At 35.8% G+C, this 144,179-nt stretch overlaps 4 protein-coding genes across 4 annotated transcripts; 3 read left to right on the top strand and 1 right to left on the bottom strand.

The window, feature by feature from the left end:
- Positions 1 to 229: 229 nt before the first annotated feature.
- LOC140160179 (uncharacterized) lies at positions 230 to 1,084 on the bottom strand. Its single transcript, XM_072183456.1, has one exon. The coding sequence runs from the start codon at positions 1,082 to 1,084 to the stop codon at positions 230 to 232; it is 855 nt and encodes a 284-aa protein (XP_072039557.1).
- Positions 1,085 to 9,258: 8,174 nt separating this feature from the next.
- On the top strand, positions 9,259 to 11,076 carry LOC140160370 (thyrotropin-releasing hormone receptor-like). The gene has a single exon (XM_072183612.1). The coding sequence runs from the start codon at positions 9,591 to 9,593 to the stop codon at positions 10,806 to 10,808; it is 1,218 nt and encodes a 405-aa protein (XP_072039713.1). The 5' UTR covers positions 9,259 to 9,590; the 3' UTR covers positions 10,809 to 11,076.
- A 67,025-nt stretch (positions 11,077 to 78,101) lies between these two features.
- Positions 78,102 to 78,488, top strand: LOC140160177 (uncharacterized). Its single transcript, XM_072183455.1, has one exon. The coding sequence runs from the start codon at positions 78,102 to 78,104 to the stop codon at positions 78,486 to 78,488; it is 387 nt and encodes a 128-aa protein (XP_072039556.1).
- On the top strand, positions 78,485 to 135,466 carry LOC140160176 (uncharacterized). The gene is made up of 2 exons (XM_072183454.1): positions 78,485 to 79,015; positions 133,994 to 135,466. Exons 1-2 carry the CDS (start codon positions 78,485 to 78,487, stop codon positions 135,464 to 135,466), a joined length of 2,004 nt encoding a protein of 667 aa, XP_072039555.1.
- Positions 135,467 to 144,179: the final 8,713 nt, after the last annotated feature.

Genomic DNA, 144,179 nt, shown 5'->3' with positions numbered 1-144,179 from the left:
TACGCATACACCTCAAGGCGCTGAACAAAAGTAAGACAAAACCAATACATTACTAAAAACCCTTAATACCTTAATCGTACAGATTACACAAAATATATATGAAAATACATACTGGCATTAATTAAAAGTACACAAGATAATATGTTAAAACCTGCAGCAGAATATATACAAAGCAGGCTCCAATGCACAAAGTCAATGTTCAAATGATGCAGATTGCACAAAAGATAAATTAAAATAAATCATTGTCGAACAGAAATGTCTTCAGAGCCGATTTGAACTGAGATATCAAGTCTATTGCACGGATGTGAGTGGGCAGCTGATTCCATAATTTTGGTGCTGAAACCGAAAAGGCACGATTGCCATATGTATATGTGCGTACGGAAGCAAGTGGAGGTGGTTTTAGCAGACGTTGACTTGAAGAACGTAGTGAGCGCGTCGGTGTGTAGATGGTAACCAGATCAGTAAGATAAAGAGGTGCAAGTCCGTGGATGATCTTGAATGTCAGAAGAAGAGTTTTAAACATGATCCGTTTGCGTACCGGCAACCAATGGAGTTGGCGAAGAATGGGACTCATGTGGACGCGACCCCTAACACAGGTGACTAGCCGAGCTGCGGCGTTTTGGATTCTCTGTAACCTATCAAGTTCGAATTGAGGAAGTCCGTATAACAAGCTGTTGCAGCTATCTAAACGCGAAGTTACAAATGAGTGAACAAGCGTTTCAACAGACGCCTGATCGAGGTATTTTCTTAACTTGCCGATGTTGTAGAGAGCAAAGGAGGCACTACGGCAGATGCTGCTTACATGCTGGGACAGAGTCATGTGATCATCAATGATGACGCCCAGATTCCGTGCAGTAGAAGAAGCAGGTACATTTGCATCACCCACACACACTGTGACGCTGTCGATATCATGAATAAACCGAGAAGTGAGGTGTAAGATCTCGGTTTTGTTGTCATTAAGCATGAGCTTGTTGGTGATCATCCAACTTTTGATGTCACTAATACAACGTTCGATGCGGGCGATGCTGGTGCTTGACTCATCAGATCTGAAGGTAAGGTACACTTGCGTATCATCAGCGTACATCATGCTCTGAAGATCATGTGCTTCAATAATATCATCAATGGGGACGAATAGAACGAGAAACTCATCGGTCCTATTACTGAGCCTTGTGGTGCTCCATGAATAACTGTCCGTGGGATCGAACGCACTCCATTTACAACAATGCACTGTTTGCGTCCGGTGAAGTACGATGTTAACCAACGGAAAGCAGTTCCGTTTATACCAAATCGTTCTTTGAAGCGAGATAGAAGAACTGCATGGTCCAGCGTGTCAAATGCCGCCGATAGATCTAACAGTGCAACGACGACATGTTTATGTGAGTCCACGGCCCGCAGAATGTCGTTGGTAACACGCACAAGAGCAGTTTCAACACTATGATGTTTGCGGTAGGCCGACTGATGCTTAGCATGAAGTCCATTTTCAGCAACATAGTGTTGAAGGTGTTGGACAGCAACCCGATCAAGAGTCTTGAATAAGAACGGTAAGCTGGAAATGGGACGATAGTTATTGAGTTCGTCTCTATCGAGGTTGGGCTTCTTCAGCAGAGGTCTAACGAGAGCTTCTTTCAGCACAGATGGAATATCACCATTACAGAGAGATGCGTTGATGATCTTCGTGATGATAGGCACAATGACATCTAAAAGTTCCGGTGAAGCAAGCACGCGAGTTGGCATAGGATCAAGAGCACAAGACGATTTCGAAGAATCCATAATGATCTTACGCACTGTCTCATTGGAGATTGGTTCAAAATATATCATACTTAAATTCTATAGAGTCTATAATATGTGACCGTACAGCACGAATGAGCCGTAAATGTCCTCAATTGTATTCCGAGTTACAGTGTAAAATGGGCATGAAGGTCATATTCATAGGTATTTCAATTTGGTGCTACGTGTATCTCATTAAATGAGGTACACGTAGCACCAAATTGAGGTACCTATGAATACGACCTTCATGCCCATTTTACACTGTAACTCGGAATACAATTGAGGACATTTACGGCTCATTCGTGCTGTACGGTCACATATATCCAACCCAGAAGTGCCCATTTATTTAAATTGTTGTAATAGCGCCCAAATATCCCCACAAATATCTTATACACGATTTTATTGATTCATTTTGGGCTAAATCAAAAGTCAGAAGTAGTTAAAAGGGCAACATCCTCACCATTACTTGCTGCTTTACAAATTATCCTCGCTTGACCAAACACGCATAGTACGTTGATCGAAAAACCTAGCGTGGTTGTCTTAACAATGCAAAAGAGATGTACAGCTTACCCACTAACACTAGCTCATTTACAAAAACCTATTGAACAGTTACGTAGTCCATCGATAGTGCGGACACTCTTCACTCGCAAACCACCAAAATTCGTGCTATTTTGGCGTTGGAAAAGAAATCTCGTGAATAGAGTGCCCTCTCTACTATCTGCCTACATGTTTACGTTCTAGAAATGCCAACTAAAATCATCCAACAACTTCATTTTAAGAATTATTTCAGTATAGAAATCAATAGGAACAGAAAGAGTATGGTCTACACATTCCAGGAAAATGTTTTGTTTGTTTCTTCCGCCATTCTATATTTCCCTAAAATTATCACATTTTTTCTCCAAAATCCTATGTAAATGATTCTCCACGCTACGCAGAAATTATGTGCGATAAATCATACAAATTTGCCACAATTTTACATCACTTTAGACAGTATTGCAATATCTTGATGATTTTAGGCATTTTCAACGGCAACTTGAGTATATTCAGAAATCAAATATCGCGCCAAGGGATGACACTCTTATTCACGCATTCATTTACAACGCAAACTTGTATCGAATCCCGGTGGTTTGCGACCAATGAAATGTCCGCACCCCTGGATTTATTCATCCCTGGTATGAATTATTTATTAGGTTTGTCAAGGTAATAACCACGATCCGTTTTGTAATAATATAAAAGCACTTGCAATAGAATCCCGCTGAGTTCAATGAACTGCGCCCTGAAACCGATGGAGAGGTGCCCCATAAAGAAGCTATTCCATTGACCTCTATTAACAGGTCAGTGAGCTCTCCATACACAAATGAACAAGTACAATAGGACAAGGCCAGCACCTAGTAATCGTATGTGCATATGAACTGCGCATTTATGATGCAAAATATTAGTTCTATATAATATAAAATTATAAAACGACTAATAAAATCATGTCATCATGGCGTCATGTCAAAGGTTCATTATATCCCGTATGTTTGTCTAAATTCATATATATATTTGAAAAAAAATTCTACACCCATTTAATATGTACTCAGGTGGAACCTTGCCTTTTTAATTTTCATTTCTTTTTATTTTTCAGGTTTTTCCATTACGCGGGGCCGCCGGGCAATACAAATTTAATGCTAACATTGAATGAACGCAGAATCAAGAATGGGCGTTTCTAGTACATACAGCGTCTGACTCTACCTGAGGACCTAGCCGAAGTCCCATGGGCTCCAAGAGTGGCTCTCCATACACACATGAACAAATACAATGACCCCGGGGACAATGACGGGTCGCCATTGCACTCCATACACAAATGATCAAATACAATGGAGAGTCCGACTGCCATGCAAATGAGCCAAGTGCCCTCTCAAGGGTCTGCTCTGTGATATCACACTGATCAGACTGATCTTTATGTCTTTGGGTTTATTGAATACACTCTATATAAAGTCATCAATATGTCGTTTCCAGTCCTTGCCTGAACTATCGGGTTCAGCTATTAATTTTTTTAATAATTCTGTTAACCCCATAGCATTAAAAAACTAGTATTTTGATAAATAAAATAGCTGGATGCGGTATGCAGCTGATTGGGGTGGTTACGGGTCGTTAAAACCACTAACCGCGAAATATGGATATCCAACTAGTTTGCCCCGCAGGGCTACAAAGAACCGCTAACCGCGAAATATGGATATCCAACTAGTTTGCCCCTCGGAGCTTCAAAAAACCACTCACCCCGAAATATGGATATCCAACTAGTTTGCCCCGCAGAGCTACAAAGCACCATTAACCGCGAAATATGGATATCCAACTAGTTCACCTCGCATGGCTACAAAGAACCACTTAGCGCGCAATATTTTTTACCTCAAAAAAAGAATTAATATCTACCAAAAAACGTTTCAAAACGTAAAAAGCGGCCAAAGTTTAAAAAATCTTTCCTGTGTGGCTTTTCACCCTTTTTTAAACTTGCTCCCATTTATGAAAGTTTCTAAAGACCCATACGAAGTCATCTATAGGCTACTTGTTAGTTTTCTTAGTTGTCAGTGTTTATTTTGTAGAGCAAATGAATTAATGTTCGTGCGTAATTGAAGTTTTTTCCGTATAGACGTTATAATGTATTTTGTAGCAAATACTCACTTTGTTTAATTCTTCATCGTCATGTGCGATTCTGCGCCTTATGTACAGATGTAGGGCCTATATGTAGCAGGTTGACACACAGTCAATTTGCTAAGTATATATAATACTCTACTACTCTTTATGATCACGCAATATAATAAAACATAAACCTTGAAATGTTTTTGATAATGGTTGCATGTAAAAATTAGGACTCATTCTTCATGTTATTACTACTTTACTAAATGGGACCAAGTTTAAAAAAGGGTGAAAAGCCACACAGGAAAGATTTTTTAAACTTTGGCCGCTTTTTACGTTTTGAAACGTTTTTTGGTAGATAAGAGAATCGTTTTTGTAGTCAACCCTTTACATATGGTGAGAATTGTGCCGGTCAAGAAGAAATCAACAAAGAAATATCTTTTAAAGTATCAAACCTTAAGTTGAACATGCATATGGTCTTTTTTCAACATTATTTCGTTGTAACAATTTATATTGAAATTATAGTTAACTATTATTAACCTACTTTCATGATATAATTATGATCATGTTGTTTAAAACATGAAGATTTAAATAAAAACCCGACAATTTATAATTATAATATATTGTATAATAATTGTATATATTACGAACGTTAATCAATATTTTAAATCAATTCTACAAGCTATTCAAAATTATTTCACCAGCTCATTCAAATATTATGATCTCTTTCTCTTCCTTTATTCTACTACGAATTGCTTGTTCTCTCAAGCACTGCAACTGTTTTCCACTGATTATCACATCCTATCTCCATTCCTTCGATATTAATTCTCTACGTATGCTTTTTAATAATGCCGCCGTATACTATCAATTATCAATCGGTAATATTGATGTACACTTTTATCATGAGATCAACACCGATGTCTATTTATTTTAGTAGAGTCATGGTAAATGAATTAAAATCTCAGGTTCCACAAGTGCTGCCAGCACGAGTACAATGAACCAATAAATGCAGTTAACTTATCAAATGATTAACAACTTTTTGCAGTCAGCATATGAAGCAAATTTTAGCAAAAGAAATTTTGAAGAATTAAATTCATTATTAGTCCAAATCTGGAGTCATGGTTTCAGGCGATGTAGATCATAATATAACTCTTTTCAAATATTAATCAAGATAAATGTCTGCCTTATGGAATATTGTAAGCATGAACATATCCCTTTGGGCAAAGCTTGAACGCATTCGTAACCAAATCAAAAGGTGAATGTAAATGCTGTATGCTCCTTTGTATGTCTGTATAAACGCATCCCAAAAAGAAAGTATCCAGTTTGATTTTGGTCCATAAATCAAAGATGGGATCTTAAATCAAGACCTACCAAAAGTATGGTACAGATGAATTTATTCTGCACAGTTTGATACCTCATTTGCCCAAATCGATACAGACTTGATGACACAGTGACCTTTTAAATGCAATCACCTCAATTTTAAAAGTTGCAGTAATTCCTATTGATGTGGTTTTCCTGCTTCTCAAGATTCTTCATACACAATAACAGCGACGGTGTAAGACAGTTTGACTTCACTTCATGTGTTTTATTCAATACAGATGCTCTTTTACTCCTTCCTCAATGTTTTACTCTTCACAGTAAATATCTGGTATGTCCTCCTGCTGCATCAATGACTGCCAAACAGACATCTGCGGCGCATACTGTTAGCGAGACGTCTGATGCGCCCTGGCCTTGATCTATCGCTGCCCATATTGAGCATGCTGAGTAGCAGGACCAAATCAATAGAAATTTACTGCAACTTTTAAAATTGAGGCGATTGCATTCAAAAGATCATTGTGTCATCAATTCTGCATCGATTTAGACAAATGAGGTATCACAATGTGGGGAATAAATTTATCGGTAACATATAATTTTGGTAGGTCTTGATTTAAGACCCCATCTTTGACTTATGGACCAAAATCAAACTGGATACTTTCTTTTTGGGATGCGTTTAGTTTGTATGTATAGTTATGTTGTTTTGTAAGTATTTTATTGTTAGATTGAAAAAAGTTGATTTTTCTTAAACTTGAATGGCATTACAAGCAACCATACGAGCAATACGACACTAATTTAAAGCGATTAGACTAATTTAAACTTTGACCGGAGTTAACTCTTACGTGACCCTTATTTGTGAGGGGTCATATCTGTCAAAATTTTGAGAAAAATACTAAACCACAAAGACTTCAAAAGAGTCATTAACTCGTTTTTGTTATAAAAATCAAGGAACGAAAAAAAGAAAGAAAGAAAGAAAGAAAGAAAGAAGGAAGGAAGGAAGGAAGGAAGGAAGGAAGGAAGGAAGGAAGGAAGGAAGGAAGGAAGGAAGGAAGGAAGGAAGGAAGGAAGGAAGGAAGGAAGGAAGGAAGGAAGGAAAGAAAGAAAGAAGAAAGAAAGAAAGAAAGAAAGAAAGAAAGAAAGAAAGAAAGAAAGAAAGAAAGAAAGAAAGAAAGAAAGAAAGAAAGAAAGAAAGAAAGAAAGAAAGAAAGAAAGAAAGAAAGAAAGAAAGAAAGAAAGAAAGAAAGAAAGAAAGAAAAAGGAGAAAAAAGAAAATTATGGAATTTGACAACATGGACTAGAATCCGTACCAAATACGTAGGAGCTAACAAAAAATATTGATCTCAAAATGACTATAGGCAAAAGTATCATTACATGCTTTTATGATAAACAGGCGCATCGCTTATACAATGAATGTGGGACTTATCGATGGTGGGCGAAAAACCTAATTGTTCGCAATATCAGCTTCCAGTTGGAGTGATAATGAAATGAAATGAGAAAATTAGATTATGTTGACTATCATTCAAACATAAACGTTTGAAAGTCATTACATGGGTTTTCAATGCTTGATTCCAGAGGGGCGTAAGTAGCCTATAATTGAAACAGTAATAGGCGTACTTAGTATATCAATACACATGTACAGGACCACGATCCTTTGAAACCGGCATTGCTCATAGGTCATCCTAAGGGGCAGAGCTAGGGGGGCATGATGGGGTTGATGAGGGGCAGCCGTTTTTCGGCAATTTTAGTATTACCCTGATTATGCAATATATACAACAATAACTACAACAACAATAACAAAACCAACTACCAATATTGAACCTGTATTCAAGTTTTACAGCTCAAAACAATTACATAGTCCAGTCACAATCCAACGCGCTAACCGATTACGCCACGTAGGAGTTAACGAAAAATATTGTTCTCAAAGTATATGCAATAGTTTCATTGCAGGCTGTTATGATAAACAAGCTCATCTCCTCTGCAATGTCGGACGTATCGATAGGGAAAAACTTCACGATTAGCAGCACAGTACAAAAAAGAGAAAGCAATCACTTGGCGTTGTTTTATACGGGCCACTCATTTAAACTAAACAAAACCCGCACCAACATTTCTCTCAGTGGGATGTAACTGCTAAGCAAACTTGATTTCAGAGAACAAATTTATACGTTTTTAATACGTTTCATGTAGTATCCTTAATTTGCCTGAACACTTTTACAGAGTTGAGTGTTATACTAATAAAATAATAAGAGCAAAAAAAAAAAAGCATTGACTTAAACTGGGCTACACTGTTAAAACACTGTTTAAAGTTTAAATAGCGCTAATAAACGGATAAACTGATCAGCCATTTGATTTAAAATAAATTACTCAATAATATTGTAAACAACTGGACGTTCAGTTTACACGTTAATCAGCGCTGTTTACATTTTTAAACAGCGCCATAACCGTGTTGTCACAGACATAAACTCAGTACAAACTAGAGAAAGCAATCACTTGGCGTGGTCTTAGTCGGGGCACTCATTAAAAACATGGACACGTTTTTGATCTCCTCAACATGGTGCGTAAAAAGCATGTAAACTAAGGATATTAAATATACAAAAATAATAACACAAACTATATTCAACGCACCAACATTGCTCTCACTGGGATATAACTGCTGAGAAAACTTCATTTCAGAAAACAAGTTTGTAAGTTTTTATATGTTTTTTTGTAGTATCTTTATTTATATTATTCAGCAATTGTCAATTCGTTGATTGACGGATACATGAGTAATGACAATACAAAACCATTGCCTTTTGCCACCTTGCTTACACACAAGCATAGTATTGTTTTACCATATTAAATGTGTTTTGCATGAGCACTTCTACAGAGTTGAGACACACCATATTGCCAATGTCACATCATTCGGGACGCATCTCTAGGTACAATATATTTAGAACAATGATCACATCCCGGATCAGCTACTCAAATTACAGGTAACCGAGACAATAAGCCTTATAGGTCCATGTTCAGGGTATTAATCTGGCAACAAAAAAGTGCACATTTGATTTTCTAAAATGACTTCGGTTTTTTTAATCTTTGGTACTTGTACATGATTCACACCAACTCCTACAGTGTGACAAACAGCATTATGTTTAAACTTCAAAATACATGTATACAATAATTACTACGACTGATGGACACGGCATGAACACAACCATTACCACACCACTCACTTAAGATTAATTTCATAATATAATGCGCACGCAGTATCTGAATAACGTTTGAAGAAACCTGAACATTGAGCTGGTTACCAAAGCTGAAATAATTTCATATCGTAGCTAAACCTGAGAAGAAAAATTAATCAAACGTCTCTACTATGGAACATATCAATATGACATGTTTTCCGACGATGTCAGTTCTAAGTTAGCTTGCAATATTTGCCAGGCAGTCAACCAATTAAAATGCGAATACTGCTTGCCTGGCGCGATTCCATAAGAGAAATACAGTTTGCAGTGCGCAGTCGAGTTGGCCATATATTTTACGGGCAGTATCAAACTCACGTCAGAGCGTTAAGCGGCCTCGGTGGACGTACAAGTCAATCACAAGCGCTGATTATAAATCTCGCTGGAGTGCATTTTGAGATTTATCCGGGATTACAGTCGTGCTTAGGCATACTTAGGATTCATTTTTGATTTGACATCAAGATCCTTTTTCGTTATTTCACCACAAAGTGGAATCAAACCATGTCGTATCAAGCAGATTTTCAATTTTATTTATATATATGAACATTTACACCACGTCTGAAGATTACTGAGGCCATTATATCCGGCAATTTCCAAGTTTACGACTGGAGTTAAAGTAAAAATTACATTGGATCAATTTATTGTGGGTAACTTGTTCTAACACCGGCAATCATGTCATCTGTAGAATTGATGCTGTTTATGCAGGAGTCTAATTTTACATTTCTACCCAATTCCGATTTCTGTGGACCCGTGCTAGTCAATATATCCGAAATAGCGGAAGAACTCCTCTACAACCATATCCAGATATTTTTTGTTACGGTCATTTTACCGATTATTTTGGCGTTTGGACTACTTGGAAATGTTTGGTTTCTATTTGTAATATGCCGGCTTCGTTGGATGAGAACTCCTCTTAACTGCTATCTAATCAACCTCGCTATCGCTGATATTTTCTTTCTTCTCTTTGCCGGTGGTGAGAAGTTATTTCAAAAGATGACTTCACCTGTAACAAACAATGCGGCAACAATGGGGACAGTAGGATGCGTCCTTATACCAGTGGTAACAGATTGTTGCTACTTTGCCTCAATATTTATCGTAACACTAGTTTCGCTTAAACGGTTTTATGCTATTTGTAGACCGCTACAACAAAAGCGTCACGGAGCACGACATAAGTCTCTCCGAATGGTTCTGATAGCATGGTTTGGAGCGTTAGCATTTTCATGTCTTCTGATTCCTGGAGAATGCGTTCTGACGACATATTGTGTTGAATGGCCCGCCACTGACTATTACAAACATTTTCCTACTGTAATCGGCTATTGCATAGCCATGGAACCGTGGTTAGCAGATTTACGAAATTCGGTTCAGACAGTGCCATTTTTTGTTGCAATGATTTTAAATGCCATATTTTATGGTAACATTATAATGGCCGTACATAGCAGCGCAACATGGTCAGGTGGATCATCACAATCAGGGGGAGAAAATCGCGCGCGTAACTTACGTAACCGTCATCGTGTTTCAAGAATGTTGGTAATCAATGGCGTTTTGTTCTTTCTCTGTTTGGCACCTTTTGAAATAACCACATTTGCTTCCATGATAACAGGTGATAACTTTGAGGGGTCTACAATGGCTAAAACTTGGAAGGAGATTTGCTACACTCTCATGTATCTCAATTCTGCGATTAATCCCGTTATATATAATGTTGCGCATCCACGCTATCGTCACGCTTTCCGTCTTGCTTTTGCTGGTAATTGGCCATGGGGTAAAAGTCAAGCTACCACCACGAGTAGTTTGAAGCGATCACGACAGTTGACACCACAACGTTTGAACCAGGAACTTATTAATCCTCCAGAGCAGCTCGAATGTTACTCCGCGGTTAAAGAAGAAATTGAATAAATCCCTACGATTGACATTAATACCTTTCAATAGTCCCAAGTATCGGAAAAAGCTCTAGGCGAAAGTAGCCGTCTTATTCAGTACCCGCTCTTGGCAATCACTGCTTCACGGTGTAGCATAGAAATTTGAAACGAACTTGGATTCACCAAACACTGGCTAGATAAAATCGTGATTGCTTGATTTGGAGACCGTCTTTCCGTCTTATGGCATGATGCGCAGCAAGATTATCATCTTTGACGCGTTTCATCGTAAGTGTACTTTTGAAACATACGACAATATACATTTCTAATGATAACTTGTTCTTACTTTTTAAAAGCTAAAAATATGTAGGAAAAAACCCCTCATACACGGTATAGTTTATTTTAATGCGATAAAATGTGTACAAAGTAGATAGCTAAAGCAATTGTGTGCCTTAATGTTATATTTTGTACTCCGTCAAGTATGTCTTAAGTATCATTGCGTTGCTTACTAAACTCGTCATACAAAATGTAATCAAATATGGTGCAGTATCTTGACCATATATCTTGTCAAAACATGTACAATTATGTCTGCGTAGAGAACTGCTCCAGGTCAAGAAGACAGATAATTATTATAAACACCCTGTTTTACATGTATGTATAAAAACGTATAACGAATAATCTCTACATAATTATACTAGTTCACTGCTAAAGACGTTAGTGCGAGTCATCTTGATATTTTGTTTCGTGTTAAATACGTGTTGATGTTATTTTTGTAATTCATTGTATAAAGAATATGCATAACGATATTACATTCGTCAGATATTGATTCAAACGCTACTAAGTATCAACATCAGAAACAATAACTTGTGCATGATGTTTTATAGTGACATGTAATTGGTGAACTCATCCGAACAATTTCACATTGATCAATCATACCTTACCTTGAGTGAGAACGACAATTACGTCTTTAGGATGGGCGTGTATTTATAGTTTATATGTGTTCCTGTAAATAATGCAAAAACGTATTTTGTGACTAAACATCTAAATTACATCAAACGCATTCATTCAATGCGACCAAAACTCACAATATGTCGACATGTGATGAACCTGATGAATTGATCTTCTCACAATGATCGGTTAGCTTATGACCACACCTAAGTTTTAATCCAGTGAACGAACATGTCGAAGCTTTGTATCGTGACATGTAGGGCCATTTGTAGATTCCAAATTCGTACTTCCCTAAGCACAGTCCGAAGAGCATAGCTTAGGTATGCACCATTAGATATTATCGGGGGGAGTGCTATGTTTAAAAAAACACTTCACCCATTCAGGAGAAAAAAAAACACACGTCGCTCACTAGTGAGGCGAAAAAAAAGCGTCACTAATGAGTAGCCCCCTCCCCCGATAATATCTAATGGTGCGTTCCTAAGTCACTTATGTAGTTACCTAAGATGCTAGCTTAGCATACATCGGGCATTGTTAAGTGCTGCTGGGCAGTTCTTCAAGATCATTTACAACAGGCAAACAAATAAACACACAAATCGCATATTTTATACTCAACGCCTACCCACTTTTATCATACATACTCACGTACTGATATAACCTGAACAAACAACCCTGGAACAGTTCATGGGGGTGTAATGGATGATTGTTACTCACTCTAACCACAATAACACCCCACACACCCCCACACACCCACCAGCATAGCCATTCATATATTTTGATAATGATATTATTTTGCTTTTGATAAATAAACATAATTCATAATGAAGGAAATACGCTAATTAGAACATCATCAGAAACGCATGGAGTCGTTACAACACAATAAATAAGAAGCCCGATAATGCATGATAATTATTAAGTTGACTTGGGCAAAAGGTAATCACAGTGCACAGTTCATCCAATTTAGCCAATTCATAATGCAAATTTAATAATGTCTGTAAACCTGTTTTCGGTTTGCTAATTGCTTTTTTAATTTCCTCTTTAAGAGCTTCTTGTAAAAATATAATTTGATCATCATCAGTACTCATGTTACTATTGAACTTTTCATAAAAGCATTGAAATTGTGCTTATGTTTTCGATAATCTATTTCTGTGTGCATCCACCTAAAAACGGCTTCATTCATTTTATAAGTATGCAATTCATTAATTCAATTATCTGAAATGTAATTTTGTCAGTGTAACAAGTGGTTCCTAACAGAAAGAAAAGTGCCTAGTTCTCAAGCTATCAATAATTCTACTTATCACAAACTCTTACCACCTACATAATTGGCATGAAAATGAGCTCGTGAAACCTCTTTTCTTTATTGTATTTTGTGATGTAGTAAGTAGCTTGTTATTCAAAATCATTTATACAGATGCATACACACTTAACTACTAACATAAATTTTTCAAATGTGCCAAAATAAACACACAATCCATAGAGCTTTCACATAACTAACAAAGCGTGCGTGCGCCGTCCAAGTGTTATTAAACTTAAACTTTTTAAATTGAATAATTGAACGGTTACGCAAACAATTTAAATACAACAAGCAACACGTAAAATGTTTTTAGGAATATCATGAAAACGCATGTTAAGGGCGTGGAACTAAATGTGACGATACCCCTCCCAGTCTTCCGATGAAATATTGTATTTTCTTAAAAGCTAAAAATCGCAGTTTAATGGTTGAATGGATGACACTTTCGGGGGATAATACCGTTTCATTAAAATAGGTCTGACACCAATTTAAACAATTGTTGGGATCCCAAGTTCATGCCCGTTTAAGTCAAATGCTTCTTTTACAGGCCTCACCGATTGTCGTATTTATTTGTGCGCGATTGCTTAAAAAGGGTACTACTCGAAAAGTGTTATCGACAATTCTCAATGCCTTTTATACACTATAAAGGTCGCTTGCGTATATCCCGATATTTTCAACAGTATCGGGTTTTAAATCACAAAACTAGTCACATTAGTTTCATAGACTTTACTGAAACCAAACATAGCATTACAAACTCTCGGACATTAGTGGTACACAAAAATAGTACATAGGACCCTCTAAATAATGAACATTGCATAATATCGCGTTGTTATAAGAGATTGAATTAAAGACCTGAGCGCAAGAAGACCGTAAGTCAACTTGGCTCCTCAACAGGTATACACTAAAGTTACGTACAGCTTCTTAGGGTTATATAATGTTTAATACATGTTCCAGGGTGAAAACATCATGAAAGGTTGTGAAATATTTGTTTTGGCCCCTGAACATGTATAAAACATTACCAAACTATACGAAACTATAGTGTATACGTGTTGAGGGGCCAAGTGGACGTGCGGTCTTCTTGCGCTCAGGTCTTCAATTTTGTCAACGTTATGTTGTTTTTGACAAGAAGGAAATTGTTTATTGCCCCAAACTTGTCGCGTAGTCTTGGGGTCATATTCCGATTAATGTTGGCATTTAAATATGATTTCAGGTGTATACTGGCATTTGGCCATCAATTGAATAAACACACTCAGACAAGGTTTCCGCAAACCGAAACGGGATCTATCATGGTATCTATGCTTCTCCCCAAAAAAAAAACAACAACAACAACAACAACAACAACAACAACAACATCAACAAAATAAACAGCAACAACAACAACAACAACAAACAAACAAACCCTTACCATTTGAGACGGGAATGTCATTTTTATATAACAATATCGAAATTGATACTTGTCGTCCATAAGGAGAACGACTGAATTGGATTAAAATCGCTTGCAGACCTGACCTTCCATGTGTAGTGCTACATTTAATATGTATATATAGCTTTTTGTCCTCGTGTGAAAATAGATGTAATAATAATCTACTACAACACATCTTAGAATAACAATTACAAGAAATATACAATATGGTATGGTACAATTATGAATTTTAACAAATAATACAAAGTACAATATTAAGTACTGTACAGTATGATAAAAGCAAACAAACCAACATGATAATATGACCGAACTAACTATTTTTACAATACGTCGTATTAAATCCCTTAAGGTGTTGAAAATTACAAATTGCCGACCTCTAGACACAATTTTACAGATACTAACACAACTTTACAAACATCCAGACAGATCCCCATATAACCTCCATAGATACACACTCAAGCCACGCCCACATATTTCCCACAGAATACACGTTAACCCGTAAACAAGTTGCGAAAAAACAAAACAGAAATAAAGTTAACACGAAAAGTACGGTTGTCAATACAACGATTACAGCTAGTAGAACTACATTTCACAAAGCTGAAATGCGAGCTTTCGAATTACATGTTGCACATTATAGCCAGATAAAAAAAAACCACTCACCAACATCCCCAGCAAGGACATCCATCCACGCACACACTCCCACAAAACAACAACAAAAAAAAACAAAAAAAAAACCCAAAAAACAAAACAGTCAACAGTACCGGGATTATCCCCTGCTCTTTTCGAATGGCATGTGACGTTCTTTAACGTGCACACTGCATTAATGTGAGAAAATACATGTACATGGGGCCGACGGCTTAAAGTGGCCCGCGAAGCACTAAGCAAGTAGAGTAAGGTGCCTTGCTCAAGGACACAGAGAGACAGTCAAGCTCAAGTGGACCCACTCAGATTCGAACCCAGGACCCTTGGATTCACAGTCCAACGCTTTAACCACTCGGCCACGCTCTCCTCTACTATAGCAATGGATGAATACAATTCTGGCCATAACGCCCTGCACTACAAGCAGGTTGCACTCATCAACCACGGCGGCATTCGTCATCGGGCCATGCGTTTTTAAAATACGTAAAAACAACTTGATTTTAATGCCAATTATTGCACATTCTGAGGAAGTCTGATTATCATTTTTGAAATAGCGGGAGGTTTTCGATGACATATTTTTTGTGTAAATACTGAAGCATCCTAAGGAAAATATGTATATATACTGCACAACATATATAGCGAGTCATGAGACCTAATTGTGGTAAAACTGATGTCGTTTAGAAGGCAGATAATTTTATTTCAATTTTATATACGCCAAAATATTATCTGAATTTAGCAAAAATAAATGCCGAAAAGATAATGAAAAATCTATGTAAAAATTGCATAGGTCCCCACTAAAGATTACTGTTTCGTCTTTATGGGAATCTATTTTTTTTAATACCTGAAAGAAACTTTGGGGACCTATGTGGGCTTTTATTATAAATTGCAAAAATCAAGCCCGTCTTACAAGAACAATGGTAGGCCGACTACCTTTACCTTGCAAACCAACGCGATGAGAACACAGATCACATACACGTATTCAAAATCGAATATGTATTGTGTATGTATAGCGGTATTTCTATTCTATACCCAAGCAATATTGGAGTTGCCTATAGCTTGTTAAAAATTCAATTCGGTTACCACTAAGTCATGTCGTCCAGTGGATTAACCCGCTGGGCTTGGATATTCTGTATGTAGCAGCGGCGTGGGTTCGAGGCCCACCTCTGCCGAACTGAAATTCCATTTTTTTTTTAATTCCATATAAGTGAAATGGGACTGGGCGATTTCATGTATGACGTAGAGAGGAGTGCTTATCAACTGTGTGTATCTGCAATCACATACTGAATACAATACCGCTCTTTTCAAAGATACTTATCTTACAGGTGCGAGTGATCAGAATGATATGATTCAAGGTATAGTGATAGTCAAAAATTGTATTCATCCAGTGCTATGGTAGTTAATCCGATAATTATGTCACTTCGACAGCGAAACAAAAAAACAAAGAATATCAAATACCATAACCCACCGCATCCCCCGCCCATCACCCCACCCGACTAACGTACTGCATATATGTTGCCAATATTGATTGACTTGATTGACTATGATCTGTTTAGTGTTTACTTTTCTTCTTACGCTCAGATCGCCTCTTACCAGCCTCTATTATTTGCATAGTCGTGCTGGAAATCGACCGATACAACGAAATCAAAACAATTCCGACCATGACATACACTTTTTACTTTTGAAATTAATTTTCTTGATCAATATAAAAACAATACTTATATTTTTTCAATGTCTACGATGTTGTGATGGCCTTACATTCCAGTATATTTTCAGTAATATCAGATAAAACCATAGTACTTTGACATACCTTTAACAAATTCCTGGTGTTCAAATTAGGCATGATATTGTGCCTATTAGGGGAAGATATGTGTTTTTTACAGGCCTGAACATCGCCCGTGAGCTTGTTTTGGTGTTAACTTTTTAGCGTTTCAAAATAATTTAGTGACAATTCTATAATAAAAAAAAAATTCTCCACTCCTATAAGCTACATCATACGCGTCTTTTTTGAATCCACATTTGTCACTTTAGCTGTAGCTACCTTTTGCCATTCAAACGCATATAGCTTATAGCTAGAATACCTATAACAACACTGTCCATCTATCTATCACTTTATGTTGTAATTTAGATTTTTTGTTTTAAGTGTTCAGATACATTTCATGCGCAGTAATTCCAGTAGTTTAACGCTTTTTGTATCTCTACTTTGTATTACTCCTACAGTAATTCTTATGTTATTGTGTTCCTTCAGCATCTTTAATCCCTGACCTGAGCCATACATGTATAGGCGTGCTCTTCAGCAATTTACTTGGTTTAAATTCGCTGGAAATTGGAGAGGGCCTTTGACTCCTGTCATTTTTTGGTTTTGTTTTTGTTTTGTTTTTTCTCGTACATATCTCTGTGCGAAATGGTATGTGTACAGTTTGTAAACGACGGACGATTTGACTTTGAACGAAATAAAATCCCCATGATGGAGCACTCATTATGTGGCAACTCGCACAAAGTTTACGAAACAATCAAATATTAATTCATTTTAACAATACACGTACAAGGAAGACAGGAACAAATGTAGTCAATGTATTTTACAAGACAATAAATAACACTAATAATTCTTGTATTCGGAACTCAAACGAGGGACAAAGTAAATAATCACACAATCCAACAGGGAACATCTATAAAAAACAAAACAAAACAAAAATAACATAATTCTTATTTGAGCAAATCAACATTGCTGAAACACAATACAACGTAATATGAGCTACGCGTTTACAGACGCTCATCCCTACACAATACTTACACAACTACAGGCTGTATCAAAATGATTGGTACCCGTCAATTTTGATGTTTATCGAAAAGCCTGCCTATTCTAAATGCAATATTGGATACTCTTGAAATGACCAAAATGTATATAGTTTATGACTTGTTTACAGTTAATCTACAAATTATTTGGATCTTTTATTAAATTTTGATGGTTTAAATTCGCTGGAAATTGGAGAGGGCCTTTGACTCCTGTCGTTTTTTGTTTTTGTTTTTGTTTTGTTTTTTCTCGTACATATCTCTGTGCGAAATGGTATGTGTACAGTTTGTAAACGACGGACGATTTGACTTTGAACGAAATAAAATCCCCATGATGGAGCACTCATTATGTGGCAACTCGCACAAAGTTTACGAAAAAATCATATATTAATTCATTTTAACAATACACGTACAAGGAAGACAGAAACAAATGTAGTCAATGTATTTTACAAGACAATAAATAACACTAATAATTCTTGTATTCGGAACTCAAACGAGGGACAAAGTAAATAATCACACAATCCAACAGGGAACATCTATAAAAAACAAAACAAAACAACAACAACAACAGAACAAAACAAAACAAAAATAACATAATTCTTATTTGAGCAAATCAACATTGCTGAAACACAATACAACGTAATATGAGCTACGCGTTTACAGACGCTCATCCCTACACAATACTTACACGACTACAGGCTGTATCAAAATGATTGGTTACCCGTCAATTTTGATGTTTATCGAAAAGCCTGCCTATTCTAAATGCAATATTGGATACTCTTGAAATGACCAAAATGTATATAGTTTATGACTTGTTTACAGTTAATCTACAAATTATTTGGATCTTTTATTAAATTTTGATGTTTCAAGCTCATCAATTATCATTGAAAACTGATGGGTACCAATCATTTTGATACAGCTTGTACTTACACAAACACGCCAGCAGGAGTGACACACTTGTTCAATTCATTACATTTAATAGAGCTTATAATACACGATCATACAAATTATATTATTTAACCTACACTATATAAAGGCATTGGATGATTCTCTCACAGACACTCACCGACACTCACCGACACTCACCGACTTCACATTACATTTGCTTTTCGTGGAAATCTTAATATTTTTTTCTTATAATCATTTATACTGACGTCATATTAGACATCGTGCTTTATTGAACGTAGATACTACATTTTAATTTGGAGGTGACAATGCACAATGTATATATATAATTGGCACCATTAATTAAACAATGAAAATTAATGTATCTAACATAAGTAATTTAAAGTACTACAAGTGTATATTGATATATGTGTATGAACGTTTATGCTCAAAAACTTGTTAACCTAGATATTTATTTACTTTATATTTTATGATAAATGGGTTATATAGAGATAATAAAGCTGGGTCAAAATATATTACTGACCTGTTGTAACAAAAACTCGGAGATAAAAAAAAAGGCCTGTCAAAGACCAGTAACGTAAGTGTTTTTTTTTTTTTTTTCAAATTATGGAGTATTTAGTGTTTTGGGATGTACGATCTGTGTTACTTAACAAAGACGGATAATCAGAAAGGACACGCATTTGAAAGGAAAACTCTATTTTTAATAATTATCTTAAATAGCTATTTAATTGGACTGCATTTTGTAAAACAAAGTCATATTTTTTAACAATTGCATTGACGCTAGCTATAAAAACAGATCCACGTTTTCTAGGATGGGTCAGACGTGGATTGGATTGACATTTATGAGATTAATCCCAGATAATCTTGAACTGTATTATATAGCCCTAAGTTATGAAACGAATTAAGAATGCTCGAGTTTGCCCTTTTCTTGATGTCATTGAACCACTTTCATAAGGATTATCTATAGGACAAGTCATTATTTTTTTATTAATTGGATTAAAACAAGCACAGCCATTTATTAACCCTTACCTTTTATTACTCTGCGGTGAACAGCCTTCCCAACAGACGTGTCTATAAGAAAATTAATACTTTGACCTATGTACAGGGTGAGTCAAAAAAGTGCAATAGAGAAAAGAATCAATCCATTTTTATTAAAGAACCGAGTTGAACCTTTTAGGTTTGAAAACATTTTATATATGATATATTCATCAGCAACCTTTTGTGAAGAAATAAAGGAATTAACATTTACCGTTCTGATTTTATGACACATTTTATAGCGATACCCAATCTTAATGTTTGTCCAAGAGACATTTAAAATTTGAATGTCAGCCCACTCTGTGTAAGGTAGATTTGGAACAACTGCCATTTTCTTAACCTAATTGGCATTAAAATTAAAATGCCCTTGGTCTTTTTTTTTTTGAAACGAAACATTATTTGTTGTTATTTTAATTTTACCTTTACTTTAAAGATGTTTATTCTCAATCAAAAACATACCAATTTGTAGGCAGGTTTTTTCAAATGTCAAAATAAAATGCGCGCAAATTTAAGTGGAGTGAATTACAAAATATCCAGTAAGTTGGACATATTGGGATTAAAAAAACTGGATTTGGAGTCGAGTGAGGTATGAAGGACTTAAAGTTATGTTAAAAAGTTTGTTTGAACAGAAAAAAATAATTAAAGTAACGCAAAAATCAACCTTATTTAAGTTAAAGTCAGTTTCAGAGCTGGTGCCTTTATCGTGCATTGTGTGCTCTCATTCAAAATACATGGTATCTCGTGGACAAATAACGAAATTGGGTATCACAGCAAAGAGACTTATAAAAATTAAACGGTAGTCGCGATTCACTTCATATTTTCACAGAAGATGACTTTTGAGTGTGGCATTTATAAAACTTTTCAATAATGGGAAAGTTTGGCTTGGTTCTTGCATGAATATCGATTCTTTGCTCTATTGCACTTTTTTTGACTCACCCTGTACCTTACCAGGTGTCTAAGCTAGGATATGGTTGCATAATCCTTTTTGTAATCCTGTTAATACATTTGCAGTTGATTCTATTAGTGAAAAATGATTTACCTAAGATGGGTTGACCTTTTTAATTCGTTGCACATTATTTTCTCTACAACGGTATTCCAATGTGATTACATTTTTTACCTCTTATATATTAAAAAAAAAGAAGAAATTTATTTAAAAAAAACGCTTTAAATTAATGTGAAACGTGGGCTAAGACGTAATATAAATTATCTTGTCGTATATTTCTTTGTAATATTTCCGTTTACTATTATTTGCACTTAACGTATTTGGTAAAACAAAATAATCTATTTTTAGTATTAACGCGTAATCATGTCTGACACTTTATTTAACAGAGATGTATTATATTCTTCAATTTGATCATATTAATATGTAGAAGTTATCATATTGTAATAAAATTAATAATTCCGTGTGGATTCAATATATTGTATGTTAATGCTTGTAAATATTTGTTCATAACTGTTAGTGTCTAATAAATACAAATAAAATTTGTTTTTAGAAAATGCATTTAATAGTGTTCTTTTAACTTGTACTTTGATTTGTGTTGTAACCGTTTGAATTATTCACGGTAAGTGCACAGACCACGTACAATGTGAAGTCGTCTATAAACAGTAGCTTTACAACGGAGCTCTTACATTATAATACTTTTTAGCCAGAAGATGATGAAAACAACCAAACAAACAAAAACGATCTTGGATTCACTAAACACTGGGAAGATAAAATGATTTCTTGCTTAAAAGGGCATTTCGTGATCCACAGCCTCATCCCCCACTTTTCTCAAAAAAAGTTGAGATTTTTATATCACTGAAAACCTCTGGCTACATAATGTTTATGTACAACATATTTCTTGCAGATTATTCGTTTAGCAAAGATATCGTGAAATTTTAATTTCGTTCTGGTGCACCAGAACGAAATTACAACGCATTGACTATGGAGCAGTGTAATACACATAATCATGCATAACTCGCGAACGCAAAATCGGAATCAACTGAAATTTTGGGAATAGGGTTTTTTCGTGGATATCTAATGAGAAATGACATAAATAGAGGATGCTAGGATCACGAGATACTCCTTTAAGGACTGACTTTATGTCTTAAGACGTGATGCACTGCAAGCGTATGATGTGTTTCATTATACTGTAACTGCGTGCTTTTTGAAGCATACCTTTATAGTATACATCTTAGCAACAGTTAGACATTGCTATCTTGTTGGTTATCCCTAAACATTCAAATGTGTCTTGTCCATATTATTGTCCTAACACGCACTTGCATAGATAATTGTTGGTGAAAAGGAAGTCAGATGTAAATATCTTGTTTATATTATGCAACGTATATATAATCAATAATCTCAATATATTATGCTATAACTAGTTCATAGCTGAAGTGTGAATTGCCTTAATATTTTTTTTTCTTGTGAAATACTTGTTGGTGTTATCTTTTATTGCATTATCATAATTCTGAATATATGCGTAATTATATTGAACATAGAAAGACGAGAAGAGAACTTGTCAGATATGTAATCAAACAGTAATGCTTTAACCCTCGAAATACGAGGGGGTGTTGTACCACCCCTGAAGGGTTTTTTATCCGTCATAAAAACGCTCAAACGACCCAAGCAAATCGTAGATCCATCCCTTTCGCTCATTTTAGTGATTATATTTCTTACCCCAGCACCTTACCCGGGGGTAGGAGAAGCCACCAAATATTGACAATAGAGTGGAGGGGGTGGGGCCCACCATTGGTTTCTACAGTAAAATCAATTTGATTATTTTCATTTCGCTCTTGTAAAATTATTCCATGAGGTACTGCCTTTTTACTTGCTAGTTCGACGAAAACTCGGCGAAAACCGCATTTTTGTAGAAGTTTTAGCCACTAATTAATTTTGCCTACACTGTTGTACATAGCCAGGATTTACAAACTTTGCATGGGCGCCCTCACATTATGGCGTCATTTATTTATTTATTTATTTATTTCTTATTTAACCTGGGGTGACCAATCAATGCACTGGCACTGTTCTCCCTTGGTTCCCAGGTAATAGGTCATAGCGACAAGTGGGGAATGCGTGTATTATATGCTGGAATATGCCGCCCCGAACAATTGTGTTCCTTTTTTTTATCAGCCGCCCCTTCTTTTTCATACCGATGCGATCGCATATATATCGATATGCTTTCGACCCGATTATTTTCCGACCCAGTGCTAATGACTGACGTCCCACAGCGATGAATGTAGGCGGGTAACAGGCATTTGCACCACTCCACGCCATACATAAATTCTCCCAGTCACATTTCCCCAATATGAAATTTAAAAAAAGTAACATTTTAATTTTAATTTTACTTCTGTTAAAGTTTGGCAGAGGCGAGGTTCGAACTCACGGCGCACCGCTTTGGATACTCTGTGAGCCTAGCGCCTTAGACCACTCGGCCACTTGTCTTGTTGGTATCCATTTGAGACTTATTTGAACATATACTCGCAACTTCAACATGGGCCTACCACGTGACAAGCAAAAGCAGAAAACGTACCATATTTTAGAATTTTATTTGCCTACAAACATTAATGTGTATTAATAGCGCTCAATTGTTGTTAACTGCGTGTTCTACATGCATACATCAGACAATAAACATGATAAATGGGCGTCTATATGGACAATACATAATATCGATTTTGACACGTGCTCCTGTGTCAGTACATTTCCATGGTCAGTAAAATACTATTATACCTACCATTTTTCTTGTACACACGTTCGACGTTTTTATCAATTATATAACACATCCACATTAGACCCAAAATGTTTTTTCAGGAAATAAAAGATTAGATTACCATAAAAACGAAACAGTAATCTTTGGCGGGGTCTAATGTATTTTTTACATATAATTTTCAGCGTTTTTTCTATTCTTATTCTTGCTCAATAAAAACATATTTTGGCGTATATAAAATTGAAATAAAATTCTCTGCTTCATAAACGACATCAAATGTGCCACAATTGGGTATCACGAATCGTTATATGTGATGTGCAGTTAATATTCATATTTTCTTTTATACAGAGGATGCTTCAGTTTTGACAGGAAAAATATTTTCTTGAAAACCCTCTCACTCGGTTATTTCAAAAAGGTAACCACGCTTCCCTAGAATGTGCAATAAATTAGCATTAACAATTTTCTTATTTTAACAGCATTCTAGAAACTCTTGCAGTATGACGAAATGTGGTGTAACAGGCATCAGTCATTTTTTTTCAGCTGTCAACTGCTATTATTCTATTTTATTTTAAAAACACAAGTGTTGCATTGAATTGATTATTATTATCACCTATATACAAGGTGTCCCAGAATATATACCGTGTTTGAACAAAAAATCAAAAATATATAGTCAACAGTGTATCTAATCTTAATAAGTGCAATACATATACCACACGCGTCTCCTACTTATTCTGTGACTTTCATGGATTCGTTTTTGCGTGACAATGCTATTACTGAAAATTGACGAAAACGGATCCTTTATCACCATCGTCCAGCCGCACTGTGTAATGTATTGGAGAAATCCTACATTTGTTATAGGAAATACACCAAATGTGGCACAGATGAAGAGCTTACAATGCAAAATACTTCTTGATATGGAATTAAGTGAAACATTTCAATATGACATCCGATATTTAGGTTGAAAAACGTACTTTTTAGGCGATTTTTACCCAAAAAATGTAATTATTACATCTTCGTCACAGAGCTGTGGGACTGGCTTTAAGCTATCGGTATGCTGTACAGGAAGTAGTTTCTAGGGTTATATTAGTGTTCGTAATGATCTGATTGATGTAGTATTATTATTAATTGATGTAATCGTAAGTAACCATATTCAATATGGTTACCAACAATTTCTTACGGGGTTGAAAAAATGAGACATGCTGACGTATCGGCAATAGTGCCAATCGCAGCGGGAGAATATAAAATGCGTACAAACGAAACTTTTTAGGGCAAAATCTGCTATGGTTAAGATTTCCGACGTTGTCGACGGTCCAAATATCGGCATGTCGGCAAGTTATAAATCGACGCGCAATGGTCTGAAACGTGTGCAAAACTGATATTTAGGCCCATATCACACATACTACACATAGATTTCCGACGAGGTCGAAACATTACCGACATGTGGACGTGTCGACAACCCCCCCTTCGTTGTCCGTGTTACAAAATATGGCTCTGTAGTCATGGTAGTTCTAGGGCTAAGTGAGCAATATCAAGAATATAGGTTTCGATCAGGGAATAACCGTCCTCCGAGAAACGGAATTGGGTACAGACGCTTGATTTCATCATTTAAAGAAATTTAGTTTTTCGGAAGGGGGGGTTGTATCTGTCAAGCTGGGATTTCGGGCAAGTTTCTGCAAACGTTCATAATATTTAAGATAAGTTTCTTGAAAAATCCTTCTATAGTTTTTACTTTAGCCTGTGGTATTCATTCGAAATTATAATTCTATGCCCCGATACAAAGGATTGAACACGGCCTGCTGCACGTTTCATATCGGCCGTGTGTCACAAGGTAACCGATCATTTCGAGTATAATTGAGAACATTTTGTAATTTAAGCAACACGATTACCGCTTCAAGCGACAATGTTTTCTGAACTTGAATATATTATAAGGCACATCGTTCATATGTTAGAGCTGCTGCTGTAAGCGACACTGTTCCACCGATAGGGTGATTTTCTTTGAGCTCATAAAGTGTTCAAATTTCTAAACATCTGACATCCATATTCTAAACATAACTTTTCTAAACACATTCTTACCTTCACTTTCTGAACACTGTTCTCATGTCCTAACTTGAACCTAAATGGCATTAGCCAAATTGGTTGTGTTGTAGTAGAACAATTTCAGTATCATTATGTCTTTAAGTCCCCATGTACCTGTATATAGAACTCCCGTAAAGACGGCCAAAATACACGTAGGGGTTCTTTTACTTCTCCTTGTTATTTCAACTTAAAATGGGCAGAAACCCTTCACAGTAGTTACTACTAATATTATTTCAGGATTTCGAGAAAAAAAAAAGAAAATCAAAATTTGACGGAAAGTAAGTATTGTAAAATTATTGTATTTTAAACTTGCACAAGTGGCTTCTAACAAAAAACAAGTGGCGTTAAGTTTTAAATTACACTTATAAAATAATTGCTCTCAGAAGACTTTGATAACGTGTGCATCAAAATCTGCCCACCTTCATATTTGCATGAACAAAAGTTCTTGAACCCTCTATTCATCACTGTATTTTGTAATGTAATAAACCTCTTGTTATTTAAAACCACCCATCCTATACAGATTCTCATTTATCAATATGCGCATATTCCAGAATAAACATAACATGAGATGATACATGTTACAGTATACACAAGCATGCACACTCATCTAAGTGTCAAATAATTTTATAAAAACAACTGAGTGAGTAGGCAAAATGGTTAAGCACGTATTACAGTAACGTTTCAAGCAAACACCCACAAAGAGACGCATACATACAACGTATACATAAATATAGAAACTTAATCAAATACTTGCCTTTACGTTTTGTTAACACAACGTTTCTTCCGAAACCATCGGACATCATCCGGTCACGTGCGTGACGTCGATCAATTCCTTTCATCGCCTGGCCCCCGCGAATGAGCGCTGAAAGCGTAGCCCTCATGTCCTGTTCAGCAAAGTGCTTTCGACTCTCTCTAGCGTTTCTTTTTGTCAAGAACTTAGTCGACGTCTTCAGAATTCAAGGTATGTCCCGTGACTTTGTTGTGGGTTAAAACGGTTGAGTTCTGGGCTTTGTTAGAGCTAGACCTGCAATGTTTCCCAATCCTAGCTCTAAAGAATTCTTTGGGTTCTACTGTATTAGAGTCTTAACAGTATTTTTCCAAGATATACCATTCACGACGTTCCTACCTTTGTGCCTTGTAGATTTGTCTTTGACCTTAAAGATGCCACGGGGGTTTCTTCTTCAGGGTCTTATTAACCTTCCCTGAAAGACCAGATGTATAAGGTATGGTAACGTACGTTGAGTTGGTGATTTGAATCGTGTCCTGTGCGCTTTTAGACAAGGTTTGTGAATAAGGGTATGGTATTAGCCAAATTGAAGGTAATGGTCCGTGTGAGTTGGTTTTTATACTATGAAGGTTAGGTTACTTTCAGTGTTGCGATTAAATAAGCAGTCCAGAAAAGCAACTACTTATTCTCACACTCTTCCTATGTCAACTTAAGATTAGAATCAACGCTGTTGATGTACTTAAAGAACTCTAGGTATCGTCTGCACGTATCTCCACAGCATAAGTGGGTTGTCGGGTACTTGTTCAGAACCGCCTGTTTAAATGCCTCCATACAGATGTGAAACAATTTTATTTTATTTTATTTTTTTAAATTTTATTAGTTCTTATTTTGCCTGGGGAAACCCCATCAGTGCAAGCACTGTTTTTCAGGGGTGCCCAGGGGTCAAACAAAACACATCAAAATCTTTTAAAAACACATACATTAAAATTAAATTGGACTGACACTTAATCCTGTTGTACAACCAAACTGTTGAGTGTTAAATTGGTAATTGTGAGAAAAGTTCAAAGAGTAACTAATTCCACAATCTGTTTCACAGTAAGGTCAGCGCTATCGCTAAGATTAAAATTCTTACCTAAATTTGTATTTGTATAGCGGCATCCGGTAGTGTAGATGTAAATAAAGTATAAGGATGTTATTATTTCGATATCTTCCTAAGTAATATCATTGATTGTATTAACAAAATTATGGGTGTTTATGAGGTAGTGAGGTGATTGTTCAAAACGTTGCCAGATAATCGTTGCCCCGTGTTTTGTAAGGTCATACGCAACCGAACCAGCTCTGCACACAATGTTCATACACACCTAAAGGAAATAAAAGGGGTCAAAAGGAGTGATACAATACGTGTTTACCAAAACGTTAAAAATATGTCAAGGCTACAGATACCCAATGCCAATTATATGACCACAAAGTACGCACATGATATAGAGGAAATTACCTGATCCTCATCCATTGTTTTCTTTTGAATGCGAAACTTCAAAACTTGCTTCTGGTATAATGAATGACAGAGATAAAAATATTTTATCGCGTCTGACAGTCAATATTAATGGGTATATTTTCACGGACAAATTTTCTAGACACGTGACCAATGCGTATCAATGTGAGTGTAACCTCGAGCCTGATCTCTGACCCCCGGCGGTGACCTCGCTATTCAAATCTTAGTAATTTTGAATTGGAATAGTATTCTTGGCCACAAGTTCGATAGAAATTCGTGTATTGCAAATTTATTGAATATAATGCAATCTTAATTTCTTCACAATATCATCAAAATTTAATTTCAAAAATATCTACACACGGAAAAAAAATATTCATCTACGGCAAATTCTTACCATAATATTATTATCTTGCGACAAGTTACTTATTTTGCATCAAAGGAGGAATTCTTCCTATTCAAAAACATTGGAAGACCACCCGCTGTGTTCGGGGTCACATTCCATAATGCTAATATGTCTGCGCCCATGGATGTCACTGTCACGTGTCCAGACATTTTTTTCGTGAATATTGACCTATTAATTTTGACTGTCTGATGTTACTGTCAATAACGATCCTTGATTGGTTTACACAGGTTAATAAAAAGAAGGCCGATTTATCTGGTATCGCTCGGAGAAAAGGAATAGCAGAAAATTGCGAAAAAATACGTACTTTTACGAGGTAAAAAGCAACTTTTCTAGGCATTGTTGACATTTTGTCTTCGCGAAAGAAAGTTTCCTACTATAAAGACCTAACGTTTGAGATGGTTTGTATGTTTGAAGATGCAAAATTAACAACAGTACGCCCGGTTATACCGCCGCGTTCAGCAAGTCATCATCACGACACTTGTAAACAAACCGTGCTCGAGTTTGATTGACAGATGACGTCAGACACGATAAAGTCTATTTACCTCTGTCTTTCATTATATAAAGGAATGGATTTTTGACACTGAGTATTCAGAAGCTAATTTTGGAGAAAACTGGGGTTGGGTGAGGTTTGCAGGGTGTTGGCATAATTTTATAGGTCATATATGTAATTATGTATCCTTCATTAGACAAAAAAAAAGATTATTTGTTTGTCCTTCACAACTTTGGGTCGGTCGGTCGGGATTTGTTTGTATAGTTTTAAGGTCATAGCCAAAACATGACTGTGTGCCTTTAATTAGCTTCATAAATAGCCCAAGTAGTTGTACATTGGGATATTTCCCTAATGTATACCACTTCATTTATGTTTCTAAAACAGTTTAGAAGTGTGTAGAAACTGTTAGACTTCTCCGTAGTCCACTTAGTCATTTTGCATATTCTGGCTATTACATTTAACCATAAAACGCTGTTTTGTATTAATGTGTGTGCAATTGATAGATTTTCACATCTGATATTTTCAGTCACCATCCTTCCTCTGTTTGTTAGCTTTTTGCTCGGGCTTTCGCGATCAATAAACTGGTAGATTCTAAAATCAGATTTGTTTAGTATTGAAGTGAGCCATTATAATTATGCAAGATAGGTTGCATTCGATAACTTTTATTGTCACCAATCATCTAATTATATTTACTTATTTTGACCATTTTGCTATTGAATACTTTATTTTAAAATGTTTAATAAACATCAGTATTGTAGAGATTCATCAGTTTTGTTATTGTTCAAATAATTACAGATTGTTTTTACAAAACCAATATATTGTGGTGAATAGATGGTAATAACTCACCAGCTGACGTTTCATCCGTCTTGTTCAGTCGGATTTCTTCAGAGGTGTGATGAAGCTCTGCAACTGTACGACCTAGTGTTGCCATTCCTTGAGTCGCTTTGTAGCAGAGGGTTGTAGAGATTGCTCAGGTTGTAGGTGCCCTCGTCTCGGTTCATGGTGTTATTCATTCCTCTCTTCCTGATCCATATGGATTCCTTTATCCATCTCGTGATACGTACCTCCTCCTTGTCAATAAATCTCGACTCCTCCCAGTTAATTAAATGATTGCTTCTTGCTGCATGGTCAGTTATTTTGTTCGCTCTTAGAAACTTTGCGTTCTGATCTGGTGTATTTTCTAGAACAAACTATGTCCAAGTCCTTTTTATGTTCAGACAGTCTAATGCCAAATTGTCTACCTGTTTCACCTATATAAGTTGACTTACAGCCACTACAAGAGATTTCGTACACACAGTTGGGTGTATCCACAACTTCCCTTTTATCTTTTGGGTGTACCAATAGACGTCGCGGAGTTGTATGTGGTTTCATGGCCGTGGTAATGTTCATATTTCTTGTAGATTCTTTGAATTCTTTCTGACAAACATCAGTATATTAAATCCGTTCATCATGTTTAGATAATAATAACACATTTGTATCAAAAATCGACTATGGCATAGTCTAAGAAACTGTGAAAAAACCCTTTCAGAATGTCAAAAATGTTGAAAGAAAATTAAAAAATCTGGAATTTCCAAAATTAGGGTCGGTATTCATTTGTACAGTAAAACAACAAAATCTACAATCCAGAGACCGAACCGAACCGAGACTGAAATGAGTTCACGTGGACTTTGGGCAACAAATCACGTACAAGCTCGTTAGATGTCGCGGTCACCTCAAAATATTTAAACAAACCACTTGAATTTAAAAGCAAGCCATACTGTTGCTTGAGAAATGTGTAAACAATTTTGTCTGACGATTATTCACGTACTGTTGAAATATTTTTAAAGCGGAAACCAGAAATTGATATTTTATTATTTTTGTTTTAATTCAACATGTGTCATCTACCATTGTATGAAAGTACCTCTCTCATCGATAAAAGACCGTGCGAAAATGAATACGCGAAATTAATGGAATATGCGTATTGCATAACAAAGAATATTGATTAACCTCCTAACTGTTTCTATTGTTATGCAAAACGTTTCTTGCATTGTGGGAAAGAATTTCGGCACAAATTGACTTCCGGTAGAGAAACCCTAAATCCGCGTATTGAGGTTATAATGCCTGTTACACATTGGGACTTTGCACTGTTCATGGTGCTGAATAGGTATCTTTTCTGCGCGCGCGTCTGGGGAAATTAGTCCATGCTTCGATTGTAATCGGAATGAAACGTTAAAAGTCGGGTTGATTGACTGTGATATCTGTTAAGTATTTTACTCCTCTTCTCTTATTGATGACCCGAAGTGACAATAACGTTTAGGAAATGTCAACACTTCGTTTACTTAATATGTGTGAGATCTGTCTTCACATTATAGTAAAGCGAAATCATCGTCCATGCAGATAATCGGATAAGCCGTGTTTTTAGGTGTATTTCCTGGCTATCTCTGTGGGTGCAAGCTATTCACTGTCTGATTCACTTTGTTAATTATTTCATCTAAAACCTGCTAATAGTCAACCCTAGCCATGTTCGCGTATACTTGAATTCATTTTATGTACATCTACGCCGTGTTTCATCAGGATACATTCTCACCTGTATAAAATAGTACATAAATAAGTGTTACAAATGTTCCGTTGCAATATTGTTTGAAACAATCGTCGCTGAGCACAAAAAATAACAAAAAACAAACAAACAAACAAACAAACAAAAAAAAACCCCTGACATGTAATCAAAATGTCAATGTAAAAAGTGGATCGAAGTACACAAACATTATTTTGAACAATTTCCTTGTAGTTACGGTTTTTGTTTTTGGAGTAATAGTTCCATGATGGCGTTGAACGCACGTTTGCTAAGTCAATATTTGAGATTATCTTATGCATGCTTTAATCATTTCAGTTACCAGGAGTGTAAGTGGTAGAAAAACCAAAGTAGGAAAACCGTAAAGCACACTAACTCCCGTATTCTCTTTACCTCGTATACAATGTTGTATACGACGGCCGATTTGTCTTGCTACCCAACAAAATCCTATGATGGAGCACTTGCAATTTTACAGTGGCAACTTGCACAAAGTCAAACAATAGATGGATAACTTTATGCTTCGTATTTTGTCACCTCATTTGGCACGATTATTTTGTCAAGTTATAGTGATTTGAATAATGAAACAGTGAGCATTTCACAAATGACACATTTGGGATATGTCTTCCTTCGGTTCGAATCAAGCCGGATTTTGCAACGAAACCACTTTCCTTGGTATTTATATGCAAATACGACTGGCTGCATCTATTGTTCCCAGATGTACAATGGTTTTGGGGGATGTGGTGAGAAGGGGTGGTTTCGGGTTAGCCCCGGATATCGACGACAAAGAAGAAAGACACAAGACAACCAAACTTTTGGGCGGAATGACCACGGAATAATTTTATGGCTCAATAATACTGAATAAAAACACATAAAACACAAAGCCGTATATACACAGGCAATCTGTGCAATGTTAAACACAAGAGCACCTTTAAATTCTGAATTACCAACTGTCACCGTCATACACAGGCGAACGAATAAAAACATATACTTTCAACATGTACTTACACAATGTTTATGCTGTCGCCATAATACACGGACGACTAAATATAACAATTTGTAGCAAATCACAATAGTCCCTAAAAGCTTAAAAGTTTTTTCCCAACCCCTATTTGTTCCCGAAGGGGGCGCGTCCCCTCCAACGTGAATAATCTGAAAAAAAAAAAAAACCGCTCAGGCTCCAAAAAGTAGGCCCTCAACGCCTCACCCCTTTTTTTTTCCGAAACGAAACAAGGGCGGGTAGGGTGGGTTTTCATTTGAAAGAATGGCCATCAAAACTATTCCGGAGTCAAATTGTGATGACAACGGCCAATGCACACGCCCTCAACGTCGATCGATACCGGGGCTAACACCAATTAACTCAAACAGGTTTCGCTAATTGTACTTAGCCCCGGATATCGACGACAAAGAAGAAAGACACAAGACAACCAAACTTTTGGGCGGAATGACCACGGAATAATTTTATGGCTCAATAATACTGAATAAAAAACACATAAAACACAAAGCCGTATATACACAGGCAATCTGTGCAATGTTAAACACAAGAGCACCTTTAAATTCTGAATTACCAACTGTCACCGTCATACACAGGCGAACGAATAAAAACATATACTTTCAACATGTACTTACATTAATGTTTATGCTGTCGCCATAATACACGGACGACTAAATATAACAATTTGTAGCAAATCACAATAGTCCCTAAAAGCTTAAAAGTTTTTTCCCAACCCCTATTTGTTCCCGAAGGGGCCAACCGGGGATTCGAGGTGCGCGAATCCGGATTCGTGCAACTAGAATTCCCGGCCACCAACCCCGCAAGGGCCGAAACCATGAGTCCTAACAAAAGAAGACATTTGAACTAGCAAAAATAACTCGATCGCTCTCCCTATGGTGAGTTTAAACTGCGTATAGACCAATATTGTTCAAATGGTGGCATTCCCATACGTAAAGACAAATGACAAGCCCCTGTTGCATTGACTCACTCTTGGCTCATGCAATGGTTCCTGATATCATGAGTGGGGTACATCCTGATTTCGTGCATGTTTGATAGATGTGTCAAAAACGGCATAGGATGCGCCTCAGCCTTCTTTGGGAGAAGCTGCTTGACCAACCCTAACCCCGGGCAGTTGCGGGCCGCTTTCAGTCCAAGTACTTCTCCCAGTACTACCACCCCTAGCTCACCAGGCAAGGACGACGCCTGTCCTGTGATTTCTGGTGGATTTGAGTTATAGCATTTAGTGGTTTGTTATTAACTGCGCTGAACTTCCTTGTTTGCGTTTTTCTTTGCTGAACTTCTTTGTTTGCGTCTTTCTTTGCTGAACTTCCTTGTTTGCGTTTCGGCATGACATTATCTGTAGAAAAGAAAAAGAAAATTAGCTATTGTCCTAATAAGCATGAATGTGGATTATGAAAAGTGGAAGGTCCGACTGACAGTCTCATCCCCCAATTTATCAGACCAAATTTGAAATTAGTGAATCGAGTGCAAGATCGCACATCTCCCACCTACGCACCGGAGTTAGGTGTTCCTAACCGGTACCCCAAGAAGCGACATCCGGAAACCCAAACGAGAAAAATAGGGTTCCCATCCGATAACATTGTCAAACATGAACATGGATATCATAATAAAATAATATAAATAAGGATGTCCCCTGTCAAACATGAACATGGATATCATTATAAAATAGTATAAATAGGGATGTCCACTGTCAAACACGAACATGGATATCATTATAAATATAAATAGGGATGTCCACTGTCAAACATGAACATGGATATCATTATGAAATAATATAAATAGGGATGTGCACTGTCAAACACGAACATGGATATCATTGTAAATATAAATAGGGATGTCCACTGTCAAACATGAACATGGATATCGTTATAGAATAATATGAATAGGGATGTCCACTGTCAAACACGAACATGGATATCGTTATAGAATAATATAAATAGGGATGTCCACTGTCAAACATGAACATGGATATCGTTATAGAATAATATAAATAGGGATGTCCACTGTCAAACATGAACATGGATATCATTGTAAATATAACTAGGGATGTCCACTGTCGCTTGGTATCCCCTGTGTTAAACATACAGGGTGGTTAAGAATTGTCAAATAATTTTTTACGATTTTTATGACATTATCAATCGAAACTTTTTAATAATAAGCCGGGTGACTCAGGAGCATTACGTGCACACTTTTTACAGTAACGTTATGGGAAAACTGTCTTAATTTCCATTTAATTAAGCAATAAATTAGTTCATCGTTTGCTATAATTGATCTAGTATTAGGTAGATCTACAATCCATGATGATTATGTGCAATTTGTGGTCCATACGGGTTGTACTTTTTAAGATACGAAGGTTTGAAGTTTGCCATATTTTCCCAATTTTGTGAACAACCCTATGGGGGCATCACAAAGTAGTTGTCCGATTGACTTGAGGTTTTTTGTATTGACAAAGGAAAAAATGATCTACTCAGTGACACCAAACTTTCTACAATAGGTTTTATACTTTTAGAATAAAAGTGAGATGTGAGGAAAGCATTTTGATTTAACGGCTCCCCCATTAGTGACCTATTAGTGACATGCGACCATAAATGGAATATATTTCCGATTTATAAATTCACCGTTATTGTGAGTGTTTTGAGTGTTTGGGTTAATAGTTTGATTATTTGTCTATTATTTATTTATTTATTTATTTATTTATTTATTTTTTGTTTTGTTTTGTTGTTGTTGTTTGAATAATTGTTTTTTTTGTTTTTTGTTTTTTTTTTTTTTTTTTACTTGGAGCTCTACTTGGAGCTGTTCAAAGTGTGGCCGTTGTTAAATAGTATGTTAGATCTCTGATGTTTTTTTCCCTTTTTCTTTTATTCCCCGCTTTATTTATTTATTTATTTATTTATTTATTTTTAATTTTTTTTTTTTTTTTTTAAATTTATGTTGTAAATTGTAATCTTGTTAAATAGTGTCTTGTAGATTTGGCTGTTGTTTTTATTTATTTGATACTTTTTCTTTGTTTATTTATTATTATTAATAATTTTATTATTGGTAATAATGATAATAATTATGTGATAATAATAATATAGGAATGGATTGATTCGTAGATTAGATTGATTTTCTTTTCATAACATTAATTACTTTATTTTCATTATTTGCTATTTATTTTCTTGATTTTATTTATTTATTTATTTATTTATTTATTTATTTATTTATTTATTTTAATATCATTTTTTCTTTATATCTTTATTAACTGAGACGAGAAGACGTTAAACACAAAGTAGCAATCAGAAACTATTTATTTAATATAAATGTGTAATAATATTGCTCTCCTAACTACGGGGATGAGCTTTTTTTTTTCCATGTGTACTAAAATTATTTACATATTTATATATTAATCAATTGATCAACTAATCAACCAATTAATCAACAAATCAATTATGGTATGGTAATTAATCAATTAATCATTCAATCAACCTATCATTCAATCAATCAACCAACGAATTAACCAATTAATGACAAATACTTATCTTTTTTGCCTTTGAATTTTCCGATGATTCTGGTCTTTTTCTCCGTCTTTTAGTATGGTGAAACTGGCCCGCTTCAGCCGTACATCTAACGTACGCTGCGTGTTGTACAGCCGCCATGGCCGTCGTGAGACCGCAATGTGTATCAGTACGGTACATGTAGCTGCACTCGGTTATCACTATAGCGTGCGTGCTTTCGTATGTCCACTATATGCAGTATGATCAAATGAGTACAGCACGATTGACAATTTACACCGTTATATAGTTCATTTCGACCACTGTCCAGTCTGTTATTGTACCTGTTTATTCCATGGATACTAAACTTTCTTCTGTTGAACAAAGTTCTTGCTGATACTCCCTAAGAAGTGGTTATTTATGCAAACTATATTTTTCATTTGAAAGAATGGCCATCAAAACTATTCCGGAGTCAAATTGTGATGACAACGGCCAATGCACACGCCCTCAACGTCGATCGATACCGGGGCTAACACCAATTAACTCAAACAGGTTTCGCTAATTGTACTTAGGGCCTGGCTACAGAGCGCATAGCAAGGCGCCTAAGTTCAAGAGTATTAGGTTTGGTAGGCATCATTTTTGCCAGGCGACGGTGGCAATATGACGGCAACACTACCTTTTTTTGTCATTTTCGAACGTCATTGTTTTGCTACCAACCGCAACGTGACCACCTTACCATGCTTACGGGAATTCTACGGTTGACCAATTAACAATGGATTTCACCCTCCAGAGGGTATACTAACTTACTTTCGACTGGTGTGACTTGCGGTTGCCGTTCCCGTAGCACGTTCCACGTAAATTTCGCAATCTCTCTATGATCTTAGACATTGCCGGATCTTGGATCAAGAACTGAAACCGTCAAAGGAATCTCAACAAAACGTCACCTAATCAAGATATCCAGGATTAGATAAGTTACCATAGCAAAAGGAAATATGTATAGTACTTCTAGAATTAATTCTTTTCTGATGTTATATTGTGATTTGTAATCATAAGTTGTTCTATATAATAAACAGTGTGTTTGCGTGTTTTGTGTTGAGTGAACTCGAGCAGGTGATTTTGGTCTAGGTCATTTTAGTAACACTATGAGTGGTGCGGATGGAAAGTTACATGATTAGCAGAAAACTGTTTACATATTTAACATAACTTCGCTCATATGGGATACGGTAGGGTGGATTTCTAACTGTGTACATGTATATTCAGTTACTAAAGGGTTTTGTCACACGAATTATGTCATTTAATTTATCAACACCAAGATTCTAGTTTAGGTTTAATTCTGCGTTCGGTCTTTATTGAATATCTGTGGCAACCAAACAAGTGTAAGGAAATATCCTCTCGAAACTAGATATATAACATTTTATTTTATAAAATACTATCTGGTTGATGTTTTTCAATAATGCAGTAAGAGCAGCTGCAAATGTGCGCGATGCGTATTATAACAGTTAATAAAGCTAAATGTACCAATAGTAGGTTAATGTAGTTTTGATACACCGCTTAAAACTTAATTACAGTGTCTATCGGACGCCTCATTCTTTTTCCCCCATTTCAAATTAATTATCAACTGTAACATTGTTCACAAAGACGTAAATAAAGGCGAATAATGGCAAGTCTATTCAGCTACAGTAAGGATGATATATCGTGTGCGTCTTGGCTAATCTGGATATCAATGGTCATTCTTAACTTTTGGGAGAGTCACGATAGAAGTCATATAGAACATGCATTGGTAACACGTCATAAAGCCGGTCATTCAACCATTTCTTAGTGCTGAAGACAGGCAGTTTGCGAAATAGTGAATTTTGTACGGAGTTTGTCGAGAGATTACTTTGAAACGAAACGCTGGAAAAAGGCAATACAATAAAAAAATAAAGAAGGCAAAGATCGTACCATATGTTCATTATGCGTATTAATATTGATTTTGATGATTTTTGTTTTAATATACTAACGTACCAAACACGGTAGAAAAACACAAAATCAGTAATGGACCTACATGAATCATTTCACCTTTTAACCATTTTTGCGTAACTGCGGGATGGGCATCATTGATTTTGTGGCAGGCAGAATGGGGGGACGGCAAGTAATATTGTAGGCATACCATTTGGACATTTCATCAGAGTGCAGCTCATCACTACTGCATAGTCTTTGGAGAGGGTTAATATTTTACAATAACTTGGCTGCAATAAAGCATACCAAATCTGCATACCGCAACCTACCACACTGCCTCACAGGGATAAATGTTGACAATGTTGTTATAAATAAATGACGAATGACGATACTAGTAATGTTAACATTGTATTTGAGACTTTTTATATAACAAATCGTATCGAGCATACACGTCAGATTTGAAGCTCAATAGATATGTTTTCTTCTAAACAAAATATCTTCGAAATTCACAAAATCATGTAAATGTACAAATGTAATGTAATGAAAGCTGACTTGTGACCCCATAAGCATATGGTTTATTTAAATGGGAATGTTTTTTTATTATAACTACTACAGGCTCTAAGGGGAGCTAATGTACATGACTCTTTAGAAATTTACTTTGCATGTTCATGGTATATATAACAAGGTATTCAGAAAGAGTTTGGGTAGGAAATTCAGATCAAGTACAGGGTGTCCCATAAGTCTCGATACCATTTTTTTAAAACGTTCATAACTCTAGTATTCAGCACGCAATAAGAAAAGTGAAGGTATCGTTGAAAAGAGAAAACTTTGGCAAATTTGGCAACTTTGACACCAAATTTGACATATAACATCACTAACATAATAAATAATCTACGGTGACACAGTTGGGTATATTACACAAAAAAATACAATAAGTTTACAGCACATCTCCGGGTCCCTACTATCCACTATCTCCTCTCAACTTCAAGACTAATGTCTCCCCATTCAATTCAATTGCAAATATCAAAAAGTTCTCGAATTATAAAAATAGACTATCAAGATGATATACAACACCATGAATTGTGTACTAATGCTTTGATTTTATTCAGAAATCAAGCCAGTAAAAGCTATCTTCTAAAGTTGTGTAATATTCCATTCTTCAATTGTCTGCTCTCTCACAACCTGCACAAAATTCCTGCACCAGGAATGTAAGGACATAACTCTTAATAATTCGCAGTGGATGATGAAAGACGGGGAGGTGAACATTAAAGTATCATTCTTCTTATTGTAATTGCAAACCCAAGGAAACAACCAGTTGTTTTCCATTACAAGGGTTCCAAACTCAAGGCATATTCTAAACAATAATTGTCACATTTGATCTTCAGTCGGTGCTACATAATCAGTTTGGTCAGGGCCATGGTTGAAACTTCTATTTGAATATATAACCATTGTTAGATTGAAAATTCTATGAAGAAATATAATATATTTCAATATAATCATCATTAACTATATCATAACTGAATAAGATAAGCTTTTTCTTCAAAAGTGTACTAGAATAGAAGGCGAAGAGCGAAGTCTAAAAATCGATTTTATAATTCTCAACGAGAAACGCATAATTTGGCTACCAGTATTGGCATGTTGCATTTGAGTTGCATTGTTCATTGGTCATGTATGCCTTATTAACAAAATAATTGCCTGAATTCACTGTTTCCAAATATGTATTTTGATTTCCCCTCGGTCAATCCTAGCGAAAGATATGACGGTTCAAAAAGGTATCAAGACCTTTGGGACACCCTGTGTATAATTAAATATGGCGTCCATAAAGGCCACCAAATAGGAATTTCCATTAAAACACAATATCAACATAAAAATGATCGAGTGACGGAAAACTATCAATACAATCAATGTTTCTAATCAATCCGCAGAATGTTGTTTGATTTGCATCGGTTATCATTGTGCTGAGTGCCAACTGTCACTTGTTTTAATTGCAGCCAAATTATTGTAAAATGTGGGCATTTTGGCCAAAATTTGACCTCACAGGTAAATTTATCAACTCTTTGCCATTCTAAATATGAATACTTTTATATACCAACAATTTAGCATTTGTGAGGTCAGAAAGTTTCCATCATTTCAGGGTTAAGACCAGCCTTAAGCCAATTAATTCTGCGATAAAAAACAAAGTATCAACTGATAAAATAAAAGGATTTTTAGCAAGTCTACTAATGTGTTGGCAACGTAAGTTTGAAATGAAATCCGTTGAATGGAGCTGTCTAAAATAAATTGAATTTAAAAACAAATCCCGAATACGTGAATGTGATTACAATTCAAACACTCCGAATGAATCTATTACTAAACTATTGTATTCACCATTATGTTAGATGCACTTTGAATTTTATTCCTATGATATTCATTTTCATAAAAACAAGAAGCTACCTGCATCAAATTTGTAGTCAGATTTTAACAATAGATCCCGTTGAGTTAAGTGATTATACGTCCTAAGTACATTTTGCAAGTAAGCATAATCAAACTTACGGCTATAGACAAATTTAACACTTCATTTAAACGTATTTGTGCGATATCTGCCTTCATACTAGTGATGCGATCCTGAAGTATCGTCGTTCATTCAGATGACCAGATAATGGAGCCATTTCCAGCTTTCCTTAATAGCTTTTTCTGCATGATTGTGTTTGCAAGGTTTTTAAAACCACCTTGAGTGGGCATTTCGTGATCCACAGCCGTTCCCTCACACTGTTCTAAAAATAGGCTTCATACGTTTTGTGTGCAAAATTATAGATTCATTCATTTGGCAAACATATTGTCAACATTTGTATTTATGTTCAGCTAACAGAACAAATTTACAACAAAGTGACATATGGATACTAAGACTTAAACTAAATCGTCGGCCGATGATGAGGGGTCCAGTGGAAATGTCCTAGATGGGGGGGGGGTTAAGGGTGAAGCCCCGGAAGCTCCGGGGTTTTGAGGTGCAAAACCATATGAACCGCTCCCTTCAATAACTAAAAATACATCTGCCCACCCCCTTTTTTTTTTTTGCCTGACCAAAATCATCTGGTCTCTTGTCCCCCTCCCTACGGTAAACACAATGAACGGTACTTTTCGTAGATATCTACTGAGACACACCGTAAAAAGAGAATGCTAGAATCACGAAATACGCCTTTAATTATTACTCCAGTGATTCATCTCTGAATCTGTTTTTTCATCTACTACTCACGGACTATTCTCCTCGTACCAGACATGTCAATATTCTTGTTACTATAAGTCGTAGAAGACCAGTATCGGGAAAAATCTTTGACTCATGTAATGTCATTTTACTTCGTACACAACAAAAACCATGTGATTGCGTACTTGTTTTTCTACAAATGTCGAATCTTGCACAACGTTTTCTCAACAATCAAAAATAATTTATTTAAACAATACAAGTTTATTACAAAATCATGGCTATACAAAACAAAAATATTATATTGCATGTATTTTTCAAGACAAAGGAATAACAAACTTTTTGTATTCTGAAGGCAAACGAACGATAAAGCAAACATTCAGACATTTACGAAAATCAATATGTCATCTCTATGACTGTAAATATGAACAAAAATGCAAGGCAATGCGCATTACCGGGCAATATAGATTACGCATTATCTATACACTCACACATTAAGTACACCAGGTCACACACATTCGAACTCACCCCCACGTATACACCCCAAAGCCCAACTAGTTCCACACATTTCATGATAACACCCTCATTCAATTAAATTATTTTTAGAGCTCTTACAATAATATGATAATATTATACACATTTGGTGCAAAACCAAGCATGTTCAGCAATCTCTGTTTATTTGGTATTTCTTACTATGCTGTATTTTACATTATAGAGACTCAACAATTTGGGGGAAATTGGTATTCAGCTGATATACAGTATATATCAAACAGCTTGTTTGGCCCCTCCGAAACTTCAACAGGTATAATGTAGCCTCAACATGATTACCAATACTGTTTGATACCGATAGGTATGTTGCTAAATATTAATGGTATTAGATTTGCTAAATTAAGGGATAGGGTAGTATTTTCTTGCACGGATATACTGAAAACCACATCAAAATAAACGCTTAACGCAAATTTAACGTTTATCACAATTGACAGTATGCTTTGACTCTATTCATAAATATGTGTTTATAAATGAAGAGTTTAGTTGTAAAGCGCTTACATCCACTTTTTGACCTTTTGAGAAACACAGTTTTTTTAATTGGGCAATTATTACTTGGTTTTGAAATAAAGTGTTGATGAATATAAACTTAAAGAATAGGTTTGGTACAATTTTCAAGCCTTCCTATCTTCGCGCTCACCGTCGCCACTTCGCGGCGTGAGCATTCCGTGCATCATAATCAGTTTCCAGTGATAAGCATAATTCTGACGAGTGTAGGTCGGCTTCGGCTGGCTTGCATGAAACAATATTGTAAATAATGCTTTAATAAATCACCAAGTCTATTTTAAATGTATTCCAGCTCCCTTCTTGGTTGAGCACTTTACTGTGGATGATTTACCTTACTTGGATTTATTTATTTATCTATTTTATTATTTATTTCATATCGGTACTTTTGTGGATGTAAGGCCTTTTGCAACAAATAAATTTACCCCTTTTCCTAGAAACCACCTTTGCAATTAAATCGAGCCCATAATTGTGCACTACTTTATGTAACCTGACTAATGCTTTCAAAATCAAGAAGAACAATTGAAATATCTCATTTACTTCTTTAATGATGCCATTTTCTGAGTATTTCCGAAGCTACAACTGTTGTTAATTAAAGTGATTTTTTTTTTCAAACATAGTGACCCAAAAACAGTTCATTTTGGTTTTAATAGGTCAAGAACGTACAAGGCTACTATTATACATCAAACAATTTAAATAAAACTCTTTCATGTTCATGTTAATGTATGAAGATCAAACAACCATCAAAATATTATGTTACCCACACTATAATGTCACGTCAATAACTCAATGACACCCCAAGATGGATGTAAGGGCTTTTGCAACTAAGCTCTTCGAATACGCACTTGTATGGGCGGCCGCGTGAGGGCCAAAAGGGTCTCAAAACTACACAAGGGTCTCAAAAGTACAATAAGGTCTCAAAAACACACAAAGGTCTCAGAAATAAACACACAGTAATGTCTCAATAGCACAATACGGTCTCAAAAACAGAGAAAGGTCTCAGAAACAAACACACAACAATGTCTCAATAGTATAATAAGGTCTCGGAAACAGGGAAAGGTCTCAAATACAGAGAAAGATCTCAAAAACAGAGAAAGGTCTCAAATACAGAGAAAGATCTCAAAAACAGAGAAAGGTCTCAAAAACAGAGAGGTCTCAAATACAGAGAAAGGTCTCAAAAACAGAGAAAGGTCTCAAAAACAGAGAAAGGTCTCAAATACAGAGAAAGGTCTCAAAACAGAGAAAGGTCTCAAAAACAGAGACAGGTCTCAAAAACAGAGAAAGGTCTCAAACACAAAAAAAGAGAAAGGTCTCAAAAACAGAGAAAGGTCTCAAATACAGAGAAAGGTCTCAAAAACAGAGAAAGGTCTCAAAACAGAGAAAGGTCTCAAAAACAGAGAAAGGTCTCAAAAACAGAGAAAGGTCTCAAAAACAGAGAAAGGTCTCAAACACAGAGAAAGGTCTCAAAAAAAGAGAAAGGTCTCAAAAACAGAGAAAGGTCTCAAAAACAGAGAAAGGTCTCAAAAACAGAGAAAGGTCTCAAATACAGAGAAAGGTCTCAAAAACAGAGAAAGGTCTCAAAAACAGAGAAATGTCTCAAAAACAGAGAAAGGTCTCAAAAACAGAGAAAGGTCTCAAAAACAGAGAAAGGTCTCAAAAACACGTTAAGGTCTCAAAAACACGTTAAGGTCTCAAAAACACGTTATGGTCTCAAAAACACGTTATGGTCTCAAAAACACGTTATGGTCTCAAAAACACGTTATGGTCTCAAAACACGTTATGGTCTCAAAAACACGTTATGGTCTCAACCTGGGGATCTCAAAACACATTATGGTCTCAAAAACACGTTATGGTCTCAAAAACACGTTATGGTCTCAAAAACACGTTATGGTCTCAAAAATACGTTAAGGTCTCAAACCAGGTATTACAACCGACCGTTATGTGCAGTACCGCATGCAGTACTATACTGCACACACCAGCAGGCGAAACTACACATTCCGTCACGCACTTCCGCATGAGGAACTACATATCCCAACTTGCATTTCCGCATGCGGTGATGCAGGTCGGGATGTGCAGTTCCGCATGGGGAACTGCAATATTTGTGGTGTATTTCCGCATGGGGAATTTCGGTATATAGGCCTAGGCCTATGGATGGGTCATTTTGTTTTCAAAATTTTTTTAATTTCTTTTGGAAAATAGACCAACTTTGCATCACTGCAGCCAAAATGTTTCTCAAATTGCTTGCGGTTGTAAGTTGTAAAAACTAAGACAATTTGTGTTAGATTTGGCAAAAACTTTTGTTCAAATTTCTTACAAAATTACAAGTTGGACTTAAAAAGTCTTATCATATAATGCGATTGAAAAGAAATTTTGCATATTTGAACGCGTTCCTAACGTTTTCCTACACCTTTTAGGGTGTAATATAGAAACGTTGCCCAAAATATATGTGCCCAAAATTGCTTGCTCCCCCTCCCCCACCCTTTCGACCTGCCTAAAATTACTTGACCCGCCCTTTCGACCTGCCAAAAAATGCTCCCCCCTTTGACATGCCAAAATATCTTTGCGTCCCCCCTATAATTCACCACCCCGGCCCGGGGGTACAATTTATTGCACCACCCCTGACAATTTCAGGCGCCTAGAGGTGTAAATGAATTAAATAGAAATTTAGTATGAAATGGGTCTATTGAGAAGATTTATTAATTTTGTCCAGGTATTTGGAACATGGGATCACTCAGGGTCCACCCCATATCCATGTTGGTATATCACTGTGGAGGATGAATCTTATTCAAAAATTGAGTTTTATTGGAATTCAGCAGCAGGCATTGCATTCACTAATTTGGACATTTTCAAAACAACTTGCACCTCCCCTCATCAAAACAAAACTTCACTGAAACCCTCAGTTTTTGGCAAAATCAATGCCTGTTTTACACCACAGAAAAAAGTCTTCTTTGTGCAAGGGGTAAATGTGAAAGATAAAAAGCATCACAAAGAGAATATTTTGAGGCAATTTATGAATTGTTTTCAGCTCAAAAACATTGACATATTTTGCTTAAAATTGTTTTCCTTATAAATTTTTTTTTTCTTGTTTCACCCCTTGCCATTAAAAAAGCTCAACAATTAACTTGTCTAATATTGATCAGCCCTTACACCAGTCACCATGAAAACAAACACATTCTTATTTATAGTCACTTTATTTTTCTAAACACACACAAGTATTCCAACATGTGGTCAGTATACATGTATGATTCAAACAAAAATACACAAGTTGTAAAACCTAAAGCATGTGTTACATTTTAGAATTATTAATAAATTTGTTGTTTAAAATTATCAAATTTTACTAGCAGTGCCTGTATTATTTTGAATATGCATAATTAACATTAAAAGTTGGATTGTTTGTCTGTCACTTTTTAATTGATTTAAGGAATATCAACAAGGAATTACAAGAATCATAACAAAGCAGCCATGAAAGTGAACATTTTAGCTCTTTTGACCTTGGGAACTCAGGCCTGTACATGGGGGAGTGGGGGAGGGGTGCAACCACACCTTCATCACCAAATTTGCACAAGTATACACAAAGTACCAAAATATCACATTTTTTACGCTTTTTTGGTCAAAAAAAAGCACCTCCAAAAAATCCTGCGTATACGGGCCTGAGGGAACGGTGACAAGCCCTCTAAACTTACAGCTAAAGAGCATTACTTCTTGTCATTTATAGAAAGCAATTATGATTTAGAGCTAATAATTCTGTTTGTACTGAATTTATTCCTAAAAAATCATAGATTCTGAATCAGCACCCCAAAATTGACTAAAAGACTTCTCAAACCTTGTATAGCTCTCTGTGTAGACCCCAGTCCGAAACCCCGTCAATCCGACACCAGCGCCTTAGACCGCTCGGCTATCAAGGCTTGATGGTGTCATGATGAAAATTTAAAAATATAATCGCAACTTCATTACTTCAACATACCACGTGTGACAAGCAAATACAGAAAACGTACCATATTTTGGAATTTTATTTGTTTAAAAACATTAATGTGTATTAATAGCGCTCAATTGTTGATAACTGCGTGTTTTATATACAGAAATAGGAATGAGGCTATAGACGCACAATAGTATAATCGATTTTGATTCACACGTGCGCTACGAACTCGCCGTATACTAAAAGCATAGATTATCAATGTGGCGTGGCCTAACATTTTTCTTGTAGCTTCTTTTATACACGTCGATGTTTTCATCAATTACACAATTAATCCACATTAGACCCCTAATTTTATTTCAGGTAATAAAAGATTAGATTACCATAAAAACGAAACAGTTATCATTGGTTGGGTCTAATGTAATTTATACATGGAAGTTTTTTCTATCGCCATTCTCGCTGAATTAAAAAATATTTTGGCGTATATAAAATTGAAATAAAATTCTCTGCCTCATAAAACGACATCAAATGTGCCACAATTGGGTATCACGAATCGTTATATATGATGTGCAGTTAAAGCCATATTATAACATTTTCAAACAAAATAGATTAGCATTTATTTGCCATAAAATGTTAGCTTTTACTGTCAGATATATCCCTTTTATTTTTGAGCCGAACAACTACGGCAAAGCAAAGAAAATTGAATTACTACCGGCGCACACCGACATCGCCTGGCTAATAATTATTTGGTGCAGCAGAGACACTAACATGAATACACGGGATCAATACACGTGAATTGCTATGCACGATTTTGATATCAGACGAAAATCTTCGGATACTGGGTTAGAAAATGATGAATATCTCCCGCAAATGAATTTTTCTCAAGAAACCAGATGTGGTCTCTTACACTTGAAAATACGTGTTGAACAGATATGATAGTCGTTAGCGTGCGCTTTGAAAATTGGCCGTGCGCTTTGAACTCAAAATCTGACCAAAACTCTAATGTTATATTGCGTTGGTCCTGTATGGACTACAGCGCGCAGCAGGCTAGCTGCACTCACTACTCAGTGGAGGCAGTACAACCATTGACCGCAATGTCGTATACAAGCTTACTCCAACAGCGAGAAATCAATTACCCCGGTTATTGTCAGTAGCCTTAGTCAGGTCACTTCGCTAATTATGCATCTCATAAGGTCCGAATAAAATGGCCATGGGTGGCTGTGGATTCAACTTACCATGGCGATTTCTACCATGAAGATATCGGGGCGATGTCACTGTGCGGCGCACATGTCGCCAATACGTACCACACCTTCGGTCATGTTGTGGTACGACCCTTTGTTGTGTATATCACCGTCCTGCACGGTACGTACTGTGTGTTATGAACATCGTGTATGCGTTCGACTAATAATTCCATCGTAATAATAAAGCGCCGAATCCGGCGTTTTATTCAAAATCTCGGATTTTGACAAAACTACAGCACCTAGAGTCTTGATTTTTGCAGGGTATATTGGTTTAATAAAATACAATTTAATGGTGTAAAAAAAGGAATTTTACAAAATTCAGTGAGGGCGTCTTCCTCAGCAAATGTTATAATATGGCTTTAATATTCATATTCAGTTTTGACAGGAAAAATATTTTCTTGAAAACCCTCTCACTCGGTTTTTTTAAAAAGGTAACCACGCTTCCCTAGAATGTGCAATAATTACAATTAAAATTTTTCTTATTCTAACAGCAAGCGTTTCTAAAATGCAGTATGGCGAAATGTGGTGTAGATATTAACAAACCATCTAACTCAATAAGTATGATAGGGCCTATATTGTGACGAGCTTAGTAACTTAGGGACCGCTCATTATTAATGTGGGAGGGGGGCGGGAAAAATGTAGGGCGGTTATGTGATTTTCACTTTGACAAACAGGGGGGATTATGTGATTTTATTTTTCCTGATAGGGGTGGTCATGTGAAATTGAATAGTCATTCACTATTTTTGAATACCAAGAATCCTGGAAGGTCTTGCATACAGTAACAATATCAATCATACCATACATAATTGTCTAACTTGACTTGAACAAAATTGTTCCCATTTTGCACCATATGTCACCATTTTAGCTTCAATTGGGGCAAAAATTTGCGCGCTTCACGCACATTTGTAGTTATAAACATTGTCAACAGCCAAAATGTGCTGGATTCACTATACCAAGTTCAATAAATATTTTCTTTTTCCTACCCCATCCCCCCAATGTCAAAAAAGAAATCTACGCCACTGCCATATGCTACACACACCTCTCACTCCTCACCACATTTTCACCACCCCACCTCCAAGCACACACCTATAAATTTCAAGATCAAAAGTAGATCTATTGGCATAGGGGTAGATCCGTGGGGATGGGTGGGGGTTAAATTCCCTCCTATTTGGCCAGGGAGATGGTCCATACAATCACCTGTAGGCCTATGTGGGTTTCTGACCATATTAATCTTATATTTGGCAATTTTAGTCACAACATTGCAAATTTTTGTGCGCTTCGCGCGAATTTATTCCACTTCTGCATCAGATTTCATCAATTCAGCTTCAATATTGCAAAAATTTCCTCGCGCTTCGCGCGCATTTGTACAATACGCTTATTTTGTCGCCAAAAAGAGCTGGATTCCCTATGATTTCAAGAAATTGTTTCCCACCCCATCACCCCAATGTCAAAATCCCAATCTCTGTGACTGAATTAATTAATATTTAAGTTTGCTTGAAGCGGGGGTTACATGAAATTGATTCATCGCAATAGGGGGGTTAGGTATTTTTCACCCATAAAGCTCAACATTTTCCCGGCCCCCCTCCCGCATTAATAATGAGCGGTCCCTTAATTTAGCATGTGATCCTAGCATCCTTTTTTATGACATTTTTCAGTAGAAAAAAAAAAAAAAGCTTATTCACAAAATGTCAATCCGATTTTGCGTTTGCGAGTTATGCATGATTATGTGTATTACACTGCTCCATAGGCCACTGTTGTAATTTCGATCTGGTATACCGGTACCAGAACAAAATTCAAATTTATCATGTCACGATATTTTTGCTAAATGAATTAATCTGCAAGAAATATTTAGTACATAAACATTATGTAGCCAAAAGTTCCCAGTGGTATAAAAATCTCAACTTTTTTTGAAAAAGTGGGGGATGAGGCTGTGGATCACGAAATGCCCTTTTAACTGCATGTCAAAGCACGTAGCCATTTGACTTAAACTTTTGATTAATACATCCAATTCGGAAATGTACCAAAAATTGCATTTACCCATGCGGAAATACACCAAAAATATTGCAGTTCCCCATGCGGGACTGCAAGCGGATGTTGCAGTACTGTATGCGGTACTGCATATATACGGTCGGTTGTAATACCTTATTTGAGACCTAGACGTGTTTTTGAGACCAAGATGTGGTTTTGAGACCAAGACGTACTTTTGAGACCCTTTTGGCACTCACGGCGCGGCCGCCGGGGTCAAAAGGGTCAACGCCGAGGAATACTATGGGCGGCCGTGTGTGCAAAAGGGTGTCAAAACACGTTCATGTCTCAAAAACACGTCTAGGTCTCAAATCAGGTATTACAAAGTCAACCGACCGTTATGTGCAGTCTATGTCTCTGAGGTATATGTCTCTGAGACCTTTCTCTATTTTTGAGACCTGTCTCTGTTTTTGAGACCATTCTGTGTTTGAGACCTTTCTCTGTATTTGAGACCTTTCCCTGTTTTTGAAACATTTCTCTGATTTGAGACCTTTCTCTGTATTTGAAACCTTTTTCTGTTTTTGAGACCTTTCTCTCTTTTTTGAGACCATAACGTGTTTTTGAGACCATAACGTGTTTTGAGACCATAACGTGTTTTGAGACCATAACGTGTTTTTTGAGACCATAACGTGTTTTTGAGACCATAACGTGTTTTTGAGACCATAACGTGTTTTTGAGACCATAACGTGTTTTTGAGACCTTAACGTGTTTTTGAGACCTTAACGTGTTTTGAGACCTTTTTCTGCTTTTGAGACCTTTCTCTGTTTTTGAGACCTTTCTCTGTTTTTGAGACCTTTCTCTGTTTTTGAGACCTTTCTCTGTATTTGAGACCTTTCTCTGTTTTTGAGACCTTCCTCTGTTTTTGAGACCTTTTTCTGTATTTGAGACCTTTCTCTATTTTTGAGACCTTGTTGTGTGTTTGTTTCCGAGACCTTTCTCTGTTTTTGAGACCTTATTATACTTTTGAGACCTTATTGTGTGTTTATTTCTGAGACCTTTATGTGTTTTTGAGACCTTATTATACGTTTGAGACCTTATTATGTGTTTATTTCTGAGACCTTTGTGTGTTTTTGAGACCTTATTGTACTTTTGAGACCCGTGTGTAATTTTGAGACCCTTTTGGCCCTCATGGCCGCCCATACACTTGACCACCTCCGCGCTGCCATAACAGTTTGTAGACAAAAAGACTCATACCGACCAGTACTTGCACTTCACATCTTACCATCCATTAGGACATAAATTATGCGAATACGCTCAAGGACAGGGTAGAAAAAGTAGCCGCAGAACCAGCGAACAAGGTTATCGAAGAGGGCAAAATAAAACATGCGGTGCAGCAATAAGGATACCCTGATTGTGCCTTCAACCAGAAACGCGAGGACAAGACCGGTCAGCAGAAAAAGAATAGCGATACGAACAGGATAAGTCAGTTGGTCGAGGTTCCTTTAGTTGAAGGATTGTCACACACAGTCAGGAGGACTTTTTGCAAGCATGGTGTTGCGACAGCCTTCAATCCGCACAAAACAATATTATTCGCAATATTTTGTTCGGCACACGCCTCAAAGAACATCAAGGAGAAGCAGAGAAAGTAGCACTTGTGGTATGGTACATACTCGGTCACAGAGGAAACAATAGCTCATAGGTGTATATAAATCTGCTATTACAGACTACGTTGCGCAAAACAACCATGTTTTAGGTTTGGAGGACGTTATCTCAAGGACAATATTGTTCAAGGTTGCGCCGCAGGCTTACAAAGAAACAATATAGTTCAAGGTTGCGCCGCAGGCTTACAAAGAAACAATAGCAATCAAGGTTAAACTTTAAATTAACACCCGATAGAGGGCAGGGCCTGAAGAATGAGGGAAATTATGGGTAAATATTTAACGGAATAAACTGCATAATCATATTATTTAGATTTATTCCGTTAAAAATCTTATTTTAACTTATCAAATTACTAGTTTTTATATTCTATGGTGTCAAATATTTATTCACAACGTTGTAAATACGCATTAAATACGATTAATAACAACAGAGGGCGCTATCACTTTTTCTCATAAACTGCCGCATATGATCAGTTTAAGATCATTTGTAAACTGACTATATACGGCAGTTTAGTTGGGAGACCAGGTTTCAACAATGGATGTATCCGGACGTGCAAATAAGATGAAGTTTTAATTTCATCAGCAAGCTTTATTATAGGCCTACACGAGACAAGAATACACATACAATGGCACAATTGTGGAAATACAGACTAGCGAAGGCTGTAGTGGATGAAATCCTCAAGTGTCAAAATACTAGTTTGAAATCGGGATATTGTGGATATGACAAATATACATTTTTGTAATCTCAGACCCTTATTTGTATTGTTTCAAATCGACTTATTTTTTTAGAAAAAGTATCAATAACTTATTTTCACCTAAACGGGTCTTGATCACATTATCCACTGCGGTAATTTTAGAGTAAGACAAATAATTAAGGTACCGGTTGTGTTCACCCCTGTATATCCTAAATATAAACGCATCCCAAGAAGAAAGTATCCAGTTTGATTTTGGTCCATAAGTCAAAGATGGGGTCTTAAATCAAAACCTACTAAAAGTATGTTACAGATAAATTTATTCCGCACAGTTTGATACCTCATTGGTCCAAATCAATGAAGAATTGATGACACAGTGACCTTTTGAATGCACTCCCCTCAATTTTATAAGTTTCAGTAAATTCCTATTGATTTGATGGACACCCAGCAAACACAAAAACGTTTTTAAAACGTTTTAAATAAGTTTTATTTTGGGTTTTGGTTTAGGTACAAACGATGAGCTTCATAAATGCATTACAGGAGCTCTTGAAATGTGGAGAACTTTTTGTCAGTTTCCGTACGTGTTGTTGCCCACAGACAGGTTGTGACGTTTACTAGTTCTGTAATGCGTGAGCAGAATCGCAGACCAATATGGGCCAATTTACCACTTAATAATAGTCTTTTAAAAATGACACCTGTCATGCCTAGGTTAGTATATATATTAGACTACCGTCTCTACGAATACCATTGCATAGCGTGGGTAGCTATAAAAGCAATTGTCATTTAGTGGTCTCCGAGGCTTTACGACTAATGCCCAATTTGCAGGCTGTCACTTAGGGAACAAAGTAACTCCATTTTCACAAAAGAAATTGTTCTCTCTGCGCCTATAATGTTGCTTCTGTTAAGTCAGGTTTGAATTAAATTAACATAATTTGTTACTAACGTAATGTTCAAGAGAAAAATGGCGAGTACTCTATCAAGTGCCTTGTTTTACGAACTTATTGATTGCCCATCGTGTATGGGCTTTACCTTAGTATTCCTAATTAAGTAACTTCATATCAATATCATATTATGGCAGAATTCGCAAGCTCGTATTATTTTTAGCCGAAATTAAATGTTGCCCAATATTTCTGTACATACCTAGACTTTTCCCATTTTACGATATTAGGTGAGGGATGTGTGCACTAATCATTGTTTGGAAAATAGAATATTGATCACCAGCAAACCTAATAATATGAAGATAGGACTTACAATTCTAAAATAAGTGTCATCTGACCCCTCTGTTGTGAATGTAAGATCAAAAAAACTGAGAAAATAACCCCATTCCTGCCACCAAACATCTTCACATGAAGACTCTCCCTGAATCTCAGAAAACAGCGATTAAAACCTTGCACTATGGTGACCGAGTGATGGTTTTCTAAAGGGTGGGATGTATTCATAATTCCAGTGATTAATGTATGTCTTATAACATTTAACCAAAAATAGATGAAAATGGCCTCGTTCCTCATTCTAAGTGCACATGATGTGTGAACCCGACTATGTCAACTGGTGTCGATTTTGTGCATGAAGAATTTTTCTTTTGCTGGATGCAAATTATGCGCCTGTGAATGTGGTTCAGGAAGCTGTTCCGTGTCAGTGCATTTTGCCATTTTGCTTTGGTGTCAGTTGGGTAACTGCTTGGTTACTGACATGTTTTTAGAGTAGAGTATTGAATCCTGTGTGTATTTTGGTTAATTTTTATGGGCATGATTTTAAGATATGACCTTGTTTCTTTTTGAACCCAGTTTAGATTAATTTCAATGAGCAATGGCCAATCCTCTTTAAATTGCAAAGCTTGTGCAAAAAGTTACTATTTTGACTGTAAATTCAATGCAAAATGACTTTGCTTAAAGAGCGCTTAGAAATTGTATGATACAGTGACACAAAACTAGGATATATTTGCAGTAATGCTGTAATACCTTGTTCCACACACTTATTGACCGGCCCTCGTACCGTATAACAAATGGTCCCATATTCTAAATATGTAAAGGCGAATCAATGAATTAACAGCAGTAATTTATAACTAGCTATTGCTTTTGTTTAACATTAAAATAGCGGTTTACAACAAACTTGAGCTGTGAATATCTTGGTTAGACAGAATGGTTAACAGGAAGGGCATTTCTGCAAAAAACAATATTCTAATGTTTAAGGCGGCACTTTAATCCCATTCAGCTCATCACTAATTAAATATAAATCATTAGAAATACAGCATTAATTGCGTTATTTTACGCTGACATTAATCATTTAATCATAGTAACAGTTGTACATGTAAATAACTACTTCTCAATTGCCTAATTTCCCAAGGGTAGAACGGAACTATCCAACTAAGCCCCAGGACATGTACCTAATGAATTGTCTGAGATGTTCTGATACTTTGCAAAATTGTCGTTTGACGAATATATTGTCCCAAGCGTTCGCAAAATCAATCAAATAGATGTGGACTACTCCTTGTTATCTAATTATCATATAATAAAGTGTTTCGTCCAATGGACAAAATACATATTTCTCTTAACATTATTACCTCATGTTTGTACTAAAGACTGCACAAAAAGTAACGCAGCTGTTAAAATTACGCATATAGCTTCAAAACTATTTTGATACCCCATTCCATGATTCGTCCATTTTCATTCAATATTAACACCACAGAAGTGGATTTTAAAGACAATACACAAATTTAAAAGTTGCAGCACGGAAAAAAATTGTGGGTTTTACGTGCCATAACGCTTGCGCAATGACCATTACGCGGTAAACTGCAACTTTTAAATCAGGGCATTTTATTGTATTGTATATTTATTAACAAGTCACATAGCAGCCAACGGCTGAATTGCATGACATTTACTTTAAAAATAGCATTATAAAAATACATATATTATAATTAAAACACTCAAACATTTAAAACATGAAAATGAATAAGAACACATTAGAATTGCACTTGACTGGATTTGGAACAATATCAAAAAATGACTGGCAAGAAAAAACACTACATTGCTTTTAAGAGGTTGGTGAGAAATGGTAGGGGACTATTCTAAAATCTGTTGGTCCTACATCTAAAAGAATTAATTGTTGGTTGTCTTCTGAGAGTCATGTGGGATTGATACTTACTAGGTGAAAACCAGGGTGAGAACCTCACAGACGTCCTTGCTTTCAGAGCAAATTCCCCCAAAAAATACGCGCATGCACAACAATGCTGGTTAACAATATGCAGAATATTGTTCTCATTCGGGAATCAAAGGCCTCACACAGTATTGTGTTTGTGCGTCCATCCATTGTTTGTTTTGTAATAGTGCATGCCTGAAATTACAATAGCTAAAGCCTGAAGTTTTCCGCGTTGCAGATTTTCCGCGAATAAAGCAGAATTTAGGATGAAAAGCAGAAAATGCAGTTTTCACCAAAGCCTCACAACTTTAATATCCCCAGGTTTACTATATTTTGGTCTCCCTTATTTTCTGTACCGGTGCCTGTACTGGCTGTTCTATTTCCATTATTTCTCAGTGGAAATTTCTTATCTTAATTCATCCGAATACCTCTTCGAGCATCAGCATAATCACCCTCAAGATCTGCATATATAAATAAAATATGTATGTATGATGGGCTATGTACATATGAGATGCTCCTTTGCCTTTTATGGAATTTTAGTACAAGGATAAACCAATCACAGTCCAATATTGATGGTTTAATTAATTAAAATGAGTTATATTGTTCAACCTTACAACATACTAGGAAGAAATAAGAAATGTGAGTATTATGGGTAATTACTGAGTTGTTTTGTTATGCACTCAGGTAGTGTCCTTCATCGCCGTTTACACTCTAAATTTCTAGGATTTAAAATAAATCCTAAGGGATGATTTCAGACCAATCAAGTATTAGATTTAAAACTAAAGTTTAAAATTAAAATTTAATCTTTAAGATTTAAGATTTAAATCTATAGAATTCATTTTAAATCCAAAATTAATTGGTACGGAATTACAACTTTAAAGACCCACCCAGTTGACCAGGTAAACTTACAAGGGCAGCCCAATTGAGTAGGTTTAAAATATCATCAAGTCAATGTTCACCTCTATACCACCAAACTTTACATAACTCCCAACTTAATATATTTGGAGCGGCCTTTAAGGATTTATTTTAAAATCCTTGTAATTTAGAGAGTACTAAACCGCCCCGTTTGCTTAAAAATTAGTAAGTTTATGTTTAAAATTACATTTTGAAATATAATAATCATATTGATTTGTCACCGTATGATATTAATAATTCAGAGAATATTTCATCGAGATTCGGCCATTCATTTCTTCTTAATATGATGCTGAAAGAGGTATTCAATAGTGTATTAAATTGTCAACAGATTAGGTTTGAACATGATAATAAAAAAAACAGAAAATAAAAAGAGAATATAAGTTATATTACTTTAACTTTGTACCTTTGCTATTGATTTTGATGATTGCTTTTTCCACCCCTTGAGCTTAAGCACTTGAAAACTAATAAAGCCGGCTTAAAATACATAATTTTAACAGTATTCTTTTCAGGAGGGTTGATCACTATCGTGCTTCGATAATTTTCGGATTGCAGGTTATTAAATTCACAAAACAAACAACAATGCACTCGAATACTTTTATTATAATAGATGCTGTTTTTTAGAACCTGTTAATTTGAAACAAATGAATAGCTTTCCGATTTTAATTTCAACACGCCCACGGCGGCCTGGTCGAATGTGTACTATGTGCTACCCGCTAGCTGCGCTGAATGGAAGGCACACCTCGGACTGATCTTCTGATCAGGAGACTTCCCTGATTAGGGAAGTGGCTGTGATGTTATTCCAAACTAATCCTAATGAAAGGGAAATAATTATGTTTTCCAGCCACCAACTTTTATACATGATGTAATTATATGATATGAAGTAATAATAATCTTATGTTATATTTCATATTAAATCAAGTGTTTTGAAGCTCCTTTGTGTGTGCTGTTGGAAGCAGTTTAATGTATTGGGCTTGTTCTGCAGGACTAAATTAATTAATTAAGTAAGTAAGTATTAATTTACGGCACGGCAAATTATTTTTCTCTTTGGGTAAAAAGTTGCATTAAAAATTCTAAAGTGATTACCGAATTTGGGGTACCCGCTATATAATTTGCATAATCGCTATTTGCTTACATTTGTAAATAGCCCTACTGATGGACCCTACGGTATGTCTATCACTACATTATACGTGTATATCATAAATTGTGTAGTAATAAAATGATGTCCTTATTGTACATGGAACTGAATGCTGATACACCCTTAGGACAACATATACACTCTTAGATAAATGAATGAAATTGATCTAAGAGGTTCCGTGCACAATTATGTTCCATATTGGTGATATGTAATAATGAAGGACATGGTCCATCAGTATCATTTACTAAAGCTAGTGAAGCTACGTAGGTATTGCAACAATATTAGGTTTTCTTTTAAATATAATATATTCCACGATTCTTCTAATGAAGCAGGAAGCATTAAAATTTAGGATGGGGGGGGGGGTCAAGGGGCAGTCATATTTTGTTCCTATTTTACTGGCACTTCTTTTAGGTATTATATGTCAATATTCCCATTGCGAGATTCTCTCACCAAATACAGAGTAAAATAATGTTCAATTTTGTGGTAACATAATACTCAGCTTCCGAGAATAAAAGATAGCAGAAGTGAAACATATTGCCGAGATGGCGAAGCTATGGGTCTAGAGAATACGTAGAATACTTCAGTATTAGAGTCAATGGATTTATATGGTTGAGGTGATGTGTCCGCGAAGTTAAACCCTTACTGGATGTCTTACCAAGCAAAGCTGACTCCAATTCTGAAGCCTTTCGGATATTCTTTGGACCAGAAGCCTTACCTTATCTCAGTCAGACGATTCTTTAGACTTCCACAAATTTACGTTGTTTCAAATCGACTTATTTTTTTAGAAAAAGTATCAATAACTTATTTTTACCTAAACGGGTCTTGATCACATTATCCACTGGGGTAATTTTAGAGTAAGACAAATAATTAAGGTACCGGTTGTGTTCACCCCTGTATATCCTAAATATAAACGCATCCCAAGAAGAAAGTATCCAGTTTGATTTTGGTCCATAAGTCAAAGATGGGGTCTTAAATCAAAACCTACTAAAAGTATGTTACAGAAAAATTTATTCCGCACAGTTTGATACCTCATTGGTCCAAATCAATGAAGAATTGATGACACAGTGACCTTTTGAATGCACTCCCCTCAATTTTATAAGTTGCAGTAAATTCCTATTGATTTGATGGACACCCAGCAAACACAAAAACGTTTTTAAAACGTTTTAAATAAGTTTTATTTTGGGTTTTGGTTTAGGTACAAACGATGAGCTTCATAAATGCATTACAGGAGCTCTTGAAATGTGGAGAACTTTTTGTCAGTTTCCGTACGTGTTGTTGCCCACAGACAGGTGGTGACGTTTACTAGTTCTGTAATGCGTGAGCAGAATCGCAGACCAATATGGGCAATTTACCACTTAATAATAGTCTTTTAAAAATGACACCTGTCATGCCTATGTTAGTATATATATTAGACTACCGTCTCTACGAATACCATTGCATAGCGTGGGTAGCTATAAAAGCAATTGTCATTTAGTGGTCTCCGAGGCTTTACGACTAATGCCCAATTTGCAGGCTGTCACTTAGGGAACAAAGTAACTCCATTTTCACAAAAGAAATTGCCCTCTCTGCGCCTATAATGTTGCTTCTGTTAAGTCAGGTTTGAATTAAATTAACATAATTTGTTACTAACGTAATATTCAAGAGAAAAATGGCGAGTACTCTATCAAGTGCCTTGTTTTACGAACTTATTGATTGCCCATCGTGTATGGGCTTTACCTTAGTATTCCTAATTTAGTAACTTCATATCAATATCATATTATGGCAGAATTCGCAAGCTCGTATTATTTTTAGCCGAAATTAAATGTTGCCCAATATTTCTGTACATACCTAGACTTTTCCCATTTTACGATATTAGGTGAGGGATGTGTGTACTAATCATTGTTTGGAAAATAGAATATTGATCACCAGCAAACCTAATAATATGAAGATAGGACTTACAATTCTAAAATAAGTGTCATCTGACCCCTCTGTTGTGAATGTCAGATCAAAAAAACTGAGAAAATAACCCCATTCCTGCCACCAAACATCTTCACATGAAGACTCTCCCTGAATCTCAGAAAACAGCGATTAAAATCTTGCACTATGGTGACCGAGTGATGGTTTTCTAAAGGGTGGGATGTATTCATAATTCCAGTGATTAATGTATGTCTTATAACCTTTAACCAAAAATAGATGAAAATGGCCTCGTTCCTCATTCTAAGTGCACATGATGTGTGAACCCGACTATGTCAACTGGTGTCGATTTTGTGCATGAAGATTTTTTCTTTTGCTGGATGCAAATTATGCGCCTGTGAATGTGGTTCAGGAAGCTGTTCCGTGTCAGTGCATTTTGCCATTTTGCTTTGGTGTCAGTTGGGTAACTGCTTGGTTACTGACATGTTTTTAGAGTAGAGTATTGAATCCTGTGTGTATTTTGGTTCATTTTTATGGGCATGATTTTAAAATATGACCTTGTTTCTTTTTTAACCCAGTTTAGATTAATTTCAATGAGCAATGGCCAATCCTCTTTAAATTGCAAAGCTTGTGCAAAAAGTTACTATTTTGACTGTAAATTCAATGCAAAATGACTTTGCTTAAAGAGCGCTTAGAAATTGTATGATACAGTGACACAAAACTAGGATATATTTGCAGTAATGCTGTAAAGGAACAAACTTTCAAAAGACACCAAATTCATTACCTTGCGATAAAGATGCATACCTTGTTCCACACACTTATTGACCGGCCCTCGTACCTTATAACAAATATGTAAAGGTGAATCAATGAATTAACAGCAGTGATTTATAACTAGCTATTGCTTTTGTTTAACATTAAAATAGCGGTTTACAACAAACTTGAGCTGTGAATATCTTGGTTAGACAGAATGGTTAACAGGAAGGGTATATCTGTAAAAACAATATTCTAATGTTTAAGGCGGCACTTTAATCCCATTCAGCTCATCACTAATTAAATATAAATCATTAGAAATACACTATTAATTGCGTTATTTTACGCTGACATTAATCATTTAATCATAGAGCGTGTTTCTACAGAGCCAAATACCGTTTTGGAAACGGTATGGAACCGTTTATCACTCCTGTGGAAACAGCCTCCAACGCCTTTTTGCAACGCCTTTTCATCGCCAACGGAAACCTCGTTGGAGTAGGTTTTTGCCGTTGACGAAGCGGGTAGATTTTCTGTGGAAACAGACCTAAGCGGTAACTTGCCGATTATTGAGCAAAATCAAACAAAATGGCTGTTAATCAACATGTTAATTGGACAAGTGACAAAAACGTTAATATATAACAGCCTGGGCAACATAACAAGTCCAAACTATTATGTAAAGCCACAATTTTTCCGTGATACTGAAAAACAGAAAAACTCACAGAATTCGGGGTTTGCTCACGGAAATTTGTAAATGCTACAAAATAGTGAAAAACTGTGTAAAATGTAAAACTTTTCTGTTGATTTGCAAAATATAACAAACAAAAGTGATTATTTAGCAATAATCAACCATTAAACAATCCATTCTAGCATTAATTCTAGGCCTACGATGCAAGATTTTGGCCATACTACCGTAAAAGGTAAGACAAAATACACTTTTAAAACATGTTAAAACGGTATGAACACGCTAACGGCAAAAACCTGTCTGTGGAAACAGCAGGTTAAACGGTAAGATAACGGTAAGATAGCGTTATCCATTTAGCGGTAACTTAGCGGTGCGCCTGTAGAAACACGCTGATAGTAACAGTTGTACATGTAAATAACTACTTCTCAATTGCCTAATTTCCCAAGGGTAGAACGGAACTATCCAACTAAGCCCCAGGACATGTACCTAATGAATTGTCTGAGATGTTCTGATACTTTGCAAAATTGTCGTTTGAAGAATATATTGTCCCAAGCGTTCGCAAAATCAATCAAATAGATGTGGACTACTCCTTGTTATCTAATTATCATATAATAAAGTGTTTCGTCCAATGGACAAAATACACATATTTCTCTTAACATTATTACCTCATGTTTGTACTAAAGACTGCACAAAAAGTAACGCAGCTGTTAAAATTACGCATATAGCTTCAAAACTATTTTGATACCCCATTCCATGATTCGTCCATTTTCATTCAATATTAACACCACAGAAGTGGATTTTAAAGACAATACACAAATTTAAAAGTTGCAGCACGGAAAAAAAATGTGGGTTTTACGTGCCATAACGCTTGCGCAATGACCATTACGCGGTAAACTGCAACTTTTAAATCAGGGCATTTTATTGTATTGTATATTTATTAACAAGTCACATAGCAGCCACCGGCTGAATTGCATGACATTTACTTTAAAAATAGCATTATAAAAATACATATATTATAATTAAAACACTCAAACATTTAAAACATGAAAATGAATAAGAACACATTAGAATTGCACTTGACTGGATTTGGAACAATATCAAAAAATGACTGGCAAGAAAAAACACTACATTGCTTTTAAGAGGTTGGTGAGAAATGGTAGGGGACTATTCTAAAATCTGTTGGTCCTACATCTAAAAGAATTAAATGTTGGTTGTCTTCTGAGAGTCATGTGGGATTGATACTTACTAGGTGAAAACCAGGGTGAGAACCTCACAGACGTCCTTGCTTTCAGAGCAAATTCCCCCAAAAAATACGCGCATGCACAACAATGCTGGTTAACAATATGCAGAATATTGTTCTCATTCGGGAATCAAAGGCCTCACACAGTATTGTGTTTGTGCGTCCATCCATTGTTTGTTTTGTAATAGTGCATTCCTGAAATTACAATAGCTAAAGCCTGAAGTGTTCCGCGTTGCAGATTTTCCGCGAATAAAGCAGACTTTAGGATGAAAAGCAGAAAATGCAGTTTTCACCAAAGCCTCACAACTTTAATATCCCCAGGTTTACTATATTTTGGTCTCCCTTATTTTCTGTACCGGTGCCTGTACTGGCTGTTCTATTTCCATTATTTCTCAGTGGACATTTCTTATCTTAATTCATCCGAATACCTCTTCGAGCATCAGCATAATCACCCTCAAGATCTGCATATATAAATAAAATATGTATGTATGATGGGCTATGTACATATGAGATGCTCCTTTGCCTTTTATGGAATTTTAGTACAAGGATAAACCAATCACAGTCCAATATTGATGGTTTAATTAATTAAAATGAGTTATATTGTTCAACCTTACAACATACTAGGAAGAAATAAGAAATGTGAGTATTATGGGTAATTACTGAGTTGTTTTGTTATGCACTCAGGTAGTGTCCTTCATCGCCGTTTACACTCTAAATTTCTAGGATTTAAAATAAATCCTAAGGGATTGTGATTACAGACCAATCAAGTATTAGATTTAAAACTAAAGTTTAAAATTAAAATTTAATCTTTAAGATTTAAGATTTAAATCTATAGAATTCATTTTAAATCCAAAATTAATTGGTACAGAATTACAACTTTAAAGACCCACCCAGTTGACCAGGTAAACTTACAAGGGCAGCCCAATTGAGTAGGTTTAAAATATCATCAAGTCAATGTTCACCTCTATACCACCAAACTTTACATAACTCAATATAACTTAATATGTTTTCCAGATATTTGGAGCGGCCTTTAAGGATTTATTTTTAAATCCTTGTAATTTAGAGAGTACTACACCGCCCCGTTTGCTTAAAAATTAGTAAGTTTATGTTTAAAATTACATTTTGAAACATAATAATCATATTGATTTGTCACCGTATGATATTAATAATTCAGAGAATATTTCATCGAGATTCGGCCATTCATTTCTTCTTAATATGATGCTGAAAGAGGTATTCAATAGTGTATTAAATTGTCAACAGATTAGGTTTGAACATGATAATAAAAAAACCAGAAAATTAAAAGAGAATATAAGTTATATTACTTTAACTTTGTACCTTTGCTATTGATTTTGATGATTGCTTTTTCCACCCCTTGAGCTTAAGCACTTGAAAACTAATAAAGCCGGCTTAAAATACATAATTTTAACAGTATTCTTTTCAGGAGGGTTGATCACTATCGTGCTTCGATAATTTTTGGATTGCAGGTTATTAAATTCACAAAACAAACAACAATGCACTCGAATACTTTTATTATAATAGATGCTGTTTTTCAGAACCTGTTAATTTAAAACAAATGAATAGCTTTCCGATTTTAATTTCAACACGCCCAAGGCGGCCTGGCCGAATGCGCATGTACTATGTGCTACCCGCTAGCTGCGCTGAATGGAAGGCACACCTCGGACTGATCTTCTGATCAGGAGACTTCCCTGATTAGGGAAGTGGCTGTGATGTTATTCCAAACTAATCCTAATGAAAGGGAAATAATTATGTTTTCCAGCCACCAACTTTTATACATGATGTAATTATATGATATGAAGTAATAATAATCTTATGTTATATTTCATATTAAATCAAGTGTTTTGAAGCTCCTTTGTGTGTGCTGTTGGAAGCAGTTTAATGTATTGGGCTTGTTCTGCAGGACTAAATTAATTAAGTAAGTAAGTAAGTATTAATTTACGGCACGGCAAATTATTTTTCTCTTTGGGTAAAAAGTTGCATTAAAAATTCTAAAGTGATTACCGAATTTGGGGTACCCGCTATATAATTTGCATAATCGATATTTGCTTACATTTGTAAATAGCCCTACTGATGGACCCTACGGTATGTCTATCACTACATTATACGTGTATTTCATAAATGTGGGACTTAATTGTGTAGTAATAAAATGATGTCCTTATTGTACATGGAACTGAATGCTGATACACCCTTAGAACAATATATACACTCTTAGATAAATGAATGAAATTGATCTAAGAGGTTCCGTGCACAATTATGTTCCATATTGGTGATATGTAATAATGAAGGACATTATGGTCCATCAGTATCATTTACTAAAGCTAGTGAAGCTACGTAGGTATTGCAACAATATTCAAATATAGGTTTTCTTTTAAATATAATATATTCCACGATTCTTCTAATGAAGCAGGAAGCATTAAAATTTAGGATGGGGGGTCAAGGGGCAATCATATTTTGTTCCTATTTTACTGGCACTTCTTTTAGGTATTATATGTCAATATTCCCATTGCGAGATTCTCTCACCAAATACAGAGTAAAATAATGTTCAATTTTGTGGTAACATAATACTCAGCTTCCGAGAATAAAAGATAGCAGAAGTGAAACATATTGCCGAGATGGCGAAGCTATGGGTCTAGAGAATACGTAGAATACTTCAGTATTAGAGTCAATGGCTTTATATGGTTGAGGTGATGTGTCCGCGAAGTTAAACCCTTACTGGACGCCTTACCAAGCAAAACTGACTCCAATTCTGAAGCCTTTCGGATATTCTCTGGACCAGAAGCCTTACCTTATCTCAGTCAGACGATTCTTTAGACTTCCGCAAATTTAAGGGTTTACGTTGTCACCCAATTTTATAAAAAACCCTCTATTTTGAGGATGTTACAAAATTATGTAGTTGGTAGTAGATAATGGACTTACTTTATTAAACATGTTGGTTTTACTTACAGCATTCTCTTCCAATATACAATGTTGGGTTTTCATAGAGATCGCTTTATTAATTTACTGTAAAAGCTTTAAAGTATGCACATTTAATTATACATGTATTCCCTAGTCAATCATTTTCCAAATGGTGCATACGAGTCACTCATCCGACATTTTACATTATCAGCAGCATTTCTGTTATAGTATGGTTTCATACTGTTGGGAAATATACTGCCATCAATCACGACTATCGACCGTAGGGTAAAGAAAAACTATTAACCGAATAACACAAATTATGGTGTCTTAATCACTAGGGGGTAGTTTGAAAACAACTTCCGTTTTGTTCAAATTATAGGAAAGTCAGCTATATACATACACGTAATTGTGCTCTCTAAATAGAGCCCGTGAGAATCGTCCGGACTGTATTTTTCTTTCTTTATATTATGCACATCTCTACGGACACCATTGGGAGGAAGATACGATACATTAATTTTGCTTGTCATTCGTAACATGATTTCTCACATTCTCTATACATGGACATCGTTACTCTAATATGATAACAATTAAAAAGCCAGCTAAATTTGTTATATAAAACAATGTCACATTATTGTCGGTATTGTTTAATTGTACAGGGAATTGTTTCTGTTATATAGGCCTATATACTCTTTTTGATATAAAATTATAGTAGTTATCAAACACGACCTGCTCCAGCAGCAAAATATTTTGACGAATTCTCAGATATTCAAATTACAGCTGCCACTTCCCAAAATTTAATCAGCATCTCGTTTTACTTTTAAATTAATGTTAAGTGCAGCTGAAAACGCATACATGGTGTTTTACTTAGCTTTTAAAACCGTCTCCAATTTGCATACCTACATTTGATTTGTTTGTTTGCAATTACAAGTATTACTGCCAGGGATTTTTTTTTTTTAAAAGGAGTGAAGTTTCTCTGTTATTAGATTGAGAGAAATGCATTATCAACTTGTACCGCACGTGTTGCGTGCATTGCAAATGTTATTAGTTCAACTGCATTTTGGTCTTTGTCGCCCACGTCAACATTACAGTAGCCGACGATTTTTTGCCTCAGTGACAAATATTCAGAAAAGCTAGGATGCTAACGGCGATGGAAAAAGGAACTTGTTATTGAGGTATCTTCTGTGCCTCATTTTGAATGAGGTACAAACAAGTCATTGCAATTTAAGTGGTAAAGTATTAGTGTGTTCCCTGGGGGAGAGTCTGTGTGTGTAGAATTGTAGTAAAATTTTAAAAAGACGAAGGCCACAAGGGGTACTTGCTTCCAGTAAAAACATGGTATTAGAACTTAAACCTCGCTTTGTTGGATTAGGAAATCTTCCGCATGATGGAGGCGAACGCGGAAGCATAATATATAGTAAAAAGCTCCGCAGGGTAAGGTAGGCCTAAAGCTTTGACTTATTACTGGAACCTTAGTTCGAGTTCCAGAATATAATACTTATTCATAAGGGATGAAATCAAATCTCGACCGCCGGTTCCGGGCTGTTTCGTTGGGTTCGACCCGATTCCGTTTGTTCTAAACAATGGAATGCTGTTCTGCCGAACAGCCGCCGGTCGAGTTTTGATTCCATTCTTGACACAGTTTAACTTCTTGGTTTAAGATATTTAAATATATGTACATCTAAGTTCGCTGTCACTGAAAAGAGCCGTTCATTGGTGGTTTGAAATAGGGGGTTAAAGCCCCAGCTCAAAATTTGGCGATAACCAATATAAGCTAGAAAAGATCAGTTTTAGTGAAATTAGAATATTGTAAACCCCCTGTACATGCCCTCTGAAAGTTTGAAAAAAAGGTTGCCGAATTTGGCAACCTTGTAATGTGAAAAATGCATTATACATTCATTAAATATAATAGTATGAGCAAGAATTACAAACACAATGACATACAGTGGAAAACAAATTACTTTGGTGAATTGGACTGACTCAAGAGGCTTATTTCTTCTTGCCAGGGTTGTGATTTTTCCTTTTTTCACCCAAATTTCGGGATTTTATTCCTGATTTCATGATTTATGTTCCAAATTTCAAGATTGGTTCAAGTAGTCTGATTTTAGGTAAATGTAACTCACCCTTTAAAATATATATCTTCAAGTAAAAAATAGCATCAACATGCAGCTGAATTAATTTCTTGCTTAGTGGCATCTGTCTTTGCTGTGACATTGTTTAAATACAGTGTATGTTTCTGCAGATAATTTTGTAGTCTTTTAGAAGTCTAAACACGTCACTTTTGTTTTGTCATCATTGTCACTCTTTAGGTATCTTCATCTCACTGAGTCTTTCGTTTCTCTAACAACTGCATCCGATACCACCTACCCAAAACTCATTCTTGCTTTCCATCAACGGTATAATGATTTGCAATTCATAGACTCCAAATGCCTCCTAGATATCAATAATCCAGCATTCATGGTCAGTCCTGGCCCTAGCTAGAACCCGGCCTACACCGGATAGGGTAGAGATTTTGACACTTGATTTGGGTTATTGGACCTTTGAGGTTAACGAATCACAGAGGTGCTTTTGCGAAAGCGGCTGCGAATTCGAGAAATCCAAGATGGCCGCCGGCGGCCATTTTGAAAATTTTAAATTTTAGTTTTCACTCAATATTCATGTGTAATACATCATTCTATAGGTTTTTGCATACAAGGAATCAATTTCTGACATTATTTTTATGATTGAAGGTCAGTATAACATGGTTGCCAAAAGATGGGGTTTTCATTAAAATGTATTTAGAATTCAATATTTTAACTTATTTGATGTTAAAAATAACCATGGGTTGCTGATATTATGGTCAGTTGTCTATGTCATTTCTATCATCTCCTGGATATGTTTAAAAATCAAAATGGCTGCCAAAATCGTCTTTTTTCATTAAAATGTGTTACAGGAGTATTATGAAGTACCAGATTTACAATGAAATGGTGCCAAACATTGTGTTCTTTTGTATTCAAAGTATCTCTCTGGTAAAGGGGTAACAATATGACATCAGCATCAATTAATATGATCTCATGGGCATGTAAACATTCAAAATGGCCGCCAAAATGGCTGCAAAAACATGATTTTTTCATTAAAATGATATTTAAAACAGCATTTTAATAGATGTTGTGTTAAATATTTTCATTGAACGCTGATATAATGTTAAAGGAGTATTTCTATCCAAATTTCTTCTTGCTCATGTGTTTTTACATTCATGAAAGAAACCTAAACCCAAATTTTCATGCAAATCGGACATTCAGTTGGCGAATTATGGGCTATAACATATATTTCAATGGTCCATAGGATTGTGTGTGATACTTTCGTTGTCGACAGAATGAAATTCAAAATCGAACATTTCGGCCCGTTTCTAAATTTATAAGATAAATTTGCAAGATTCCTTTTGCACATGATCATTATGCACCTAGTAAGGGAGACCGGGGCAGGTTGGCCCCCTTTTTCCCCACTTATCTGGAGAGCTCAGTTTGTGGGTTAGGAGGCTCTCAATTTGATACTTGAGAGCTGTTTACTCTAGGTAAATGCTAACAAATTTATATGGCTCTGTGACTTATACAAAAGTTATAGTAGTTGTAGGAGAGAGCGAAAAGAAAATTAACCAGGCCGGGGCAGGTTGGCCCACCAAACAGGGCAGGTTGGCCCTCTATGCACAACCGTGTGTTATTGCCATATTTCTTTCCAATAAAACATTCTAAAGTTACAACTGCGGTAAGATATCACCTATCATAGTTCCAAGATAATCAAAAATAAAATTCATTTTGCGCCATCATGGGTCATTCTTGAGGAAATAGCTAAAATCAAGGAAATAACGTTAACCAATCATCTTATAAAACCCATAACGAAAAACTGAAAGGCTGTGAATAACAATTGTAATTGACTTTTTTGTTCATTATTAACTATTCTGAGTGATGAATTACTTTTTATGTACAAATTCCCAATTATAAAGAAATATGATATTGAAATATTGCTATTTCCAGTCAAAAAGTGCTCAAATAGGACAACAATATAGATTTTGTTTGTACTATACTCCGCCTTTGAACAATTTTATCCATGGAACTGACTAGTGTTGGTGTGTAAATTGTATTTTGCTTCATTTGACACAAAATGGGTGAAAATGGAGAAAGTATGCATAACTCTTGCCCATAAACACAATGGGGGCAACCTGCCCCAGCACAAGTGGGCCAACCTGCCCCATAGTCTATGTTTTGTTTTCCATCAAATTCCGCAAACAGAAACAGGATGGAAAGCTTTCAACTATATGGCATTTTAAGCAAGACCCATACCTTCCAGCAACTTACAATTTACATAATGTATTATGTGCAACAATAGTGCTTTCTTTCCTTTCTTTTTTTTCTCCAAAATGACCATGCAAGTAGTTTTTAAATTGATAATATTATGTCTCAACAACATGTAATTTATCTGATTTTTTAAGGAAATGGTGCCACATGAGTGCTTTCTTCGAGATCCAAAAATATCTTTGTGGCAGAAGGGTAACGTAAAATATGTCATTCAAAATTATCCCATGGGTAAGTTCAAAGAAATAAAAGTGACTCCCAAAATGGCCACCAAAATATTATTTTTTCATCAAAATCTGTTACAGCGACACTAGGTATCTGGTTTTCAAGGGATGGTGCCATAAAAGGAGAGTATTTTCCCACATAATCATTATAGCATAGCAGTAATAGGAAAACAGCATGGACTTATGGGTAATTGGGCATGTTTAAAATTCAACTTGGCCACCAAAATAATATTTTGGATGTTGGTGTAACAGTCATTTAAAAGAGTATATTATATTCTTTTAAATGACTGTTACACCAACTTTCAAGATACCAGTTTTTTACAGGAGATGTCATTTTTTTATCTTCATTGCATATGGTTAACATTCTGTCGTAAAATGATTCTGCCGGCATGCTCATACCAACGGGACCCCTTATATACTAGGTGCATAATGATCATGTGCAAGAGGAATCTTGCAAATATATTCCCTTTCCAGAGAAACCGGCCAACATGTTCGATTTTGAATTTTATTCTGTCGCCAACGAAAGTATAACACACAATCCTATGGACCATTGAAATATACGGTATGTTATAGTCCATAATTCGCCAACGGAATGTCCGATTTGCATGAAATTTAGGATTTAAGATTCTTTTATGAATGTAAAAACACATGAGCAGGAAGAAATTGGGATAGAAATATCCCTTTAACATTATATCAGCGTTCCATGGAAATATTTAACACAACATCTATAATTAAAATGCTGTTTTAAATACCATTTTAATGAAAAAATCATGTTTTGCAGCCATTTTGGCGGCCATTTTGAATGTTTACATGCCCATATGAGATAATATTAATTAATGCCGATGTCATATTGTTACCCCTTTACCAGAGGGATACTTTGAATACAAAAGAACACAATGTTTGGCACCATTTCATTGTAAATCTGGTACTTTATAATACTCCTGTAACACATTTTAATGAAAAAAGACTATTTTGGCGGCCATTTTGGCAGCCATTTTGATTTTTAAACATATCCAGGAGATGATAGAAATGACATAGATGACTTATGCTTTGTTGTCACCATAATATCAGCATCACATGGTTATTTTTAACATCAAATAAGTTAAAATATTGAATTCTAAATGCATTTTAATGAAAACCCCATCTTTTGGCAACCATTCGGCGGCCATTTTGAATGTAAACATGTTATACTGACCTTCAATCATAAAAATAATGTCAGAAATTGATTCCTTGTATGCAAAAACCTATAGAATGATGTATTACACATGAATATTGAGTGAAAACTAAAATTTAAAATTTTCAAAAATGGCCGCCGGCGGCCATCTTGAACTCTCGAATTCGCAGCCGCTTTCGCAAAAGCACCTCCGTGATTCTTTAACCTCAAAGGTCCAATAACCCAAATCAAGTGTCAAAATCTCTACCCTATCCGGTGTAGGCCGGGTTCTAGCTAGGGCCTGGACTATATCTAGTGATCAGTTTCTCATGACATTATATGATGACGATGGATGCCAAGTAATTCAGCAAGCAGTGATGGCATGCGAGACCAAAGTTGTCAAGGTACTGCAAATAATAATCCCACAGTTAGCTGCTGGCTTTCAAAACTAGAAAGGTGATATTTTTGGTTTCGCAGAAGAGAGTGAGCATTCTACATCAAACATTAACAAGGAGAAACTTATCAAGCACCAGTCAAAAATATCGCAGCTGAGAGAAGTGTGGGGTTCATTAACTACGAACTAAAGCCGTAGGGGTGCAAAGCAGCTCCAAAGCACCTCGATCCTCCTCACAAATCGTCAGATTTGATTGAAGGAAGACCTAGTGAGTCATTCAAAGATTATACTAAAGTGGCTCACAGAAGTAGGCGTATACCAGAGATAATGAGGGAATGGAAAATAAGCAAGAAGGACTTGTGAAAGAAGGACTGCAGAATCGCTAATATCATTGTTGATAAAAGAAGGAACAGGGATTTGGATGCACTGAAAATGGAAGGATCATTTACAAGTGCTGCGGAAGTGGAACACTACATTAAGAGTGACAATGATGACAAAATAAAAGTTGAGAGGTTTTAACTTCGCTATATCTTTACCAAAAACAAGCGACGTGTTTAGAGTTCTAAAAGACTACCAAAAATTATCTGCAGAAACATAATTATGCTACAGTAAAATTCAGATGCCACTATGCTAGACTTTAAATTCAGCTATTGATGCAATTCTTCACTTGTAGTAGATATATTTTAAATGATGAGTTACATTAACCTATACCCAGACTACTTGAACCAATCTTGAAATTTGAACCAATCATAAAATCAGGAATAAAATCCAGAACTTTGGATGAAAAAAGGACAAATCACAACCCACTACAATTCACCAAAATAATTTGTTTCCCACTGTATGTTATTGTGTTTGTAATTCTTGCTCATGCTACAGGCTGTATCAAAATGATTGGTACCCATCGGTTTCCAGTGATTATGGACATGGTTACCACATCGAAATGCCATGTATGATCCACATAATTTGTTGATTAATGTCATAAACAGTCATGTAACAATAAATCATGACAATTTCAAGAGGATCCAATGTTGCATTTGGAAGAAGCAGGCTTATCAATAACCATCAAAAGTGATGGGTACCAATCATTTTGATACAGCTTGTATTATATATAATGACTGTGTAATGTATTTTCACAATGTACAGGGGGGTTACAATATTCTTATTTCTTCTAAAACTGGTTGTTTCTAGTTTATATTGGTTGTCTCCATGTCTTGGCCTGGGGTAAAAATAGTACTTGCAACTTTGTGAAATAACACACCCCCTATTTGAAAAGCTTATCTCTTCTATAGAAAAAGTAGTGCTTCAGTCGTCTCCTCTATTTTGACTTTGGGCTTTATTCTCTTGCTACAACATTCTAATGTGGCTTCCAATTGTTTATTCTCTTTAACTAGCTGCTAAAATACAACTTACTTAAGCCAATATTTTGTAGTTAGTACCTACATCATGCCAACCTCTTACAGCATTGAATTAGCATGGTATCTTGCCTCGTTCTCTCAACTATAGCTTGAAGCATATCTTCCAAAATAGCACTGGCGACAACGTGTTTCTCTATTAGTTCGTCCGTAATCACCGATGATGCTACACTCATTATCTTTTGATGGCAGTGTAACTGGGGATTCTTCTCGAGATCTCTGCCTCCGGCAAGGCTATGAGTCTATACTTGGATTCTTATGTTGACTTTGCGTTGGAGATCGAGTACCCTGAAATGACAAGTTAGAGAAGCAGACGGTATGTTAACCATTTTTATCTTCTTATTATCTGGCATACTAAACTGGCTAACTATATATTTCTGGTAGATATTTGGCAGATAATTCTCTTTTACCATGGACCCGTATGCAAACCATATGGACACGATCGTAACAAAGTTTAAACAATTACAGTAGTGCATCAGTGTCAGGTAGCCCATTATCATGATTATGCACTTAAGATTAATGTTGGCATGTCTGGCGTAACAAGAAAGATAATAGAGAGATTGCGAAATTTACTTGAAACGCGATACCGAGGAAAGTGGGTCCGATGAGAGAATATGAGAATATATTCTCATCTTCTCTGGTTCGATGCACCCAAGGTGAATCAATGGGTGATTCCTATATCTTTAGTTACATTTGTCTCAGCATAGCGCCGCCATGAGCTTATTACAATTACGTTTTGATATAGTCTCCGGTAAGACTGTATGAGGCTATCACGAACATATTAGGAACGACGAGCGTTAGGACCGACACAAACTGGTGTTTGCTACAAAAGGTGTAGGATACTAGTTTGGATGTGAACGGCACTATGACGTTCTACCGTAACCTGTATGGCATTAGCAGTGAACGCCTCTTCTCAATCTCTCTAGTGTGAGTATATTTCCCCTAATTGTAATTTCATTGCATTTGTTGCTCGATTGACCATATAGAACAGTGTCTAGAATTGTACGGGACAGGATAGCGGCCTCCGGGATAAATATTTTCGTGGGTAGCTCTCCCCCGAAATTCTCGGCTTATATAGTGGAACCACTTCGTACAGAAAAATATATAAATATATATTGTATGAAAATTATACAGCCTGTCTCAAAAAAAAAAATTTTGCAAATGGAATGTCAACTTAAAACAGATAAAGGGGACAATATTTGATTTAATATGTAATTTTAAAGACAATCCATATCCAAAACCAATAGGGTTACCCCCCTTTAAACGTGGGTAAAAGTGGCACAAATGTGATTTTATCCTTTCGTTGTTAACTAAACATATCTCGAGATTCAAATAAGCAAATTGAACAAAATAAACGGCATTTGATAGCTAAGACTACGCCCGTGAGGTTAATATAATAATCTTGTCACAACGGTATTTTCTAATTGCCAAAGAGGGCGCTTTTCACTTGCACAATTTTTTTGAGACAGGCTGTAGTATTACTGTTGGGTGTATCTGGATGTTTTACTGAACCACAACACTGTACTGTTTTGCACGAAATTGTATAAACTTCTTCTTTCTCTTTTTATATCAATACACTCATGTGGTTTTCTGAAACAGTGACGTAAGATTATATACAGCCTGTCTAAAAAAACTTGATTTCAGCTTTGTGGTAATTTTATGAATAAGTCGTTTCAAACATGGCTGTACATTGATTCTTAGCTTAGTCTAGATAGGATGCATATTTTTTTTATACATGCAAAGCGGGGCTTTAACAGGATTTATTAAAATGAAATTCAACTAATACTCAACAAACAATGCAAATACATTAATAAACTAGAGCGATAACCGCACCATAGCTGAACCATGTGGCTTTGGCAGTATACTGTGGTAGGCCTATACCACTGTCACCCGGAGTCTGTAATGGACATAATCTTGAAATGCTACGAAGGTATGACCACCCGAGTGGTGTTAATGAAAGAGGAAAAGTAAAGAATATAAAATAAACTAGAGCAACTGTGCCCTTTGCAAGGGCACGAGGTAAGTTAGGCGGATGACTGTGACGAACTGATCAAGCAGCAATACTGTGCAGGATAGTATTAATTTTAATAAGACTGTTTCATTAATTGCCGTTTTAATATACCTTGATCGTGAGAAGCTGGCATTTTGAAAACTTGACTTTTGACCTCTGTATGACCCCCTTAATGACCTTAAATGAATTTTAAAATATTTAAAACGTGTTAAGAATGTCATAAGGATCATTGCATTTCAATTTCAGGTCAATTGAAGCATTTTGAAAACTTGACCTTTGACCCCTTTATTGCCCCTTAATGACCTTAAATGAATTTTAAAATATTTTCAACATGTTTAGAATGTCATAGGATCATTGCGTTTAAATTTCAGCTCAATCGGAGCATTTTGGAAAACTTGACCTTTGACCCCTTTATGACCCCTTAATGACTTTAAATGAATCTGAAAATATTTTTTAAATGTTAAGAATGTCATAAGGATCATTGCATTTAAATTTCAGCTCAATTGGAGCATTTTGAGAACCTTGACCTTTGACCCCTTTATGACCCCTTAATGACCTTAAATAAATTTTTAATTGTTTGAAACATGTTTAGAATGTCACAAGGATCATTGCATTTAAATTTAAGCTCAATCGGAGCATTTTCAGTTAAAATGACTTTTTTTGACCCCTGTGACCCCTGGATGACCTCCGACGTTTGGAAATATTTTTATTATATTCTTTATGTTTTCCTCTTTCATATGACACCACTCATGGGGTCATACCTTCGTGGCATTTAGAGATATGTTCATTTCTGACCAAATGGTTAGTCAGTAAGCTAGTAACTTAGTAAGTAAGCTAGTAAGTAAGCTAGTAAGTAAGCTAGTAACATTCACTCTTATAGGCTGATACCATTTCATGGTTCAGCAAAAATAGGTATACTGACAACATTAGATTAATAAAACTGCAAGTAAATATTGGATTTCTCGTGCTTCTCGGACGGTTTAAGTTATTGGTTCTATTTAAAAAAATGACTCAATGAATCAGTGAAAACAGTAGCAGAATTATTGGCATTTACAAAATTTGTCAACGTTTGCATAACCTTGGGTAACCTTGGAATGTAGATTACAATATCGGAATTGGTTAATGCTGTTGAATGAGAAACATGTGGCTGTGGATTTAACATGGTTTGGAAACAAACTCTTCGTAATATTGTTTATAATAAATCTTTGTATGCATTATCCGCATTATTAAGATATATGACCGGAGAACGGCATACATTATAAAATAACATGTCATTGAATACACGGAATGTAGGTCAGTGAGATGCAAATGCGTAGCAACGAGCTTAGTAGGATTATATTGTCACTAAGACCTGAACAAAATCCACGGTGTTACTTATTGGACATTATTGACTTATGGTTTACATTATTTATTTATATTTTAGGAGCGGTTTTGATTAAAAATGGATGGAAAGCAAAATTAAACTTCTGCGCTACTCAAATTTGAGCCCCCTAAGACATTTTGGTATACATGGTATATTCCAAAAACGGCTTGATCAATTCTTTTGTTTTAAAGTTTGGAACATAGACTGATTAGCTATGCATCAAGTGAACGGGGTTTTGGCTTTATCAATATTTAATATCTTCACTGAGAAATACAGCCATTTACACAATATCCGCCAAAAAAGTTGCACTTTTCTACATAGGCTATTTAAGAGTCACTTTTGGTTGCAGACCTCTTTCGCTTAAAGCAAATTAATCAAAAATTATTTCTATTTCTATTTTATTTTTGTTTGTTTTTATCAAAATAACAAGTTAAGATGTTCATGAATTAATTTTTACACCAATTATGAAATGTTATACATAAGCAAAAGTTGCAATTAAAAAAAAATAATTATGGCTTTTTGTATACATTAACATGCATACATTTAACAAGTTTTTCATTCTTATTAAATTTATTAAGAACAATTGTACCTTCAATGATAAATCTTGTGTTCATTGACCAATGGACCAATATATTGTTGGTGAAATCTTTTATGCTGGATCTACAGCCCCGTATGGAACCCAATAAACTTTAAATAATATTTCAGTGGGTATTCCTTGAATGGTTCAAATATCATTATATGGGTGGCCGTTTTCAAGACTCAAGTTATTACAAGCGGACAAGTATAAAGGACTTTGCAGCAAATCCTGCAGGATGCGGGGAAACAGCTTGACCAACAGTAGAGAAGAACGATGCTTCGAAGCCAACTGCCATGAAGGGAGGCCAATTCATTATAGAAAAACATTAATAAGTTGCACTATTCATTTTAATTTATTCACTGAACCTTAAAAACTGTTTTGAATGCGTGGTACCTAATTCAGCAAAAGCTTAAATGAAATTAAATTAAAGATACCGGGTGTCCCAAAAGTCCCTTAACATTGTGAATTTGCCATAACTTGCGTTGGGTTAATAGTGTTGTTACAAAAATTGCACAGTATGTAGATAATTCGTTTAGAAATATTATGATACCAAACATGCCTATGTGGTCATGATCCTTTGGCATGAAATTAATGGATATCTACCGTACCGTAAAACCCACTTTTATAAACGCAAAATAAGTCTCGTCATTTGAGACGTGAACACGATATAACATGTTATCATTTTAAAATTAGTTTTGTTTACTTTGGCTGTGTTTGTTTGATTGTTTGTTTGTTTGTTTTCAATGCGTAATCTTCATTTTCTGTTTTATCTGGGTTTTATATGGAAATACTTAAGATCTTTTCTGAGGATTCGATGAACAGTTGTATACGCGGCACGTTGTTCTCCATTGAAAGTCGACGTACTGATTGCCTTGGGCTTTTCGCCACCGCTCTTCGTATGACATCAATGTTTGTAGCCGATCTTCCTGTTCTTCCACGTCCTGCCCGAAGTAGATCATGAACAGATCCAGTTGATAGGAATTTTAGCACTAGTTGCTGGATTGTATTTCGGCTGGGTAGTGCATAATTTACATTAAACTGTTCCTTAGACATTGCTTCAGTGAGTTTGTCTGACTTTGTCTAGGCAAAGAACCATACGACCTGAATCCGTTGATCTATAGGAAATTCATCTTCACTTCAACTGTAAAGTAAAGTATAAGTTTAATATTGTCAAAATATCCCAATTATAATCTAAAACAGCAGTCACGCTTACGCTAAGCCATGTAATGTTCATACCTAAATGTAGCGTGCGCAGTGAGTGAACCAACTCTATTGTTCAGGGAAGCACATCATTCATGTTCTTGAACAAAGAACACATGAGCTTGCTTTTGTGGGTTTGATACACACATATGTACAGTCGCACAGTAAGGTCAAAGGGTCATCAATAATGCTGTTTTTGGTATCAGAATAATTCTAAAAGATCCATCTATATGAATATGTTCTCCATTTTGGTATGAAGTAGGAAATATTTGAGATATGGCCTGTTTCATAATGTTAAGTTACTTTTGGGACACGCTGTACTTCTTTTTGATCAAATTAATCACTTAAAGGGAAACAAATTTCAAACACAATTTCAAGCATAAAAAGCCTTTGTAGAGAAATGCAACTTTTTGGAAGAAAATGTCAGAATAAAATCATTGTATTTCGCAGTAGAGATGATAAAAGGTAGCAACAAAAACCCGCTCACTTGATGCATAACTAGTCAGTCTATGTTCCAAACTTTAAAACAAGAGAATTGATTAAAGGGTCGTATTGACCACCCCAACTACATATACCAGGGAGGTGTTCATAATTGGATAATGGCATTTTTTACGATCTAGTATAAGGAATTTGACAATTTGTAAACAGGTTTGAATCTTGGAAATAGAAAAAAGGTCAATAAGGTCAAATTTTATGGGTGCTATTGGTGACAGATATGGTGCTTGGCTGGCCTGGTCACCAATTACGGCCCTTTAAGCCGTTTTTGGATCATACTAACATTTCTTAGTTTATGACTATACATCACACTCTTTTGAATGATTTATTTGCTATTAGTTGTTACAAGTAGAACAACCATTTAGGAGCAGATCACGCTCTTATGTAGCAGGTGCTACCGTTAAGTTCTTGTTCATTAATTACGAATTAAGAAATTAACCTTTCATGGAAAAATTGACGATCGTTTAACACCTATTATTTACTCGATTCAATGGAATTGTTTAACGTTATGCCGCATGGTGATTTAGGAGGAATAACAAGCTATATCATTAACGGCAGTAGACCTTTTTGCATACGTGTTTCGTCTTAAAGAATATGCAATGATTGACTTACAGTATTGAGTCCCCGACGAAATACTATATATGTATGCCTTTAATAGATCCATGGATTTGAGCTTAAGCTAGGAATTTGCGTATACAGCGAGGGAAGCGCCATGTTTGAAACGATTTATTCATAAAATTACCACAAAGCTGAAAGCATCAAGGACATGTCATTTGTATACGAGGAGTAGCCTATTGTAATCTTAGCAATACTGGACAGTCAAATGTGAAATCATGCATGTCTTCAAGGTTTTACGGCCTTGGACATCCATGTGTTCACTCAAAGCACAGATTTTGTGTAAAGCAGACTCCATAGGCTTTTCCCAGATTTCTTCATTCCAACATGTTAATTCAATTTCTACTGGTACGGCTCAGTCTTCTGAGCATGTGGGATGTTGTTAATGGCAAATTGACCGAGGTTGAGATTGTTAGGGTTGTCCAGATGCTTGCAGAAGGTCAAACACAGCGTTATGCAGCTGAGCAGCTTGGGGTATCCCCCAGTGTCATTAATCGTGCATATCATCGCTACCTGGAAGATGGTCTGTATGGCAGAGTACCAGGCCAAGGCCGCAAACGTATCACAACCCCCCGGCAAGACCGTAATCTCCAGTTGCTTGCTCGTCGGAACCGCCAGAGTACAGCAAGATCCATAAATATGGACTTCTGCAGAGGGGCTGGTGTGCGTATGAGCAATGAAACAGTAAGGAGTTGTTTGCATGAAGACAAATGAACGCTAGAAGACCTGCAACAGGTCCCATTTTGATCCCACGGCACCGCAGAGCCATATTGGACTTTGCCAGAAATCACCAACATTGGCAAGATGGTGATTGGACCCCTGTACTGTTCACAAATGAGAGCAGATTCACTGTTTCCACCAATGATAGGCGTGTGAGGGTATGGAGACGTCAAGGAGAACGATATGCTAACTGTAACATTGTTGAAGTTAATCATTTTGGAGGTGGGTCCGTCATGGTCTGGGCAGGGATCTTTTTGAACGGACGTACGGACCTTATTGTGATAGACAGAGGCTCACTGACGGGTGTAAGATACAGAGATGAGGTACTGAGACCTGTTGTTGGCCCCATTGCTCGTGCAATTGGTCAAAATTTCATTCTTATGCAGGATAACGCCCGTCCACATATCGCTCGTGTTGTGATGAACTTCCTGGACAATGAGGGAATTGAGACTCTGGACTGGCCTGCAAGGTCACCTGACCTGAATCCAATAGAACATGCTTGGGACATGCTTGGTAGACGGGTAAGACAACGGCAATAAGTTCCAAACAATGTCCAGTCACTAAGAAATGCTCTGATTGAAGAGTGGATGAACATTCCTCAGGACTCTCTCCGCACCCTGATCCAGAGCATGCCTCGACGTTGTGAAGAGTGTATAGCAGCCCGAGGAGGTCATACCCACTACTAGGCACCATTTAAGAATGATTTGTGGAGATTTTGATTTCAAAACTGTTTAAGTTTGGAGAACCTTTTGTAAGCAACAATAATGTCAAAATTTGACAATAAGGACACTCCGATACTCTGAGGACCAGCTGATTAGAGAAACACATTTTTTCATTAGTCATTATGTCTAGCAAACAATGGAATTTGTCTGCAATGAAGTTGAACCAATTTTTCAATGTATTTAATTTTTATCTTTGATGAAAACATGAAATATATGTTTGTTCCTCTAATTTCTTGGAGTAGTGTAGTTCTTAGTCAGATGATTAGGGATGCAATGGCGAGATGTGTCTGATGCTATAATATCACCGCTGTGTGATGGCATGTAAAAATATAGTCATTTTATACCAAATGTGAACACTATTAGACCTATATATTTACCCAAAACTTTTTACAATATTTGCAAGGGGTAGACACTTCTGAAACATCTAAAATCTGAGTCTATACTGCAAATTTTGCAACGGTTGACCCGTTTGTATACACATGTCTGAACCAATTGATTTGCAAAAAGTGTTTGTGAACTATTGGGTGGAGTGTTTGAGGTGTTTGTAAACAAACGGTTCTTCTTCACTGATGCAGGTTTGCAACGGATAATCTAATTAATATCAAGCAGCAAAACGGTGGATCCGTTTGTATACAAATGGCTGAACCAATTGATTTGAAAAAAAAGTGTTTGTGAACTATGGGGTGTTTCAGGTGTTTGTAAACAAACGATTCTTCTTCACAGTTATGTTTACAACGGATAATCTATGTGGATCCGTTTGTATACAAATGACTGAACTAACTGATTTGAAAAAAGTGTTTGTGAACTATTGGTTGGAGTATTTCAGTTGTTTGTAAACAAACGGTTCTTCTTCACGGACAGGTTTGCAACAGATAATCTAAATAATATCAAGCAGCAAACGGTGGAACTGTTTGTATAGAAATAATTATTATATTTCAATATCAAGCAGCATATACGCCGGGCCGTGAAATTTAGGTACTTCCTTTGTCTAAATGAGCACGTACCCAATTACCTGGAGTTTTGAAGGCACTGATGAAAATCATGATACATGTATAAGCGAGGCGTGGAGTTGGCTTTGCTTTGTTTGTAGCTGTGGTGTTTTTTAGTTTAGTATATGTTATTTAAACCATGATGTGTTATCTGAACAATGTAAATTTGGTACCACATTCCACTTTCGAATATGCTAAAATACACCCCATCCACACACACACACACGCATAGATATAAATAAATAAAACAAAAATTAGCAATCAAAATAATTATCATATTCGTATGCAAAATCCATGAAAACTGACAAATTCCACTGTAATAAAAGAGCAAAAGCCACATGAATATGTGGACCATCTGACCTAATTATACTAAGAAATTGTTAGGTATTTCCGTATTTTCCTCCCAGCTACATACAGGATGTAACAATAAAATTTATACAATTGCATTTTGACTTCTCAGGAAAAAACTAAAGGAGTTATTGCACAGATGTTATATGCAATACAATTAGTAATATCAAAGAAGACGTTTAGTTGGTTTATTTACTAGCTTGGGTTCAAAAGTTATGTCCCATTAATTAAATCGTCCAGAAAACGCGTTAGGCCACTTTTGTCATGTTTGCGCATATCAAGTTTGAACTGCGTAGATGATGATCTGCATTAAACATCAAAGAACTGAACTGACACAAAAGAATCATAAGTGGTGTTTCTTCATAAAATTAACATGGACTTAATATTAAATATATTTCTTTAAAATCTATAAATGAAGTCATAACATTTCTTTCAAAATTATCTTATAAATTACGTAATTTCTCATATCCCTGAGATATAAGGGTAACACTGAAAACAGTTTTTGCATCCATAAGTACAAAACAATAAAATTTGGAAATTAAGTTCAGCTGGGCTTCTAGCTGTTTTGGGGCGACCACTATTGCCAGCATTTCTGTTAACAAATTATACATACTTCCCATAGTTATATGACATTGTATGCCTTGATGGAAAACGTGAGTTTGGAAAATGAGCTATAAACAATCTTATGGTTTCTGCTTGACTAAAAATACGCGCTTCCAACGTGAATTGGGGTTGAAATTGTTGAGCTGCAGCCATGATTTCTAATAAATGAGGTTGTTATGTCAGTGCTTAGATGTGACTTTCAAAAACTCAAGGAGATATTCTATTATGTAATCATTTCTACCACTTCGAATACCTCATTGTTTAAAACTAAATCATAAGAGCACCGTCCAACTGGTCCATGGTTCAACTCTATTCACCCAGCAAACACAAAAACGTTTTAAATACGTTATATTTTGGCTTTTGGTTCAGGTAAAAACGTTTTAGTAACGTTAAAATGTCGGGTTATATAAAGGTCATGATAACGTTTTTAAAACGTTTTGTATGAAAACAGACTACAACAATAGTTTTTTTAATGTTTTCAAAAAATGTTATTGCAAACTATTTTTGCAAACATTTTTGCCAAATATTTTGTCAATACTTAAATAACATTATGTTAAAATGTTGGAACCCACCAAACACAGAAATGTTCTTAAAATGTTTTCTTTTTTTTTCAAAACCTTTTAATAACATTTAAATGTCGGGTTATATAAAGGTCATGAAAATATTTTGGGCAAACATTTTTCGCAACATATTTTTTCAACCCCAAAATAACATTCTGTTTAGAATATTTTGTATCAAGTGTTCAAGAATGTTTTTGGAATGTTATTAAAACGTTTTTATACCCTTTATACATAGATTATTGATAATCTATGCTTTATATAACCCAACATTTAAACGTTTTCTGTAAAACATTTTTGTTTGCTGAGCAATAGATTGTCAAAAAAATGTTGTTTAAGGTTATGAAAACGTTTTATACTCTTAATATACCCTTTATATAACCCGACATTTAAACGTTTTCTGACAGCCTTTTATAACCTTTTACGAATGATGTTAGGTTACATAATTGGCCATATCTTCACTTGTATACCATTGATTTTATTGGAACGCTTTATTAGGGCGCTTTATAAATCCCATGAATCTGGTGGCTAAAGAAATTATCTTGGTAGACATATGAATATCATACCAAAAAATAAGCGGCATACTTGTCATTCTATTTTTAAAATTTTGTGTCATTCTATTTTTGTAACTTTTATTGTTACACCCTGTACATTTTAAGTTAATACTATTAGATATATAGATTATACTTCGAGGACTCTTAAATATGAAAAAAAAATCAATTATTAACAATTTGCCATAAAATGTGTATTGTATCGGCAATTTCCACAAGTCAAACTTATTTAATATCAGAAGGACATTCCTCGTATTCAGAATGCAATTTGATATGTCTGATGTGCTCTCATGTGTCACAAAAACACTGTGCAAATGTTGGTATCCGATTGAAATACTGCTGGTCAACGGCATGCTAAATCATGCAAAACCAAAGCTGTATATTATTTACTATTCATGTGAGATATTTTGTTTGGTGAAAGCTGAAAGCTCTTTTGAGTTTACTGGCCTCTCATCCATATGTCATCATGTTGTTATTCTTGTAATTTAAAACGAACGTCTAAGGAATAAGGTGTTGCCCTTTTTTGTTAAATATCATATTGATAATTTGTTTCATTGTGTTAAGAGTCTTTGCAGTTAAAATAGTAATTGCTTAAATTTCAGTGTTATACCTTGTAGATCACATTTATCTGATTATATCATGCTTATGGCTGTTTTTTATTGCTTTGATACTTGAAGCTAATTTTAGTATACTACCGGTTGCCAGACATGTTTTCCAATCCTTGAAACCGGGCCTTGAAAGTACTTATTAAAAAGAGGTTTAGTTAATCAATAAATAGCAGTTGTACTATCGTAATCCCTATTCAATGACATGTTAGGCAGGACACTAAATTGACCCATTGCTCAGATTAGCAATTTGGCAAAAATATCAAGGTATCATTTACAAACTTCTCCATATCTTGAAAAGTATTGATGCTATTCATATAATTATGGTATCGTTTTAAAGCGTATTGTCTAGTGCTTACATTGTATTCAAATCATGAAATTTTGAAAATGCGACGTGTTCCTGGTTGTGTCAGAACGTTTACATTTTATATGATATTGGGTGGCTTTGAGCCATGAAAATACCAAACTTATTATTATTAATATTATTATTATTATTATTATTATTATTTATTTATATTATTATTATTATTATTATTATTATTATTATTTATTATTATTATTATTATTATTATTATTATTATTATTATTATTATTATTATTTATATTATTATTATTATTATTATTATAATTATTATTATTATTATTATTATTATTATTATTATTATTATTATTACATAATATGAAATTTTTTGATGCTTTCTGAGTTGGTGCCATTTGGGAAAAACAATAAGGCGAACAAGCCCCGGTCTCCCCTATATTGTAATTCACACGTTGTTACAGCCTTCGACAGATCTGAATAGGGTTATTTGAATAATACGTTCACAACTTGACGTCGAAACAACGTCATAATGTACGACGTAGAAGGCGGTTATATGACATTGTAACAACTTAAAATTCACCTTGAATTTTTTTTCTGGGACTTCCTGTACATATGCACTTATCTCCCAATATTATACAGATCCTTATAAAGCCCTTCACATGTATGATTCTCAAATAATATACTGGAGTCGCAGCTCATGTCAAGTTCCATTATTGAGCCTTGTTTATTCAGTAAGAGATAATGGACATCTTGCTGCAGGCGTGAATCAGGTTAAAGCAAGTACCGTGTTTGTCAACGTCGACATCGGACATCAATGAGTTTAATCACATGGGGTCAAAACAGAAGCAGTGGCCCGATCTGGATAAAAGATGCCTCATATTGTTTATAATGTCAATTCGAATAAAGAATAATCTGAACTACGTAGTATTACTACCCAGGAAACGCTGAATTTAAATATCATTAGGTCTTTATCAATATAAATCGGTTATATAAGACCTATTTTACTGCTTTGACCAGGTAGCAAGGTATTACATGGAGATCATATCATTCTATGTTTAAGTTATTATGCGAGAGAACAACTTGCATGACTTGGGGCCATTTTCAAAAAAAAAAAGGGGCATTGTTTATATTTCAACCTCAAGCCTGGCCTGTAGGTCACATGCAGGGTGTCCCTGAAATAACCGTATCGTATCGTCGGAAACCTTATTTTTTTCTTGGGGCGGTATCTTAACGCATAAACAAAACATAACCAAATAACTGATGCATTGATAATAGACGCATCATGCGCTGTGATTAGCACTCCTAATATAGATCATCGATTGATATCTAAATCTGTGGAAAGGTTTGTAAATGAGGGCGTTTTGTCAAATTCTTATATCAAGAATGGTGTGGTCACCTGCATGAACTAACAGGGGATAACTATTAGTATCACGCAAAAAAGGCCATCCATTATTATATAGTATGAAGCTTTAAAGCGTTGTTGCCATTTGGAAACCTGTCTTTTAGAGTCATTAAGTACGTCTGCTGTTGTCTTCCTGTTCGCATATGTATGCCGCGTAAACGCGCTGCAATTTGCGCCAACGCAAATGTGCGCGCCTTACATCAAAAATATCCAGCACCGTCGGTATTACTGTGCAGCAGGGACAGGCGATTTGCGCGGAAAATTATAGCAAATTGCGCGGAATTGCGCGGAACTGGTTTTTTCAGTGCAAATCATGTATACCTAAATTGCGCGGAATTGCGCGGAAAGAAAGTTCCGCGCAAATCGCCTGTCCCTGGGTATAAGTAAAGAAAGCTTCATATTATATATTAATATAATAATATAATTCATACGTTGTTACAACATTCGACCCGTCTTGATTGCTTTATTGCTTGATCATTTGAATAATACGTTCACAACTTGACGTCGAAACAACGTCATAATTACGTTATATTAATGTCCGAAGATAAAAAATGACGTTGTCACAAATTAACATTATGTAAGTGACTTTTATACGACGTACGTGACTTTTATACGACATTGTAACAACTTAAAGTTCACCCTGATTTGTTTCTTCCTGGGACTCCCTGTACATACTCATAAGCCCTTCACATGTATGCTTCTCAAATAATAAACTGGAATCACAGCTCATGTCAAGATCCATTGTCGGGCCTTGTTTATTCAGTAAGTGATAATGGGCATCTTGCTGCATGAATGAATCAGGTTAAAGCAAGTACCGTGTTTGTCAACGTCGACATCGGGCATCAACGAGTCTGCATTGACTAGGTAACGAGGTATTCTAGGTGGTTAATGTCATTTTTTATTAAAGTTTTTATGAGAGAGAACACAGTCAGCCACCTGGACAACCGATTCGCGCTAAAAGTCGATCGATAAATGTTAAAATCAGCACAATTCAGAGATACATCTTTTTGCTATGAAATTAATTTTCTCGGTCAAATATAAAGCAATATTCTTTTTTCTTCAGTAATGTCAGTTAAAAACTTGGTGCTTGGATATACATTTTTTTTAAATCCTGGTGTTAAAATTAAGCATCAAATTGTGTCTTTTAGTGTGATATTTTTGATTTTTATAGGCCTTGAATTCGCCCGCGAGCTTTTTACGGAATTCATGTTTTAGCGTCTCAAACTAATATAGTTTGCTAAAGAAAGATATTTCCCACCCCTGTAAGGCACATCGTGTGGGTCTATATGTTATAGTTTTGTCAGAATTTCCGTTTTTGTTTTACCCTTTTTCCCTTCATGCTCCGAGAATTTCTTTGCTATATTGAAGTTCTAGCAACACTGTAGCCATGCCGGCATTCCTATTAAACCCAGGGATATCGATCCACAATGCTAGTATTAGCCTTAGATTTCACGCGTTGATTTTGAAAAATGGTCAGCCGGCAGTAAAAATGGTGAAATGAAAACGCAAATTCTGACAAAACTATGATATATCGCTCACGGTGATGTGCGTTAGAAAGTTGGGAAAAATCCTTCATTAGCGAACTATCTTACTTTGAAAAGCTAAAAGGTTAAACCAAAAAAAGGCTCGCGGGCAGAGTTTAAGCCTATCAAAATCGAAAATCTTACACTAAAAGACTAAATTTCACGCCTAAGTTTAACACTAGAATTTGAAAAAAAAATACAGTATCAAGCGCTACAATTCCTGACATTTACTGAAAAAATGAAAATGATTGTATTTCATTTGGCCGAGAAAATTAATTTTACATCGAAAAGGTGTAACTAAAAATTTAGCTCATTTCAACACCAAATTCGATCGTTTGTATTGCCTCATTAAATGACTGAGTGAGCCTTGCATAACAAAAGAATCGGTTGTCCAGGATGCTAACTGAACAATTTGAGACAATGTTGAACAAAAATTGGGGCAAATATTGATTATGTAGATATAATACAAACCACGTTTTCATGATTCTGCATTGTGTTGAAATGTGTATTATCTGAAGATAAGAAATAAGAATTGCCTTTACCCGTTTTTCAGAAAACAGCATCATTATAATACTATAAATGGATGTGGATGAAGAAGAAAAAGCGCAATAATAACTAAGTTTACAGTACATATAAACAGTTTAATACATGTTTTAACAATACTGGACTGTACTTAATAAAAATTAAAATTTTCAAGTGCATATTTATGACATACATAGTGCTTACAACACATTGCAACTACAGAATTCAAGTCTGTAATTATATTCAGTTTGTAGGGAACAATTGTTCTCAATTGTGTTTATTTGTTTTTTTGTGCAGGATGCGTAGCCTCATTACCTACTTTACGTGTACCTGTATTATGCTGTTAAAACGATAACGCATCAGTAATGATCTCATGTACTTGCGTAATATGTGCTTGTATTGTATACCTCGACTGCCATAGGCGTTGATCCCAGGGATGGTAGAGGATGGGGTGGATACCCCCCCCCCCCGCCCCAATATTTTGATAGTGTGTATTCATCCCTCCATGTTGACGTCTGTTTCTCACCATATTAATCTCATACTTGGCATAAAAGTGTCATTTCTGTGTACTTCGTGCGAATTTATTTAACTTTTGTACCATTATAATATAATATAATATAATATAATATAATATAATATAATATAATATAATATAATATAATACAGCTTTTGATAACGAGTTACTTGTCAGCGTTATCTAGCAGAATTAATTGAATGTTAGCAGTTAGCAGTGTAATATCAATGTTTACCAGCTTTGCATCAATAGGATGGATAAGTATAATTGATATGCTATTGTATTTGACATAATTCCTCTGTTTATATTTGTGATGTTATTTTAATTTACAAATCTTCATGCTAGACCTGATTTAAATGAAGCAACAATATCTATAATAGCAGTTAATTTCTTTCCAAATTGACAACCTGCAAATTGTGCATTAGTCGTGATGGCTGGGAGACCACTGAGCGATCATTGACAAATGACAATTGCTTTTAGAGCTACCTATTGTATGCATGTTATCCAGACAGACGAATATCTAATATAGGCATGACAGGTGTCAGTTTCAAAAGACTATCTAGCGAGTGGTAAATACCCATATTACTCTGGGATTCCTTTCACGCTGTAAAAGTCACCACCTGTCTGCGGGCAAAGACATCTACGGAGACTAATAAAAATCTCGCTCTCCAGGTAACCATAATCAGTAAAGTATTAAATTGTATTTATAAAAGTCCATTTAGAAATATCAGTGAATTTTTAGTCGCGAGGTAGATGAGCATATCAATTAGGATTAATAAAACATCTTGATACAAATGTGTGGATGTTTTGACTAAAAGGGATCATGACCCAAAGCGACATGGGTATGCATGATCTTACCAGGTACTGTGTATCCATCATTTCCTTTCTGAAAATGTAGTGATGTGCCCTGAGTAATTTAATCTGATCATTTCTATTTATAATTTAACGCTATTTCATTTGAGAGATGGGAGCTAGGAATCCCCATTCAAGAAATCCCCATTTGCGACCACTGTATTGCATAAATCATAGCTGGGAATTTCCAGATTTACCACTTTGGTCCATAAGAAAGAATTGGCAGCTTCTCTTGGAAGATCTGAAATAGAAAGCGAATGCAGGCTTTTCTAATGCGCTATAATCTATGTGCCTTTAAAACGATACATGTGAGCCAGTCAACAAATAGCTCTTCAGGTCTCAAAAGGGCAGTTGCTGAAGTCTTGCTGTGGAACAACACAGTCTGTCAAAGAATTTAGTGGAACTGTGCAGAAAGAGTATGTTTCCTGGGGGAAATGAGTGATTGGTGAAAGCAGCACCAATTTGGAGACAAAATACAATACAAAACAATACAATACAAAACAATACAATACAAAACAATACAATACAATACAATACAATACAATACAATACAATACAATACAATACAATACAATACCAAAAGCATTAGGGTCAATCAAAGCGCTAACAAAATAAAGACCTTGATACTATGAAATAAAACTACATTTGAAGATACATCTTTAAATACAAAGTACAAAACCAATGAGAACAGGTTAGGGAACAAATTTTAAGAGCTTTTTTTTACTATATTTTGTAGATGTAGATTACCTAATACAAACAGATATAGCTTATTCCACATTTTTGTCAAAGTTCTAGAACCAGTTAGTACTCTAGTTATGGGATAGTCAAGGCAAAGATAATCATTGATGGATCAAAGTTGTGTCTTTGGAACATACGATGATAAGCAATTTATCAAATATGTTAGTCCTTGGTTTTTAATACATTTACATACAAGAAAAAATAATTTGAAAATGATCCATTGGAATATTGGAAGCCAATGAAATGACTTCAAAAGATCAGTGCGACAGGTGAGTGTTTTAGGTCTATTTCAAATACAAGACGTGCTGCCCTATTTTGAAGACATTGTAGGAAGGTAATATAATTACATGGTGATGAGGAGAGAAGTCCGTTACAATAGTCAAGACGAGAAAGTATCAATAAACGTGCGGCATGGTGACATGTAAGTTGGTCTATTATATTACCTAATTCTGGCGATGTGTCGTAGATGAAAAATATCAGATTTGCTAACATTTGTAATATGAGAAACAATAGTCATAGGAGTATTAAAAAAGTACCCAAATTTCTCATTGTCTTTGCAGGTTCAATGTGTTCATTTACAATGGAAAGAGTTATATTAAATGGCAGATTATAATAATAATGGTGATGCAGAAAAAGTCCCGGCTACGTCTCTTTTGCAGAATGAGCTTCTTTTGGAAACAGTATCAGTTAGGGCGAGATGGCCGAGTGGTTAAGGCGTTGCGCTGCCGGCCGGGAGATACGATCGACGAGGGTTCGAGCCTTGGGCTTGCCTTAGGTGAAAATTCTCTTCCCTCCCAAAAGTTCCTATATGGTCAGATATCCTTCAATTCAGTTCAGTTATTAATTTCAGAATTTAATTGAAGAATTTCTTCTCGCCCCCATACACTGCTTATCACGTGCAGATATAGGTAGTGTATGTGCTTCGTCCGTGATTCGGAAGTCACGTAAAGCCGTTGGTCCCGTGTACAGGAAGAGTCAAACCTTGTGCACGTTAAGTGTCAGAGCTATTCGAAAGAGAAGGGGATCATCCCCGGTTCTGATATCTGCAATCAGTGTTTTGTTGTTATATGTCATTCTTTTTATCTTATTTTTACTTTTTACCACATAAGATCCTTCATTCTTCAGACCATGTCCTCTATCTGGGGCCAATTTATAGTTTAAGTTTATTGGATATTCATATTTCGCGATTAGTGATTATTATTTTGTAGCCCTGCGGGGTAAATTTAATATTCACATTTCACGGTTAGTGGTTCTTGTTTTAACGCCCCATAGCCACCCCTAACTAGCTCCATACCCCATCCCGCTATTTTACTTTCGATTTTGAGGGCAAAAAGTACTCTTCTCTTCCCAAAACAGAAGTATATATATATTCTCCTGTTGACTGTTTGGTTTATGCAACAACACATCTGTAGATTAAGAAAAAGTATATAATAATAATAATAATAATAATAATAATAATAATAATAATAATAATAATAATAATAATAATGATAATGATAATTAATAATAATAATAATAATAATAATAATAATGATAATGATAATTAATAATAATAATAATAATAATAATAATAATAATAATAATAATAATAATAATAATAATAATGATAATGATAATGATAATAATAATAATAATAATAATAATAATAATAATAATAATAATAATAATAATGAAAATGAGTGCTTTTTTGTGCTCATTACACTTTTCCATTGGGTAGAAGATACAATGTTTAGAATCAGCATACTATTGTTGCCACAACACGACATGTGACGATACTATTTTCAAGAGCTTGACTTTCGTTAAGAAAGTGTACCAATTTAATCACGGTTGCTCTCATTCTTTATACGTTCACCTATATCCATGCCAATGAAGATTACAAGACGGAACATGTTGTTTTTCAATGTCACTTTGTATGATTTGAAAAAATGACAGCGTCATATAATAGCTGCCATGTGTAATTGATCATTATAGCCCCAATATGACATAATAAATTCAAAAACTATGGAAAGACACTTTACTATTCTGGCAGTGCAATTTCAATGTTTTTAGGGTACCGCGTTTTATCCAACCGGTGTTCATTATTTCTAGCACTGGAAGTGTAAACATACGATAACAAGAACAATGTTTGGTTTACTTAAAGCAACTATTATCATTTTATGTAGATTTGGAGTAACATAACAAAATTTTAATCATAATGTAAAATTCCTATAGTGTTTCTTTCATTGTACTTTCCCTGTACTACGTGAGCTGATCTCGGTCGAATACAGTGTTAACTTGATCTTAATCTAGTATAGCATCAATTGCTTGTTGAAATGTAATTCCTTGTAGAGGACTATTTCTATCTCGGTACCTCATATAAGTAGAGTCAAGAGCATAGTACACACAGTTAAGCATCCAAGATCTTTTAAATGTCTTCACCTCACGACGTCTGCAATTGTTTCCGTTTTCTAATTACTAGTGAGCATGCCATCGGGCTTTATCCACCGGCTAAATGATATCTACTTTGAAATCTTTGTATGCATGACATTATATTTCATTATATACCTTATCAAAAATTCCCGCTATCTGATTGGTTAAAAGCGCTGGCATAATTTTGACTATGCCCGCAAAAGTAATTATTCCCCAGGCATAGTTCTGCGCGTGCTTTGTTCCCAGCGTAAAATGATATTACGCACGTGTTAATGTTTTCCCGCGCTTTGGTTACGCGGAAATCGCAGATTGAAATCTATTGGGTTCGCATTGAAACTATTAATTTCTCTTGCCAAAATCGATGGTTTTGACCAAACAGATGATAAGAATCTGTAGATATGGTATAGACAACAAATATTGACTGCTTTTTTTTTTATTCGGGGCATGGTTAAAATAATTGGCATGCGGTTATACCAAAACCATGACTATGCCACACGGCTACGCCTTGGGACGTACAAATATGATACGCATTTATTATCAAAACCTATCCTGCCTATATCAAAACCTATCTGTTCATCATAAACGGAATATAGGCTATATAATGAAATACCGTTGCGGAGTTAAAATTTAAAATAACGTTGTGTCAACACACAGCAAACATGGCAAAATGGGTTGTAAAATAAAAAGTTCCAGCTGAGTATACACACATATTTATTCATGACTTGAACTCTTTATAGTCTGACGCAGTTAACAATTTATTCGTGATTCATTCGTGTAACTCACACCTTTAATGTTTATGCATCGCTTGCTATGCAAAGTCACGCGGATATTTGTAAAAACGTATATTCAAAGATTCGTAAAAAGTTATCAGAATAGGAAAATCAAATCTTTCATGAATATAAAAAATATGCTTACCCCAAAATACTCACACTGGGCCAAATATCATATATCAGTTATTTTAAATGAATTCTTGTGAAAATAACATCAAATTTTGGGAACTAATGGTGTGAAATAATGCAATACATTTTGATAATTAAATTTAAATATTGGTTCAGATTTCATGTTGAGTGCATGTAGTTTTATTTTACCTTTTATAACCATCTGGAATTTGCATACTAATACTTAATTTTATTTTTTAATTCACACTATTCAGAGTGTTATGAAGTTTCCCTCTTGTGTTATTTACGAAACGGCATCGCTGTTTTCCTGTGCATGTTACGTGCTTTGCAAATGATATTTCTATCACATGTGATATTGATCACATCAGTTGATCATTTCTGTTCATTCGTTGAAGCCCGATGCACAGATACAGCTATATCTATGTTGTTACGGTGGTTTCGTATCATTTCTAGTGAAACATGTTGCATTTTGTTTTTGTATGAGTCTAACTCAAAGTGTTGGTCATTTTGACGTGAATTTGAAGATGTTTGTACTTTTGTACCAGAATCATACCCATCAAACATTTTATTGTGAAAATCCAGAGTATGCGTTTCAAAAACGCCTCAGTTTGATGAAGGTTAAAGAAGAGAGACATTATACCTTGATCACCATACTCACGTACTCATGCCTAGAATATTTATATACCAGTGCATGCAGGAACATCGTATGTGACAATTGAAAACATTTGTTTCTTGCAAATTATATAAAATGTTTCACGTTCTAAGCTGAGTGCAGAAAGGCACTACCTTTTTAATAAATAGAAATATATGAAAATATATCGGTCGGTGCTTGTAATAACCTGAATTCGGGTATTTTTGAGTGCGCGAACACGTGCAATAGGATAATCTTGCGAGTCCTTGTTATCAACACATGCATATATGGTTGTTTGATCATACATTGATTTTGGTACGTGAACTACAGTTTTGGACAATCAAGAAGAAAGCCTAATGGAGTGGGTAAATTATTTTTGCACGTTTTCTACATACAATATGAAATTCGATTTATTAAAACCAGCATTACTTTTTGCTGAATATTTATGTTATGACACCAAGGTCAAAGTTTACATTCATTAACAGACAATAAATGCTTCGTCCACCAACATTACTAAAAATGTACATGCGATGTTCTTGCTCACATACGATGAGATATATACAATGTATATTTGGCGTCATGAGACTGAATATATTACATTCAAATTTGTAATTACATTTATCATTTTATAAATCATAGAACGAATAAAAAAATAAAAACAAAATAAAAAGTCTAGAGGAAAGGGATCACTAGCATCAAATCATGTAAGCTCCGCCGTCACAGAAACCAAAAATATTGTCATTAGAGCTGAGCAGGTTACTACTTCACCTGTAACAATGACTGACTTACTTTCCATTATCAAAATGTCTTATTGCAATTTCACTTTAAATATATACACATCGTTACGGTTTGGTCGATTTGACTTAATTTACGATGAGATTTAGTGAGGAGGTTAAAATTTTCTTAGAGTTAAATCTAATTGCAGCGAGTATTTTCATATAGTTACTTAGAAAGTCAACAAAAAAGACACATTATTTTAATTCCATGGCTCAGTCTCAGTTGAGACAGGTCCTATACCATTTACATTAGGTCACGTTGACATTATTTATGTTCCAGTGAAGTAAATCGGAAGGAAGAATTTACTAGAGCAATGCTATTAGTTGTTTGATTCGATGGACATAACATCGTTTAACATCGTGATTAACAAGTTTTCAAGTTATAGCATGTGCAGTTAATTATGTGTTGTCATTAAGGGATCTGGAATGAGCTTTTTGAGCGTTTCGACAGTATTTTTTGTGGGACATGAAGTCGGCCGCATCACATACTGACGTATTCGACATTTTTAGCTTTTTGAGAAAATTGGTATATTAGTTTGATTTGTTCTACTCTATATATTCACCGAAAATAATGCATCAAAGTGGCTTAATTAGTAAGATAATAAATACTTTAATTATGTCGTATTTACAAAACATTGAAATGTCTGTATCACATAACGACGTATTTGTCGATCACCTATCTCCTGCGCAAGCCCAGTATGTCGTATCTGCAATTTGAAGATTTTGCCGTTTCACACACTGACGTATTTGCGCTACGTATTTGCACAACTTTGTCATTGCGCGGTTAAATTGCTGTTTTGTCCATTTCACATAGTGACATATTTTATTTAATATTGATTTTTTTGCAGAATAAGATATGCTCTGATAGTGATAAGTGAATTATATTTAAAATATGGTATATTTGAATTATTGTTAACCTGGTTTTAATCGACAGTAATGTTTTAATCAAGATTATGCAGCAAATGAAAATCGCTAAATTTTCAAGTTCGATTTTCTAGAAATGCGTATTTTGCAAATACGTCAGTATGTGATACGGCCGATGATGAGAGCACATCAGACATATCGAATTGCATTCTGAATACGAAGAATGTCTTTCTGATATCAAATAATTTTCATTTTTTGACATTCACGATATAATACAAATTTTATGACAAACTATTAAAATTTGATATTTTTCACATTTTTGATATATAACAGTCCTCGAAGTAAATTTTATAAAGCTAATGATATATCCTTAAAGTGTATGTAGCTTGGAGGAATAGCCGATGATCAATTGAAAATTTTGACCTTTCATATAAGACATGGATTTTTTCCCCAAAAGACGTAATTTTTTTGGGTGTTTTGGGGAAAAAAATCCATATCTTCAATACGAAAGGTCGAAATTTTCAATTGATCGTCGGCTTTTCATCCCACCTACATACACTTTAAGTATAAATCATCAGGTTTATAAAGTTTACTTCGAGTACTGTTAAATATCAAAAATATCAATATTTAATCATTTGCCATAAAATGTGTATTACATTGCGCATTTCAAAAAATCAAAATTATTTGATATCAGAAGAATATTCTTCGTATTCAGAATTCAATTCGATATGTCTGATGTGCTCTAATGTCCCACGATAAATACTGTCCAAACGTTCATGCCCCATCCCTTAACTAAATTAGACCATTTAAGACGCTATGTAAGCCCATTTTGGATATTTTCAGATTGTAAACTATCCATTTACTAAATGAAAAAAAAATTATCATTAATGATATGAAAACACACAACAATGTGGCTATAAAACAACTATAATAAAATGATGCAATCAAAATAATTTGCGCCCAAAATATCTTAAAGATTGATTTGTGAAAAAATAGTTAAACGCCTAGCGCAATATGTAAATGGAAAGGAATTAGCATCGTAACCAATACCACCAGATAACATGAATTTGGTTAATGCTATCATTACCCAGGACTAAAGTTGGAAATTAAATTATGTTTCGCTTTTCAAATGATATAATGTTACAATCAAACAGCGGGTTCGTATCAAATGTTATTATTTTTAACGTTGACGCGTTTTCATGAACGGAATAGTTCCATAAAGCAAATTAATAGGGAAATGAAGAAGAGCTACAAAGGAACGCCGTGCAGTGAGTATACCACAGAGAGGTATTGCAATATTGTTGAGAAAAAGCAGAAATCCGCAAATTGAACATTGAACATCAAAGTTGAACATTGATCCAATATACACAATGTATATCCTGACGTACTGCATAGAATAGGTAAGATCTGGCTTATAAATGGATTGGAAGGTGTCACTTACGGTGACATCATGTGTCTATTCTGACGGAAAGACGGGGATCCGCTTGAATACAGAGACAGTGATTGGATGAAAATAACAGTCAAATATGGCTGACGTCTTACGAGGATTGTGAGCGTCAGGAATGTATATTGCAATAATAATATCAGGCGGTTACTTCACTGGACACACACGGCTATAATATTTTCGTGAGATTCAAGGTCACCCGATGCCTTATGGGTGTCCTTTGTCTTCTACTCTAGCAAGTTCTTTCAACCGACATACTCATACATCTTTCTCCGACCACCATCTGCCCATACCTTCACCTTGCAGAACGTAATTAAACCATTTAGAAACCACTGATTTCCGTTCTTCCGCCAGTGTAAACATTGGAATAGGCGTGTGATGTCAACACAATTGACATCTTTCATCCCATTTATTAACCCAATTTTATTTATTTCAGCAAAGAACATTTCTACACAGAGCATCAAGTGAAATCAACAAGTTGTTCAATTAACAGTTTGCGGATTTTTTCTTGTTTCAGCAACACTTTTGTAGTAAAATGAAGAAGTAAGTGAAATTGAGCAACGCGACCATATTTATTAATGCGAAGTCTGCTATGAATTCGGCAAAGAGACGAATCGTATACTTAGCTGTACAAGTCAGGTTGATCTATAGTATTGTATAGCTGGAAACCCCGAATTGTCTATATTAAATGTCCTATACTGATATATTTGATACCAACGTATAGTTGTAGGTATCTTCTATCCAGTGATACCAAAATAAGTACAAACATTCCCCTATTAATATCCCTATGGCTTAATAATGTGAGTGCGCCTCCGTGGAATAGGAAAATCACATTCACTTCTATAATATACATTTGAAATGAGTGCTCACGAATTGTCTAAATTTTTAGAAGGACCAAGATTTACAAACGCCGTTTACTCAGAATTTTGCGCATTCGGCACTCTGCCGTGTTCATAACGATATGAAATTTTGAAATTTGAAAACTAAAACCTTTTAAAATTGAAGATATATCAACCATAAAAAATATAGGCTATACGCAAAAGCACCCTCTTATTTAATAACACAAGTTCTGCTATAAGTGTTATAATTTGGAAAATATCGTCATACCGGTAGACATCAACTTCATTAATGTACAATTAAGAAGTGGCCAATTATGATATAAAATTGGATCGGTTGAGCCCATATTTATTGGTCGAGCTATGAGTTTTAAAATATGGGACGAGACGTCTCGTCCAATATTTTACAACTCATAGCGAGACCAATAAATATTGGGCGTAAAGCATCCAATTTTATCATTATTATGTTTTGGATCCAATATTATCACAACTTGGATCCATCAAAACATAATAATGATATTATATTGGGCGCGATGACAACAATTTAGAACATTATTATGTTTTTCAGTCCCTATACTTTGTACAGATTTAAAGAGTCCGATTTTTCACACACTTGGACTCAAAACTGGATACTCATTGTGAGATTTAATAATTGCCATAGCAGTACTAACAACACCCTATAGTACATGGTGTTACATAGAATTATCATAAGTCAGTGCAAAATTTGCTACACTAGTGGAACCAAGGTTATTTTGCTTCCTTATACCCTAGGTAACAAAACCTGAGTTGGTTCCATTTTTTTCGAATGTGTCTTCGGCGGCCATTTTGTAATTCAAAATGGCCACTATATTTAGCCTTTTTAAACCCGTATTTGTCCCTAAAGCGCACAAAGTTATATTTTTCTTAATGATTATTTATACTTTTGATTGTCAAAAACCACTAAAACATAATTAGGATCATTGTCTAGAATCCAAGATGGCTGCTAAATCCAATATGGCCGCCAATTTGTCTAAAATGGTCTGCCAGCTATAAGGACATTGATTTCTTTCCTTTTTCCTGATTATTTTCACTGCTTATGTTTCTGAGAATCCACTGAGAACTAAAAACTTAATTTGGTCCATTTTCTCCAATTCACGATGGCCTCTAAATCCAAAATGGCCGCCTTTTATTGTAATGGCATACCACTTTGAACAATTACTATCATTGAGAGTAAAATACATCCACAGTCATGGACAAAAGTTTGGAATATTTTTATTTTTTTGCATAACCCTGTTTTAAAGTGCAGATTTCTTACCATCAATGACCCGTAAGACATGCAAAATGGATCACGGGTGTCTGCCAAGGTCTTAGGTACTATTCCATATCACACAATACCTAGTGTAGGACAAAGGCTTCTTATGCCTGACCTATGAACCATCGGGATCGTTTTTGCAGTTATTTTAGCGCTATGATTCATAAGGTTAGATTGGCTTTTGCATTACGGTGTGAAGAAACCAGCTTTATTTTGTTGCATCTGTCTGTTGTATAAGATATTTCTGCTCATAGGGTACGAGTTGAGCGCAGATTTATGCGCCAAAGTCCTCGACTTACGTAATCGCGGCTACAAACAGAAGGATATAGGTGTCGCTTTAGGAATTACATAAGATGCAGTCTCTAAAATTTTGAAGAGACGTCGGGAGACCGGAACTACTACACCTAGACCAAGGTCAGGTCGGCCCCGAAAGACAACCGCCAGGGAAGACCGATCTCTCCTGAGACTTTGCCACAATGGCCGCACGGAGTCTACAACGCGGCTACGAACAGAATGGCTGAGGTCCATAAAAGCTCCTGTTACCAGGAAACTTGTTAACAATAGACTGGTTAGTGCAGGTTTTCGCGCAAAACGACCAATAAGAAAGCCGATACTTCTGCAAAGACATCGGCATGCGCGCTTGCTTTGGTCACAGAGACATAGGGATTTGACAGTAGACCACTGACGTAATGTGATCTTCAGTGAAGAGACCCGGTTCCTCCTTTACAGACAAGATGACCGATTCAAGGTCCGAAGACAAGTTGGTCAAGCCCTGCTTGCGGATTGTATCCTTCCTAGAGTCCAGGGAGATGGTGGTGGAATCACAGTATGGGGAACATTTCACAGTAGGTCAAAATCAGAACTCTACATGCTAGAAGGACACGTGAACCAGAACCAATACCTGTATGTTCTTGATACAGTTATGCTTCCGTTTGCAAGAAGAGACTTCGGGGACAATTTCGTGATCCAAGATGACAACACCACGGCGCACAGAACCCTATGCGTGAGGGAATTCCTTGAAAATGAGAATGTAGAACATCTGGACTGCTCGGCTTTGAGCCCGGATGTGAGTCCAATAGAGAACTTATGGGCAGAAGTATCCCGCAGGATAGGTAACATGGACAACCAACCAATCACCCTGCATAGACCCGCCCTCATTGCTTGCTGGCGAGATATTCCACAAGGGACCTTGGCAAACCTGGACGAGGGAATGTCACGTTGCTTAAATGACCTTGAGCTGATAAGGGGTGGACACACCAAATATTGAGATGTGTTTTCTCAAGCAAGAGACTTACCTGAACAAATCACAGTGAGAGTTTAAGTTTTTGTTTAAACAATAAAGTTTTCTAGTGTTTTTAATTTCATTTTGTGATACAAAGAGACCGCCAAAAAGTGTTGCGATTGTGTGATCCTTCCATTGTAATGCGCTTCCTCAGGCAATTCTTTGTTTAATTGACAAACTGTGTGATGTAAACATCAAATGACATTCATAACTTTCAATTAAATTCAACTGAGCACTACTCCAGAACAATAAATCTGTTCCTAATATGATTGAAAACTGCATTTGATACAAAAATAAAAATATTCCAAACTTTTGTCCATGACTGTATCTTATTTCTGTCAGATATGGATAAGAAAATGATTCTAAAAATCTGTAGTGCAACAATATTGTTTAAGGAGAATATGGGTGCATTTAACCTTTCAAAATGGCAGCCAAAGTGTCTTAAAATTGGCTAAGATTAATTTTTCAGCATTTATGCAATGAAATGCAGAAAATCATGTTTTTAAAAGTTGACATTTCAATATTGTAATTCAAGTTCAAACATTTATGATAGAGCTGACCTTGAGGCATTTAAATGCCTAGTTGTCATCATAAGTTCCTCAGTTTGGTGCACAGCTGCAGCTGAAGCGTTTCCATCTCAGTTTTTTTAGCTGTGTTGGCCTGTAGGTCATTTGTTGTGCCCATAAGCCTAAAAAAACCCCTCTCACAGCGTGAAACAACACTTTAAGAAGCCATTTCTGCATCACCAAGTTGACTCAGTGCTGTGAGTTCTTCAGGTGTTGCTTCAGTAAAGGCCTTGAAGGCGGTCTTCTTGCCTATACCTCTGATATGTCCACATGTGTCGCATCCTGTTAAACAATGAAATCCCAGAAGCGCTGCTGCTTTTGATGTCCCAAGACGGAAATGTATTGGTTTCAGCAAGATTTTCCTACTGTTGTCACCTGTTCGCATAAGCATGGTTACACTGTAAGTTACAGTGACTTTGAAGGTTGCCGTGTCATATTAGATAATTATGGAAGAGAAAACTCAATCAAAGATATAATCAGACGTCGCAAGTTAGGAGTCCAATCATCAGCGAGAGCCTATATTGTTGCTGACACACACCCCATCCATGACTCAAGGCAATTTTTGGCTATAACAATAAAACTAAGGACTACCCTCACAATCTACCTGGCAAACACTCTAATCATGCTACATGCAGCAGAGATATCTGAAGCTGGAAAGAATGTCCATATCATGACCCAAGATACAGATGTTATGGTCCTTGTTTTGTTGTTTCAGGCTGTGAGGCTCATGGGCACAAAAATGACCTACAGGCCATCACAGCTTCAAGAGCCAACCAGGGGGATTGATAAAATCCCTCCAATTTCTGGTGCGTGGCGCATGTGCAGAATGTTTGGAGTCAAGACCTTGTGGTACATCCAAATATTCCAGACCCATTCAAGCTAGGATGGTCGAGTAATGCAGATAACATTCCAGTACCTATCCTGTCAGACATTGCAATAGCTCCCGAGTCTGTTGTCGAGCTTGTTAGGTGTGGATATGGAATAAGCAAATGCTCCAGAAGATGTTCCTGCAGACGACACTATCTGAGCTGACTTGTACAGAAGCATGTGCTTGTGGAGCAGATGAAGAGTGTACCAATACAGCTCTGTGCACCAAACTGAGGAACTTGAAAATACTGATAATATAGATGATGAGTATTGATGACAACTAGGCATTTAGATGCCTCAAGGTCAGCTCTATCATAAATGTCTAAAGTTGAATTACAATATATTTCAACTTTTAAAAACATGATTTTCTGCATTTCATTGCATAAATGCTGAAAATTAATCATAGCCAATTTCAAACACTTTGGCGGCCATTTTGAAAGGCGAAATGCACCTATATTCTCCTTAAACAATGTTGTTGCACTACTTTAAGATGTTAAGAATCATTTTAATATCCATATCTGACAGAAATGAGATACATGTATTTTACTCTCGATGATAGTAATTGCCAAAAGTGGTATGCCATATTTTAATAAAAGTTGGCCATTTTGGATTTAGAGGCCATCTTGGATCGGAGAAAATGGACGAAATTAAGTTTTTAGTTCCCAGTGGATTCTCAGAAACATTAGTAGCGAAAATAATCAGGAAAAGGAAAGAAATCAATGTCCTTATAGCTTGCAGACCATTTTAGACAAATTGGCGGCCATTTTGGATTTGGTGGCCATCTTGGATTCTAGAAAATGATCCTAATTATGTTCTTAGTGGATTTTGACAATCAAAAGTACAAATAATCATTAAAAAATATGACTTTGTGCGCGTTCGGGACAAATACGGCTTAAAAAAGGCTAAAAATAGTGGCCATTTTGAATTTCAAAATGGCCGCCGAAGACACATTCGAAAAAAATGGAACCAACTCAGGTTTGGTTCGTAGGGGTATTCAGAAGCTAAAAAGCATTGGTTCCACTAGTGTAGCAAATTTTGCACTGGGTTACGTAACACCATGTACTACTACATGAAACCACCATAAGAACTAGCAACACTGGCATGGCAACAACTAAACTGAAAACTGCATGCGTTAGCTGGCTGAAATAAACTGCAGGTGGAAAGTCCCACAGAGCAGCAGGGTGGAAATCCCACAGAATGTGTATTTCTAACTCAAAAATCATTTTTGTTTTAGAAATTGAAGTAGCAAAAAGATGACAGCCAGTGTTTTGAGCTAATTGTTCAAGATTATGTTTTTAGAGTAGAATGCATGAGAAGGGAGTCAAGGCCAAGGGAAGTAAGCTTACAAAAGCTTATTTTGGAAGTTGCACACGACATGCTTATCTGCTTGCAATTTGCCTTGTGTGAAGTTAGAAAAGTAGGTTTAGTTGTAACACTTTTGGTTGGTAAACTGTTCTTTCTTTCTTATTAATTAAATTGTACTGAGAAATTGTTCTCCATCGTGTTTCTTTGTTCTTGTGCAGGATGCGTGGCCCCATCCCCTACCTTATTTCCAAGCCTGACATGGCCAAAGAACGTGTGAATAATGTAACCACCACGCATACCCAGTTCAATAGCTCCTAGCTTCTGCTTGTTTACAGGCCTGGCCGATCAAAATAACTTGACAACGATGCAGTCACCACGCTTGCTCAATTCAATTAGTGATCAGCCTCAACACGTAAACCAACTCTATGTTCGTTTATAAACAAGCTTTTTTTCCTCTGAAAAATTTGACCAGAACCCTCAGACAATTCATTAGATGAATTTCATAAAGGTTGCTTTGGTAGTTTCGGACTACCCTTGGGAAATTAGGCAAGGGAGGATAGTCACACAATAATAACATAATCTCTGTTTATCTATAAACAAGCTTTTTTTCCTCAACAAATTTGATTATTTTATATCACACAAATCCAAAGCTTAAACATATTTTTTGCTGGATATATTACAAATGATGTGCCTTCAAAGCCCGAATGTATCCATAATCATAAAGCTGGTACCGGATAATATATCATACAAGATGAAAATAGTAAGGATTTATTCGCTTAAGGTTTAACGCTATTTTAAAGTTTAAATAAAGCTCGTTGTTTTGTAAAGTTATCATTGAGAAATGCTTGATATCCATGCATGGTACGTGTACTCCATTCAATCTTTGAAGTAGCCAAACTTCCTCCGAGGACAGAGTGAAAAACGGGTACATTTCTTTAGAGCATATCTTCAAAAGTTGTGAGTCGAATGAAATATTTCTTTCGGTTTATTAAAGCCAACGAATACCAAACTACGTTTGATTAACTTTTCAGAAATAGGAGCAAAAGAGGGCGCAATGAGTGTTCTGTTTGTATTGGGACACTCTGTATCTCAAAATCAATATTTCCGACATCCGACTCATGTTGCTTAATTGCATATAATATAATATAATATAATATAATATAATATAACATAATATAATATAATATAATATAATATAATATAATATAATATAATATAATATAATATAATACAGTGAAATATCAATGTTTACCAGCTTTGCATAAATAGGATGGACAAGTATAATTGACATGTTATTATATTTGACATAATTCCTATGTTTATATTAGTGATGTTATTTTAATTTGACAAATATTCATACTAGACCTGATTTAAATGAATCAACAATATCTATAATAGCAGTTAATTTCTTTCCAAATTGACAACCTGCAAATTGTGCATTAGTCGTGATGGCTGGGAGACCACTGAGCGATCATTGACAAATGACAATTGCTTTTAGAGCTACCTATTGTACGTATGTTATTCAGACAGACGAAGATCTAATATAGGCATGACAGGTGTCAGTTTCAAAAGACAATCTAGCGTGTGGTAAATACCCATATTACTCTGGAATTCCTTTCACGCTGTAAAAGTCACCACCTGTCTGCGGGCAAAGACATCTACGGAGACTAATAAAAATCTCGCTCTCCAGGTAACCATTATTCTCAAGTAAAGTATTAAATTGTATTTATCAAAGTCCATTTAGAAATATCAGTTAATTTTTACTCGCGGGGTAGATGTGCATATCAATTAGGATTAATAAATCATCTTGATACAAATGTGTGGATGTTTTGACTAAAAGGGATCGTGGCCCAAAGCGACATGGGTATGCATGATCTTACCAAGTATTGTGTATCCATCATTTCCTTTCTGAAAATGTAGTGATGTGCCCTGAGTAATTTAATTTGATAATGTACATCTGTTTATGATTTAAAGCTATTTCATTTGAGAGATGAGAGCTAAGAATCCCCATTCAAAAAGTCCCCATTTCTGACCACTGCATTGCATAAATCATAGCTGGGAATTTCCAGATTTACCACTTTAGTCTATTAGAAAGAATTGGCAGCTTCTTTTGGAATTTCTGAATTAGAAAGTGAATGCAAGCTTTTTAATGTGTTATAATCTATGTGCCTTTAACACGATGTAAGCCAGTCAATTTAGGTAGCCAATAATGTGCTATTATTCCAACAATATAACGAATGAGATTTCGTGCAACAAATAGCTCTTCTGTTCTCAAAAGGGGAGTATACTTTTCTGTCGATTTGCTGAAGTCTTGCTGTGGAACAACACATTCTGTCAAAGAATTTAGTGGAACTGTGCAGAAAGGTGAGTCACAAAAGCGGTCAGGAACAGTAACATTTTGACTGTCTAGTTTCTTTCTCATATTCATAATCGTATTTACCTCTGTAGCGGAATCATACAGGGTGGTCCAAAAACAACTTTACCCAATTAAAAATGTTCATATCTCAACATTGAAAAGTCTGCTTCAAATTGCTTCATATTTGTAAAGAACATTTTCTTAAAAGTATTTGGTGAAAAAACTATTTTAAAATATATTAAATTAAAAACGTGACGCTTGTTTTAAATCAAAATTAACATTGTCCACGCGAAGGCCTACTGCCTGTCGCGTCGCATCACTTGCAGTAGCGAGTTTGATAGAGAATGAGAACCACTCAGTGTACGCACATATTTTTTCAGCAATTTTATATAACACAATCAAATCAATCAAACATAAACCATTTAAATGTCAAGCTATGATATGCAGCTTTCATGCTGCAAAGATATAAAAACAATTCTCTTCAAATATGCGCAAAGCAATTGTAACCTCAGACCTAATTTTTTGTCATTACGAAATGTTATCTACAAGAAAGTTATTGCACTTATTGCGTGTGTGGTATGATCGGCAAGTTGTTGCGTCGACACCTGACATGGGTTTAGCTGCAAGTTCCCATTGAACCGCTGCAATATTTGCAGCTGAATGGCCACTTCATGAACGTCCGCTCCGTGCTTTGCATCTATTCATCACACTTCCGAAGTTGTGAAAGTTGTTCGTATGTATAGTTATGGCAGGTTTCGGTGGGACTCTTAGTTCGGGAAACGAATACAAAATTGACGCTGCACTTCCATAAAGCTTTCTGTTCTTTGCCATAAAAGTCCTCTATTGTGTTGTGAATTGACTTATCTTGACACCTTGCAAACCTATTTAGAAATAAGCCACACAATACACGGAGGCCTATTTAAAATTCTAAAATTGCACCAGGTGAAACCTTTGTGTAATAGTTATGCTAATTGTTGTGGACATTAACAGGAGTGAAGTTCGAGTACATGACAAGTAAATGGGGATCAAAATCGATTGTATTTCGTTCATGCAAGTAAAGCAATTATCCCTTTTCAAAGACAAGCACATTTGTTTCCCAACTTCATGTATGCCTAACGCATATGTATGTCTCACTCTTAGCAATTGGACACATCCCACTGAATTACGTGTGGACAAAGTGATTTTTGACCCTCGAACCTAGAACTAGCACCATTTTACTATTTTTACTAATTTAGATTCTTTTCCTTTCATTTCTTCATCACATACTTTTAGAAATAGACCATGTTAAAACTGAGCTAAGTACCACTTGGAGAACGAGAAATTCTCATATGGTTTATCTGAACCAGTTTTGCATGGGGAACAAGATTTTGTTGGGTAAAAAGCCCGTAACCTGAGAACTTTTGCGTGAGGGCGCTTTTTTTTCAAAATGCCGCCAAAATCAAATTAAAAAACATAATGGTGAAATTAGTCACTTTAGGGGCACATTTAACCATATTTTGGATTTTTATTGATAGCAATAATGTACTACTAAGTCAGGTTATTAATATGAAGGTAACAGGAGGTTACAGCTGAGGGCGCTTTTTTTTCAAAATGGCCACCAAAATCAATGAAAAACATATATATGGTTAAATTAGTCACTTTAGGGGCATATTTAACCAGATTTTGGATTTTTAATGATAGCAGTAATGTACTACTAAGTCAGGTTATTAATATGAAGGTGACAGGAGGTCAGAGCTGAGGGCACTTTTTTTCCAAAATGGCCGCCAAAATCAATGAAAAGCATATATATTGTTAAATTAGTCACTTAAGTGGCGTACGTCATCAGACTTTGGATGTTGTTATTGATAGCGGTAAAGCATTACTAGTTCAGATTATTAATACGAAGGTAATAGGATGTCACAGGCGAGGGTGTTTTTTTTTTCAAAATGGCCTACAAAATTGAAGGAAAGTATGATATCAACGAAAAAGCGTCTAGTTGTCTTTGACTTTTTGAACTTAAAATGAAGTAGGCCTACTTCAGGGTGGTAAAGGTAGATTCTGATTAAAACATTTAAAATGGCGGATTTGTGATGTTATTAATGTTTAAATTATTGTCTGGTAGTTTCAGACCGGAATATAACTGGCATCTTGTATTTTTGAGACTTTTTCAAGATAATTCCTACTCTCAACGTTGTCAATAATATTTCTAAAGGAAGATATCTCAATTTGTAATTTTATAATACCATAACTTACGAACTCAATATTTTCGCTTAGGCATTTCACGTTTCACTGGGGAAAACGGCGCTGTGGAGCAAAATATCTCTATGTCTAAGATAAGTAAGAACCTCAAAATTGATAACCTGCCCAAAAGTGTCTCCTTTTGACATGACACGTCACATATATATCATACTCCAATGTTGCAGAATGTGTCCACAACAGTGTTGTAGGTTTCGAGACCGGTCTCAAGACCAGCTAAGCCTGGTCTTGGTCTCGGTCTCGGACCTGCTGGTCTCGGTCTTTGTCACGGTATCGGCCTTCCTGGTCTCGAGGTCTCGGTCCGAGACCGGCTTCGAGACCAGTAAAATAGCACCATGTTGGTCATTTGGCAGCCCATAATTCTGCACAAACAGTTTTCATAAATTGAATCATTAAACATGTTAAAGATTAACTAAATCTCCAATTAACATTCTCATTCTTACCTCAAGACCTACTCAGTTATTTATAATTAGGCCCAATTATTAATTGTTCTGTTCAAAATATCGTGTAAATTCATCATAAACAAACTCTATCTCAATCTCCAGCAGGTTTCCGAATTTGTTGTACATAATGTTATAATAAAGTTGGCAAAACATTTATTTAATAACATTTGGCAGAAAATATTTTAAAATCTTTCCCAAAGTCCACTTTAATAAGATTTTAATAAGTTATTAAGGGATGGGGTATGAACGTTTAGACAGTATTTATCGTGGGACATTAGAGCACATCAGACATATCGAATTGCATTCTGAATACGAAGAATGTCCTGATATCAAATAATTTTGATTTTTGAAATCGGTTAGTAGACCAATCGGTTAGTAGACTAAATGGTTGCCGGACCAAATGGGTATTAGACGAAATGGTCATTAGACTAATTGGTTATTATACCAAATGGAGGTAGACCAATTTGTTATTAAACTAAATGATTGTTAGACTAAATGATTGTTAGACTAAATGGGTTTAGACTTATCAGTTATTAGACTAAATGGGTATCGGACCAACTGGTTATCGGACCAAACGGTTATAGGACTAAATGATTAGTTTACTACTACTACTACTACTACTACTACTACTACTACTACTACTACTACTACTACTACTACTACTACTACTACTACTACTACTACTACTACTACTACTAGGCATATCACCTCAAAAATAATCGCAGCAGAAACACGTTATTTAATGTTCCTACATTATTGAGCTTTATTAAAGCATCACAAATCAAAAAACAGAATTGAAATCGGTCAATGCATTGTGATGTAGTGTCAATTTAAAGATCCTCGTAGATGGAGTGAAATCCTGCCACAAATGGCTGTAATGACAAAATTGCCACATTTCGAAATTTTGACGGTTTATTTAGACGCTTGCTTGAAAAAGCAGCGTTAATTTAAATATCACATGTTAAATGCCTATATTTCCTGACTTCGTTAAAGAAAACAAAATTTAAAAAATCTATCATTGAATAATTATAATAAATTAACCAAATACACTATTTTAGCAATTTCGGCCAATCTGCAGACAAATTAAATCTCAAAAAATGACTAAGTTCAGCTAATTAATATGCAAAATTGATGCCAATAGAAAACCGTACATGATATAAAGGTGTGGGTTTTTTTGCACACATATGTATATAAAGTTCTTTCAATTGATAACAAAAAATACACAAAAAGTAATTAATTATGCAAATTAAGTAATTACAGCTACTTATGTGTTCATGATATTATTATGCAAATTAGGCATGAGTAATTTTGTTTTGTTTTTCAATATTTAATGAACGTCTGTTCATTCATCATAAATTTTTTAAGTATGATCCTGTTATGAGGCTGAATAAATGAACTGCAGTTAATTATTTAAAAACAATACAAAAAAATAAAAAGTTTGACATTTTGACGGCATCTGGAATATAATTTTCATTTTTACTGTAAACATGGTATGTGTCACCATTACTCAAAGCTAAGTCCGAAAAGTAAAAATAAAAATTCAGTTGCAATGAGACTTTAAATTAACATTTTGTTATCTGGATTAACATGGGAGGACAATCGGTAAAAGGAACAGCGATTCTACTGTACCGCGTATACAAAAATAGTATGGCCTTGGACACACACAATGGCTTAGAGCTATTGTGGTTTGGAAAATTACTCCCTAAAAATATCTTTGATTAATGTTTTGCTTCAACTAGTTTTAGGCAAGTGCTTCATTCGTTGTCGACGGAAATAATTTACATGCTAAGAAATCAAACCATCTGATTCTGTACGCAACCTTGGAGTTCTTTTTGATTCAACCATGTCTATGTCATCTCAAATATCTGCTGTCTCTCGCTCTTTAAATTATCATCTTCGTAATATAGGACGCATTCGCTGTTATATTGATAAAGATACTTGCAACCATGCTATCCGCTCACTTGTTATTTCTCGAATTGATTATTGTAACTCTTTATTATATGGCACAACTGTAAAAAACACACAAAAACTACAAAAGATACAAAACAGAGCTGCCAGACTTGTTTTCAAGGCAAACCGTATGGAACACACCACTCCTCTGCTGAAAGAGCTTCACTGGCTTCCAGTAAATGAGCGTATTACCTACAAACTACTCACATTCGCTTTTAAAAGTAGACATGAAACAACACCACTGTACATACAAAATCTCCTAAAATCTCACACATTTTCTGACGGTATGTTCCTACGATCACATGCTGATGGCAGTCTGCTTGAATGTAAAAGAACTCACACAACATATGGGAATAGTGCCTTCTGCAATTCTGTGCCAGCTCTCTGGAACAAATTACCTGTAAAACTTTGTACTTCACATAGTCTGGCCACTTTTAAATCTAATCTGAAAACATATTTGTTTCCAAACTAAGTTTTTTATTTTTAATTAAGTTGTACATTTTACTGCAGCCTAAGATGTAGTGTAAGTTGTACTTTTAAAGCGCTTTGTTCATACTTATGCTAAGGCGCTATATAAATTCCGTTTATTGTTCGTTTATTGTTTATGGATGTTTTCTAAAAATGGCAAAATTTGAAGCGCGCGCTTTTCAATTCACTGTTATGCTTGCATGCACAGTGTAGCAGAATTATTGTGCAGCCACTGTGACATACCTACTACTACTACTACTACTACTACTACTACTACTACTACTACTACTAGTAATAATAATAATAATAATAATAATAATAATAATAATAATAATAATAATAATAATAATAATAATAATAATAATAATAGAAATGTGTGCTTTTTTGTGCTTTTCCATTGGGTAGAATATACAGTGTTTGGAATCAGCATACACAACACGACATGTGACGATACTATTTTCGATTGTTTGCCTTTCGTTATGAAAGTGTACCAATTTAATCACGTTTGCTCTCATTCTCTATACGTTCAACTATATCCATGCCAATGAAGATTACAAGACGGAACATGTTGTTTTTCAATGTCACTTTGTATGATTTGAAAAACAAAAATGACAGCGTCATATAATAGCTGCCTCGTGTAGTTGATCATCATAGCCCAATATGACAAAAAAAATCAAAAACTATGGAAAGACACCCTACTGTTCTGGCAGTGCAATTTCAATGTTTTTAGGGTACCGCATTTTATCCAACCGGTGTTCATTATTACTAGCACTGGAAGTGTAAACATACGATCACAAGAACAATGTTTGATTTACTTAAAGCAACTATATTATGTAGATTTGGAGTAACATAACCAAATTGTAATCAATGTAAAATTCCCACAGTGTTTCTTTCATTTGTTAATACTGTACTACGTGGGTTGATCTCGGTCGAATACAGTGTTAACTTGATCTTAATCTAGTATAGGATCAATTGCTTGTTGAAGTGTAATTCCCTGCAGAGGAATAATTCCATCTCGGTACCTCATATAAGTAGAATCAAGTACATAGTACACACAGTTAAGCATCCAAGATCTTTTAAATGCCTTCACCTCACAACGACTGCAATTGTTTCCGTTTTCTAATTACTAATGAATGTGCCATCGGGCTTTATCCACCGGCTAAATGATATAAACTTTTAAACTATGAATATTTTGTATGCATAGCACTATATTTCATTACCTCATCTAAAGATTCCCGCCATCTGATTGGTTAAAAGCGCTGGCATAATTTTGACTATGCCCTCAAAAGTAACTATTCCCCTGGCATAGTTCTGCGTGTGCTTTTTTTTCCAGCATTAAATTATATAACGCACGCGTTAATGTTTTCGCACGCTATGATAACGCGGAAATCGCAGAATGAAATATGTGCCGTTTGCATTGAAACTATTAATTTCTCTTCCCAAAGTCTATGGTTTTGAATCAAGAATCTAATTTGGTAAATATAACAAATATTGACTGATTTCTGATTCGGGGCATGGTTAAAATTATAGGCCCGCGGTGATATCAAAACCATGACTATGCTCCACGGCTACGCCTCGGGCATATATAGTCATGGTTTTGAGATCACTTTGGGCTTATACTTTTAACCATGCCCCTCATACAAGTCAATATTTGTATACTACAATATGATACGCATTTATTATCAAAATCTATCCTGCGTGATCTGTTCATCATAAACGGAATATTAGGCCATATATATAATGAAATACCGCTGCGGAGTTAAAATTTAAAATAACGTTGTGTTAACAGTTAACACACAGCAAACATGACAAATTGGTTTTTAAAATAAAAAGTTCCAGCTGAGTATATACACATATTTATTCATGAATTGAACTCTTTATAGTATGACGCTGTTAACAATTTAAGAAATTACGTATCGTATAAAATACACATCCGCTTCATCGGGTTCATTTGTGTAACTCACATCTTTAATGTATATGCATCGCTTGCTTTGCAAAGTCACGCGCGGATATTTGTAAAAACGTATATTCAAAGATTCGTGAAAATTTATCAGAATAGCAAAACCAAACCTTCCATAAATGTAAAAAATATGCTTACCCCAAAATACTCTCCTTGGGACATATATTATATACCAGTTATCTTAAATGTATTCTGGTGAAAATAAAGTTTTGGGAACTAATGTTGTGAAATAATTAAATACATTATGATAATTAAATTTAAATATTGGTTCAGGTTTCATGCTGAAATTGAATTTTTGTGGTAAGCAAAATCAATTTAATTTATAAGGACTGTTAAGTGCAGCTTAATTAACTAAGTGTATGTAGTTTTATCTTACCTTTTATAACCATCTGGAATTTGCATTCTAACACTTTAAAATACTTTATTTTTTAATTCACACGATTCAGAGTGTTATGAAGTTTCCCTCTTGTGTTATTTACAAAAAGGCCTTGTTGTTTTCCTGTGCGTGTTACGTGCTTTGCAAATTATATTTTTATCACATGTGATATTGATCACATCAGTTGATCATTTCTGTTCATTCATTAAAGCCCGATACACAGTTACGACTATCTATGTTAATACGGTGGTTTCTTATCATTTCTAGTGAAAAATATTGCAATTTCTTGTCCTAATGTTGGTCATTGTGACGTGAATCTGCAGATGCTTGTGTACTGCTGTACCAAAATCATACCAATCAAACATTTTATTGTGACAATCCAGAGTATTGCATTTTAGAAAACGTCTCAGTTTGATGATGGTTAAAGAAAAGAGATATTATTGATCACCATACTCACATACTCGTGCCTAGAATATTTAAATACCAGTGCATGCGGGAACATCGTATGTGACAATTGAGAACATTTGTTTCTTGCAAATTATATAAAGATTTTTTCACATTCTAAATAATAAAAATATATGAAAATATATCTGTCGGTGCTTGTAATGACCTGCATTCGGGTATTTTTGAGGTTAATCTTGCGAGGCCTTGTTATCAACACATGCATATTTTAAGAGGTTGTTTGACCCTACATTGATTTGGGTACGTGAACTACAGTTTTGGACAATCAGAAAGAAAGCCTAATGGATTGTGTGAATTGTTTTTGCACGTTTTGTACATGCAATATGAAATTTGATTTATTAAAGGTCCGTAACCGACAGCATCATTCCCCCGATATGTTTCATTTTTGATGAGGTTTTGGTATCACATAATAGATGCTGTTTTTCTCATTACTATCCTGAAATTTGACGCCCCGAGTCGATGTATTTCCGGATAAATCGTGCAAAACAGCGGGCTTTAGAGGCTACCACTTTCTAAATTCTAAAAAGTACTTTCTGGGCAGGGAATTGTGAATGAATCATCAGTCTCCTAAACAGCTTGTTCACATTATGTGAACAGAGCGAACCACACTAACGACTGAGGATACTCCAGCATTACGGCGGTAGTATATAGCTCTAAAAATTCCAACATGGACGAAGCGGGCTACGTGGCGCTAAGCGGGCTACGTGGCGCTATTATTGGTTAGCGCGTTATGTTTTTATGCATGAGGTACCCGGTTCAATACCCGGTAGTGGTAGTTCTTTTGCCTCTTCATTTTTAACCCAAAGTTTTTTTACATTCATTTTAAAATGCAAGGGGAAATATATTTTGTTTCCTTTTTTTCTGAAACGGCACGAAAAAGAGTTTAAAAAAAATCCGTTCAATACGTTCATTTGCAGCATTGTCGTCAGGTCTGTTTTGCTTTCGTCGATATTGGCTATTGCCATACTTTATACACAAAAATCTATCATGAACGATATAAAGACGAAACTGATTGTGGTGAGTATTAGGCCTATTGTAATTATTAAAACTAGTGTCACAGCTTAGTATCGGAACGTGTACTAGTGGAGCCCGAAAGTGGAGCATGGTTATCAGCACGCACGGCACATGACGAACGGGAATTACGGCACATGTTATTTTTGCTTGCCTGCCCATAATGCAATTTTTTACGCATACCATTAAGGTATTGGATTGCAAATGTTGCTATTTATTCACATTTATGCTGAAAATGCTCTCGTTTTTTTCACAAAGCAGTTAAATAGGACTATATTTGATATTATTATGTAGTTTTAATGACATTCCATATCCAAAACAAAGCCCCCCCTTAAAACCAGCATTACCTTTTGCTGAATACTTATGTTATGACACGAAGGTCAAAGTTTACATTCATTAACATACAGTAAATGCTTCGCCTACCAGATTTACTAAAAATGTACAGGCGATGTTGTTGCCCACATACGTTGAGATATGTAAAATGAATATTTGGCGCCATGAGACTGAATAGATTGCATTCAAATTTGTAATAACATTTTCATGTTTATACGTCATAGAACGAATAAAAAAATGAAAAAAATAAAATAAAAAAGTAGCATTAAATCATGTAAGCTCCGTCGTCACAGAAACCAAAAATATTGTAATAAGAGCTAATCAGGTTACTACTTCACATGTAAAAATGACTGACTTACTTTCCATTATCAAAATGTCTTATATCAATTTCGCTGTAAATATGCACATCGTTACGGGTTGGTCGATTTGACTTAAGGCTACATGCTTTTTTTGGTTGAAATTTTTGGTGGGAAATAATCCCGCACAAATATAAAGTAATCTTTTCCCACAACTAAATATCATAGTCGGGAAATTAATGATGCATCTGGTAGCTTAGATCATAACTTTCATATACTTTAGTTGCAATTATCCCAGAAAATTCTTGATTTGTTTTTACAGAGTCTTTAATTGACGAGGTTTATGAACAAAAAACGTCACTCGGTGTATTTTGAAATTCGAGGCCATAACTCTTCTCAAATTAGCCCCAAATCATAATTTATTATATACACGTGTAGCAAACCCCAGTGGGAATAATTGGACGTTGTTTGCGGAGCCTAAATTTGATTTGATTTGATTTCACAATATTTCTAGTGTGAGAATTTTGACCTGTCAATCCCTTTTCGGATTTCGCATCCGAATTCATTAAAATGTGATATATTGAATTAATAATGAGTACGCTTACCTTTCTGCAACACTTCCCGGTACCATTGCGCACCTGGTGACAGCCAATATTTTGGCTTAAAACAGTCCCTTCCTATCATTTTTGAACAAAATATTCCTCGAAATTACGTACGTGACACGTATATATTGGGACAGCGAGGAAATAAAGAGAGCCATTTACGGTGGGGTAGGCTATTGGAAGCTATTATGTTACCAGGCATGTCAAGCAGATGCATACATAAGGGCGGTATATTCAAATGCTATTGTCTGGATCATTGAGACAGTATCGATCGCGCAAGTAGGCTTATACACGTAGATGTGTGTTGTCGCTCCCCTGGATTTGACATAAATTACAAGGACGTCTTGAATGACCCGGCGTTTTTATTATATTTATTAGAAAATTAATCGTCGTTTATTACGAGTCCTAAGAGTCATACCAGTTCAATTCATCAAAATTAATTTATATTAAATGAAAAACAAACAAACAAGTAGAGTCCAATGTCTTACTATGACTGTATTACTACCAAAATCTGCTTTTAATACACTAGAAACGTGTTGATATGTATATCTTTGAAAATCGTCAGACATTAACCACAGGTACCGCCGTGGCACAGTGGCGTCGTTCACTGTTCAGCATAGTGTATCGGCAGTGGTTCGAACCCTGGTGTAAATTTTAGTATTTTTTATTCTTTTTACTAATACGCTGTGCCGTTTTTCAAACGCGCCCCTGAATGAAATTCATGGGCAAGTACCCTTAATTTACGATGAGATTTTGTGAGGAGGTTAAAATTCTATTACTTAAAACTTATTACAGCGAGTGTTTTCATATAGTTACAACATAATAATACACATTGTTTTATGGCTCATTGTCGGTTGCGGCAGGTGTTATAACATTTGCATTAGGTCACGTTCCCATTACTTCTGTTCCAATAAAGTAATTCCCCAGGACAAAATTACTAGAGCAAAACTATTATCTGTCTGATTCGATGGACACAACTTCGTTTAACATCGTGATGAGCAAGTTTCCAAGTTATAGCATAATAGATAATTATGTGCTATCATTAACTAAATTAGAACATTTAAGACGCTATTAATGTAAGCCCATTTTGCATATCATCAGATTGTAATAACTTGTAAACTATCCATTTACTAAATGAAAAAAAAATCATTAATGATATGAAAACACACAACAGTGGCTATAAAACAACTATATATAATAAAATTAATGATGCAATCAAAATAATTTGCGCCCAAAATATCTTAAAAATTAATTTGTGAAAAAATAGTTAAACGCCTAGCGCAATATGTAAATGGAAAGGAATTAGCATCGTAACCAACACCATCAGATAACATGAATTTGGTTAATGCAACCATTACCCAAGACTGAAGTTGGAAATTAAATTACGTTTCGCTTTTCAAATGATATAATGTTACAATCAAACAGCGGGTTCGTATCAAATGTTATTATTTTCAACGTTGACGCGTTTTCATGAACGGAATAGTTCCATAAAGCAAATTAATAGGGAAATGAATGCGGGTAGAAGAGCTACAAAGGAACGCCGTGTAGTGAGTATACCACAGAGAAGTATTGCAACATTGTTGAGAAAAAGAAGAAATCCGCATATTGAACATTGAACATCAAAGTTAAACATTGATCCAATATATATCTTGACGTACTGCATGGAAATGTTCTTTGCATGAAATAGGTAAGATTTGGCTAATAGATGGATTGGAAGGTGTCACAATACGGTGACATCATGTGTCTATTTTGGTGGAAAGACGGGAAGCCGCTTGAATGCAGAGACAGTGATTGGATGAAAATAACAGTCAAATATGGCTGACGTCTTACGAGGATTGTGAGCGTCAGGAATGTATATTGCAATAATAATGTCAGGCGGTTACTTCACTGGACACATACGGCTATAATATGTTCGTGCGATTCAAGGTCACCCGATGCCTTATGGGCTAGCCACGTGCCCTTTGTTTCTTCTAACATAACATAACAGAACAGAACACTTTTGGTACGCTGTTCCTTATGACAAGCTCATAGCGCTTTATTTATACAAAGTAAAAATAAAAACATCTTAAGGTACACAAAGCAAAGGCCTTAAATAAATAGTATTATAGAGTACAAACCTTAAATTTACATAATACAAGTCATAACATATACAGATCAACAAAGTAAAACACACCATGGAAAAAGATAGGTCTTAATTGACTTTTTAAAACTCGCGATGGAAGAGGATTGTCTTATTGTGATTGTTTATTCCATTCCAGTTAAGCATAATAATGTAAATGTCCTGTCGCCTGCTCTAAGGTGAGCCCTAGGGTAATCCAAACGAAGAAAAACATTGACGAATCTGAGATTATGGGTTGGATGATAAATATGGATACAAGTATTCATATAATCTGGTGCTAAGTGGTTTAGAGTCTTGTAGACGTAGAGGAGCAGTTTGTAAATAATACGCTGATGGACAGGAAGCCAATGAAGAGCAGACAACAATGGTTGCGAATCGTGCTTGCGAGGTACATTAAAAACAAGTCGAGCTGCTCAGTTTTTTAGACGTTGAAGACGAAGGATATGTTTATGTGGAATTGAAGACAAGAGACCATTACAGTAATCCAAACGGGACAAAACAAGTGAGCGAGCAGCATGCTTACAAGTACGAGGGGCGGTCAAAAAGTTCGTAGAACTCGGTATACTACTTTGTCGCACGGTATTGAATTTGGTCTCATTGGATAGCTTGTTCCTTCAAAACATTACTGCAAAGATATTAGATTTTTGCATTACTGTATGTGGGCAGGACACTCTTCAGAGGAAGCCTACCTCCATGGATTCACAGGTACTACCAGAAGTGAATACAGGGGCATTATGGAAATTTCTCCGGACGGCGGTGAAAACTCAAATGAAATTTAACAATGTACAGTTGCTGTAAATGGTAATGAAGTCCTTGGTATTCAACAGGTAATGGTTCTTAGAGTTCAAGAATGGAATGATTTATCCAAGTTCCAAAAGACTTGCTGACGGCATCACTAATGATATACATGCTGGTATAGTGGCATTGATGATGAATAAAGAGCCAAATAAGAAAGATGAGATAGCCACAAAAAACTCTGATAAATGTGCTTTCAACATTAATCCATTTACATTGGGTATTCCAGGGAGTCTTCTAGATGGGGGTCCCAGAATCTTCCTGTACAAAATTGATACCAATTGACATATTCAGAATGAGGATCGAGGCAAGTTTAATCTATATGTGGCTAAATGTGATTAGACATACATTAATCACTGAAATTACGAGTGCATTTAGTGGAAGCACCTGGATCTCCCACCCCTGAGAAGATCATCACTCGGTCACCATAGTGTAAGCTCTTCATCGCTCTTTCTGAGATCCAGGGAGAGTCTTGATGACAGATCATTTACCAAATGAAAGTACAATCATAGGCATATATCATTGTGATAGCAAAATTGAGGCAAGCCATCATGTGAAGAGGGTTGATGGTAGGAATGTGACGGTTCTCGGATTGTTTCCTGTACGCTATTCTTAGTTTGTCAAGCTGCCATTCACGACAGAGGGGTCAGTTAACTAAAGTAACCACATTGTGGTTCAGGCATGGCCTCCAGTTAGTGAAACCTATTTTCGAATTTTAAGTCCTACCTTCATAATTATCAGGTTTGCTGGTGATCAATACTGGTGAGCCTTCACTGAAGAGTGGCTCAAGGAGCTATCGGAAGACTTCCATTTTGTTGACATAGATCGTTTCAAGAAAAATTGCGACGGGTGCATTAAGGTTTGCAGTGACCATGCTCAAGAGTGAGATAGAACGAATTTGGCTAGTACTCTTTCAAGTACCTTGTTCTACGAACTTATTGACCGCCCCTCGTATCTGTATCAATATATTTCTGCATTCTAAAGTCTGCACAAGAAGTAACTCAGCTGCTATAAATACGCCTATAGATTCTGAACTAATAATTGTTTTCACAATATTTCAACAATGCGTATTGTAGGCCTAAATAATGTAAGGTTACCTTTTGACCTTCTTGTTTTCTGCCCTTTCCTTCCTCAAAGACAAATTCGGAAAATGTAGAGGCTTACTTGTAGATGTGGATTATATTTCCTGTAATTTCCAGAATTTAAATTAAGTTTGTGGTTTTATTTGTTTATAAAATCTCCTGTAAGCCGGTACGGTGGCCGTGTCAGTGGCGTACCGTGGCCGCCCCTTCCCCGGGGGGCTGAAGAAAATCCAATTTTTCCGCCCCTTCCTCAACAGCCCGAAAAGGTTGCCCTCATTCTTTTTACGGTCGTAAAAAAGTGTAGAGGAAAAAAAAAAAGTTTCATAGGCGCTACCGCCTCAAAAGCAGCACATTTTGATGTATAGTACAATTCTTTCACATTTTCCGCCCCTTTTTTTTTTCTTTTTCTTTTTGCCGCCCCTTTTTGCCGCCCCTTATTCTTCCTGCCGCCCCTTCGATTTGGCCGCCCCCTGCTTTGACCCCGGGGGCTGGCGCCCCAAGCCCCCCTCCCCCCCAAATACGCACATGCGTGTTGTTGTATTGTGATGCGTGTTGGTGCTGTCAGGTGCCGTGACCACGGTGACGCGCGATGGCGTACGCGATACGCGTACAATATTAAAAAACAATTATTACATCCGGGTATTTTGCAAAAACTATTTGGCGTCTACTTGGCTGATCGATATTGCATAGCATGTACACATTCCAACAAAGGATTTCAAACCGGTGTCCTTCACAGGAATCTGTTGCGCAGTACAGTCCATTTAATCAAATGTCCTATTTGATGGTAGTGCACCATTGGTGCTCCAATTGTATTGGCTGTGGACGGCTATATAATTGGGTGATGGTGTCATTAATGCCAGCCATATTGAGGACATATCTAAGATTGCTTATGAGGACAGAGGGACAGGTCTCTCGATCGATTCCACGTGGAGAATTTGTTAAACTTTGACCCCTGTTTATGATTTGATTTTTTGTGCCGATTTCGTTATCCTAAGTGTTCTTGCCATACAACATGAAAAAAATGTTGAAATGTTGAAACGAGTTCAGCATAATTGACTTGAAATTGAATTCATTGGATAATTCGGCCAGTTTGGATCACATTATGTATTTAATGTTCATCCGCCGCACGTGTAAGTTTTACTAACTTCCTATTAGGTAATGTCATATCCCCCTCATAATGTGAACTCAATAAGTTGTTAGCCTCGGTGTCATTTATTTTTTTCTTTCCATTATATATCAACTCATTATGCATTCAAAAAGCCACTTTGTACTTCGGGGTAAATCACATAATCCCGATGAGCAAAATTGCACAATTGTGCATTCAAGGGAGTGCTGTCGGCTTTAGTTGTATTAGCAATAGAGTATTTGTAATAAACACAAGTAGATGTATATTGTATTTGAGTGTATATTATAAGTGTTCGGCTTAGTTTCACAAGGGCAGTCCCACTTTAACTACTTTAATCAACGCCAACTATATCCACCGTATTAAGTTCAACGTCTTGAAACGCCCACAATAATTATATTTACCACCAACGCAGTTTTAGTAACTCCAATGGTAATCAAAATGATTTTCACCACATCACCACACACAAGTAACTCCATCCATTCAACTTTTATCCTGATTTATCTTACCTATATCATGTACAAAATATTGCCATCTAGTATGCATAATGCGAGGTCAATAGGATACAGCATGAATGTTCAGTTTACCGTATTCGTCTTTTTTAAAGCGATGCTGAAATACTTTTGGCTAGTGTGTGTAGTTCCTTGTTATTTTCGCGAGAACAGTTTCCAACCTCACCGGGGCACACCGACACCGCCTGGCTAATAATTACTTTCTCTGCAGAGATACTAAAATCAATACCCGGGATCGATACACGTGAATGTCCTATGCACAAGTTTTATATGAGACGAACATCTTTGGATACCGGGGTAGAAAATGATGAATATCTCCCGTAAATGATTTCGCATAAAGAAACCAGATATGGTTCCTTGTACTTGAATATATATTTTGAACAGATATGATTGTCGTTAGCTTGCATCTTGAGATAGAAGCTTGCGCCTTGAGTCAGAAACTGACAATAATTCTGATTTATATGTGCCGAAATATATAGCGCAGTGTATAGGCCAATCGTGAAGGTAGTCTAAAAGCATATGACCTATGGCGTACATGTACCATGCTCGACTCGGCGAGGTCAGTCACCGGCCTAATCGGGGCTATTGTCAGTAGCCTTAGTCAGATGTCCTTCGGCCCATTATACAAGTCAAACTATTAAACAGGTCGATACAAAATGGCCATGCGTTGCGGTGGATTCAACCTACCATGGCAAAGACTGTGCGGGGCTCGAACTCGGGACCTCTCGCGCTGAAGTCTGATGCCGAATCACCGGCTCCAACTTGACAGCACGCGTTCATGTACCCTAAAACTGCTGGACCATGACTTTACCAAACCATGCCATAATTATATGCTATACACACATCCGACATGAATGATTAGCGTGTACTTCTATGTAAAAAATAACCAATTGCACACTATAATTGATATGTGCATCTATGTGCATCTATCTGTAACTACCCTTTCGTTATGCTATAACAGCCTTTCCAAATTTACGCTCTACATACGCCAGTGAACATCAAAAGAGACGCTAGGTTGATCTCCTTGTCAAAAAATGGCCGGTTCCTCTTTTTCATTTCAAATTTCAAAAAAGCTATTATTTTCAGATTCAGATTTAGATTAAATCTATTTCACTTCCTGGCCCGAAGGCCAAATTACATGAAATATAACAATTTTAATCATTTACAAACATTTGACGTCATCTACATCTATGACGTCGTCGGAGGTGTTCCAACAACATCACTAGCGACAACAAATCTTCAGAGCAATAACATCCGCTGAAGACGCCGGTTGATCCGGTGAAAGCTCTCCGATGAGTACAATTTGAGTAGCGTAGAAGTCTAAAATTGCTTCCCAGGGTTAGGGTTCTTCACGGGATTTTGCTTAGTGGGCTCCCTTGAGAAACTTGATTTTGGTCATGTTTTGGAAGTGTCCTCCTAGATCCTGTCGAGATCCCGTCGAAGTACTAACCACTTCCAAAGTGTTTGTTTTAATTATGGTACTTAAAAGATTTAGTTGAATTGATATGATGTAATATAAAAAGTAATATATTCAAAGACACACACAACAAACCGTGAAACGAAATAAAAAAATAAAAGAATAAAAGGACGTTACAACGACAATTCGTTGGTATTGATTTTCACAATTGCTTTTCCCAATTTACTACAGCAAACTAAAAAAATGATGCTATACTTTTATTGTCTAACCTTCATCCTAGCTTGGCGTTAATTAGATAAAGATGACTTAAACAAACATAATACTGTTTTGGAATAGGCAATAATTTGTATCTATTCATACTTTTGCAAGTAACGGAAATGAAAAATAAAAATGCTGCTTCCCACATTAAAGGTTAACACTATAGAAATCATCAACAACGAAAAACAACACCTACAGGATGAGTAAAAATGTTAAGGCATTGATGCCGTCATTATTATATAACCATAAATGCTATGCTAAATAGTAGTTATAAGTGGAAAAATTAAGTGAATCACATCTGCAGTTTCATTTACTGATACACTTTCAATTTTGTCCACGAGATACCTGCATTTTGAATGAGAGACAGAGTGCGCAAGAAACACTGTAAGTCCAAAACTGACCTCAACTTAATTCAAGCTAGATTTGTGCCTACTCTCACATCATTTTTATCATTCAAAAAAAGCCCTTCATTCCCCTTAAAATACATCTTCAGGTTATCTTTGCCCTAGCCAACTTACTGAATAGTTCATACTAAGCTCCACTTCAATCTGCACAAACTTCATTTTATTGAAACTTTATATATAAATTAAAAAAAAATTACAAAGGAAGGTACAAAAAAATAAAATAAACAGTAAATACTATTTATTTCAAGACAACGACCATTACGCATGTACTCCGGTGCCAATTATGTTAAAGAAAATGAAAATGCATCCAACTCTACGTAATTATTGCTTCTTTCACAGCACTTGGTGCCCTGTTAGTTTGGCTTGGCACCAGGATCCTATTAACATGATTAAGTGGGATTTGTGTGGGTATAAAGAATGACGATATGTGAGAGATTATCTTTGAACATAAAAAATCAAGGCAAACATCACGTTCAAATTAGATTCAAGTCAGTATTGGATCTATATATTTTTGCAACCTGCGGTCACATTCAGAATACAAGTGCATTTTGGACATGCAGCAATAGAAATTCGGTGTTACTCGTACAGTAAGTCTTCGCATACAAGTAAAATGGTAGAGTTGACTTGCTTTTGATAGGTAACTACGGCATTAGGTAACTATTGAGTAAGTTACTCGTTGAATTCCTCCCATGATTCAAGTTGTATTTACCCTGACCCTGTTCATAATTTTGCCCGCTTTCTAGTATTTACAGAAAGTTTCAACATCGGGAAATTCAACTTGCTTTTATAGCAGAGAGGCCACTTTCTGACTACATTGGGTCCCGTGCATCGATCATTTTTGGACAAAGGTGCCAACCGTGTTATAATTAATCGTTAGTATTTCTTCTATCTGTTTAAACCGGTTGGTTTCTGAAAGGTGACGTGAACCAATATATTTTGATTAAAAACGTGTTTTGTGATTACATTTTACCTTTTTAGACAAAAATGTCAATTATTAAAACAGCTATACATAACTTTGAAAGTAAATTAGCTTCATATTTGCTGTGGCGAATACATGTGACTTGTTTAAGTTATATTAATTGTTAACAAAAAAATATAACTTCATATGTGACTCCTCGCCACAACTGAGCCCGGATGTCGCCAATCATCATTTTTGAGATATTCAACCAAAATATTCTGCTTGAAATTAGCTTTAAAATGATGTATATCATGTCTATAGTACTTGACATTTAAGTAGTGAAAATCAATAAAACAGTCAATAAATCCTTTCTTTCCTATTGTTTATTGTTAAGTTCGATGGAGCATATCTCAATAGTGGCACTGGCGACATCCGGGCTCAGTTGTGGCGAGGAGTCACATATTTTGAGGGAAAGTGCATTGTGAGGGCACGGTGGCTCAGCGGTTACGGCCTTGGACTCTGAGAGCTTGCTCGACGTGCGTGGGTACGATTCCCCATCCCACCACCGTGTTGCGCCCTTGGGCAAGACCCTTTGCCTCGCTTGCCTCATCTCACTTGTAGGTTGCAAACGTGGTTCCGACATATTTTAATGACGGCGAAATAAATGTAAAGCGCTTTGAGGCTGTTTAAGGCAAAAAGCGCTATATAAATGTCTACATTTTTTTTTTCAGTGATGTTGTTTTATTTTTACTAACAAATTAATATTTTACATGGTTAAATAATGGAAAAATTTAAATTTTAAGATATTTGTAAAAAAAGTATATCAATGTATTGATATGAATGTGTACATTAAAAAAAGTAAATCTGGTAAAAAGTAAAATGGCAACTTCCTAACAATAAAGGTGGTTGAGCTATGACCTCTTGAAAATCAAAGGTCAACACAAAATTTGCTAAAAATGGTAATTGCATTTTTTCAAAAGTTTTATTTTTTACATGCTATACACAAGTATTTATTGTAACTAATATTATTTATATACACTAGTAGTAGTACCTCAATTCCAGGATAGTTGCAGGTATCACATGTTGGTCAGTTACCATAGCAACCACATTTCCGTCATTTTCAGTCGAATTTGATGGCAAAAACGATCATTTTATGTTGACCTTCGATTTTCAAGAGATCATAGGTCAAAAACCTGTGGTGTCAGGAACTTATCATGATCATCAAAATAATGGATTTCACCCAAAATATTGCACCAATATAATACAGACAAAAATGTGGTTAACAAGATGTATTCTCCACAGCAAATATGAAGTTCATACTATATTTACTTTCAAAGTTACCGTATATCTGTTTTAATATTTGGTATTTTTGGTTTTTAAAAGTGAAAAAGTCACTGCATATTTCAAACCAAATATCTCAGCTCACGTCACTTTTTTAGAAATGCCAGCTGGAATATTCTGCTGCTGGATTAATCCAAAAGATGAGTCTTGTGGTTAATTCTAACCCGGCTGGCACCTTTGTCTAAAAATGATGCACGCAAATCTTAACTAGAGCAGTGTATATGTAAAATATAAACATTTGTGAGATCATGTTGCAATATACCTGAAATTGTTTTCTTATTGTTAGGAATAAAAACATTATTGCCTCATGCACAAAGGCCAAATTTTCAAAATACACGATATCAATCACGCCTTGTCTCAAATTACTCCTCTCGGCAAATGAAATAGGAAACGAATGAAAGGTTATTCATGTATATACATATTTTTAGTGGACTTTAGCTGAATTTTAAAAGTCTGAAGAGGGACACGACAACAATAAAAACTGCACCAAAATTGTGAAGTACTAGTAAGTATATATATATATGTTTGAGGTTTCTTATATTAGGGGAGTAATTTTAGATCAGTTCCGATGATATCGGACCATTTTAAATTATGACTTCTGTGTATGAAAATGCTGACACTGAACTAAGCACCGCAGGAAAATACAGGGTGTCCCAGAATGATTTGTACCGTGTTTGCAAAAATAACTAAAAATAGAAGACGGGCAGTGTATCTATTTTTGATACCAGCATTATAATGTTGGATATGTCTCCTACATATTCTGTTAATTTCAGCACGCTACCTTTATTTGTTTTGGCGTGGCATGCAATAATGTAAAATCGATGAAAAACGACTCGCATACCTTTGAAAAATGGCACGATACGATGAAATGAAGAATGTGGGATGTTTGGCACAGCATTTCGACGACAACTACTGTTGGGGTTGCGCCTTAAAGCTTGCCGGGCAGCTGCAATGTTCGCTCTAGTTCTTACAGTCTTACGAGCACCTGAAGCTTCACTCTGCCGATTCCTGACAGTTCCGTGCTCGTCAAACTTCTTTACGTTATACACTATCGTCTAATGAATCTTCTTTGCGTCTCAACATAGCTGCCGGTTTGCCAGTAAGTTTTTGAAAGAAATCCACGCTGCTGTACAGTAAATTGAGGAGCCGACTTTTCTGTACCACAACCAATTCGATCTCTGCAAGCATTTCAAATGACATGGACCTCACACCACAATAACTATATTTAAAACTACCGCCAAAGAGAGAATTGGATTAGGCCACAAATCCTTAATTCCATATAATGATTGCTTCGTAACGTCATAAATAATAGATAGATATCGGCTATTTAGTGGAAATATGAACAGGGCACAACTAAAATACCTGCATAACTTTTTCCAAATAACTTTGTGCTGAACGGTTAGTAATGTTACAGATTTTCAAAATAGGTTGCGTTGTCAAAACTTAGAATTCATCATTTTTACGCAATCTTCTATAACTTCTACTAGAAACGTCAAATTTTTAAAAACTAAAAAATCTGAGAAAGCTAACTATATGTAGAACATAAAATGCAAAACAATATGACCATTCAACATGCCCTTCATACCTAAAATATTCCATCTTTCCCGGTACAGATCATTCTGGGACACCCTGTATGACAATTGTCTTGTTATGCAATGTGCATGGCCCTGTAAGGTGCTAACACATCAGGTGGAGGAGCTCTATTTTACGTTAGCTTTTGATACTTGATTATTTTCTTTATTTTCCACCCGGCTTACCCAGTTACTAAAATAATTAAAATGCATTTAAAATGTCAAAAGGCAACGTTAAATACCAGATATTTTCCAATAAAGCCCTTTTTGGAAGCTCGTAGACTTAACATGTAGAGTCTCTCTTAAAACATGCTATGTTCTATTTTTTCGAAGTGCAGAATAAAGCTATTTTATGTCTAGTCTGATTGAGGAAATATTGAGTCGAAACCTTTGCCCCTGAGGAAAAAATCACAATTTGCATCCCGGGTTAGTCGGTTTAATGTATTACCAATTTTTGTTGTGTACATTTGTTAACCTATATTTGTATATAATTTGCATTACAAAAGTTCGAGGACATCTCCCATTCATCCATGTGCGGTGAATTGACTACGTAAAAAGCAGACACTCATCGGTATAGGCTAACTGCACGTATCCACTCCTTTCAAAAGCGGTGTTTTGCTAAATAAAATGTATTTAGGCTATAATATCACAATTAATATTGATTTATGTTATCTTCATAGTATATGCAAATAAATTAAAAAACTTAAACTGGAATTTCACTGTTTCGTAGTGAATCAAAGCCCGATAATGTCATTGACAATACATGATACCATGCGTTCAGCGCTGACATGAACGTAAGTCGAGAAACAGACATCAAAATCCAAAAATCCAAACATCAGCGTGTAGCCTATCTTATTTTGTATCTTATACGCCAATTTCACTGAAATCGGTTGACTGATTGTGAAGAAATGGGTGATTACATAACGCATGCGTCAATTTACTTCCAAGTCTGAAAGAAAGATCATTCAACACAATGCGCACTGGTTAACGGTCAATGGGCTTCATATTTTGTTCCGTGAAATCTTGTTCGTTCTTTTTAAACAATCTGTCTCTTGCGAAACATTTAATTAGGTTTTGTTCAAATTTGAAAACCTGCACGATATTGAAAATGAAAGATTGCATGTAAGATGGTGCTCGGTACTTGTAAATATCTGTTTTCGTATTAAAACTTCATCAAAATTCACACGTAAAGCTGTAAGTACTTGACTATTAAAACTTGAAAGTTAAAATATACATGTATCATATTTGCACAACCTAAAGAATTAAAGTTGGAAAGCTTCCGATTGCAGAAATCAAAGTTTTCTTGGACAAACTGTTATTCATCTTCAGTGAAAGCATGCATAACATAACAACATCGTCCGATTATAAAATAGATAATGTTTACTAAATAAGAAACACAAACTTTAGGAAGCGGTGAGCGAGTATAAAAAGGCTCCTGTTGATCAAACTTGGAATGAACTGCATTGATGCGCTCATTATGTAATCGTTAATTTTTTCGCAACCAATCAACCGATTCAAACAAAATGTTCATATGTAATGCACAATAAAAATAAGCTATGCGCTACATTTTAAATTATTTGATTCTGATGTCTATTTTGCGACTTACATTCAATTTTATTCTCTGAGTATTTTTTTCTGGGACACCCTGTATGCTACCACTAATACTACAGTCAATTCATAACAATATATGTTTTCGTACAGGTTATTTCTTTCTTACCTAGCCGTGACTTGCGTCATATAGGTGTCTATAGGGTGTTCACAGATTTGGGGTCAAAGGTCATTAAGGGGTCATTTCCGGTATAAAACCAAATAGCTTCAAAATGCTTCTTCTGCCACAAATTACATAATACCATGATTTCCCTTACACATATGCATCGGCTATATCCAGTGTCCATAAGGTGTTCACAGAATTGGTGTCAAAGGTCATTAAGGGGTCATTTCCGGTTGAAATTAACAAAATCTTCATATCTGCTATATGTAACATAGTATGTTGATACAACTTGCACAGCAATGATCCTTATTACATCCTAAACATGTTAAAAATATTTATGACCCCAAAGGTCAAAGTTTATGGGTCAAAGGTTAAATTTTAAATTTGGTCCAATCGAGCTCAAATTATGATATGTAAGGTATGATGCTTACGACATTCCTAACATGGGGGTGTACACATAATTGGTGTCAAAGGTCATTAAAGGGTCACTCCCGGTATAAAACGAAATACCTTCAAACATTTTTATTAGCTAAACAAAACATAGGACAGTAACGGTATGTTCACACATGAATTGTGGTTATCCAGTGTATCTCTGGTATTTTTTTTTTATTTGGGATCAAAGGTCATTAAGGGGTCTCTTTCGGTCTAAACAAAATTCCTTCTAAATGCCTCTTCTGGCACAAATAACAGCAGAGTGATACCACGTGTACATGTGCATTGAGATTAGCCAATGTCTATGGAGTGTTCTGAGATTTCTGAGATACACATTCCAACAAAGTGTTTAAACCGATGTCCTTCACTGTAATCGGTAGCGCAGTGCAGTACATTTAATCAAATGTTGTCATCAACCTATTTGACGGTAGTGCATTTGATATGTGTATGAGACGAACTATCGCGGTAGAGTTGGCAAAACGTACAATCTTCATGGGAGTAATTTACTGTTGTACAGAGGGTCTACAACATCTCTGAGGTAAAACTGACATACAAGGTATATTTCTTGATGCTTGAAATTTGGATTTCTTAAACGTACAGTGCATCCCTATATACCGCTGCAAGACTTCAGGTCCGTATATGTCAAAATGTTTATGATAAAGACTAAAATCTTGCTGGCAGAACTACCTCTCGTGGCAGTGTATGCGGTTCTCGTGAATATTTGAAAAACAGGCCAATGGTGCTCCAATTGTATCGGCTGTGGACGGCGAGATGTAAATTGAGTGATGGTGTCACAGCTCATTATGGTTTGTCACTCGGTCTATGATTACTTATTGTAATGGAGGGTAAAATAGTTCTATAACATTCTAAAATTGTAAACATAAGTTATTGAGGATTTTGGTGGAATTTTGGGATTTTGGCCACCATCTTAGATTTGTGGGGAAAATAGAGGAGGCCCTTGGGCTTATTTTACTTCTTTCATTGAATGTAGCAGAAAGTGTTAGTTTCTTCCTGGGGTGGATCTGTCTATAATTAGTGATATCGCTTGAGGAATCAAACATAAGACAGATAATAACACAAATATAAATTACAATTTAGCAATTGTACCCATTATGGAAAAGCGATTACCCAAAGATCTTAAATAAACTACCAAAATCAAACCTACATTAATTAACTTACAGCTTACAACTTAATTCGATTTTTAAAACGTACTGTTTAAAGGCCCATATAAAAATAACAGATGTGGAAATAGGAGCATAAACTGACCAGTAGATACCAGTTGTAGTCCAACTAATTCATGGCATATTAGATGGCCTAGGGGAAAGTTGGCCCATATTTGCAAGATTATCCTTGTCTTCAAGGTGAAACAAACCTACTCATGTTACCCTCTGGACATGGACTGGCCTGGTGTCAGATCTTACCCAGGGAAAGATGACATTCCAATATTGGCCTTTAAAGCAAGAATAAACTAGTACTGCACTTGTTTCGAAAATAAGTTTGCATAAGTTGCGAAATGAAAACAAGTGGAACTGTGAGTTTCAGGAGTTGTATAATCAATTGGAAACTAATATCAATAATTTAAAATTATTCAAATATATCATGTAAATATAGCAACACTGTTTAACCTGATCAACATCATGTTGGGGTTTGTAAAAAGTACCAACTTTTAAAGAGCATGCATATCATGAAAACAGAACAGTTATGTTTATGTGCGTACATTGCGCGAAAGAATTAAGACTGTGTCATAGTCTAAAATCAATGGGGCATGCAATGGGACACGCTGCATCTTTTGAATATGTATCTTCTTTGGGTATTTGGATCACCGGTTTTTTTATTTCTTGATTGATTTTAACGAATGAGGATTTAAGTCGTATACAGACTCCGAGTAGTGTACGTACAATATTGTGTGTACAATATGTACGTTATTTAATCTATTGCCATTCTATTCCCAGTAATGTTTAAGTTCTAACGAATGTTTGATGACGAAAAATCGATAATATGTTACATACAATATCTAGCAGAAATATATTATCGATTTTACGTCATCAAACATTCGTTAGAACTTAAACATTACTGGAAATAGAATGGTAATAGATTAAATAACGTACATATTGTACGTACAATAAAAAGTCTGTATACTGCTTTAAGCATAAAGATACTCTATAGGCTGCTGGTTACAATTATGGCATACATATGCGATCAAGCAAAATCAGTCGGAACTCGGAAATATTGATTTTGAGATATAGCAAAAGATAGGAAATATTTCCTTTTGTTACCTGTTTTTTTGGAACCTCTTTAATTGCTCATATCTTTGGAACTGGTTGTTCAATTTCAATGAAATTTTCTGCAAAATCCATCGTTGAAAATGCCTTTTACTATCCTATAAGAAACTGAACATTCCGACTGATTTTGCTTGATCGCATCACATATGTGAGGGAGTACCTTTAGGGGTATGATTTGCGTAAAACAACAATTGCCGCTAATGCAGAGCTCAAATTTAAAATTGTACGAATAGGATTCAGAACAAGTCTTTTTGCCACCACCATTGTTCACATCATCAAAAAAATTCTCCGATTTTGATCAAAATGGTCTCAAATTATTTCTTTTGGGGAAACATTTTAACCAAATAACAGTATGACATATCTTAGGGGTACTGTTACCTGGGTATCAGGGCAAAACGAAATTCAAAGCACATTGAATCACGTTAACTTTGAGCTATTTTGTGATTTCAAAACCATCTTGCATTTACATACCAACACGTAGTTTCTTTAAACATTTTTAATAATGCTATAGATTCAGTAAATAATGAAATAATATTTCCTAACATTATAAATTTTAGTTCAAAGTTCATTTAATTAGAGAAGCAATTTGGATTTAAGAAGGAGGGGACAAAACAGTCAACCGGAATATGTAGGCGAATAATGTGATCAACCTATAATAAACAAGCAACATAAGGATGCGAAAAGCACCGGAAGTAACGGCTAATCCCACGGTAATGGTGGATCCTAGTTGTCACTGTCAATTGTCAATGTAGAAGGCATCAGGTAATCAGACAATCTTTTCAATTCTAATCCTACTAAAGCATCAATTTCATGAACTGACATATATTTTGTAAATAGGTCTTCATCTACTTATTCAAAGGCCTTTCTTCTACTTCTATTTTTATAATACTCATCGTCACAGCTTGGTCAATTGACCTGTTTTATTATATTTAGTGGATAGAGTTTCGCAAAAATCGTATTGAATTGTAAATTTTATAACGCTATTTTATGACATTTTACTAAACAACCTTTATTCAAAACTGAAGAGGTGTTTGACCCAATCTGCTCTTAACATGAGTTCCATTCATTGGATTACTTCCCTTATTGTAGTATCCATTTATTTATTCGGAAAGCCAATTTGGACTGCAGGGTAAATTTTACGCAACTGTTCCGCAATATCACAGTCAATTACAACGCCGGATATGAAAAAGTTATTTTTGCAAAGATTTGATTTGTACTCAAGGGCCAGTGTCCATTTGCTTGGATTAACGATGGATTAGTAATACCAAAAGTGAAAAAAAGCAATTATTGGAGAAGCATGAAAAATATATGAATAGACAGAACACAAATTTTACTTAGATACGAAACAAAATATCATAACCACGTAGCCAGCCAAATTGCATCCTTACCGAAAGCAATCTTGCCACAGTAATAGAAAGTAATCTAAATTCATGCCCACACCTTCAGCTGTTTCTGATTATAATGTACTAACAACCACAACTTACTTCATGATCACTTTCGCCTCACCTGCAGATCTTTAATAATACCGGATTGTAATAACATGTCTCGGTGTTCCATATAGTCAAATGAATAATAGACAAAATTGCACATACAAGCTCCTCAAGATCTACCGAGCGTCTTCTTCACCTTACAAACATTGCTATTGTGTATGTGTCCTATTTTTAAGGTGTCAGCAGGCACTCTACACTTGCTAAATGATATTTACCTGTATGCTTAATACATTTCACAACTTGTGTACTCAACAATTTAATATTAAAACCAGGCGCGTAGTAAGCGGGGGTCGACAGGGTGGACGAAGTCCATGGGCCCCGAGGGTTCAGGGGCCCCGAGCACAAAAACGAAAATGAAGAAAGTGCTGATAATGGAGAGCATGGCCGGATTTTTATACCATTGGGGCAAATGGGCCCGGGTCCAGGGCCCCAAAATTTGATGATACATTGACGTGTAGTGTAAATAATTAATAAAATAATTAATTTTTCAAATGCCCTTTCGTGATACCTTTGGTAATAATATATCAGACTTGCATTTTGGCAACTTTTGTCCATCATTGTATGCACGTGTATGATAACTTATGTATCCCTTTGTGGTACCAGTCCCATTTTTAACAAAATCATGTTGTTTATACACTGATAATTACCAACATGACTATGTCAGCATGGCGGGACACCAATATTTCAAATGCCCATCACCATCAGCAAAGGTTTCTGAGTTCAGAAAAAATCCCCGCCCATTGATTTATAGTGCACTACGCACAGGTACAACGCCTACACGTTGATCCACAAGCCTCAGCACACTTTACAGGTGTCCACTACGGCCCACCATCATTCCATGAACCATTTAACAACAATTCAGGGACTTTGCTGCTTCAAGAGCGCACATCCTAGACATTCCACAAATAACCTTCGCAACACCTTCCCAGCAAACACAAAACGTTTTCGACATCATTCGCAAAAGGTTATAAAAGGTTGTCAGAAAACATTTAAATGTCGGGTTATATAAAGGGTATAAAAACGTTTTAATAACATTCCAAAAACATTCTTGAAAACTTGATACAAAACATTCAAACAGAATGTTATTTTGGGGTTGCAAAAATATTTTGCGGAAAATGTTTGCCCAAAATATTTTCAATAACGTTTTAAAAACGTTTTCATGACCTTTATATAACATTTAAATGTTATTAAAAGGTTTTGAAAAAACATTTTAAGAACATTTCTGTGTTTACTGGGTTCAAATATTTTAACATAATGTTATTTAAGTATTGACACAATATTTGGCAAAAATGTTTGCAAAAATAGTTTACAATAACATTTTTTGAAAACATTTAAGAATATTGTTGTAGTGTGTTTTCATACAAAACGTTTTAAAACGTTATCTTGACCTTTATATAACCCGACATTTTAATGTTATTAAAACGTTTTTACCTAAAATATAACTTATTTAAAACGTTTTTAAAACGTTTTTGTGTTTGCTGGGTTCGTACGGGTTACAACGAGACAATTAGCAGTATAGTTCCTTGTCCAGGGGAACACATTTTCCACGAGCTCGTACTAGGCACCGCCAGGGTTCGAACCAGCAACTTTTCGCACCATAGTCGAACGCCTTATCGATTGAGCTTACTTGACCGAGTTGGCATGGTAATTATCATGTCATTGGGTTATCATGAAAGTTCATCTGTGTTGGTAATTAAATAAATGAAGAATTGAACTTTTGTTCACAACACATAAAGTTGCTCACCTGAAATTTTCGGTTGTTATTACTACAACCTTCTTCAGCAGAATGATCCAGTTCGTTGATCGATTTGACGACTCTTGACTTGTGACGTCAGAACTTCCACGGAAACGGCCTGTAGAAATCTATCGGAGCGCGACAGGGGTGAGTTAAGATCGAAAGTCTCTAACTTGTTAAGTAGACCGAAGAAACTTGACAATAACTTGAATAAAGAGGAATTAAAAGCTGTTGACAATCTTAAGAAAGACAAGGACATACGCATATTACCAGCGGATAAAGGAGGATTGTTGTTGTATTAGACACGGCAGAGTACCAACAAAAGTGTGAACAACTTCTTGGTGATACAACTACTTACACAAATCTTGGCACTAAAGACCCTACTACCAAATATAAGAAACAACTTGTGTCTGTGTTACAAGAATTGGGAAAATGAAGGTGCGATAAATCGCGATGAATATAGGAAGCTTTATCCTACTACAGAATCACCACCGAAATTCTATGGCTTGCCAAAAGTGCACAAAAAGGACATACCTCTAAGGCCTATAGTTAGTAGCGTTGGCTCAATTACCTACAACAGTGCCAAATTTATCGCTGATATTCTGTCACCATTGGTTGGCAACACTACCCATCATATTGCCAACTCGCAAGATTTTTCCGAGCGCATAAAGAACGAAAGGGTAGAGGACGACGAAGAACTCAGATCCTATGACGTCACTGCTCTGTTCACTTCAGTGCCTATAGAGAAAGCCCTCGATATAATTCGTGATGACTTGATCAGTGATACTACGCTAGATGAAAGAACAAAGCTGTCAGCGGGCCAAGTGGTAAAACTTCTTGAAGTTTGTTTACGTTGCACATATTTTGTTTACAATGGAGTGTTTTATTTACAAATACACGGAGCGGCAATGGGGAGCCCAGTCAGTCCAATTGTCTGCAATCTGTATTTGGAACATTTGGAACAATTAGCCATCTCTACTGCTCCTCATCCTCCATTGTGGTGGTTCAGATATGTTGATGACACCCACACCAAATTAAAGAAACGCTACGCCCAGGAATTCACTGATCACTTAAATTCGCTCGATCCGGATATCAAATTCACCACAGAGGGTGAAGATAACAGGACTCTGGCCTTCTTGGACACTCTAACAGTCATAAAACCGGACGGCTCACTCAACATCAAGATTTATCGCAAACCCACACATACAGACCAGTATCTGAACTTTTCTTCGAATCACCCTTTACAACACAAGCTGGGAGTGATACATACGCTTTTTCATCGCGCTGAGACAGTTATTTCAGACCCGGTAGATTGTGACGAAGAGAAGTTGCATATCACTGAAGCCCTCTCTAAATGTGGGTACCCCAAGTGGGCATTTGACAGGCTAAACAAACCAAAGGACACTAGTAAACCGCCGAAGGACAGTACGAACACCAACAAAGGACAAGTCGTTATTCCTTATGTCAAAGGCATCTCCGATGCCCTAAAACGCATTTACAGCTCATATGGCATAAGAGTGTGTTTTAAGCCAACGCGCACACTGCGTCAACTGTTAGTTGCGCCTAAGGACAAAACGGACAAAAAGGACGTCACGGGTCCCGTATATCTGATTCCTTGCCAGGGTCAGACCACCCGGGGTCCCTGCTCGGAATCATACATAGGAGAGACTGGCAGGTCTCTAAAAACACGGTTCCTTGAGCACAGGCGGCCTAGCTCCACCTCGTCCGAGGTATCTCAGCATATACACATAGAGTCCCCAGGACATCACGTGGACCTAGAGAAAGTGCAGATCCTCGACAGAGAACCTCGGTACTTCGAAAGAGGAGTCAAAGAGGCCATCCACATCCGGGCCAACCAACCCTCTCTGAATAAGGACGGGGGCGCTACAACTTAGCAAGAGTCTACGATCCAGTTCTGACGTCACAAGTCAAGAGTCGTCAAATCGATCAACGAACTGGATCATTCTGCTGAAGAAGGTTGTAGTAATAACAACCGAAAATTTCAGGTGAGCAACTTTATGTGTTGTGAACAAAAGTTCAATTCTTCATTTATGTCATTGGGTTGTTTGCTGTCTTGCTTATTTCGGGTGGTTTTCCCGAACCACGTCAGCTTCTCCATATCCCCCTGTCCTGCAGTCAGATGTTTCTAGTCCAGTGCGCTGCTTGAATACATCTACATATGTAAAGGGTGTTCTAAAATGATTTCTTATTCCATGTTTGGGTGTACAGGTTATCAGATCGGCCACAGGTTCGCACTTACTCCTGAAGCAGTGTCCAGCGAAGCGTGTCCTCCACTATATGGAGAGAGTCTTGGAAGGTCTCCAATCTCCATACAGCTCTTTGTTGTTTATGTGCTGCTTCCAATGGACGTTGTACACTGCCCTTAGCATCCGATGGAAACAGACGTGCAAACTCGTGTTGCACTGAAAACTCGCAGTTTTATTTTATTTTTTTGGTAGAGCAGACTTCCAGATCTTGCGTAGGTTGTTAAATGCTCTCCAAGCCGCTGCCTTTACGTGTTTTGACATCATGCCCTGTGTGCTTCGAAATATTTGAAATCTTTGGGCTAAACGTATGGTAAGCCACATCAGGAGACATCATTCATTGAAAAATAGCAACTTTAGGCAAAATAGAAGCAATCAAAATTGACCAATATAGCTTGCCAAGCGGGACACTAAAATTTTATCAAGGACTGATTTTACCTTAATACCAAATTTAATTTTGATGACTACTTCCAAATTTGGTACTTTTAGATAGAAGTTAACCTAATCGATTTATCCAAGATGCATTTTTAATGTAAGAATGACAATGTGTAAAGAAAATGGTGCAAGAAATATGAAAAAAAAACACCATAACTGCGGGACACCAAATATAATTATAGTAACACACGGCGCAATGATTTTCTATGGGCCAGTGTAAGAAAGAATGTCTAATGTTAATAATGATATTTTGCCAATGTTGACTCTTGTAACATAGTACATGGCAAATAATTAAACCCGATCAATACAATTTACATGTCACAGCTGGTACCCAAAAATCATTCGGGACACGAAGGCAAAATATATCCGTAACTCAAAAAGTAAAACGTTTCGAAATTTAACTGATGTGTCATACAGTAGTCATATTTTAAGGTATAGTAAAACACTTTGTATGCTGGAATAGTTAATATGTTGGATCAATCAGAAATTTGGCATACTATGGGCAAAGTCAGTGAAAACCTCATTGGACCCCTAATATATGTGACCGTACAGCTCGAATGAGCCGTAAATTCCCTTAATTATATTTTGAGTTACAGTGTAAAATGTGTACGAAGGTCGTATGCATTGGTAACTTAAGCTGGCGCGACATCTGTCTCATTTTGATAGTCACAACACCAATCAATAATCCTATTATTGAAAAGGATAATAAGCTTCTACCTTAGATGGCAATAGAATGTTTAATAGCTCTGGTCTTTGTTTGCTTTGGCTAAATCCTGTTCAAGTGGTGGGTTACCAGGCATTGTATTTTGTATAGGTATGTATAACCAACAATTAACAATGAGAGAACTTTCTTGAACCTCGTTGACTTGATATGACCGCCAATCACGACTGCTTGATATTTATTGCCAGCAATGTGGAAAAAGAGACACACGGAGAAACGAAAAAAGCTACCATTTTGTTTAAGGAGCAAAGTTCAACAAACCATAACCCCGCTACTGGATATCGTTTGAAGTTAAATAATATACCATTTTAAAGTTTATGATGTATATTTTCTAAATACGTTTATACAACAATTTTGACCGGGAGAAGAATTTACGGCTCATTCGCCGTGACAGGTCACATATGGACAACCTTTCCCCACTTTCTAAAAAATCACTGGAAACCTCTGGCTACATAATGTTTGTGTCCAAAATTTTTTCTTTCAGATTAATTCCTTTAGCAAGAATGTCGTTAAATTATATAGTATATGTTCTGCTTCTGGTTAACAGAACGAAATAACAACACAGTGTCATATGGAGCAGTATATTAAACAGTATCACGCACATTCGCAAACACAAAATCGGAATCAACTGACATGTTGGGAATACGCTTTTTTCGTGGATATTGTTGTGAGCCGTATTTGCTGGTGTATATCGTTATTTACTTGTCCTGCAAAAATACACATACAATATAATTACATTAATTATATTACTACTTAACCGGTAGTCCTCTTGTTGTTGAATACAGAGTTCTGTTGCACTCAATAATCTGGTCGACTGATGTATATCTTAATTCACTTCGGATTTTTCGGAGGAAGATCAATCGTATAGAATATTCTACCGAACCTATGGAATCGGAATTCATTCGTTCATTACTGGTCATAACCAAAATGGTGTTGTGACCGACCCTTTTGGGCGAATTAAGGCCACTTAGAATCGATCTGATAATAGTGCATCATATTGTAAACGCGCGTTCATCATTCTTTTGTCTACGTGTAGCGCGGGCGGTGGGATCTCCTTTAAAATCCCCGTTAAGGCCACATTTTAGGTGTGGTGGGACACATAAATTAGATTCATCTATAGAGGGATCCAACTAACACAAAATACATGAAACACCAAAGGATACTTGGCCATCAATTTCAATAAGGGGCGTGTTTTGAAAAACGGCGTAGCACCGTAGTAAAATATAATGAAAGAAATATTTCACGCCAGGTTTTAGACCACTTTCAAGGCACAATGAATGTAAACAAAAAACAAAAAGTCGTTTCTTAGTAAAAAAAAACTGTAGTGTAATAAATTACTGACTTGATTTAAACCAATGAAATATACATCCTACTTCTTCTTTAGATACATGCTTGTGATCGCCAAAATACACCCGCAATAAAAACGCAGGCGCCACGCAATATCAGGCGCATATATCGAAAAAAAAACATTCAGAGATTCGTATTATCAATATGACTAGATGAACCAAAATAATAATGCGGGAAACATACTCTCCGTCAAATAATCTCCTTGGGTCATACAATTATATTTTAGGGTTATTTGAAATGAATCGTTGTAAAAATAATTTAATAACATTAATTCAATAAACTCATTAAGTTTAATGTAAAATCAGCTGTGCGAATAAATATAGTGAAGTGCAATGCATAGGATAATTCAATTGAACCATTAGCTTCGGTTTTGTGCTGCGATTAAAACTTGATGCTTCAAGAATTTCTTATTAGATTGCAGCCCTGTATATGGTTATTATATACGTCGCGATGCGTTTGTTTTAAGTTAAGCTAACATAAACATGATTTGCTCTATAAAAGTTTATTCAGCAACTCGTTTTCATTTACACTGAATGTTAAGTGCAGCTCCAAAAGCATTATGTCTATGTTGTCATGGCTTTTAATACCATCTGGTATTTGTATATCAATACTTATTTGAATGTGCTAAAGATTATAAGAAATGAACGGAGCTTCCTCGCTAGTTTTAAATTGACACCCTACTATGAAACTATAAATAAAATAACCACTTATGCCTTTACTTATACTCTTTATATCTGACTTGTTATATTTGCCGCACATCTGTCTATTGAATACAGCATTAACAGCTCGGTTATTTCAGTGATATGACCCTACGGAATATACCTAAGGTTGTGTGCAATGTCATTCTCTAACAGTGTCGTCAGGGTAGTTAGAAGAATCGCCGAATGTTGCCAAGTTTTTTAGGGTGATAATTTGGTACCATTCCTGATCATTGTCCTGGTAGATAAGGTTTTAAAGCTAGCAATCCTCTTCCGGAATCAATGCTGGAGTTGTTACCCATCAACGCCGATCAGAAAGGTATCCTGCTAGGATACTTAAATGATCTGGAATGTGCTGATGATATTGTTTTAGTCCCCCATACTCAGAACAGCTTACTATCACATTTGAAGACCCCCATCTTTGTCAATCGACCCAGACATCAAGATTTTTGAGACAACATGGAACATAAGATTAAACCCACGTAGTATATTGAAAATTGTAAGAACATTTTCAAAAACTTTTATCATGAAATGTAGGGAATGACTCATATAATAAGCTGACTTGAATTCATAATATATGTAAATAACGCCCTCAATTTGCATTCATAATGTTGTGCAGTTTATGGAATAAAAAACGCCACAAAAAAGCAGCAAAAGATGAATGATTTGATAATAGAAATGAAAATCTATAATAAAAAGAAATATATGTGTATGTTAGTATGAAAACTTTTGATATTGTCCACGTCTAGAATTTAACATTATAATAACGCTTTGTTTATAAAATAGAATTAATAAGTGTTCACATCAAGCAACCGTGTAGCACCATCATTTGTCAAATTTACTGAAAAATTGCAGAGTTTTACATGCCATCACCGTGGTGGACATCATTACTTCAACCTGACCAGCTAAAATCGATATCATCTGAATAATTACACAAGAGCAAGATACAAACTAGAGTCAACAGACGCTGATACAAGCCGCAATTTGACCCCTATAACTTGACCCCTGGGTTACGGATGGGGTCAACTGCTCATGCATTGTGCTTAGGAGGTCATAAGAAATATTCCTGGTGAATTTCAGCTTAATCGGAACTTATACATTTTTTCAATTTTGATTGACCTTTTGACCCCCTTAATGACCTTTGACCTCAATGAAAAAAAAACCTTGTTTACACCGACAAAATGCATTGTTCCAATTTTAATTAAAAAATTCTAACATGTTTAGTTCTTGAGATAAAAATTCTTAAAGTTATTCAGCTAAAAACAGGAAGTGACCCCTTAATGACCTTTGACCCCCAAAATAAAAATACCATGCATACATCAGGGAACACTGATTCATGTATGATGGTTATATTACTCTGGTCTGTTTACATTTTGAGATAAAATTTTTTTGAATATTTCGGTTTTTGACCGGAAGTAACCCCTTAATGACCTTTGACCCCAAAACTGTAGGCATCCTAAAGACCCTGGCTAGTAGCGATGCATGTGTGCTAAAGGCGACTCTCTGCTATATAATTTGTAAAGACAGTGATTTTTTGAATATTTTTAGCTTTCAGACCGGAAATGACCCCTTAATGACCTTTGACCTCAACTCTTTTTAGCAAGGTATAAGCACTGCTACATGTTGATTCATATGCATGAGTCACATGATCATTGCATGTAATTTGTGGAAGGAGTAGCATTTTTTTGTGAAATCACATTTTTGACCATTATAGCTAGGTCAAAGGTCACAGCGAGGTCAAAGTCAAATGGAAGGTTTGGCCTAGCCCAATGGTCATTTGGGTCAACTTTGGTTGAAATCTGTCAATCCCTTGCGGAGCTACATGCAGTTGATTGCGGTTGCCAGAAGAAAGAAAGAACTAGAGTCAACAGACGCTGATACAAGCCGCAATTTGACCCCTATAACTTGACGCCTGGGTTACGGATGGGGTCAACTGCTCTTGCATTGTGCTTAGGAGGTCATAAGAAATATTCCTGGTGAATTTCAGCTTAATCGGAACTTATACATGGATTTTGATTTTTTGAAAATTTTGATTGACCTTTTGACCCCCTTAATGACCTTTGACCTCAATGAAAAAAAAACCCTAATGTACACCGACAAAATGCATTGTTCCAATTTTAATTAAAAATTCTATCATGTTTAGTTCTTGAGATAAAAATTCTTGAAGTTATTCAGCTAAAAACAGGAAGTGACCCCTTAATGACCTTTGACCCCCAAAATAAAAATACCATGCATACATCAGGGAACACTAACTCATGTATGTTGGTTATATTATTCTGGTCTGTTTACATTTTGAGATAAAAATTTTTGAACATTTTGGTTTTGACCGGAAGTAACCCCTTAATGACCTTTGACCCCAAACCTGTAGGCATCCTAAAAACCCTGGCTAGTAGCAATGCATGTGTGCTAATGGCGACTCTCTGCTATATATTTTGTAAAGACAGTGATTTTTTGAATATTTTTAGCTTTTAGACCGGAAATGACCCCCTTAATGACCTTTGACCTCAATTCTTTTTAGGAAGTTTTAAGCACTGCCACATGTTGATTCATATGCATGAGTCACATGATCATTGCATGAAATTTGTGGAAGGAGTAGCATTTTTTTGTGAAATCACATTTTTGACCATTATAGCTAGGTCAAAGGTCACAGCGAGGTCAAAGTCAAATGGAAGGTTTGGCCTAGCCCAGTGGTCATTTGGGTCAACTTTGGTTGAAATCTGTCGAAGCATAAGAGAGCTAGGGCGAAACGTGGCAAGTCACGCAAAATGTCACGAGTTGCCAGAAGAAAGAAGAAGAAACTAGAGTCAACAGACGCTGATACAAGCCGCAATTTGACCCTATAACTTGACCCCTGGGTTACGGATGGGGTCAACTGCTCTTGCATTGTGCTTAGGAGGTCATAAGAAATATTCCTGGTGAATTTCAGCTTAATCGGAACTTATACATGGATTTTGATTTTTGAAAATTTTGATTGACCTTTTGACCCCTAATGACCTTTGACCTCAATGAAAAAAAAAACCTTGTGTACACCGACAAAATGCATTGTTCCAATTTTAATTAAAAAATTCTAACATGTTTAGTTCTTGAGATAAAAATTCTTGAAGTTATTCAGCTAAAAACAGGAAGTGACCCCTTAATGACCTTTGACCCCCAAAATAAAAATACCATGCATACATCAGGAAACACTTATTCATGTATGTTGGTTATATTATTCTGGTCTGTTTACATTTTGAGATAAAAAATTTTTAAAAATTTTTGATAATTTTCGTTTTTGACCGGAAGTAACCCCTTAATGACCTTTGAGCCCAAAACTGTAGGCATCCTAAAGACCCTGGCTAGTAGCAATGCATGTGTGCTAATGGCGACTCTCTGCTATATAATTTGTAAAGACAGTGATTTTTTTGAATATTTTTACAAATTTGTCAGACTTTCACCGGAAATGACCCCTTAATGACCTTTGACCTCAATCTTTTTAGGAAGTTTTAAGCACTGCCACATGTTGATTCATATGCATGAGTCACATGATCATTGCATGTAAATTGTGGAAGGAGTAGCATTTTTGTGAAATCACATTTTGACCATTATAGCTAGGTCAAAGGTCACAGTGAGGTCAAAGTCAAATGGTAGGTTTGACCTAGCCCAGAGGTCAATTGGGTCAACTTTGGTTGAAATCTGTCAATCCTTGCGGAGCTACATGCAGTTGATTGCGGTTGCCAGAAGAAAGAAAAGAACTAGAGTCAACAGACTCTGAGTACAAGCCGCCGCAGTTGACCTTTGACCCCTAAACTTTGACCTTTGGGGTCATAAATATTATTATATTTTTAACATGTTTAGAATGTCGTAAGAATAATTCCTGTTGAATTTGAGCTCGATTGGACCAATTTCGAAATTTGACCTTTGACCCTATAACTTGACCCTTGGGTCACGGATGGGGTCAACTGCTCTTGCATTGTGCTTAGGAAGTCATAAGAAAGATTCCTGGTGAATTTCAGCTTAATCGGAACTTATTCATGGATTTTGATTTTTTTAAATTTTGATTGACCTTTTGACCCCTTAATGACCTTTGACTTCAATGGAAAAAAAACCTTACGTACACCGACAAAATGCATTGTTCCAATTTTAATAAAAAAATTCCACTATGTTTAGTTGTTGAGATAAAAATTCTTAAAGTTATTTAGCTAAAAACAGAAAGTGACCCCTTAATGACCTTTGACCCCCAAAATAAAAATACCATGCATACATCAGGTAGCACTGATTCATGTATGATGGTTATATTACTCTGGTCTGTTTACATTAAGAGATAAAAATTGTTGAACATTTTGATAATTTTAGTTTTTGACCGGAAGTAACCCCTTAATGACCTTTGACCCCAAAACTGTAGGCATCCTAAAGACCCTGGCTAGTAGCGATGCATGTGTGTTAGTGGCGACTCTCTGCTATATAATTTGCAAAGACAGTGATTTTTGAATATTTTTACAAATTTTTCAGACTTTTACCGGAAATGACCCCTTAATGACCTTTGACCTCAATTCTTTTTGATAGGTTTTAAGCACTGCCACATGTTGATTCATATGCATGAGTCACATGATCATTGCATGTAGTTTGTGGAAGGAGTAGCATTTTTTGTGAAATCAACATTTTTGACCATAAGGTCAAGGTCAAAGGTCACAGCCAGGTCAAAGTCAAATGGAAGGTTTTGCCTAACCCATTGGTCATTTGGGTCAAATATGGTTGAAATCTGTCAATGCCTGGCGGAGCTAGAGCATTTTGATTGGTTGCCAGAAGAAAGAAAGAAAGAAGAAGAAAGAAAGAATTAGAAGAAGACAGAACAAGCCGACATTCGTCGTCGGCTTGTAACTAGAGTCAACAGACGCTGAATACAAGCCGCAATTTGACCCCTATAACTTGACCCCTGGGTTACGGATGGGGTCAACTGCTCTTGCACTGTGCTTAGGATGTCATAAGAAATATTCCTGGTGAATTTCAGCTTAATCGGAACTTATACATGGATTTTGATTTTTTGAAAATTTTTGATTGACCTTTTGACCCTTTTAATGACCTTTGACCTCAATGTAAAAAAAACCTTATGTACACCGACAAAATGCATTGTTTCAATTTTAATTAAAAAATTCTAACATGTTCA

Source organism: Amphiura filiformis, chromosome 9 (genome assembly GCF_039555335.1).
Source record: "Amphiura filiformis chromosome 9, Afil_fr2py, whole genome shotgun sequence".
Classification (NCBI taxonomy): domain Eukaryota; kingdom Metazoa; phylum Echinodermata; class Ophiuroidea; order Amphilepidida; family Amphiuridae; genus Amphiura; species Amphiura filiformis.
Note: the sequence above shows the minus strand (reverse complement) of the source record. Positions and strands in the feature narration are given on the sequence as shown.

What these genes read in the sequence shown, in the direction of transcription:
- LOC140160179 (XM_072183456.1), bottom strand. Translation starts at nt 1,084, where the DNA reads ATGTACGCTGATGATACGCAAGTGTACCTTACCTTCAGATCTGATGAG.
- LOC140160370 (XM_072183612.1), top strand. Translation starts at nt 9,591, where the DNA reads ATGTCATCTGTAGAATTGATGCTGTTTATGCAGGAGTCTAATTTTACA.
- LOC140160177 (XM_072183455.1), top strand. Translation starts at nt 78,102, where the DNA reads ATGTTAATTCAATTTCTACTGGTACGGCTCAGTCTTCTGAGCATGTGG.
- LOC140160176 (XM_072183454.1), top strand. Translation starts at nt 78,485, where the DNA reads ATGAACGCTAGAAGACCTGCAACAGGTCCCATTTTGATCCCACGGCAC. An exon ending in GGGACATGCTTGGTAGACGG is followed by an intron (nt 79,016 to 133,993) that starts GTAAGACAACGG and finishes CTGTGTTACAAG; the next exon opens with AATTGGGAAAATGAAGGTGC.